Source organism: Xenia sp. Carnegie-2017, unplaced genomic scaffold, assembly GCF_021976095.1.
Source record: "Xenia sp. Carnegie-2017 unplaced genomic scaffold, XeniaSp_v1 HiC_scaffold_17, whole genome shotgun sequence".
NCBI lineage: Eukaryota > Metazoa > Cnidaria > Anthozoa > Malacalcyonacea > Xeniidae > Xenia > Xenia sp. Carnegie-2017.
The window spans coordinates 493,661-633,943 of NW_025813479.1; the positions used below are offsets into that span (position 1 = coordinate 493,661).

The 140,283-nt window shown below is 33.4% G+C and overlaps 16 protein-coding genes and 6 long non-coding RNA genes across 25 annotated transcripts in view; 6 read left to right on the forward strand and 16 right to left on the reverse strand.

Annotated features, from left to right (window-relative positions):
* Nucleotides 1-350, reverse strand: part of LOC124437784 (interferon-inducible GTPase 1-like) — a 4,478-nt gene extending 4,128 nt beyond the window's left edge. Inside the window, exon 1 of the mRNA XM_046987715.1 lies at nt 1-350. This exon is cut by the window's left edge and continues 100 nt beyond it. Coding sequence (XP_046843671.1) covers nt 1-121 — 121 coding nt within the window. The 5' untranslated portion in view covers nt 122-350.
* Nucleotides 351-6,881: 6,531 nt separating this feature from the next.
* On the reverse strand, nt 6,882-9,973 carry LOC124437795. Its single transcript, XR_006945845.1, has 3 exons — nt 8,813-9,973; nt 8,058-8,725; nt 6,882-7,857 (listed from the first exon to the last, which is right to left on the reverse strand). It is a non-coding gene; the product is annotated as an uncharacterized LOC124437795 (long non-coding RNA).
* Nucleotides 9,974-10,108: 135 nt separating this feature from the next.
* On the reverse strand, nt 10,109-11,582 carry LOC124437800. Its single transcript, XR_006945851.1, has 2 exons — nt 11,315-11,582; nt 10,109-10,150 (listed from the first exon to the last, which is right to left on the reverse strand). It is a non-coding gene; the product is annotated as an uncharacterized LOC124437800 (long non-coding RNA).
* A 246-nt stretch (nt 11,583-11,828) lies between these two features.
* Nucleotides 11,829-15,940, reverse strand: LOC124437782. Of its 2 annotated transcripts, none has more exons than XM_046987713.1 (5): nt 15,623-15,940; nt 14,941-14,994; nt 13,799-14,524; nt 12,831-13,405; nt 11,829-12,585 (listed from the first exon to the last, which is right to left on the reverse strand). In XM_046987713.1, exons 1-5 carry the CDS (start codon nt 15,844-15,846, stop codon nt 12,188-12,190), a joined length of 1,977 nt encoding a protein of 658 aa, XP_046843669.1. In that variant the 5' UTR covers nt 15,847-15,940; the 3' UTR covers nt 11,829-12,187. The 2 variants fall into 2 exon arrangements, with proteins under 2 accessions (XP_046843669.1, XP_046843667.1); XM_046987711.1 differs by having other exon boundaries at nt 14,917-14,994.
* A 1,132-nt stretch (nt 15,941-17,072) lies between these two features.
* Nucleotides 17,073-19,500, reverse strand: LOC124437799. Its single transcript, XR_006945850.1, has 3 exons — nt 18,711-19,500; nt 17,893-18,395; nt 17,073-17,723 (listed from the first exon to the last, which is right to left on the reverse strand). It is a non-coding gene; the product is annotated as an uncharacterized LOC124437799 (long non-coding RNA).
* Nucleotides 19,501-19,533: 33 nt separating this feature from the next.
* On the reverse strand, nt 19,534-20,556 carry LOC124437802. The gene is made up of 2 exons (XR_006945853.1): nt 20,012-20,556; nt 19,534-19,939 (listed from the first exon to the last, which is right to left on the reverse strand). It is a non-coding gene; the product is annotated as an uncharacterized LOC124437802 (long non-coding RNA).
* An 818-nt stretch (nt 20,557-21,374) lies between these two features.
* On the reverse strand, nt 21,375-25,502 carry LOC124437779. The gene is made up of 5 exons (XM_046987706.1): nt 24,959-25,502; nt 24,106-24,828; nt 23,150-23,878; nt 22,490-23,070; nt 21,375-22,166 (listed from the first exon to the last, which is right to left on the reverse strand). The coding sequence occupies exons 1-5, from the start codon at nt 25,165-25,167 to the stop codon at nt 21,793-21,795; spliced, it is 2,616 nt and encodes an 871-aa protein (XP_046843662.1). The 5' UTR covers nt 25,168-25,502; the 3' UTR covers nt 21,375-21,792.
* A 2,058-nt stretch (nt 25,503-27,560) lies between these two features.
* Nucleotides 27,561-30,790, forward strand: LOC124437861 (interferon-inducible GTPase 1-like). Its single transcript, XM_046987793.1, has 3 exons — nt 27,561-27,808; nt 29,244-29,818; nt 30,265-30,790. The coding sequence occupies exons 1-3, from the start codon at nt 27,561-27,563 to the stop codon at nt 30,600-30,602; spliced, it is 1,161 nt and encodes a 386-aa protein (XP_046843749.1). The 3' UTR covers nt 30,603-30,790.
* Nucleotides 30,791-33,795: 3,005 nt separating this feature from the next.
* LOC124437777 lies at nt 33,796-37,568 on the forward strand. Its single transcript, XM_046987704.1, has 5 exons — nt 33,796-34,059; nt 34,200-34,916; nt 35,031-35,759; nt 35,969-36,543; nt 36,748-37,568. The coding sequence occupies exons 1-5, from the start codon at nt 33,851-33,853 to the stop codon at nt 37,158-37,160; spliced, it is 2,643 nt and encodes an 880-aa protein (XP_046843660.1). The 5' UTR covers nt 33,796-33,850; the 3' UTR covers nt 37,161-37,568.
* Nucleotides 37,569-46,042: 8,474 nt separating this feature from the next.
* LOC124437796 lies at nt 46,043-47,327 on the reverse strand. Its single transcript, XR_006945846.1, has 3 exons — nt 47,240-47,327; nt 46,547-47,086; nt 46,043-46,102 (listed from the first exon to the last, which is right to left on the reverse strand). It is a non-coding gene; the product is annotated as an uncharacterized LOC124437796 (long non-coding RNA).
* A 5,567-nt stretch (nt 47,328-52,894) lies between these two features.
* LOC124437780 lies at nt 52,895-62,023 on the reverse strand. Its single transcript, XM_046987707.1, has 7 exons — nt 62,012-62,023; nt 56,455-56,719; nt 55,599-56,315; nt 54,753-55,481; nt 53,972-54,546; nt 53,615-53,771; nt 52,895-53,240 (listed from the first exon to the last, which is right to left on the reverse strand). The coding sequence occupies exons 2-7, from the start codon at nt 56,661-56,663 to the stop codon at nt 53,213-53,215; spliced, it is 2,415 nt and encodes an 804-aa protein (XP_046843663.1). The 5' UTR covers nt 56,664-56,719; nt 62,012-62,023; the 3' UTR covers nt 52,895-53,212.
* A 2,275-nt stretch (nt 62,024-64,298) lies between these two features.
* Nucleotides 64,299-68,071, reverse strand: LOC124437862 (interferon-inducible GTPase 5-like). The gene is made up of 5 exons (XM_046987794.1): nt 68,040-68,071; nt 67,540-67,677; nt 66,242-66,799; nt 65,342-65,919; nt 64,299-65,023 (listed from the first exon to the last, which is right to left on the reverse strand). Exons 1-5 carry the CDS (start codon nt 68,069-68,071, stop codon nt 64,956-64,958), a joined length of 1,374 nt encoding a protein of 457 aa, XP_046843750.1. The 3' UTR covers nt 64,299-64,955.
* A 650-nt stretch (nt 68,072-68,721) lies between these two features.
* On the reverse strand, nt 68,722-80,189 carry LOC124437775. The gene is made up of 6 exons (XM_046987701.1): nt 79,935-80,189; nt 77,675-78,406; nt 76,947-77,521; nt 75,937-76,501; nt 70,017-70,591; nt 68,722-69,693 (listed from the first exon to the last, which is right to left on the reverse strand). The coding sequence occupies exons 1-6, from the start codon at nt 80,135-80,137 to the stop codon at nt 69,320-69,322; spliced, it is 3,024 nt and encodes a 1,007-aa protein (XP_046843657.1). The 5' UTR covers nt 80,138-80,189; the 3' UTR covers nt 68,722-69,319.
* Nucleotides 71,322-72,821, reverse strand: LOC124437797. The gene is made up of 3 exons (XR_006945847.1): nt 72,553-72,821; nt 71,708-72,431; nt 71,322-71,395 (listed from the first exon to the last, which is right to left on the reverse strand). It is a non-coding gene; the product is annotated as an uncharacterized LOC124437797 (long non-coding RNA).
* Nucleotides 80,190-81,640: 1,451 nt separating the features above from the next.
* Nucleotides 81,641-87,409, forward strand: LOC124437863. The gene is made up of 5 exons (XM_046987795.1): nt 81,641-81,846; nt 83,772-84,026; nt 84,127-84,465; nt 84,672-85,246; nt 85,688-87,409. The coding sequence occupies exons 1-5, from the start codon at nt 81,641-81,643 to the stop codon at nt 86,452-86,454; spliced, it is 2,142 nt and encodes a 713-aa protein (XP_046843751.1). The 3' UTR covers nt 86,455-87,409.
* A 2,101-nt stretch (nt 87,410-89,510) lies between these two features.
* Nucleotides 89,511-93,059, reverse strand: LOC124437785. Its single transcript, XM_046987716.1, has 4 exons — nt 92,759-93,059; nt 91,482-92,213; nt 90,754-91,328; nt 89,511-90,308 (listed from the first exon to the last, which is right to left on the reverse strand). The coding sequence occupies exons 1-4, from the start codon at nt 93,004-93,006 to the stop codon at nt 89,959-89,961; spliced, it is 1,905 nt and encodes a 634-aa protein (XP_046843672.1). The 5' UTR covers nt 93,007-93,059; the 3' UTR covers nt 89,511-89,958.
* A 2,853-nt stretch (nt 93,060-95,912) lies between these two features.
* LOC124437778 lies at nt 95,913-100,119 on the reverse strand. Its single transcript, XM_046987705.1, has 5 exons — nt 99,664-100,119; nt 98,810-99,532; nt 97,808-98,539; nt 97,022-97,596; nt 95,913-96,823 (listed from the first exon to the last, which is right to left on the reverse strand). The coding sequence occupies exons 1-5, from the start codon at nt 99,870-99,872 to the stop codon at nt 96,426-96,428; spliced, it is 2,637 nt and encodes an 878-aa protein (XP_046843661.1). The 5' UTR covers nt 99,873-100,119; the 3' UTR covers nt 95,913-96,425.
* Nucleotides 100,120-101,384: 1,265 nt separating this feature from the next.
* LOC124437787 lies at nt 101,385-105,065 on the forward strand. Of its 2 annotated transcripts, none has more exons than XM_046987719.1 (4): nt 101,385-101,676; nt 102,373-103,050; nt 103,269-103,843; nt 104,640-105,065. In XM_046987719.1, exons 1-4 carry the CDS (start codon nt 101,462-101,464, stop codon nt 104,918-104,920), a joined length of 1,749 nt encoding a protein of 582 aa, XP_046843675.1. In that variant the 5' UTR covers nt 101,385-101,461; the 3' UTR covers nt 104,921-105,065. The 2 variants fall into 2 exon arrangements, with proteins under 2 accessions (XP_046843675.1, XP_046843677.1); XM_046987721.1 differs by having other exon boundaries at nt 104,285-104,662.
* Nucleotides 105,066-108,168: 3,103 nt separating this feature from the next.
* Nucleotides 108,169-117,996, reverse strand: LOC124437808 (calcium-transporting ATPase type 2C member 1-like). Its single transcript, XM_046987733.1, has 22 exons — nt 117,580-117,996; nt 116,896-116,985; nt 116,690-116,787; nt 116,183-116,291; nt 115,887-116,045; nt 115,386-115,454; nt 114,987-115,062; nt 114,629-114,695; nt 114,431-114,555; nt 114,091-114,188; nt 113,737-113,868; nt 113,464-113,553; nt 113,251-113,364; nt 113,040-113,187; nt 112,456-112,626; nt 111,874-111,971; nt 111,186-111,236; nt 110,725-110,960; nt 110,524-110,640; nt 110,030-110,177; nt 109,739-109,834; nt 108,169-108,902 (listed from the first exon to the last, which is right to left on the reverse strand). Exons 1-22 carry the CDS (start codon nt 117,814-117,816, stop codon nt 108,642-108,644), a joined length of 2,790 nt encoding a protein of 929 aa, XP_046843689.1. The 5' UTR covers nt 117,817-117,996; the 3' UTR covers nt 108,169-108,641.
* Nucleotides 117,997-121,795: 3,799 nt separating this feature from the next.
* On the forward strand, nt 121,796-126,599 carry LOC124437812 (pachytene checkpoint protein 2 homolog). The gene is made up of 13 exons (XM_046987736.1): nt 121,796-121,899; nt 122,068-122,166; nt 122,510-122,678; nt 122,875-122,995; nt 123,312-123,367; nt 123,825-123,865; nt 124,014-124,063; nt 124,490-124,562; nt 124,910-124,973; nt 125,290-125,376; nt 125,541-125,647; nt 126,311-126,379; nt 126,457-126,599. Exons 2-13 carry the CDS (start codon nt 122,081-122,083, stop codon nt 126,587-126,589), a joined length of 1,056 nt encoding a protein of 351 aa, XP_046843692.1. The 5' UTR covers nt 121,796-121,899; nt 122,068-122,080; the 3' UTR covers nt 126,590-126,599.
* Nucleotides 126,600-128,088: 1,489 nt separating this feature from the next.
* On the forward strand, nt 128,089-139,154 carry LOC124437811 (UDP-GalNAc:beta-1,3-N-acetylgalactosaminyltransferase 2-like). 2 transcript variants are annotated; one of them, XM_046987734.1, is made up of 14 exons: nt 128,089-128,483; nt 129,442-129,568; nt 131,220-131,320; nt 132,069-132,157; nt 132,324-132,422; nt 132,491-132,586; nt 133,297-133,410; nt 133,859-133,964; nt 136,025-136,211; nt 136,425-136,503; nt 137,739-137,788; nt 138,280-138,439; nt 138,559-138,615; nt 138,760-139,154. In XM_046987734.1, exons 1-14 carry the CDS (start codon nt 128,366-128,368, stop codon nt 138,883-138,885), a joined length of 1,509 nt encoding a protein of 502 aa, XP_046843690.1. In that variant the 5' UTR covers nt 128,089-128,365; the 3' UTR covers nt 138,886-139,154. The 2 variants fall into 2 exon arrangements, with proteins under 2 accessions (XP_046843690.1, XP_046843691.1); XM_046987735.1 differs by having other exon boundaries at nt 129,445-129,568.
* Nucleotides 139,155-139,592: 438 nt separating this feature from the next.
* Nucleotides 139,593-140,283, reverse strand: part of LOC124437814 (probable G-protein coupled receptor CG31760) — an 8,861-nt gene continuing 8,170 nt past the window's right edge. The window contains 1 exon segment of the mRNA XM_046987739.1: nt 139,593-140,201. Within this exon segment, the coding sequence (XP_046843695.1) occupies nt 139,821-140,201 (381 nt within the window). The 3' untranslated portion in view covers nt 139,593-139,820.

Here is a 140,283-nt window from a genome sequence, read left to right on the forward strand (position 1 = left end):
TATTGTAGAATTCATTTATACCATTAAGTCCTTTATTCCTCACTTCTAGTTCAGCCTCAATGATATAAATTTCTTCCTTTTCTGTTAATGTTAATGCTGGTTTACAGAGGCATAAACCCATGTTGATAGATAGACAAGATCGTATTTATAAGAATGTTTCCGATGGTAAACGCTCAGCAAAGTAATTGAACGTTGAACTTTAATCATAGCATTTGTAAAAAGTCGTTGAAAAGCAACAGTGGATTCAAAAAGGACTGAGTCTTTTTGAGTCCCCTTCGAGGCTCAAACATTCCTTAAATACAATCGTTCTGTTTGTCTTTGTGTCGAATGCCTCAAAATTTTACTGTGTAGGTGTAGTATAAAGTATTTTTATCTGTTTGTAAATTATGTACGTATTCAAAACATTTGTTGTAAGATAAAAGTTACCTGATCATGCAAGACGTCAAAACTGACCTTTGAACAAGGTATTATTATTCAAATCAATGTGTCATTATTTGAACTTTCATCCAAATATTTATTAGTAGAGAAATAAAAACTTTACTCGGTACTTTCTATTTTAATATTCTAGCGATGAAAAGAAATCATTCTTGTATTTCAGATATTTTTATCATAAAGTTACAAATGAGATCCTTATCATACTATGCCTTCAGACGAAAGTCACGAAACCCCACGCTTCCGACTGTTTACAAGGTTGCAAATTTGCTTAAATCTTACAGACATCCTCTGCAACAGTCGTTATAAACGTTTTTTGGTTCTTCGTTAGCTCAACATTGCCAAAACATTTGGTCCTCAAATAAAATGGTTTCAAAAAAGAGTGAAATCGAAATAGATTGAAATTTGGCCTCATTTGATCTTTAACTCCTGATAAATCCCTGTATGAATGAGTGAATGAAAAGTTTTATTTTGACACGCTGGCCTCGTCAACTGAGGTTAATTTCCACGATTCAATTATTCGAACGAAATTTACCAATCAATAAAATAGCTGCGGAGGTAAAAGAAAAGTTTAAATATTACAAATTTTAATTTTGCCATAGATTGATCAAACATGCAAAACTCGTGTTAACATACTTTTAATTTGTCAAAATGCTTAAACTGCTATATAAAAAAATAAATTTTTGACATGAAGTTTAAGAAAAATAACACCGTCTGTATAAAGACGTTTTGGGCAAGTTGCAACGTCGACTGCAAAATAAATGCATTTTAACTTAACTCGTTTTCACAGTATGAGGAGAAAACTGATAAGGTTTATGAAGATATGATTGAGTCATGGAATAGATAATCTTGGAAAAAAAGGAAGCAACCCGCATTTTAAAATATTTTCGTCTATTTTATCAAGATCAAGTTGTTATATTTAGTATTAATCATGTTTTTAGGTTCAATACATATTTTAATAGTCGCTTCCGATGAACAGTGTAGTTCAATAGAGATGTTCTTTGTTATATTAGGTCCCTACGTTTGCAAGACAACAACTCAAATATTAGCAATCTGATTAACAGAGAATAAAAATGTACACAAATTTTAGTGACTGGCGAAAAAATTCCATACACTGGCATAAAGACGGGTATGTAAAAAAGTGTACACTTGTATAGTAATGAACACAAATAAGAGCACGTAGTGTGAATTAGAAACTAATAACTAATCGTGAATCGTTTTGACATCTGCAAGCTACCAACATGTACGCAAGAGTATCTACACTATAGTTTTAAATATGATCAAACAAGATTATCTTTTGACACCAAAACTGTTCGTAATTGACATTTGTTTTAGTATAATCAGGTAAAACTAAAGCTTTGTTTCAAAGCTTTTCTTGAAATTTTTTTCACGTACATGCACGTCAACTACCGCTGCTTTTTGCTCTTACCTCCCAAATCTCAAGAGCAAATTTTTCTAGATCGTTGACGTACGTTGAAAAAAGTCATAAACCATATTAAATCAATGCACAAAGAGGGCTTCCCGTCCAACATATGGAATGAATCTTTTCAATCCAACATCTTTCTTTTAACATCAATTACAGGCATCGCCTTCTTGACTTTTCTTTAGTGTACTTTGAAAAAACAGCAAGCCATTCTTCGTTTGACTTCAGTTCTTTGGACGCTTCGTCAGGAAGGTCAAATATCTGACGGTATTCCTCTACTTCCTTCACAATCACATCAAACTTAAATTTGGGATCAACCAGTGTAAAGATAGCATTAACACAAGCTGAAGTAGTAGCTGCTGCTCGAACTAAAAAGCTCTAAGAAGCATTGTGTTTAATAAAATGAGTGATCATGCAGGTAGAATTTAGAAAATTCTTAGAAAGATCTAGTTCTAGATCTTGTAAAATTCTAAAGATCTAGTAAAATTCAAAAACCCAGATGACATATAGGGAGGAAGAGATGTCCATGCATAAAAGAAAAAAGAATTCTACGTCACTATAGATTTTGTTAATAAATAACAAACCTTTCCATAACTTGGCCTTTCTTTTTATACAGTCACGTGTCACATTGGTCAAAGAAAGAATGAAGCATTCTCTTTTACGTTCGGGCAACTTTGAAGAGATAGATTCAATCAAACGATCAAAATCATGTTTTGCTGGAGCCTTGTTGTCAATAAAGAAGACACTACTTTCATCCTCGATCAAATGTTTTGAGTGGGTTAAACAATCTTTTCTCATACTTTTCAAGACATCTGCCTCATTAAACTTTGGTCCTTTGTCATCCTTCGCATTATTAAATTCGGTGTCAACATAGGTGCGAGCAAAAAAGAAAGGTTTGTCGACATCTTTTGAAACTTTCTCAGCCAACTCTTTGTCATATTGAGTGAATCATAATTTATATAAAATTAAAAATGCATCATACTTCTTAAGACCACCAATATTTTTAGTGTACTGTTTGAGATTGGAGTATCCAGGCGTTCCAATACCAGGAAGATCACAGAAAATTATGTTTTCAGTTTTTGGATGAACATATTTAGTGGGAACATTGGTTGTTTCATTAACACCAACTGCTGCAGCTCCCTGTTCGTGATCTTTGAGTCCACAAATGATAATTCAATATTAAATGTCGTCATTGCGCACTGCGCTATGTTCTTTTTCTGTACATGCAAGATCATAACAAAAAAATTCCCAAATGCTTTGTTATTTTAAATGAAAGTCTGTCAAACGTTTTATGAATGGCTATGTTATGCTCTTTTCAATACATTTAAATTAGTTACCCTCTCACAGCATTGATGAAAGATGATTTTCCTGTTCCAGAAAATCCCGTTATGGCTATATCTATCTTCATCTCCTTCATCAAATTTATTTGACGACGATAGAAATCACCAATTCCTGAAATACAATAGCTATCATCCCTATACTTCCCTTGGTAAATTACACCAGCCAAAGACTGTAGAAAATTATCACTTTGACGTTCAACTAACTTAATATGGCATCTTCGCGCAAACGATTGAAATCAATTTCTCTAGAAAGTTGTTGTCAATGATGTAGATATCGTTTTCATCGTGAACCAAATCTCGAATGTTTTTCAAAACGTCTTTTTTAACTTTTTCCGATATAAATGTTTCATTAAAATTTGCTTCTTCTTCTTTTCTGGCTTTTTTGAGATCTCGGTCAACGTCGGTAGAAACGCAAAAGAAAGGTTTTCTTTCTCTGTTGAAACTCTCATAACTAGGTCTTGTACATGGTTAGTAAACTGAGATTTCGAAAAAATAAGAAAAGCATCGTACTTTTCAAGACAACCAATGTTTTCACAGTATTTTTCAATATAAGGATATGTTGGTGCTCCAATACCAGGTAGATCCCATAGTTAAATATTTGCATTTTCATGATAAGTATACTCAGTCGGCACAATGGTTGATTCGTTTTCACCAACTGGTGCTGCACCATTTTCATACCCTTTAAGTCTAAAAAAAATATATCATATGGCTGTCACACGTTGATGCTAATTCTAAATTTTATTTTAACACCCTAAATCATGAAAAACGGGTTTCTAAAAGAAATTTAACACCCGTAAAAAAGTTAAAAGAAAGCTAAAACAAATCTAACATCTGATACATGCAACAGCCGATACAGATTAAAATTGAAAGAAAACTTTTTTAGCTTTTTTACTTCATAAAATTTCAGAGAAAATTTTCCGTCTATTTCATTGTTATTAAAAAATAAAAGTTGATTACCCTGTAACGGCTTTGATAAAAGATGATTTTCCTGATCCAGCATCTCCAGTTATGGCGATATGTATTTCCATGTTTCTCCATGATTCATTTTGATTTAGAATAAAATTATGAACATCATGTAAACCTTGTTTTTTAACACGAAATTCGGCTTCTTCTAAACGCTTTTCTTGTTCGGTCAATTCTTTGTTTCCGTAAAAGACACGGTTCAGAGAATCTAAAAAGTATTCTTTTCTACGTTTAAGCAACTTTAAGGTGACATCTTTGCGTAGACGATCGAAGTCATATTTCTCTTTGGCATTTTCATCAATGAGGTAGATATCAGTTTCATTATTCACCAAACCTTTCAGGCTTTCCAAGCAAGATTCTTTTATTTCCTTTATTGAAGTTTCTTCGTTAACCTGTTTACCATTGCCATCTTTAGCATTCTTGACGTCACCATGGACATGCGTACAAACACAAAGGAAAGGCCTGTGAAGCTCTTTTGAAACTTTTTCAACCAGTTCTTTCTCATCATTTCTGAATATTGATTCGCTAAATATCAGAAAAGCGTCGTGCTTCTTTAGACCACCAAAGTTTTTACAATATGTCTCAAGATTGGGATTTTCAGTGACGTGTAAGTCGCAGAGTTTGATATTCTTGAATTTAGGATGAGAATATGTAGTTTCCAAAGTTGATTTGTCAACTGGCTCTGCCTTCTTTCTGTATAAAATATTGATACATTATAACTTGAATATGTTGCATACACAATGACAACTACAATAATGTGTGATCTTTATGCAGCCTTGTTATGTAATAAACAAAAAGTGAGTTACCCTGTAATGGCTTTAACGAATGACGACTTTCCTGATTCACTTGATCCAATTATGGCAAAATATAGGTCAGATTTCTCCCATTCAGTAACTTGTTCATTGTGGAAGTGAGTTCTACCAGCAAGTCCATTTTGTTTCTTAAATTGTCTGGCCTTCTTTAAAATCTTCTTTTCGTCAGATTCTATTTCAACCGATTTCGATAAAGATGAACCCATAATATGCCAAAAAATTGAAACTTCAAGAATTCTCACGTTAAATTGCGAACAATTTCGTCCAAGTTAAACGTTATAGTTGTTGCAAAGCTTACAGCAAGCTGCAAGGTTTCTGTTCCTTTCATTATATGATAAATAGTTCCTTGAATATGATGCAATAAAAATAAATGAAAGGGCTTCATTCTAAAAAAGTACAAAGAAGAAATGATATATTTTTTAAATGTATTCACCCAGCCCTCCACTCCAATTATTTGCTCTTTTTATAAAGCTTCGTGGGCTTAAAACAGACATAAGTTAGATTTTGATATGCTTCGTTGAAAATGACATACATAAACAAGCCGATATTAAATCATTAATATTAGAACAGAGTCCAAAGGTCGCAATAAAAAAACTTTTCTTTTTTCATTTATTGTGCATTCTGCTTCTTGAGATTGAAAGAAAGAAGGTGTCATTAATAAGTTCAAAAGAAGTCATAGAGCTTCAAATGAACATTGAGTTAAAAGAAACCGAGTTTGTTTAACAGAAAGTCTTAAAAATGTTAACGTGCCATGTCAACTAGAGCAGGTACAATTGGAACCTTGCTTTCAATTAGAAAGACATCTTTTTAGTCTTGGATATAATCTCTCAAGTTTTTCAAACTATCTTTCTTATGTTTTCCAAGACAAAAAATTCATTAAACTGTGGTCCTTTATCGTCTTCGGCGTTCTTGAGATCTTGATCAATGTTAGTGCGAATGAAAATGAAAGGTTTGTTGAGCTCTTTCGAAAATTTTACAGCAAGTTCTTTGTCATCGTTAGTGAACCGTGTTTTTGAAAAAATAAGAAATGCGTCGTAACTTTTCAAGTCCATTTTTTCGAAGTATTTTTGAAGATTTGGATATTTAGTTGATCCAATACCAGGAAGATCCCAGAGCTTGATGTTTTTATTTTTTGGATGAATATACTCTGTGGGTTCTGTTTGGATTTCGGTAACATCAGCTGGTGCTGCGCCCTTTTCATAAGCTTTAAATCTACAAAATATAATATCAAACGTTTGTCACACGTTGATGATATTAATAATTTTTTTTGCAAAATTTGCTCAAAAATATTCATCCATTTTATTGTGATTTGAAAGAATGTTAACTAACCCTCTTTAACAAACAAAAACAGAACGAAATTTTTTTTTTAATTTGAACTAAGCTGGATATAATTTTTGATCCAACATTTTTTTTTAATTTAACAGATAAATTTTCTTAATTCCTCCAGTAACAGACAGGAGAAGCAATGCAAGCTAAAAGAGCTTTTCTCTAAAAAACAGCTTGTAATGGTGGAAAATAAACTACTAACATTTGAGCAATAAGAGAACTACCAACAGCTATGAGAAACATACGGTTTGTAGATAAATCGATGAAAAAACTGCTTTTCCGCCATCAGATCCAATTGATCTCTAAATAATGAACGTCGAAGACTTGCCACACTACGAGTGGGAAGGGCTTTTTATGTTTGTTTATAATAAGTTGGAATTTATGGCATAATGGCTTTGTGAAGAACACTTAAAAATGTTTGAAAACTGGTCATATCGAGGAATTTTCAACCAATACTTGTTGTGTGTCTTTAATTTAGCAAGCAAATAATTTTTCCCATAGTGCATTATGTGCATAGTCACAAAAATAGTTCTAACTTCATATCAAATCCTAGTTCACCATCGCATACAATTTATAAACGAATAATTGACCTCCATTCTAGAATCTCCTATATTTCATCGTGTGCAAAAACATTGAATAAACTAACCTTTATGTAAAGCAGACTATAAGTATATGTGTAAAAGAATATAAGAAAATAAAAATAAAAAGTTAACATACATATTTCAGGTTGGATAGTTAGAAACCAAAATCACAAAATAAAATTGTTTGTTAATATAAATATAGTGCTGTATACTAGTTGACAAGGTTTGAGTATATACAGCTTTTGTTCTGAAGCAAACTTTCACCCTTGTAACACAAGTCTTGCCTTTCATTCATGCATACATGGTTATATTAAAAACCTATTAAAAAAACAATCATACAGTTTTCGCTCATCCTATTTGATTTCAGAAATATTAAGGTTTGTGTGATGTCGAAATTAACTAATAAAAATGATCATCTTCGTTCATTGACTTAATTTTTGTAAATAACAATGTTCAAAGACTTTAGAAAGCTCTCAATTCGACGTTTTTGCAACCTTGAAATGATATCTTCATGCAAACGATTGAAATCATATTTTTCTGGAACCTTGTTGCCAATCATGTAGATATCTTTTTCACTATGAATTAAGCATTTCAGGTTTATGAAACAATCTTTCTTCATTTTTTCCAAGGCAGATGCTTCATCAAACTTTGGTCCTTCGTCCTCCTCGGCATATTTGAGTTCGGTGTCAACATTGGTCCGAACGAAGAAGAAAGGTTTGCCGAGGTCTTTTGAAACTTTCTCAATCAGTTCTTTGTCATGGTAAGTGAACCGAGATTTGGAAAAAATAAGAAAAGCATCATACTTCTTTAGACCACCCTCAATCTTGCAATATTCTTCAATATTAGGATATTTATGTGTTCCAATGCCAGGTAGATCCCAGAGTTTGATGTTTTCATTTTCAGGGTGAATATATTCAGTGGGCACTGTTGTAGTTTCACAGAAGCCAATTGGTGCTGCACCCTTTTCATAAGGTTTAAGTCTAAAAAAATATATTATGTTAAATGTATGTTATGTTATTATACGTTGACAAACAAAGTGCGACAAAGTAAAAGTGAAAACATGCAACAGTAAGGTACATAGAAGACATAACAATTTTCTTACTTTGTGAGCTTCAAAAAGAAAATTACCTTTATAATAATTTGCAAAGTATTATTGTAATTAAAAAAAGGAGGTAGTTACCCTCTCACAGCGTTGATGAAAGATGATTTCCCTGCTCCAGAACCTCCTGTTATGGCAATGTGTACACCATGTTTCTCCATGATTTAATTTGATCTTGAATAAAATCATCAACATCAATCAAACCATGTTTACCAACGTGAAACTTTGCTTCTTCTAGATGTTTTTCTTGTTGGCTTAAATCCTTGTTACCGTAAATGACACCGTTCAAACAATTCAAAAAATACTCTTTACGACGTTTAAGCAACTTTAAAATGACATCGTCGCGTAGACTGTCAAAGTCATATTTTTCTGTATCATTGTTGTCAATTACGTAGATATCACTTGTATCTTTTACCAAACCTTTCAGCTTGTCAAAGCAGTCTTCGTCATTCGTTACATCGACATGCCCATGCGTATGAATACAGACGAAAGGCCTTTGGAGCTCTTTTGAAACTTTTTTAACCAGTTCTATCTCATGGTTTGTGAAGCTGGATTTGCTACAAATTAGAAATGCGTCGTACTTCTTGAGATCACCGATGTTCCTGCAATATGTTTCAACATTGGGATTTTCAGGTGTTCCGATGCCTGGCAGATCACAGAGTTTGACATTTTGGTATTTAGGATGAGGATACGTTTTCCTCGAAGGTGATACGTCATTTAGTGATGACACTTCTTCGTATGCTTCAGATCTGTTCAAAGTTTTGCAAAAAGAAATTAGCCAAGCCTTAGTATCCTGCTCAAGTTATCGTCAATAGCAAGATTAAAAAATGAATTACCCTATTATGTTGTTGATGAACGACGACTTTCCTGAATTGCTTGATCCAATTACGGCAAAATATAACTCAAGCTTCTCCCATGTAGCTTCTAGTTCATTGTGGAAACTACGTATGCCATCAAGTCCTTTTTCCTTCACATATTGTCTGGCTTTTTCTAAAAGTTGTTCTTCTTCTTTTTTTAACACTAGTTGTGACCAGGATGAACCCATAATAAGCCAATAAGAAATGGAAAATTTAATGGTAAAATTGCAAAGAAATTTCGAACACCGTAAATGTTATTGTTGTTGCAAAACTTACATCAAACTGTAGGGTTCCTATATTCTTTACATTATATGATAAATAGTTCCAGGAATATGATTCAACACAGAAAAACGAAAGCATTTTGTTCAAAGCTTAAAATACAGTCATCGACTAAGAAAAAATCATAAATGTACTTATGACGACAGCAGTTATTAGAACTTGCCGTTTTGTAACGATATAACAAAATTGAGTTGAACTTTGATTTGCTCTATTGAAATTAACATAAAGATGCTAATATCGACGACACAAGATATTCCAAAGGTCGATCTCAAGATTTGCATTTACCTCATGCAGCTTGAGATGAACGTGAAATACACGTGCCTTTGTTTTACGACAAATAAAAGAATGGACGAGAACTGACTATAAAATCGCTAGTACGAGTCCGTTTTTCTTAAATATGCACCCCCCTGTAAACTTTCTGGTTACGTCCATGGTTTCTTATGCTTTACGTGTAAATTAAATCTCTTGAGAAAAAATCTCTGACATTGAATATAAAGGTGAGGAAATTTTTGTTTTTCATTGCTTGTCACACACACAACCATCTGTCAAAGGTAAGTTATACCACTATTTAAATTTACAATTGGCCGAACAGTTGTAACTATATAACTCATATTGACTTACAAAAAACCCGAAACTTTACCTTAGCTAAATAGAACTATCTAGTATCTACGTCCAAAACAGATCACTTAGTAGGGTGCGTGCTCTAGTTTGAATTAGATTTTTGTTTTGTAAAATTCTCTTGCTATTATACCATGATGGAGAGATTTTTTTGGAAGTAGGCTGCACCAAACAAAAATCTCGCTTGAATTGTTTTTGAATCAAGTTCTTTATAACTTTAAAATTTCGCATGGAAATTGACATCTCTCCACACTCCCAGTAAATACAGCTTTGACATACCTTACACAAATGAAGCAAGAAAACCCCCAAAGCTCCCATCATATTTATCATTTTCTTCGTGATAACATACAATAGCAGAAAGCGCATTATGATTGGTTGTTTAACGTCATGACGTCACGATCTACAGGTCCAACTTTTAAACTGAAAGATAAGAAATTGGAGCTTTTTAAGGACATATTTAACTCAATAACAAATAATAAGAAAGCATTGCAAAAACTTCATCGTTGTTAATGAAAAAAATTGAAGTTATAAAACTGAAATGACCGTGGAATACAACTGCTCAAAGATTTCCAAACTAATAAAGAGAAATAGGAAACAATAGCCAAGTTCAATTTAGGCCTCCATTGTAAAAAAATATAGATGGGCCTCTCCACCAATTGTTTTGCTTCTATAATTGTGCAAAGACTAGCAGTTCGGCATCAGTTAGCAAGTGCAAAACTTTGAGAAATTTACACTTCTGTTAACCTAGGAATTTTACAATTTTACTAAGAAATCAAAGAGTAGAAGAACAAAAAAGTCTTGATTCAGCATTTAATGATGCAACATCATTACCATATTGTTATAAGAAATATACTGATGTGTCCACAAGTAAGTGGTTTACTTATGACAAAATTATTTTGTTTTAGATGTAGATTTATAATTAATGTCAATATTTAATGCACGAACTTTATTATCTGCTTATACTTAATGATGATTTATAACAATGTTTATAAGTTATTTGCTTTTTTAGGCGGGCTACCTTTTGTTATGAAGCTGACACCCTCTCATGCAAATAAAACATGAATAAAACAATTCATGGTAGACAAATACATTAATCCACAAAGTACCAAGAAATTTAGTGTTTACAACATCTTGTAGCCTAGCTGCTTGGAATCCCTAGGTATTTAGATTTGGGCATAGTTAACCTTCAATGTAAAATTTGGTTGTTAGGAATGCTCCATTTCAATCTGTAAAAAAACTTATCACATCTCGCATAAATTCTTTTAATCTCATCTATGATGTCTTACCACACAAATTCTAAGTCACTAAAGCCATGTGTTAAAGATGGAAGTATAATTTAAATTTAAAATACTCTCAAACTTTTGTAGGCAAGGAATACATGCAGAATAGGGATTTTAACAAATTTGGCTTTGGCTATTGAATAAATACTTCAATAATTTCAGAATCTTGATATTTCTCATTTAGGTGATAGTCAATTTCCTCAGCAAAACATACCAAAACCAAAAACTGTTTAGTACAATTGTTTCCAAACCAAATGATCTGGAATCAATGAAATGAAGTGAAACAAATAAATAGCATTCTTACCTTAATAAGGAGTCAATGTATTCACAACAGCACCATTCATATGACCAAATTACAATTATTTCCAGCATTTTAGCAACAAAGTCGTGAATAAAAGCTTAACAATGTAACTTGGTGCCACAGTTGACAGTTTATGACATTCCTTAACACGTGTTAAATTGGTTATACTTGTATAATTGACATTGAACGATTGTTCTACGGCAGAAAAAAGACCTTACTTAACCAAAAACAAGACAACAATTTTAGACCAAAAAGAGTAGTCTAAGTTAAATAATATAAAATTTCTCGTTTTTCTATCAGTATTGAGCGTCTGCATGGTGAATGAATTACAAGAAGAGTTACTAATTGGTTTATTACTTCATGTAATCAAAACGATAGTGATATGTGTTATTTTGTACTTACGCCTGGATGGAAAAATATTTTCCAGACATTTTACGTATTCTGTTGTCCCAACTTTCTTTTTCCCTTCTGATTTATTGCCAAATACCTCAGATGAATAAAAATAAGTTCCCATGAGTTTTGATATGAAATTTTATTATTTATTAAATAACCAACAACTTACAATGTTGGATTCTATCCATGAAGGAGAAATGCAGAATATAAAAAAAGTGTTTTGGGTGCAAGAGAGGTGAATAAGTTATATTGCATTAAATTTATATTTAAAAGAAATCATTTTGCTGATTTTCAAGAAATTAAAAGAGTGTTTGCCAAGTGGCATGTTTAGTTAAAATAGAGAAATCACAAGCGCGAGTCTCGAGAAACGTGATATTAGGTACATGAACTTCAGAATAATATGTGTTATTTACTACGCATAAAGTGCTTTCGATTAAAAAATATTTTGTGATGTTTATATAATTTTGACTGTTAAGTTTTTTTTCATGTTTGTGAATTTTCTCCCTCTTTGTTTGCCGCATCGTAAGGCTTCAAAGCTTCTATTTCTAAATTTTTCATGCAATTTAAAAGATAATCATACGCCCATTTGACTTTGGCTGGTGATTCTTCTACTGACTTATCTTTCATAAGCTCTTCTTTGATTTCTTCAGATTTCTTTTTCTGAATCTTTTCATCGATTTTTCTTCGTATTTTTTTCTCATGCTCTTCTTCTTTGTGACACAATTCATCGATTTCTTCAGATGTCACCAGGGATTTTTTCAACTGATCATAAAAACCAAATACGCGATGATATCGAATGACTTCCATCGATATCAGTTCCACAAAAACTTCAGGATTAGATACAGCAATTACGAACAAAACAATCACCAATGGCACATGATCTGAAATATTTTTGGAAATATGAAAGAAAACTAGGTACAGATATAAGTATTTAGATATACGTTACTTATTATAACTTCTCCAATGTGTTATCCTTGCTCTCTGTGAATACAACTGAACACTATACCTTTTTCATTAACTGGAGCTGTAGATAAATTCCTGAGTCAAATGAGTATTTTTTGAAATTATATTAGCTACACTTTATGAATCATTACTACTTCTTTCAAACACAACCTTTCTAACATACCTTTCCAAAAAACGCCTTTCATTTTTATAGTAGCATGAGTTAATTTGGATAAAGAAACATCAAAGTTCTCTCTTTTTTTGCCTGACATTGCTTCACGAACAGCTTCAACCAAACGATCAAAATCATAATTCTCTGTAGCCTTGTTGTCAATCAAGAAGATATCTTTCTCATCGTGAACCAGACGTATCAGGTTTTCCAAACAGTTTGTCCTCATACCTTTCAAGACAGATGCTTCATCAAACTTTGGTCCTTCGTCATCCTTCGCATTCTCGAGTTCGGTGTCAACGTTGGTGCGAACAAAAAAGAAAGGTTTGTCGAGATCTTTTTTAACTTTCTCAGCCAACTCTTTGTCATATTGAGTGAATCGTGTTTTATAAAAAATAAGAAATGCATCGTACTTCTTTAGACCACCAACTTTTTTAGTGTACTCTTTGAGATTGGGGTATCCAGGCGTTCCGATACCAGGAAGATCCCAGAAAATGATGTTTTTATGCTCTGGATGTAAATACTTAGTGGGTTTATTTGTCGTTTCTGTAACACCAACGGGTGCAGCCCCTTTTTCGTAAGCTTTAATGCTGAAGGAAATGAATTTTATAAATTTAGTTATGTCAAGATATACTTGTCTGTTACCTCCTTAAAAGACCTCTCTATACTGCATACAATTAATGTCTACCACTTGAAATTAGCAGCTGTTTGGTTAATTGTACGAATAAAGTGCTGAAAACTTAGCAATTTTAAACATTTCATCCTACGATTATCAAGATTATGAAAATAACGTTAAACAACAATGTGGGAATATAACTATAGCAAACTGAAGAGTATTACACATCTCTTAGAACAAAGACAATGTTTTCCAAACACATTAGCCTATGTTACTGGCTGTTATTGACTCTCTTAATGTTTCACTGTTTAGTAAAAATACAGCTTTTAAATCAATTTATTCAATAGTTAAAGAAAAACATTATTACCCTCTTACAGCGTTGATGAAAGATGATTTCCCTGTTCCAGAGTCTCCTGTTATGGCAAAATTTATCTCTGTGTCTGTCCACAAAGGAATTGAATCACTGCTGTAAAAATCCAGAATATTATCAACACCGTGTTTCTGAGCTTGTTGAAAGATTTTTTTGGTATCCTTGGTATTTACGAAAATGGTATAATTCAAAGAATTCACAAACAACTCTTTTCGACGTTTCATCAGCTTCAAGATGATATCTTCAAACTGATTTTTATTCACGAATTTGTTGTCAATTACGTAAATATCAGATTCATCCATAACCAAATGTTTAACAAAGTCAAAGCATATTGTTTTGATGTTTTTTAGCGTAGCTTCCTTATCTTTCTTGACATTTTTTTCGTCGTCTTCAGCAAGGGTGCAAACGAAAACAAAAGGTTTTCGGAGATTTTTTGAAACACTTTCGGCTATTTTTTTCTCTTTATCAGATATTCTTGATTTGACAAAAATGACAAATGCGTCAAAATTCTCAGCACAAGGCGACTTTGAGCAACAATTAGATGGAAAACAGCATCTTGATGGTAAACAACAAGATATTAAACAAGATACTAAACAACAAAGGGATGATGATGAAGAACAAGTTAATGTTTTGATGTCAGGTAAATCCCAGAAGATGATGTTTTTGTTTTCAGCATAACGATAAATTGCACGATTCTTCTTTTTCTTTTTGTCATTTATAAGTCTACAGAAAAAACATTAATAAATATACATTACATTAAGAACTATATGAATTTTAAGTCGGCAAAGAAATTGCACATACAAGTGTTATCAATCACAAGAAACATACAAGATTACTTGAAGTTATAAAACAACTAACAACAATAATGCAATAGATATTCCAACAGCGAACGTTTTTATATCTATGGTTGCGAGGAAGGATGAGAATACCAGTAGCGGATGCAGGATAAGAAAGAATGCATTAAATTGGATGCATTTCAAATTAAAATACTTTACAAACCCTCTTATTAATGATAATTTGATTTGGCTCTAAATTGCTTTTTAAGTTTTTTAATGAATTTCGTGTTGTTAGTATTTTAAATTTAAAATGAGCAGATGTAATGCATTCTGACTTACTCTGGACCATTCAACTGAGAATACTTTGTTCTTTCTGTAGGGGATGCATCTGTCGAGTTGTCGCGGCCATCTTCAAATCTACAAAGAATAAAATCCTTCAATATGATGTATTTCAAACGGTTAAAAACAAAATAAATGAGATGAACTTCCTCATTATCTTTTGTTTTAAATACGTTCGGTTCATGTAAAGTTCGACGTTCTAACTAGGCCTAAATGCACATTTTCCTTATGATCGAAATTTGTTAAAGCTTAATTAAGCATTTGTAATACATTTGAGTTACTTTGTGATGTGTCACAGAAGTATGTACAAATTGTCTCAAGTCAACTTTAAACTTTGAAGAACCTATGATTGCTTCTAAACAAGCTATTGCATTATTTGCTTCTTAAGGCAATAAGGGATATAATAATAACGGTTTAATATAACAAAAACTGCCACGAAATAGATGAATATTTTGTCACGCTTTGTGCTTACAGAAGCAGATGCTATGAATATTATGATAAACAAGTATACAAATTATTGTGGACATGGTGACTTTAATTCTTCATTTTATGCCTGATATTTATTAAATACTTTGGATGTGAATAACTGTTCATCGAAAGCTCATTTTACTAAATTTGTCAAAGTATTTAGCACAGTCAAACGAAAACTATTTTAACAAGCGGCCAAATGTCTGCGGTCGTTCTTATTGTAAATTAGACATCTTACCCAATAACAGTGTCAATGAAAGATGATTTTTCTGATCTGCTCAATCCAAGTAAACCAACATGTAATGGGAGAGGCTCACTGTGCCACTTCTTGATTTGATTATTGCAGAATTCATCTATACCAATAAGTTTTTTATTCCTCCTCACTTCTTGTTCAGCCTCAACTATATAAACTTCTTCCTTTTCTGTTAATGTTAATGCTCGTTTAGAGAGGCATAAGCCCATGTTGATAGATAGACAAGATCGTATTTATAAGAAGATTTCCGATGCTAAACGCTCAGCAAAGTAATTGAACGTTGAACTTCAATCATAGCATTTGTAAAAAGTCGTTGAAAAGCAACAGTGGGGGTTCGCGTCCATTCTTGATATGGTAAATAGTTCCTGGAACAAATTATACATTACGGCCTGACCAAAAGTATAAGTGATGTATAACTTTGAAATAAATCATTCGAAATAAGGCCTTTTTGTAGGTAAGTTGTTGCAAACATTAGATTTGTTGTAGGAGTATAAACTCCTTAAGAAATTATAAGATTTCACTTTTTGACAAAGAGCCTTTATCTGAAAATGCTCATGCTAAAGCAAATACAAATGCTGTCAACAATTACTAACAGCCATAACATTGAACGTTAACACAACTTTGATTCCATAAAACTAAACATTAGACATAACTTTGCTTTTAACATCTAAGGAAAATTTCTGTAATCTTCAAAAGGAAAATCAATGTCACGAGCACATAAACATGTTTTGCCAAAGAATTTCTTGATTGATTACTAAAAAACCTGCATGACCAGAACAAAAGTGTTGATTTGTCAATTTCTGATTGGATAACTAGTTGCATCATGTTTTCTAACAAAACCATGGAAGCAAGTTTGATTATAAACCCTTCATATTTTTAGCTGAGTAGTTACATAAAGCACTTCATATTTTTTTGTTGTTAAATCATTCAACTGTCTAGCAGTTTCAACAAAAAATCGATCCCAAATTAAAAAATTGTATTTCGCAACAATATGAAATCACGAGTGGTGCAGATTGCCAAATAGAATAAACGTAAGTAAAGTATTACCATTAAGAAAAGCAGAAAAGAAAGATTAAGGTTCTTGTGCATAAAAAATTATCACCGAAATTTGAAGGATTTAACAAGTCAGCTCTCTGATACATATATTACAATGGCTGGGGAAAGCTCTTGGTACATACCACTGCCAAACTTGATATAGGATTTTAGAAAGAAGGGCTGAGTCTTTTTGAGCCCTCTTCGAGGCTCAAACATTTCCCTAAATACAATCGTTCTGTTTGTTTTACAATAGTCTTCTACATATTGAAAAAAAATGTTTCCAATATCATAATATGATTTACATAGTTAATGGCATACCAGTATCACATATCCCCAACGTTTGAAAAACTCCATGCAATGATGGTGTATAACCTTCGAATCATAATAAAGTTAACAGCAACAGTTTTAGAATTAATATATTGAAAAACTATACACAGTATATTTGCTAATACATCATGCGGTGCTTACTTCGAGTTGGTATACGAAATATAATGAGTGAAAATATGTAGCTACTGCGGTATATCAATAAAGTCTTTTTGTTATAATACTGAATATTTATATAGCGTATATTTATGTTGAAAGAGAGAAGGAATCATAATACTATAAATTTGAATATGTGGGAATGTAGAAATGTCAGTAATAGTGCAATTCTAGAGAACAATTTTATTTTAGTACGTAGCTGTTCGTTTCTGTTCAGGTAAAACATAAAAAAATCAAGCTAAAATTGATGAAAAATCTGTTAACATTATCTGTTAAAAATCTGTTAACATCTGCTTGAAAAAGATTCGGAACGGTATGTTCGCATACGTTTCTGTCACTTTTTTTTTGCAATGTGAAGGTCATTCTATCATTGAGTTTCGCGTGGTTGTGAATTGTTACTGTTTATTCTATCTAAAGCGTTTCTTTCAATTCACCAATGCGTTTTGTAAGGTAATCATACGCCAATTGGACTTTAGCTGGTGACTCGTCAACCGCCTTTTGTTTCAAAAACTCTTTGATTTCATCACCAAACTTTTCTTCAGATTTTAACTGATCGTGAAAACCAAACACGCTATAATATCGAGAGTGACTTTTTTAAAAATGAGTTGTACAAAAGTTTTAAGATAAGGTTCAGCAATCATGCCTAAAACAATCACCTTGGATACTTGAGCTGAAAAAAATAGAAATTAAATCTTCCCAATTACATTGATATTAAACAAGAAATTATAAACTGAGTATACCTCTCAAAAAGTTGGCCTTAATTCTTATTATTGCATGTAAAGACCTGTCCAAGGAAGCAACAAAACTCTCTTGTTTTTCCTCAGGTAACGTTTCATCGGGAATCAAACCTTCCAGGTTTTTCAAACAATTTTTCCTCATACGTTTTATGACAGATGCTTCATCAAACTTTGGTCCTTCGTCATCCTTCGCATTTTTGAGTTCGGTGTCAACGTTGGTACGAATGAAAAAGAAAGGTTTGTCGAGCACTTTTGAAACATTCTCAGCCAGTTCTTTATCATGTTGAGTGAATCGCGATTTGCCAAAAATGAGAAATGCATCGTACTTCTCCAGACCAACAACTTTTTTACAATATTCTTCAAGATTGGGGTATGTAGGTGTTCCAATGCCAGTTAGATCCCAGAAAATGATGTTTTTATGATTTGGGTGTGAATACGTAGTGGGTTTCTTTCTCATTTCTTTAATACCAACTGGTGCTGCTGCTTTTTTTTTACTAGCTTTGATACTGAAAGAAAAGATATGTTCTCAGACAATCAACAATTTGTGGTATAGCTTAATTCAATTACGTTTATTACTGGTAAGAACACAGACAATAAATGGTTTGTACAGGATTTCAATCTCCTCATTTGTGCTTCAAGATAATTAAATATTTGAGGTATTTAATAAACGATTATTTTCTTGATCTTTATAATTTTCTTCTATGAGCTTTTTTATTATTTGTTTCACTGTTATTTTGATCAAAAGTTGAAAAAGTTATAACTTCTAGTTATAATTTCAATAGAAATTACTTTTAATTTTGAGCAAGCAATAAATTTGTTACCCTCTCACAGCGTTGATGAAAGATGATTTTTCTGTTCCAGAATTTCCTGTTATAGCAAAATTTATCTCTGTGTCTATCCACAATGAAATTAAATCCTTGCTGTAAAATTCCAGAATCTTATCAACACCGTGTTTCTGAGCTTGTTTGAAGAGTTCCTTTGTTTTCTTGGTGTTTAAGAAAACGGCCTCATTTAAAGATTGCAGAAATATCTTTTCGACGTTTCAAAAACTTGGACTTGATATCTCCAAGCAGACTCTCAAAGTCGCGTTTGGATGTATCCTCTTTGTCAATTACGTAAATACCTGACTCATCCTTTACCAAATCTTTAAGGCTTTTTTTCTATCCAAAACAGTTTTTTCGTCATCTTTGCCTTCATCAGTGTTTGCAATGATGAAAATGACCGGCTTTCTATGCTTTTCTAAAATTTTCTTGGCAATTTCCCTCTCATTCTTAGGTCTTGATTTAACAAATATAAGAAATGCATCCAACGTCCTAAAACTAGGCTTCTTTGAAAAAAAATTTGAACTTAAATTCTTGAATTTGATTTCAGGATCTTTGTCAGAGATGCGTTAATGAAAATATACATTTGGTATTTTACTATAAACTAAAGTGGGATACAGTCAGTATACAATGAGCTGGCATAAAGCCTTCAGCCATTATAACACAAATGTTTGGTGAAGCTGTTTGTTCCATTGCATTTACATTTTAATTTGAAAACCGTTTGAAATTTAAATAACAAATCAATATGTTCATATAAATTCAACTCAAAGAAGTTTAGCTCAAAATGTGGTGTTTTTGTTTCTTCAAACATCCGCAAAGCTGTTATATCGATTTTTATTTCTTTAAAAATTAAAGTCTTTCAAATGTAATGAAGTATGTAGCTCTTATATTTCTTTAATAATTAATATTTCAACTAAATCAAATTTGTTGTGACTTGTCATTTTAATTTTGAAAATTTTAACAGAGTTCTTTTTCCATCCATGATTTTGAGAGCTTCTATATTATACTGAAACATTAAGTACGAAATGGACAATTTTTAAAGCACAGTTAATCATAAATTACCAAAAGGCGAAGTCTGTTCAAGACAAATAACGATGTTGTGGCTTATAAATAAGTAGTTATACGTATTTTTGCGGACTTTGCATCTGTTAATTCTTTATTTATTAGATTTTATTGGTTTGAAACCATTTAACAAAATTCATTGAACTGATTGAAGCAAACGACGCAATCTGTAAAATATAATTTATACGTATCACCTATGTAGAAAATTTATATTGTAAAACCAACCAGCAATAACTTACCGACTAAGAGCCTCGATTAAAAAGTTTCCTGATTTCTTTGATCCGATGAAAGCAAACACCTTTTTATTTTTTTCCATTCCTTGATTTGGCATATATACCAATCACTTCTGCCATCAAGCCCATTTTTCTTAACTTTTTCTTTAGCTTCATTTAAAAACTTTTTGTCATTTTTTGCAAATTTAAACTTTTTTTTTGAGGACTTTGGAGCCATAAGGATAGTTTGATCTGATCGAAATTGAAACGGGTTTTAAATGTGAGACGTTGAACGAGATTATTGACTGTTAGAATGTTGTTTTTGCCAAAAGTCGGTAAAGAGCAACAGCGGGATGTCGTCTCTATTCAAATAATGGTATTTCCTTCCTGGAGTGATTTAATGCATAAGAAACGAAAGAATTTTGTTTATACTATTTTTGACAAAAATCGACACATTAATATTTGAAGTATACAAGATGAATTCCACAACAGACAAATGGAAAGCAGTAAATTACTGCAATCATGTCACTACTTCCAATGACATTGGTCTTTTGCCAGTGACATGGAACGTTGTTAAGATAAAGATCAGTTGAAATTGTCGGCCAAATTTATCACATACTATTGTCACATAAACATTGTTATAGCATTTTTGATTTTATGTATCAACAAAATTGAGAACGGGGCTTATGTAAATCATATTGCTTTAAATAAAGTAAATTTGATTCTGGCCTACTTCTACATTCAGGAGTTTACCAAACAGTAAAATGCATCATTGCAACATCAAATATTGTAAATAACTTCACTGTAGAGAATGAGAGATAAAGTAATATAAGGTAATTTGTTATTAGACAAAAGTTACCTAATCATGCAAGACATCAAAATTGACCTTTGAACATTGCATTATTATTCAAATCAGTATATATTATTAACAATAATCTGAACTTCTGTTCAATTTTTCAATAGAAAAAATGTAAAACCTTACGTGGCTCGGTATATAGTGTAGCAACTCAATTGATTCGACATAACTTGAATGGCTTTAGCTATTTCGTTTCTCCACTTAAAACTTAACTAATTTTAGATAAAGAATCTCTGTCAAAAAATGACTAGAGAAATATATAATAAATAGAGTTCGTTAAAGTATAGTCTGATGATGAATTTGCAATAAATTCAAAATACAACTATTCAAATAAAAATTGTCTTGTTTCCTTCTCAAATATTGAGTTGAACGTGAACTTTTTATTTGGAGTATGTTTCATTTTGTACTACACAAAATTGTCGGCTAGCTGGTAATGATTCAACATTTAAGAATAAGATGCTTATGTTTTTTCTGTAACATTATAGTAAGAACTATTCAGCATAACATTTCTTCAGGTTTAGAGAAAAAGAACAGTTTTATAACATATTTATATAATTAGAAATATTTGCATTTTACATCATAATAAAGTAATCAATACAGTGAAATGTAAATATCATAAAGATTCTGTTTGTAAGAGACAACAAAATTATGTTAAAAATTATTTTGTAAAAGTAATTGTGTATTCCTGTTGCTTTTACTAAGGGAGTGGATGCAATTACATTTGGAAAAGACGAAATGTTAAAGTTTTAACATTTGCTATGTATGCACGGGTACATGTACCTATATTTAACGAGTGCTGTAAATATTATTAAAATAATCAAATAAAAGAATTTTAAATTAGTGTTGATATTTTCTTCAAAACCACCAGATATATTTTATACCAACAGGTATAAATGTGGTGATTTGGAAAGGCAAATGAATAGTTTTGGGTAATAGCGTTAATGTATTCTGCTCAAATGGGACTGTTTATTACTGTTGCATCCCAAATGTTGAGAGCAACTTTTTCTAGATCGTTGATGCATTTTGAAAGAAACTCATGAACCCTACCATACCATGACTCTAATAGCGTCTCCGTCCAGGGAAATGTAATAAAATCAGAATTCATACCATAATCTTTAACAAGAGTTTCTAGATTGATTGAACTATACTTCAATATGACATCCGATGATTTTTTTTTCAACGCCTTAAATTTATCGGATCCTACAATAGGAAGACCAAACTGGTGACAATAAAAACTCACTTCATTCCAAACCACAACTATGTTGAAAACTGGTCCATCTTTAGAAACACGTTTTGACTTTGCACCAGCCAGTTTTGTTGCTCGAGCTAGAATTGATACAAAATATATATATTTAATATTCGAACAAGCACGACCGTACATGCAGGTGGGATTAAGAAATATATGTAAAGATCTTCTACATAAAAAATACCGACAACCTGTGAAGTAACGGTATGATAACTAATAAACCGTAAGATATATACATATAAAAAATTTAATTGAGTGATCGTGCAGATGGAATTAAAAATTCTGTAAATAAAGAATATAATTCAGATAACCAGTTCTAGCAATCTTGATACATGGATAAAAATATGTATTTATGGCTATGCATGGGTACATCACTGCAGATAATTTCTTATAATTAACAAACCTTTCAACAAATTTGCCTTTCGTTTTATGCTTTCTCGTGTCACAGTGTCAATAGAAAGGTTGAAGCATTCCATTTTACGATGTGGTAAAGCATCTGAGATAGATTCGATCAAACGATTAAAATCATATTTATCCGTGAATTTGTTGTCGATCAAGAATACCTCATTCTTATTGTTGATCAGACCTTTCAGATTGTTTAAGCAGTCTGTCTTCATTTTATCCAAAGCAGACTTTTCATTGAAATTTGGTCCTTCGTCATCTTTGGTATTTTTGATTTCGGTATCAATGTTGGTGCGAATGAAAAACAAAGGTTTCTTGATACTTAAGTCTTGTAAAACTTTCTCAGCCAACTCTTTGTCATATTGAGTGAATCGTGTTTTGTAAAAAATGAGAAATGCATCATACTTTTCTAGACCACCAACATTTTTACAGTAATCTTTAAGATTAGGATGTTTAGGTGTTCCAATTCCAGGTAGATCCCAGAAAATGATGTTTTCATGTTTCTGGGATGTATATTTAGTGGGTTTTATTGTCACTTCTTCTGTCCCAACTGGTGCTGCGCCAACATGATGAGCTTTAAGTCTGAAAACGATTTGTATATTCTATTAATTGTTTTATGAATGACTATTAGGTCATATTGTTTCAAATTAGTTTCTATTACCCTCTCACAGCGTTGATAAAAGAAGATTTTCCTGTTCCTGAATTTCCTGTTATGGCAAGATTTATCTCTGTGTCTTTCAATGAACTAATTTGACAATGATAAAAATCTTCTATACCAGAAATGCCATGATGTTCAACGTAATCCTTAATTTGGGCAATGCGTTTTTCATCTTCACTTATTGTGTCTTTTCCGTACATTACATAGTTCAAAGACTGTAAAAAACTTTCACTTCGACGCTCTAGTAACTTTGAGACGACATCTCCACGCAAACGATCGAAATCATATTTATCTGTAACTTTGTTATCAATTAGGAAGATATCATTTTCATCATGAATTAAACCTTTCAAGTTTTCGAAACAATCATTCTTTATTTTTTCCAAGACGGATGTTTCATCAAACTGTGGTCCTTTGTCTTCCTGGGCGTTTATGAGATCTTGATGAATGTTGGTGCGAACAAAAAAGAAAGGCCTTTTGAGCTCTTTGGAAACTTCTTTTGCAAGCTCTTTGTCATAGTTGGTGAATCGTGTTTTGCAAAAGATAAGGATTGCGTCGTAGCTTTCCATGTTCATTTTCTTGAAGTATTCTGAGAGATTCGAATATTCAATTGATCCAAAGCCAGGGAGATCCCACATTTTGACATTATTTTTTTCAGGATAAACGTACTCAGTGGGCAGTATTTTCACTTCGGTAACATCAACTGGTGCTGCACCTTTTTCATAAGCTTTGAGTCTAAAAAAGTATATTATGTCAAATTTTTGTCACGCATTGATGATAATGATGAATATCATTAGATACGCTGCCCAAATATCGAAATGAAAAGAAAACATAAAAAGTAACATCGCAGCTCTTATAAGACAGAAAAGGAAATCAATTTATGGAAGGCTTTATGAAAAATTCCAATTTCATCCCAGTTGTAATTTCACCTAATTTCATTGTTAATGGGAAGTTATGATTACCCTCTCATAGCGTTAATAAAAGATGATTTCCCAGTCCCAGAATCTCCTGTAATTGCAAGATTTATTTCTGTGTTTTCCCAGGATTCAATTTGATCTCGAATAAAGTCTTCGAAATCAATCAAACCATGTTTTTTAACACGATGCACAGCTTCTGCTAAAAGTCTTTCTTCATCGGTTAGTTTCTCGTTTTTGAAAATGACATGATTCAAGCAATTCAAAAAGTAATCTTTTCGACACTTCAGCAACTTCAAAATGACTTCCCCTGACAGACAGTCAAAATTACATTTTTCCATGTCATTATTGTCAATTACGTAGATATCAGTCTCATCATTTACCAAACCTTTAAGGTTATTAAAGCAACATTTCTTTATTTCTTCCATTGCAGTTTCTTTGTTCATCAGTAATCCATCGACCTCTTCGGCATTCTTAATGTCTATATGTGCATACGTATGAAGACACAGAAAAGGTCTATGGAGCTCTTTTGAAACTTTCTTAACCAGTTGCATTTCATTTTCTGTAAATCTTGATTTGCTAAATATCAGAAATGCGTCATACTTCTGGAGATCACCAATGTTTCTGCAATATGTTTCAAGATTGGGGTTTTCAGGTGTTCCGATGCCTGGCAGATCCCAGAGCTCGACATTTTTGTATTTAAAATGAAGATTTGTAGCTCCCAAAGCTGATAAGTCATTTGGAGATGCCTCTTGTTCGCAAGCTTTTAATCTGGGTAAAATATTGTTGCATTATTAAATATATTACATTCCTTATTTATTATTAAGTAGCAAACACAGATAACGTGTAAACCGCAGTAAACGTATACCATTACTTTAGTGAACCAAGAAAAAAAACTAACCCTGTAAAAGCGTTGATGAATGATGACTTTCCTGAATTGTTTGATCCAGTTACGGCGAAATTTAACTTCAATTTCTCCCAAGCATCTAATTGATCATTCAAAAAATTAATTTTGCCGTCAAGTCCATTTTGTTTTATATAATATTTTGCCTTTTCTAAAAGTCCTTCTTCTTCATTTGTTAAAATTGGTTTTGACGAAGATGAATTCATAATATCCCAAGGAAAGTTTAACTTTATTGACTCAGAGTTTAAACTGCAGAGAAATTTGAACGATGTTGTCTATGCAAAGTTTACAGCAAACAGCAGGATTTCTGTTCTTTTCATTATATGATAAATAGTTCCAAGAATAGGATACATTGCACAAGAACGAAAGCTCTTTAATCAGAACTTTAAAAAACCTATTAGACAAAGAAGAAATTCTCCGTCTCTTTTTCATAAATCCATGCTGGCCACAGCCCCAAGAATATGCTCCTTTTTTAAATTTTGGGTCTTCTTACAAAGGAAGCAAATTCGATTTCGATATGCCTCATTGAAAGTTAAATATTTGCTTGTATTGCTGAGAGTAGATTGTCCATAAGTCAATCTCAAAAAAATTGGAATCAAACGCCGGCGCCGGCTTGAAATAAACGTGAATTAAAGACTGGATGAGGATTTATTGCATGAAAAAGTGCATACCAAGTTATGAAGATTTCCCAATATATCTTTATTTCTCTTATTGGGTTTCCATCGACCACGGGGTGCTTAAAGAACAATAATGTTCACCCACTTCGGCTGGAGCTCACAATCACAGTCACAATAGATGTGATATTATATTCTTTTTCTTTCTGACATGCTGAAACGAAACTTAATTAAGAATTTATAGTTTGTGTTAAATTATCAATATATTAATTAAAAAACGAAGGGGTGTATAACACGAACTTTTATTTTTTGAAACAAAAACAAGACGTTTAAAGCGATTCTTACATTTGATTGAGTGGCAAAATTGAAACCAATTTTATAGCTGTAAACTCTCAGAACAGTAGGGTTTCGTCTGAAATCATACTATGAGTAATTTCTTAAAATGAATAAAAACAGAAAATGAAACATCTTATTTGTAATTTTTCATTGAAGTACCTAAAATACAAGAATTATTTATTTGCTGTTTACAGTGCTTGAATGAGGAAAATTAGGATTTTATAGTTTCTCACAAATAACAATTCCGCATAAAATCAGCCAACACGATATACTGATTTGAATAATAATAGATTGTCCAAAGGTCATTTTTACAATTTGCATGATGAAGCACGCTTGATGGGTTCTTACTTTATCCAGTTTTATCTTGGTTTAATAAAGTTAGTTTTAGAAATTAATTGTTGATGAAGTTACATACATCGTTAATAATCAATTCAGAGAGTATTTACTGATAATTAACTTGTGAAATATGTCAAGTAAATGGAAAACGTAAAGCAAAGAACATTTATGAAAGCAAAAGACCAACAGTGTTCTTGCTGGACAAGAGAACTGAACATAACTTGAACCTTGAAATTTTTTCATAAGGATTTTACAGTATTTAAGTGTTTTGTGTTAGAATACTTTTTAATACTTTCTTTATGATTTATACGGTGTCTGATCTAGTACCCTTGAAAAAGTCAATGGGGCACAGTGCTTCACTCCGTCATAGCATTTGTAATTAGTTTTTCTACTGCCGGAAACTTTTTCATGCAACTGTCACGTAAGAACTATTTTGTTTTCTTTTGGACATCTTAAGTCATATGTTGCAGGAATCAAGCATGCTAATTAAGCTCCTAAAATCTAATAATAACATATATGAATAAGATATTGTATTAGAAATAGTGACTTGTAGGTTTGGCATTAACTTCTTTTTATTCTTTAATTAATTTTAAGCAAAGCCAATTTCATCTGTTATTTAAAACAAAACATCAAACTTTCTTTCGACCTAAGAAATAGGTATTAGAAATAGTAACATGTAGGTTTGGCATTAACTTCTTTTTATTCTTTAATTAATTTTAAGCAAAGCCAATTTCATCTGTTATTTAAAACAAAACATCAAACTTTCTTTCGACCTAAGAAATAGGTATTAGAAATAGTAACATGTAGGTTTGGCATTAACTTCTTTTTATTCTTTAATTAATTTTAAGCAAAGCCAATTTCATCTGTTATTTAAAACAAAACATCAAACTTTCTTTCGACCTAAGGTTCAAATCAAATTCATTGAGATCGACCTTTTGATAATCTACCAGCTTTAGCATTATGCATAATGTCATGACGTTGCATAATCAACAGAACGAAACGAAATCAAACTCGTTTCCATTTTCGATAGCCTTAAAACTTTAAAACGGCAGGTTGTAGGAATTGTGGTCTATATATGAGTACATTTTGCCAATATATATATAATTTTATTGTTAGCTGATACTGCTGTTGAGTTTTTGAACCAATTAAATGCTTTGGTTTTTGTGTATTGTATTATATTCCTGGAACTATTTACCATATAATGAAAAGAACAGAAACCCTGCAGATTGATGACAGCTTAACATTGACGACATCGTTAATCCTCTTTAAATTTCTTGGCATTTTAACCATTAAATTGTCCATTTTCTTCGGCAATGGGTTCATCTTCATCGAAGCCAGTCATTTCCGGAAACAAGGAATTAATTGAAGAAGAAAGACGTTTAGAAGAAGCCAAGTCTCGCATTAAGAAACATGGTTCAATTGATGTTGATGATTTCATTCAAGATATTGATGATGTTGATATGATTCATCAAATCGAGTCATGGATAAATAAGGAAATACATATTGCAATAACTGGAGAATCTGGAACAAGAAAGTCATCTTTTATCAACGCTGTGAGAGGGTAATAATCTTTACTTGATTACGATGAAATAGATAAGGAAACATTTTTTGCAAATTAAAGAGAAAAACCACCATTGAAAAAATCTCCTTATCTATATATATCTTTCTTTTCAAGCTAGGCGAAGTAAGATAAAATTATTTGCACGTTAATCTTTGTTAATAGTACATATTTGAGTGCTACATGTCCTTTGTCAAACCTCCAATTCTTCTGCATTGTTGCGTGATTACATAAATCACGCGTGATTGACACGAAGTCCTTGAACTAATCAGAATCTTTCTTGCATCGTTTACGCGCAAGTGTCACTAATGGCACGTATCATGAAACATGATTTACTTCCATATCACATTGCCTCATATAAGATTGGTTTGACGCGGATTTTGTTGTGCTATTTGACGACTATTATAATTTGCAAATATAAGAAAAACTATTCTCGAGTAGCCCAATTGAACGTCGAATGGGCGTTTTGCTATCGCTAAGTTATATGTGTTCAAATTAAAAGTTTAAATTTATGACTTGAATTGACATGCAAAAAAGTTTCATACAAAATATTTTTGTAGACTTCAAACAAATGATAAGGGTGCAGCACCAGTTGGTAATAATGAGTCAACCTTAGTGCCGACTGAGTACACTCATCCTGAAAAAGAAAATATTAAGCTATGGGATCTACCTGGCATTGGAACATCTACATATCCTAATCTAGAAGAATATTGCAAGATTGAGGGTGGTCTAAAGAAATATGACGCTTTCCTTATTTTTTCCAAAACACGATTCACTCACCATGTTCAACAGCTAGTTGAAAAAGTTTCAAAAGAGCTTCAAAAGTCTTTCATTTGTGTTTGCACAAACGTTGATCTCGATTTGAAAAAGCCAGAGAAGATGAAGGATCACATTTTAATGAGGCATCAGTCATGGAAAACATAAAGAAAGACTGTTTGAGAAACTTGGGGGATTTGATTGATGATGAAAAAGATATTTACACGATTTATGATAAAACTCCAGAGAAATTCAGTCAGTTGTGTCGGAATGTGATCTCAAAGTTGATAGAACGTCGAAGTTTACGCTTTTTAGAGACCTTGAAGGATGTAATTTCTAGCTCAATTGCTAAAGATGAACAATGCGCATGCTTTCCCCAAGCAAAGGATCACATTGATCGCCATGGCGTTTCTGGTATCGAAGATTTTTACCATCGCCAAATTAATATGTTCGAGAAGATGAAAATAAATCTTGCCATAGCAGGAAATTCTGGAACAGGAAAATCATCTTTTATAAACACCATGAGAGGGTAAAACACCTTACTTTGAAGTAGATTTAAAACAGTAAAACATTAAATTCAGTCATAAAACGAATGATGACACGCCTTTTTATGTTTTATGTGAATATTTTTGGGTTTTTATGTTACTATATGTTAACTTCAAATTCAATTCATCATTTTCAGACTTAAAGGTTACGATGCTGGTGCAGCACCAGTTGGAACTACAGAAACAACAAAGAAACCCACTCCATATTCACACCCAAACTATAAAAACATCATTTTCTGGGATTTACCTGGCATTGGAACACCTACATTCCCCAATCTTGAAACATACTGTAAAGAAATTGGTGATCTGGAGAAGTACGATATATTCCTTATTTTTTGTAAATCACGATTCACTCAACATGACAAAGAGTTGGCTGAAAAAGTTTCAAAACTTAGCAAACCATTCTTTTTTGTTCGCACCAACGTTGACACCGAACTCAAGAATGCGGAGGATGACAAAGGATCAAATTTTGATAAAGCATCCGTCATGAAAGGTATGAGGGAAAATTGTTTGGAAAACTTGGAAGATCTGGTCGACAATGAAAAATTCTTGTTCTTGATCGACAACAAGGTTCTTCGAGAGGACTGTGATTTTGATCGTTTGATTCGATCTATTACTTCAGAGTTACCAGCATATAAACGAGAATGCTTCATTCTTTCTTTGAGTAATGTGACTCGTGAAAGCATTCAACGAAAGGCCAAGCTATTGAAAGGTTTGTTATTAGTGAAAAATTATCTGCAGTGCCATAGCCATGAATTCATACATGAATATGCTGTGCTGGTTTTATGCATGTGAATTTATTTTAAAGAATGTGGGTTAACCATGATGCATTGCGCGTTAATCACAGCGTGACAGTCATTTTGTGGGTCAAGAAAATGATGGATTTCGTTATTGTAGTCCATGCAACTTAGATAAACGATAATAATTAATGTAAAATAGAGTTTTTAGTCAATGTTTTTTTTGCTAACTTTTTGAATAAATTAAACGATGTATAGTGACAAAGCTGCATTCAGTATGCCGCAAGCTTAAAAAGTAACGATGTAAACATGAACAAAAGAGCACAATGCATCATGATTGACACACATTCTTTAAGCTAGAAGATTCTTAGCAGATTTCCTTAATTCCGTCTTGTACAAGTATTTCTTATAACATTTCTAGTTCGAGCAACTGTAATGACTGGTGTTGCAGCTTGTGTGAGCATTGTTCCTTATCATGGAGTTGTACGTGGTTTCAACATAACTTCGGTTTTAGAAGAAATGACTTACTACGAGAACAAATTCGGTCTTTCTGGTAAAGTAACTGACAAATTTAAGGTGTTAGACGAAGAAGCATCTGCTCTCTTTTCTTGGGATATGAATTCTGAACAAAAATTTCCGATGTTGTCAGCCTCGTTATCGTACTTTAATGTTCATAATTTTCTTTCAAACTACATTAATGATTTGGAAAAAGTTGCTCTTGACATTTGGGATGCAACAGTTAAAAGTTGCAGTAAATGACCAGAACGCACGGTGCTTGTTTGCCTAAAAAATTTTATTTATCCTTAAACAACTACACTTTATTTTATACTTGATGGTAGAAAAAATGGCTACAGCAGGTGATTTTGTTAAAAAAGTCAACTCTAATTTAGAATTGTTTGAAATAGCTAATAGTCGATTGGGTAATATTATTTTTAACACTCGTTTCATTTAGGTACGCGTTGCGAGCACGTTAATTATTAGCACACGATAAATCTTTCCCATGTACCTATAGCTTTCCAATTGTAATGCCCTTCTTTTATATACGCTGAAACAGGAATGCAAGTAACATCTCACTTAAAACTATGGAATAAAGTACGCGCAATGATGTCTTTAAAATGCTTGTTTGTTTTCGTAAATCACACAGTTCACTTTTAAATGAGATGATTTTTTGGAAGAACTGGGCTTGACGCACGATTAACAACAGTTAAATTGTACATAGCGTTACCACCTGGGATATTGTTTAAACTGGATGATTAATTTTTTGAACAAACAACCTTATTTTATGCAATGTTATTTGGTTTTTTCCAACAGAACCTTGCATAAAAGTTTTTGTGATATTTACATATCTTAATTTCATGTTTTATTTCACTGTTATGCTACATATATCTATATAATATGAATGCTATAAAAATATTCGTACCTTGCATAAAAGGATATTTTTTAATATTAACAAGAATGAATGCATGTTACAAATATTTAAATAAGCAAATTGACCTCAAATTCTATAATTTTACAAATCATAAAATCTTCAATAGTTCCAGATGCAAATATGCAATATTACTGCTGAAAGGAAAGTTTATTGTAGTTATAGGAAATCACTTGAAACAGAGACATTTTCGTGGTGACAAGTGTGAATATCACCTTAAAAAGAGCAATCCAGCGTTGGAGGATGAGTCAAATTGGCTTTATTTTGATGATAACCCGTTCTCCCACGCTGGATGAATCATCAACTAACTGACATAAATACAAGTTGATTCACCCTTAACAGATCTTAGACTTTGACACACGACGAGGTGTCTGTCAAAATCAATAGTGTCTTAAATCTTCAAAATTTTCAGAACTTTCAGGTTAGTGCTCTTATTCTGAACAAGTTTTTTTCAAATCTGTTGGTTTACTCTTGGGTTTCTTGGTTTTTCTTTGGTTTCAGACCAATCACCATGGTAACTGTTCTTTTTAAGGCGATGTTTAGGAGATCTCTTGTTTTAGATAACTTGCTTAAAGATGGCTTAATGCAAGTACATGAAGCAGACGAGAGACTGGTTTTTCTTTGTGTTTATTAGTTTAGGTTATAGATTTAATCTTTAAAGTGCCAAGTACTTGCTTGTACTTTAAGAAGTTGAGTTAAAATAATTATTTTGCGAACAAGGAAAACGCCAAAATATTCACAACCGTTAACGGCAAAAAAAGTTTTCCAAAAGTTTTGATTTAAAGGTAGCACATTTAATTTTTTGGAAATTTTTTGAGCTTTCATAAAAAGCTGATAAAATGACGCAAACAAGATGCGAATTTTCATCCGGAAGAATTCTTATCAATTTCCTAACTTTTTGATGAATCACTTAAAGACAAAATATTTGCCATTGGGACAAAATATGCCATTAAAGGATGCCGTTATTTTTCAATATTCGTTTTGCTACATTTGATGTGAACGATCTGAATTTTGGAATGAACTAGTCACGTAAAATTTAAGAGCTTGCAGTGGGAGAAGCTACTGTATGATTAATTAAACATTAATTTTCAAATTAATTTTCATTCACTTTTCAAAACTTAGTTTTTCAATTAAAATATGAAATTTAGGTCATTTTTAATCCCGATCCCATCACTTCCATCATGATTTTCCAGATCTATAGCTAATTGAAAATTCTGATAAAGCAATTGCATTGAAGGCATGTGCCTTACCATAAAATGGTTCGAAATATCCTTGTAGGATAGAACATATGGACGAAAGATTTTAATTTTTATTACGTTAACATATTTGAAGTGTTTGCATATTTTGCATAATGTGTGGCAAGTCAAAGGAAAAAAATAATAGCTAACCATTTAGCCCTCTCAAAAAAAGGAAGCATAAGTAAAAGAGGATGTTATATTATTCTACTTCTCAAACAGTTGTATTTTCATATTATGAGAGCTGCTGGCTTTACTTTTGTCAATTTGATGTCAAAAGATCTTTATACGTAATGCTCTAAACCTCTGCTTGTCCTTTCCTACTTCAATCATATTGCACCATCTCGGAATTCAAGGGGCATATTTAGCTGAAGAAACGATACGCCTTAAAGGAAGGGATAAAAACTTGCTTTTATACATATTATACACACTTTTTTTTCATTGTACAAAAAATCTGGCTTTAAATCAAATTCTGTTGACTCCATCAAGGTTTTACAATATTTAAACGGAGTGAAATGCTGCATCATTTATGTTCTTTTTTATTTTCAGTGCTATTGATAATTAGTTAATGGTTAACTGGCATCGCTGGAATTTTTTTACATAATTTAAAGATATATGTGGTGTGACCATATGTCTCAATAAGTTCGTTAAATCATCTCTTATATGACCAATTGTATATATAAATCTTGTGTGTGTATAGTAGTTTTTGTCGAAAACAACTCGGCCAAACATAAGCATTTAGAAATTAAAAGTGAATTCTTACTGTAGCTATATTTTACATATTTAGCTTTCACGTATTTTGTAGCTTGAGCTATAATGGCAGAAGCAGGTATCTTAATTAACTTCAAGCTATGTTAGTAATATTTTTAATAAATAAAAATGTGGATAAACTGAGGACAAATAAGGATATTCCAACAGCAAATTATTTTTCAGTCCAAATTTACATAACAATCTGCACGTGTCTTTCACGCTCATTTCGTGCTGAGATGAATTCAAATGATGAGATCGACCTTTAGACAATCTTTATATCAATTCAATACTTCATATCAAAGCGCTTTTTCTTTTTATTTTGAATAGCAATACATCCTTACAAGATGCAAGCTCAAGAAGTTGTGGCTTACATAAATGCATTTTAAAAGGTAATTTTTTCTTCGTCCAATAATTTTCGTACAAATCTAAGTGATGTATTATATTTTTACAGTATTGAATCATATTCCTGGAACTATTTACCATATAATGAAAGGAACAGAAACCCTGCAGTTTGGCGTAATCTTGGCATTCATAACAAAGTTATGTTGATATAAATTTCGTAGCCAGGGGATCGTTTATTCGCATCGGCGTATATTATGGGTTCATTTTCGTCTAAACCAGTTCTTACAGGAAAAGAAGAAAGACTTTTAAACGAAGCCAGACGATATGTTGAGAAGAATGGCCTTAATGGCATTAATGATTTCTACGATAAACAAGTTGCTAAATGGGAGAAGTTTGAGCTAGTTTTTGCCATAATTGGACCCACAGATTTAGGAAAATCATCGTTCATAAACGCCATAAAAGGGTAATGTGTTTTTATTATTTTCGCTTTACGAACGATGTATTGAGATGTAAAGGACTTGAGAGAATTGGCTTGCGAAACATTGGCACATTATTTGTGTTTGTCATTTAAGTATATCACATATTTACCAATTGTTTACACAGATCTGAAACTTACGAAAACGAGGCAGCACCAAATGACGCATCAACTTGGAAAACAACGTATTCTCATTTTAAATACAAAAATATCAAGCTTTGTGATCTACCCGTCATTGGAACACCTGAAAATCCAAATCTTGAAACCTACTGCAAAAACAATGGTGGTCTAGAGAAGTACGACGCATTTCTGATTTTCAGCAGATCAAACTTCACAGACCATGAGAAGAACATGGTTAAGAAAGTTTCAAAAGAGCTTCAGAGACCTTTTGTTTGTGTTTATACGCATGCAGTTGTTAACGTTAGGAATGCCAATAAAGAATCAGAAAAAAACGAGGAAATTGCATTTGATGAAATAAGAAAACTTTGCATTGACAATCTGAGAGGTTTGGTAAAGGATTCAGCAGATATCTACATAATTGACAATAAAGATACGGAAAAATATGACTTTCATCGTCTGCGTAACGAAGTCATTTTAAAGTTGCTTAAACGTCAACAAGAATGCTTTTTACATTCTTTAAACCTTGTTATTTACGGAAACAAAGAATTAACCGAACAAGATAGACGTTTAGAAGAAGCCAAGTTCCGCATAAATAAAAATGGCTTAGTTAATGTTGATCAATTTATTCGAGAAGAAGTTGATTTATGGAAGAACATGGAAATACGTCTCGCCTTAACTGGGAGAATTGGAGCAGGAAAATCATCTTTCATAAATGCCGTAAGAGGGTTAGTAAACATTCTTTCAAATGACAATAAAATAGATGAATATTTTTGAGCAAATTTTGCAAAATATGTTATCACTATCATCAACGTGTGACAAAAGTTTGATATATTTTGTAGACTCAAAGCTTATGAAAAGGGTGCAGCACCAGTTGATGTTACCGAAATTCAAACAGAACCCACTGAGTATATTCATCCTGAAAATGAAAACATCAAGCTCTGGGATCTTCCTGGTATTGGATCAACTAAATATCCAAATCTTCAAAAATACTTCGAAAAAATAGACTTGAAAAGTTATGACGCATTTCTTATTTTTTCAAAAACACGGTTCACTAACGATGACAAACGACTTGCTGAAAAATTTTCAAAAGAGCTCAACAAACCTTTCTTTTTCATTCGCACTAACATTGATCTAGATCTCAAGAACGCCGAAGACGATAAAGGACCACAGTTTAATGAAGTTTTTGTCTTGGAAAACATAAGAAAAGATAGTTTGAAAAACTTGGGAGATTATATCCACGACGAAAAAGATGTCTTTTTAATTGATAACAAGTTTCCAGAGAAATACGATTTCGATCGTTTGTGCGAGGATGTCGTTTCAAAGTTGCTAGAACGTCGAAGTCAAGGTTTTCTAAGGTCTTTAACCTATGTAATTTACAAAAATAACTCAATAACAGAAGATGAAAAGAGCTTTGCTGAAGTTAAAGATCGCTTTGATCGCCAAGGCATTTGTGGAATTCGTGATTTTTACCATCGTCAAATTAATTCGTTCAAGGAAGTTAAGATAAATCTTGCCATAACGGGAGATTCTGGAACCGGAAAATCATCTTTCATCAACACCGTAAGAGGGTAACTAAAAAGCTAACTTTTACATGGTATTAACACAGAAGTCGTTACTGACAGTCACAAATTGGTGAAATCGTATTAATATAAAGCATGTTTTTATGTCAAATACATATATCGTTCTGGAATTTTAATTTTACAACCCTGCATGTAAAGCAATGTCATAAATTTAGAATGCAATAACCAACTCCCACATGTTAAATTGTCATTTTTAGACTTAAAGGTCACGAAAAGGAAGCTGCACCAGTTGGTGCTACAGAAACAACCACAATGCCCACTAAATACGCTCATCCAAATAATGAAAATATTATTTTCTGGGATCTACCAGGCATAGGAACACCTACATTTCCCAATCTTAAAGAGTACTGCAAAAAAGTTGGTGGTCTAGAGAAGTACGACGCTTTTCTTATTTTTTGCAAAACACGATTCACTCAATATAACAAAGAGTTGGCTGAGAAAATTTCGAAAGAGCTGAACAAACCTTTCTTTTTTGTTCGCACTCACGTTCATATCGATCTCAATAACGCCAAAGACGACAAAGGATCAAAGTTTGATGAAGCATCTGTCTTGAAAGGAATGGCGAAAGACTGTTTGAAAAACTTGGAAGAATTCATTAAAGATGAAAAAGATATCTTCTTGATTGACAACAAGGTCACAGAGAAATATGATTTTGATCGTTTGGTTGAAGAAATTTCTTTGGTGTTACCTGAACGTAAAAGAGAATGTTTCGTTCTTTCTTTGACCAATTTGACACGTGGCTGCATAAAAAGAAAGGCCAAGCTATTGAAAGGTTTGTTATCTATAAGAAATAATCTACAGTGAAGTAGCCAATCATACATGAATATGTTTACCAATTTATCAAGATTGCTATACGCCATGCTGGTGGTTTGAATTATGTATATTTAGCTGGATGATTTCTAGCTTAATTTTTTTAATTTCACCTGCTCGATCACTCATTTTGATTTGACATAAATTTTATTGATGACTTTTCTAGCTCGTGCAGGTGCAGTGGCTGTTGCCGCAGCTGGTGTAAATGCTGTTCCTGTTCCTGGAGTTGGATCAGCTTTCAACTTAGTTGTGATTTTAGAAGAAGTTCATAGTTACCGTCGCCAGTTTGGCCTTCCTGATAAAGAATCTGAAATATTGAAAGGGTTGAGAGCAGAATTAATTTCTAGCATATTGAAATATAGTTTTAAAACCGTCTACGATTTACTGCCTCTATTTGCAGATAGTGCTGTGGATATTGGTATTGAAGAGTTCACAAAATTCATTCCATTTGCTGGGCAGTTTTTGTCTCCTGCATCATCGCTTGTTTTCGTTTTTAAGTTTCTTTATCGGTGCATCAGCGATATGGAAAAAGTTGCTCTTGATATTTGGGATGAAACAGTTAAGGGCAAAGCTAATTGAATTGCACGCAGTAGGCGTTTTCTCAATACAACAACAACTTGTAATAATTATATCTTATGATATTTATAATACTTATTATACAATTTTGCATGTTCATTCCCGAAAATTTTTACAGATTTAACGATCAACTGTTTTATCTATCATGAGTATGATATAGATGTACTCTCCTATCCTTTCTTCCTCTTAGTAGTATGACGAGAATTGTAAGTAGCTATACATAACACGACATTTTAATTTGCTTTCTTAGTTCTGCTTTTCCAAAGTATACGTCACCAAATCTTTTAACAGATACTATCTTTTAGTATCTTGAGTCATAACTGTGTTAAATGTATGCATAAATGAAAGGCAAGACTTGTGTTACAAGGATTAAAGTTTGCTTCAGAAAAGAAGCTTATGACTTTCTTTCAATGTGCGTCAACGATCTGGAAAACGTTTCTCTTTAAATTTGGCTTGGTTGTGCTAAAATTTCAAATAAAAGTTTTTGGAAAAGTTTTTAGTCTGACCCCAAGCACAGAAGGCTCACTCAGTTGTAAACGCATCTTCACGTCCACAACTCCATTTTGGTTAGAGTTTGTCACTGTTTTCAACCATTAAAATAACATGACGTCATTTCTGAGTAGTACATTTTAGAATATTTATACTTAAGAAATGACTTCATAATATTTTAGTGACTGGAAAAAGTGAAAAAGTCTTATCGACTGGCTGAGTAAATGGCGGACGACATTCGCCGAGCGACTTAAGCGAGAAGAAAAATATCATAGGTTCCGACAACAGTGATTCGTCTGTATATTTTTTATTACTCACCACAAATTTTATAAACAAACGCTGTATTGAATATCACTTGTTGAAGGTCATGTAATGTGAAAGTTTGCACGTTTTGTTTAACAAAAAAACAAGAATTTTTGGAATTCAAGGGGCATATTTAGCTGAAGAAACCATACGCCTTGAAGGAAGAAATAAAAACTTGCTCTTATACATGTTATACACACTTTTATTTTTTTATTCCACAAAAAAATGTGGCTTTAAATCCAATTCTGTCGACTCCATCAAGGTTCTACAATCTTTAAACGGAGTGAAATGCTGCATCATTTATGTTCTTTTTCATTTTCAGTGCTATTGATAATTAGTTAATTGTTAACTGGCATTGCTGGAATTTTTACATAATTTAAAGATATATGTGGTGTGACCAAATGTCTCAATAAGTTCGTTAAATCATCTCTTATATGACAAATTGTATTTATAAATCTTGTGTGTGTAGTAGTTTTTGTCGAAAACAACTCGGCCAAACATAAAGCATTTATAAAATTAAAAGTGAACTCTTACTGTAGCTATAAGTTAACGTTATGGTGTGTGGTCGGCGTGTTGCATGATTTTCATAAAGGATTTTTTATTTACAATACAGATTAAGAAAATTCCATTGTTCTTACAAAAACATGTGACATCGAATTTGTTCCAAAGTGTAACGCACATTTTTAGTATTTTCAATAACTTTCACAAAAGTTATATTTTTTGAGTAAATAGTAAAATAAACTGAAAAAGTGAAAGTCCAACTCGTCAGCCTAGTGCATAAAGTTTTTTGCATATTTAGCTTTCAGATATTTTGTGGCTTGAGTTATCATGGCAGAAGCAGGTATCTTAATTAAATTCAAGTTATGTTAGTAATATTTTTAATATATAATAATGTGGATAAAGTGAGGACAAGTAAGAATATTCCAACAGCAAATTATTTTTCAGTCCAAATTTACATAACGATCTGCACGTGTCTTTCACGCTCATTTCGTGCTGAGATGAATTCAAATGATGAGATCGACCTTTAGACAATCTTTATATCAATTCAATACTTCATATCAAAACGCTTTTTCTTTTTATTTTGAATAGCAATACATCCTTACAAGATGCAAGCTCAAGAAGTTGTGGCTTACATAAATGCATTTTAAAAGGTAATTTTTTCTTCGTCCAATAATTTTCGTACAAATCTAAGTGATGTATTATCTTTTTACAGTATTGAATCATATTCCTGGAACTATTTACCATATAATGAAAGGAACAGAAACCCTGCAGTTTGGCGTAATCTTGGCACTCATAACAAAGTTATGTTGATATAAATTTCGTAGCCATTGTATCGTTTATTCGCATCTGTGTATATTATGGGTTCATTTTCGTCTAAACCAGTTCTTACAGGAAAAGAAGAAAGACTTTTAAACGAAGCCAAACGATATGTTGAGAAGAATGGTCTTAATTACCATATAATGAAAAGAACAAAAACCCTGCAGTTTGATGACAGTTTAACATTGACGACATCGTTCATCTTCTTTAAATTTCTTGGCAATTTAACCATCAAATTATCTATTATCTCTGGGATAATATGGGTTCATCTTCGTCGAAACCAGTTTTAACAGATAAAAAAAAGGACTTATAGCTAAGGTCTCACAATATGTTAAGAAAAATGGACTTGATGGTGTAAATAATTTCTACAATGATCAATTAGCTCCTACATGGGAAAAGTTTGAGTTAAATTTCGCCGTAACTGAATCAAGCAATTCAGGAAGGTTATCACTCATAAACGCTTTTGCAGGGTTACTTTCTTTTTCTTCTTTTGCTAAAGTAATGGTATACGTTTACACGTTATCTGTGTTTGTTACTTTATAAAAATAAGGAATGTAATGTATTTAATAATGCAACAATATTTTACCCAGATTAAAAGCTTGCAAACAAGAGGCATCTCTAAATGACGTATCAACTTTGGGAGCTGCGAATTTTCATTTTAAATACAAAAATGTCGAGCTCTGGGATCTACCTGGCATCGGAACACCTGAAAATCCCAATCTTAAAACATACTGCAAAAACGTTGGTCATTTCCAGAAGTACGACGCATTTCTGATATTTAGCAAATGAAGATTTACAGAAAATGAAATACAACTGGTTAAGAAAGTTTCAAAAGAGCTCCATAGACCTTTTGTTTGTGTTCATACGTATGCACATACAGACGTTAAGAATGCCGAAGAGGTTGATGGGTTACAGATTAACAAAGAAACTGCAATGGAGGGAATAAAGAAATTGTACTTTAATAACCTTAAAGGTTTGGTAAATGATCCAACTGATATCTACGTAATCGAAGACAATGACAGGGGGGAATTGTCTTCGATTACGACTGTCTGCCTGAAGAGGTTATCTTGAAGTTGCTGAAACGACGAAAAGATTACTTTTTGAATTGCTTGAACCACGTCAATTACAAAAACAAGGAACTAACCGAAATAGAAAGACGTTTAGCAGAAGCTGCGTTTCACGTTAAAAAATATGGCTTAGTTGATGTTGATGAATTTATTCGAAATCAAATTGAATCATGGAAAATTATGGAGGTACACATTGCTATAAGTGGGAAAATTGGAGCAGGAAAGTCATCTTTCATCAATGCCATAAGAGAGTAAGTATTTGTCTTTCAAATGACACTAAATAGTCATGCAATTGAACATTTTTCAGAAAATTTTGCAAAAAATTATTTTCCTTGAAAATTCATCAATGTTTTGTACACCAGATTTAATTTGAAAAAACCCAAATAGTTAAACAAAGATAGATACAGGAGACTCCGGGACTGGGAAATCATCTTTTATTAACGCCATAAGAGGGTAATCATAACTTTCCATTAACAATGACATTAGGTGCATTTTACATAAGCCGAATTATAACGAATTCGGTGCATGAAAATGCGAAGTTCGAAACGGGCCTTAGTTTTTTGTTTCCAAATGTAATTGCATTCCCTTAGTAACTACAACAGAAATGTACTTTTGTTTTATCATACACCATGTTGCTAATTATATGATTAAGGCAAAACTGTTTGTCTTTCAAGCTGTTAAAATTCTATGATAAATAGTTCTTAGAATGAAATGCTATATAATCGCACAAATATAAGCAATACAATAATTATTACTTTACAAGGTTTCCTAATCAACTTCTCATCTTAGAAGCACTTTTGATAAAACGCAATATGCCGCAGAATTTGAGAATAAACGTATTAACAATGGTGAAAATGTTCGGCTCAGGCTTGTGTTAGAGTTTTTAAGATGATAACAGAATCCAAACCTAACAACAGTGAACCATGTTAAGAAACACTGACAAATAGCTACATGAATATAAAGTTGTCATACTTTCGAAGTTTATTTTGTTTCAGACTTACACCAAACGAAAAGGATGCAGCACCAGTTGGTATCTCGGAAACCGAAACAGAACCCACTGAGTATAGTCATCCTAAACCAAAAAATATCAAACTCTGGGATCTACCTGGTATTGGAACACCTGAAAACCCCGATCTTGAAACATACTGCAATAACATCGGTGATCTAGAGAAGTACGACGCATTTCTCGTTTTTAGCAAATCAATATTCACAAATCGTGAGAGAGTTAGCTGAGACGATTTTAAAAATGTCCAACAATCCTTTTTTTTTGTTTGCACTTACGTTGACATTGATGTCCATAATGCCAAGTTAGACAAAGGAAAAGAATTTAACGACGAAGAAAAGTCTGTATTGTTAAAAATAAAAAAAAATTGCATGAAAAATTTGAAAGATTTAAGGAAGGATAAGACAGATTTTTACCTGATTGATGCGAGATTTAAGAAGAAATATGACTTTGAACGTTTGTATGAAGATGTTTACGAGAAGTTGTTCCTACCAAGACTTGAATTATTTCTAGATTGTTTAAACGATAAATTTTACAATAAAAGCAGATTCAAGTTAAAGTCACGACAAGGAAAACGTGATCCAGATACGATTTACGAAGATCTAATTGAATCATGGCGAAATGTCCATATAAATTTAGCCATAACAGAAGACCCTGGAACAGGAAAATCATCTTTTATCAACGCTGAGAGAGGGTAATAAACCTAAAATCGTGATAATAAAGAAGTGGTTCTTTTCAAGAAGCTTGTGTACTTAATATTTTTCTAAATTTAAGCTGTGTCAAACAAATCTTTTAAAACAAGAAATTTACAATTTTTTTCCATGTTAGATTTTTGTAAACACGACAATAAGTTTTTAATCCTAACGTTCACACATTTGACGATCAAATATTTCTTTTAAGAGTCAAAGCAAACGAAAACGGGGCAGCACCAGTTGGTGCCACAGAAACGACGAGCAAAGCGATTAAATACCTATTTCCAAAGAATGAAAACATCATTTTCTGGGATCTACCTGGCATTTGAACACCTACATATCCTAATCTTCAAGAATACTCTAAAAAAGTACGACGCATTTCTTATTTTTTGTAAAATAAGATTCACTCATTATGACAAAAAGCTGGCAAGAAAAGTTTCAAAAGATCTCAAAAAGCCTTTCTTTTTTGTTCGCACGAACGTCAAATGCGATCTTGAGAACGCCGAGAAAGATGAAGAACAAACGTTTAATGAGGTAGCCGTCTTAAAAAAATGAAGAAAAATTGTTTTGAAAATCTGAAAGATTTGATCCACAATGAAAAAGATATCTACATGATTGACCACAAGGCTCCAGACGGATATGATTTTCAACGTTTGAAAGAATCAATCGCTGAGGCCTTACCAGATGAAAAGAAGAAACATTTTGCTGATTCCTTGGCCATTGTAACTCATGCTATCATAAAATTAAAGGCTAACTTGCTGAGAGGTATGTCATTGATTGATATTATCATATAGGGGTTGTTCATAAGTTTTTATTGTTTGAGTATTTCAATCAATTTTCTTTTCAAGAGGAATCTGCATGAGTAATATAAATTAAGAGACGGTAATACATAATATGAATATTACAGGATTTATAAGCAAACGTTGAATTTAGTGTTATATTGCTCTTACATCAAACACGTTTTTGGGATAATATCTTTAACAAAAATATTATAGCCCAAAATATATTTTAATAGACCTATCATGATTTTTTTGGTTGGTAAAATTTCGTTTTTAACTGTAGACATCTTCATAAGATAGTAATGATACAATGTATGAATATAGCCATTTGTGAATTTTATGTAGGGCTATCATATATTGAAATTTGTTTTCTGCTTGGCAAATCTACGGCCATGATTTCAAATTTGTTAAATTTATAAATTTTAGAACAAGCACTTGTGGTTACACATTGTTTATTGTTAGCTACGTTTTCAAGAGAAACGACTCAACAATGGCTTATATCCCCAATTCTTCGGCTGTTCACGTTTATAAAAGACAAAGTGATCTCAAACAATTCAAATCCGACTTCATCTGCCAAGCACGCATCTCAGCTTATCTCAAATAAATTAATTCCTCGATTGTATGATGCATTAAATGTGCCAAAAGCAAAATCTGATGAAATCATGAATAAGCTTTTAGACGAGGAGTCCTTTAAAAGTGTGGAAGAGTTACCACTGGAAGTTACAGTTTATTTCCTTATAAAGTACATTGATCGTCTTGAAAAATATGCTATAGAACAATGTTAGAGATAATTCACAATAACGCACGAGCTTTTAAAATCATCACAGATTTTCCTTTTGCATGAGACTGTTTACAAATTTCTGTGAAATTTAAAGGCTCCATAACCATGAAGGGGCCTAAATTCTTAACCAAGTTTGTATTGATTAATTCCTAACTTATTTTTTTTATCAACTTAGCCGTTGTGTATTAGCTTGTACGAAATGTTAAATATTTACTTGGTGTAGCTACATATATTTAAAGCTGTGAAAAAACTTCACAAGCATTTATGAACAGCAATATTTGAAATAAGCAATCAACTTCAGTTCTTTTACTCTCAAATACTGAAGTTTACTTCATATCAACTTTGCTCAAACGCAAATTCAATAAAAAATAAATATAAAATGAGGAGTTTTCTCTACCTATGATTGAAATATCAAGAAAACAACTAAATCGACATGCCCCCACTTTATGCAACACTATTTTTGTGTCTACATTATCAAGATTTAAAATCATGCCTAATTTACTGCAATTTACAGCTAAAATGCCTAAAAATAAACGAAAAATATTTATATTAATGTCTAGAACACAGTCATAGTAAGTTGTCAACTGAGAGAGATACAACGATAAAATACTTTTACTGTTTTCTATTTCTGCAGATTTTGCTTTGTGAGATTGAGCTGAACAACGGTTAGCCATTTTTTTATTGCTATTTTACTCATCATACACAACATGGCAGTAATTCATATTTAAGTGAGCAAAGTTACATCCAGTTATTTCACAATAAGTTGGTAATGCGCATGCGTCAAATGCATTTTTAAACCGAACGTATTAAAATTCAAAATTCCAAAATTCAGACAGTTCACATCAAATGCAGCAAAACGAATGCATTTTCAAAATATTGAAAAATAACGACATCCTTTGATGGCATAATCCGTCTCAATGGCAAATATTTTGTCTTTAAGTGATTCATCAAAAGATTAGGAAATTGTTAAGAATTCTTCAGGATCAAAATTCGCATCTTGTTTGCATCATTTAAAATTTTAATGATTTAAGACGCTATGCATTTCAAGAAACAACTCGTCATGTGTCAAAGTCTACGATCTGTTAAGAGTGAATCAACTTTTATTTATGTCAGTTATGTCATCCAGCGTGGGAGGACGAGTCATCATCAAAATAAAGCCAATTTGACTCATCCCCCCACGCTGAATTGCTCTTTTTAAGGTGATATTCACACTTGTCACCACGAAAATGTCTCTGTTTCAAGTGATTTCCTATAATTACAATAGACTTTCTTTACAACAGTATTATTTGCATATTTGCATCTGGAACTATTGAAGATTTTATGATTTTTAAAATTAGAGAATTCGCTTATTCATATATTTGTAACATGCATTCATTCTCGCTAATATTAAAGAAATTTCTTTTATGTAAGGTACGAATAATATTTTTATGGCATTCATATTATATAGATATATGTAGCATAACAGTGAATTAAAACATGAAATTAAGATATGCAAATATCCCAAAAACTTTTATGCAAGGTTCTGTTGGAAAAAACCCAATAACATTGCATTAAATAAGGTTGTTTTTTCAACAAATTAATCGTCCAATTTAAACAATATCCCGGGTGGTAACTTTATGTACAATTTAACTGCTGTTAATCGTGCTCAAGCCGATTTCTTCCTTGTCAAAAACTTATTTCATTTAAAAGTGAACCGATTTACAGAAACACACAAGCATTTTGAAGACATCATTCCGCGTACTTTATTCCATAACTGTAAACGAGATGTTTATATTTTTTCATAATATTATATTTAATTCAAGAATTGTTTATCATAATATTTCTGCAACTTAAGATAAAAGCAGTTTATATAATTGGCCTTGATGGCAAAATACGTGCATTCCTGTTGCTGCGTAATTAAAAGAAGGGAATTACAATTGGAAACCAATAGGTACATGGGAGATTTATCGTGTGCTAATTATCAACGTGCTCGCAACGCGTACCTAAATGAAAATAATGTTAAACCAATCAACTATTAGTTATTTCAAACAATTCTAAATTAGAGTTGACGTTTTTAACAATATCAGCAACTGTAGCTATTTTTTGTACCATAAAGTATAAAATAAGGTGTAGTTGTTTAAGGATAAATAAAATTTTTTAGGCAAACAAGCACCATGCGTTCTGGTCATTTACTGCAACTTTTAATTGTTGCATCCCAAATGTCAAGAGAAACTTTTTCCATATCATTAATGCAGTTTGAAAGAAAATTATGAACGCTAGAAAACGATGACGTTGTTGGCAACATCAGAAATTCATGTTGAAAAGAGTTCGCATCCCCAGAATATTTCGATAAGAGAGCAGATGATTCTTCACTTAACGCCTTAAATTTGTTAGTTCCTTCATCGGGAAGACTGAATTTGTACTTGTATAAAGCTATTTCTTTTAAAACCAAAGTTATGTTGAAACCAAGTCCATCTCCAGAAAGGCGAAGAATGCTCACACAAGCTGCAACACCTGCCATTACGGTTGCTCGAACTACAAATGTTATAAGAAATACTTGTACAAGATGGAATTAAGGAAATCTGCTAAGAATCGTTTAACTTAAAGAATGTGTATCAACCAAGGTGCTTTGCGCTCTTTTGTTCATGTTTACATCTTTGCTTTTTAAGCTTGCGGCACACTGAATGCAAATTCGTCATTATGCGTCGTTTAATTTATTCAAAAAGTTAGCAAAAAACATTGACTAAAAACTCTATTTTACATTAATTATTATCGTTTATCTAAGTTGCATGGACTACATAAACGAAATCCATCATTTTCTTGACTCACAAAATGACTGTCACGCCTTGATTAACGCGCAATGCATCATGGTTAACCCACATTCTTTAAAATAAATTCACATGCATAAAACCAGAACAGCATATTCATGAATGAATACATGGCTACGGCACTGCAGATAATTTCTCACAAATAACAAACCTTTCAATAACTTAGCCTTTCGTTCAATGCTTTCACGAATCACATTACTCAAAGAAAGAATGAAGCACTCTCTTTTATATGCTGGTAACTCTGAAGTAATACATCGAATCAAATGATCAAATCATATTTCTCTGTTTTTTTGTTGTCGATCAAGAACACGAATTTTATATTGTCGTCCAGATCTTTCACATTGTAAAGACAGTCTTCCATCATTTTTTTCAATGCAGATGCTTCATCAAACTTTGGTCCTTCGTCATCCCTCGCATTATTGAGTTCGGTGTCAACATTGGTGCGAATAAAAAAGAAAGGTTTCTTGAGCTCTTTTGAAGCTTTCTTGGCCAGTTCTTTATCAAGGTTGGTGAATCGTTGTTGGCAAAAAATAAGAAATGCATCGTACTTCTCCAAACCACCAATTTTTTTACAGTGCCAGGTAAATCCCAGAAAATGATGTTTCTATTATTTGGGTGTGAATATGGAGTGGGTTCCTTTGTCGTTTCTGTACTCCCAACTGGTGCTGCACCAGCATCGTAAGCTTTAAGTCTGAAAATAATGATTCGATTTTGATTTTAACATATAGTAACATAAAAACCCAAAAATATTCATATAAAACATAAAATGCAGTATCATCATTCGTTTTATGACTGAATATAATGTTATTCTGTTTTATATCTACTTCAAAGTAAGGTGTTTTACCCTCTCACGGCGTTGATGAAAGATGATTTTCCTGTTCCAGAATCTCCTGTTATGGCAAGATTTATCGTCATCTTCTCGAACAAATTAATTTGGCGATGGTAAAAATCTTCGATACCAGAAACGCCATGATGATCAACGTGATCCTTTGCTTGGGCAAGAAGTGCGCATTGTTCATCTTTAGTAATTGAGCTATTTTTATAAATTACATCCTTCAAGGTCTCTAAAAAGCGTAAACTTCGACGTTCTATCAACTTTGAGATCACATTCCGACACAACTGACTGAATTTATCTGGAGCTTTGTCATAAATAGTGTAAATATCTTTTCCATCATCAATCAAATCCCCCAAGTTTTTCAAACAGTCTTTTTTTATGTTTTCCATGACTGATGCCTCATTAAATTGTGATCCTTCATCTTCTCTGGCTTTTTTCAGATCAAGATCAACGTTTGTGCAAACGCAAATGAAAGGCTTTTGAAGCTCTTTTGAAACTTTTTCAACTAGCTTTTGAACATGGTGAGTGAATTGTGTTTTGGAAAAAATAAGAAAAGCGTCATATTTCTTTAGACCACCCTCAATCTAGCAATATTATTCTAGATTAGGATATGTAGATGTTCCAATGCCAGGTAGATCCCATAGTTTAATATTTGCATTTTCAGGATGAATGTACTCAGTCGGCATTAAGTTTGAGTCATTATTACCAACTGGTGCTGCACACTTATCATTAGCTTGAAGTCTACAAAAATATATTGTATGAAACTTTTTTCGCATGTCAATTCCAGTGATATAAATTTAAACTTTAAATTTGAACACATATAACTTAGTTAAAACGCCCATTCTAACTCGAGAACAGTTTTTCTTATATTTGCAAAACATAATAGTCGTCAAATAGCACAACAAAATTCGCGTCAAACCAATCTTATATGAGGCAATGTGATATGGAAGTAAATCATGTTTCATGTACGTGCCATTAGTGACACTTGCGCCTAAACATTGCAAGAAAGATTTTGATTAGTTTAAGGACTTCGTGTCAATCACGCGTGATTTATGTAATCACCCAACAATACAGAAGAATTGGAGGTTTGACAAAGAACATGTAGCATCTCAAATATGTGCTATTAACAAAGATTAACTTACATATAGTTTTATTTTACTTTGCCTTGATTGAAAAAAAATATATATAGATAAGAAAATTTTTTCAAAGGGTGGTTTTCTCTTTAATTTGCAAAAAATGTTTCCTAATCTATTCCAACGTGATCAAGTATAGATTATTACCCTCTCACAGCGTTGATAAAAGATGACTTTCCTGTTTCAGATTCTCCAGTTATTGCAATGTGTATTTCCTTATTCATCCATAACTCGATGTGATGAATCATATCAACATCATCAATATCTTGAATGAAATCATCAACATTAACTGAACCATATTTCTTAATTCGAGACTCGGCTTCTTATTCAATGAATTCCTTGTTTCCGAATATGACTGGCTTCGATGAAGATGAACCCATTGCCGAAGAAAATGGACAATTTGATGGTTAAAATGCCAAGAAATTTAAAGACGATGAACGATGTCGTCAATGTTAAACTGTCATCAAACTGCAGGGTTTCTGTTCTTTTCATTATATGGTAAATAGTTCCAGGAATATGATGCAATATTTAAAAACAATAATGAATCACTTAGATTCGTACAAAAAGTATTGGAGGAAGAAAAAACTACCATTTAAAATGCATTCATGTAAGCCACAACTTCTTGAGCTTGCATTTTGTAAGGGTGTATTGCTATTCAAAATAAAAAGAAAAAGCGTTTCGATATGCTGTATTGAATTGATATAAAGATTGTCCAAAGGTCGATCTCATCATTTGAATTCATCTCAGCACGAAATGAACGTGAAAGACACGTGTAGATCGTTATGTAAATTTGGACTGAAAAATAATTTCCTGTTGGAATATCCTTATAAAAATATTACTAACATAACTTGAATTTAATTAAGATACCTGCTTCTGCCATTATAACTCAAGCCACAAAATATGTGAAAGCTAAATATGTAAAAAACTTTATGCACTAGGCTGACGTGTTGGACTTTCACTTTTTCAGTTCATTTTACTATTTACTCAAAAGATATATTTTTTGTAAAATTTATTGAAAATACTAAAAATGTGCGTAACACTTTAAAGCAAATTCGATGTCATATATTTTTGTAAGAACGATGGAATTTTCTTAATCTGTATTGTAAATAAAAATCCTTTATGAAAATCATGCAAAACGCCGACCACATACCATGACGTTAACTTATAGCTACAGAAGGAGTTCACTTTTAATTTATAAATGCTTTATGTTTGGACAAGTTGTTTTCGACAAAAACTACTATACACTTAAGATTTATAAATACAATTTGTCATATAAAAGATGATTGAACGAACTTATTGAGACGTATGTTCACACCAGACATATTTTTAAATTATGTAAAAAATTCCAGCAATGCCAGCTAACCATTAACTAATTATCAATAGCACTGAAAATGAAAAAGAGCATAAATGATGCAGCATTTCACTCCGTTTAAATATTGTAGAACCTTGATTGAGTCGACAGAATTTGGTTTAAAGCCAGATTTTTATGTGAAATGAAAAAATAAAAATGTGTATAATATGTATAAAAGCAAGTTTTTATCCTTCCCTTCAAGGCGTATCGTTTCTTCAGCTAAATATGCCCCTTGAATTCCAAAAATTCTTGTTTTTTTTTTGTGAAACAAAACGTGCAAACTTTCACATTACATTCACTTCAACAAGTGATATTCAATAAAGCGTTTGTTTATAAAATTTGTGGTGAATAATAAAAAATATACAGACGGATCACTGTTGTCTTTACCTATGATATTTTTCTTCTCACTTAAGTTGCTCGGCGCATGTCGTTCGCCATTTATTCAGCCATTCAATAAGACTTTTTCTCTTTTTCCAGTCATTAAAATATAGATATTCTCTAATTTACTATTCAGAATGACGTCATGTTATTTTAGTGGTTGAAATCAGTGACAAACTCTAACCAAAATGGAATTGTGGACGTGAAGATGCGGTTCACAACTGAGTGACCCTTCTGTGCTTGGGGTCAGACTAAAAACTTTTCCAAAAACTTTTGTTTGAAATCTTAGCGTAACCAAGCCAAATGTAAAGTGCAACGTTTTCCAGATCGTCGACGCACATTGAAAGAAAGTCATAAGCGTTATATTTTGTTGCTTATTATGCACAGCATACTAACACTTCAAATATGACAATGCGACAACATCGATCAAAATGATATCAGCTAATAAGCTCAAAAAAAGACCACAAAACACCTAAAACATACGCCAAAAAGACTAGAATGTTTTACCCTGTAACGGTTTTGATAAAAGATGATTTTCCTGATCCAGCATCTCCAGTTATGGCAATATATACATCCATGTTTCTCCATGATTCATTTTGATCTCGAATAAAATTATGAACATCATGTAAACCATGTTTTTTAACACGAAATGTGGCTTCTTCAAAACGTTTTTCTTGTTCGGTCAGTTCTTTGTTTCCGTAAAAGACACGGTTCAGAGAATCTAAAAAGTATTCTTTTCTACGTTTAAGCAACTTTAAGGTGACATCTTTGCGCAGACGATCGAAGTCATATTTCTCTTTGGCATTTTCATCAATGAGGTAGATATCAGTTTCATTATTCACCAAACCTTTCAGGCTTTCTAAGCAAGATTCTTTTATTTCCTTTATTGCAATTTCTTCGTTGACCTGTTTACCATTGCCATCTTTAGCATTCTTGACGTCATCATGGACATGCGGACAAACACAAAAGAAAGGCCTGTGAAGCTCTTTTGAAACTTTTTCAACCAGCTCTTTCTCATCATTTCTGAATATTGATTCGCTAAATATCAGAAAAGTGTCGTACTTCTTTAGACCTCCATAGTTTTTACAGTATGTCTCAAGATTGGGATTTTCAGTGACATGTAAGTCGCCGAGTTTGATATTCTTGAATTTAGGATGAGAATATGTAGCTTCCAAAGTTGATTTGTCAACCGGTTCTGCCTTCTTTCTGTATAAAATATTGATACATTATAACTTGAATATGTTGTATAGATAATGACAACCACAATAATGTGTGATCTTTATGCAGCCTTGTTATGTAATACAAACAAGAAGTGAGTTACCCTGCAATGGCTTTAACAAATGACGACTTTCCTGATTTGCTTGATCCAATTATGGCAAAATATAGATCAGATTTCTCCCATTCAGCAACTTTTTCATTGTGGAAGTGAGTTCTACCATCAAGTCTATTTTGTTTCTTAAATTGTCTGGCCTTCTTTAAAATCTTCTCTTCGTCAGATTCTATTTCAACTGATTTCGATAAAGATGAACCCATAATATGCCAAAAAATTGAAACTTCAAGAATTCTCACGTTAAATTACGAACAATTTCGTCCAAGTTAAACGTTATAGTTGTTACAAAGCTAACAGCAAACTGCAGGATTTCTGTTCTTTTCATTATATGATAAATAGTTCCTGGAATATGATGCAATAAAAATAAATGAAAGGGCTTCATTCTAAAAAAGTACAGAGAAGAAATTATCAATTTTTTTAATGTAGTCACTCATGCCTCCATTCCAATTATTTGCTCTTTTTGTAAAGCTTCGTGGGAATAAAACAAACATAAGTTAGATTTTGATATGCTTCGTTGAAAATAACATACATAAACAAGCCGATATTAATTCATTAGTATTAGAAGATAGTCCAAAGGTCGCGATAAAAAAAACTTTTCTTTTTTCAGTTATTGTGCATTCTGCTCTTGAGATTGAAAGAAAGATGGTGTCATTAATAATTTGAAAAGAAGTCATAGAGCTTTAAATGAACATTGAGTTAAAAGAAACCGAGTTTGTTTAACGGAGAGTCTTAAAAATATTAACGTGCCATGTCAACTAGAGCAGGTACAATTTTCATCAAACAGTTTCTCCTCACTTTGAAGTCTGGCTAACAATAAATTTTTGTAAGATTAAAATATATAGTATGAAGAGTCCCTGATTTTTGATTTACAGATATTCTGTAAGAGTATATGAGAGACTAAGACTTGTTGCATATATGCTAATGGATAGCATTCGTCTGTGCAAGTAACTTAACCGGCACGGTGAGGGCGCTTTCCAGTGAGCGGTTTAAAGTTAAAGTGACTGACAAACATTTCTTCAAAAGGACATCCTCTGGAAATAGTTCCCCATTACAAGGTGCTTGGCTTAACAACACGGAACAATCTTAAATAAAATGAACATGTCGCTATTACTAAAACATGCTTCATACAGTCTCCATATGATTTTCGAGTGCTTAAACCAAAGGCATAATTCCGCTCAATGTGAATTATTTTTATTAACCATGCCTTTGTTCGATCTGTATTGGAGTACTTTTATAATGTATGGAAAATAAGTCTACTTGTTTATCTGGCTGATTCAATAGAGAAAAGAACACTAAATAAAACCTATCCAGGTATGACTTGTCGTGGAACTTTGAGTGAAAATGTGATTGTTTAAGGCTAACATTTAATGGCGTCAGTTTTATCGTTTGTTTGGATACTTCTATGTGTGTTATAGATTTTAAGCCATTGTCACTAATAGTAATAATTAAAAGCATCAATTTGTTCTCAATAATAAGTTTGATACACTTTTTAGAGTTCATTGTGTTCAAATACATGTTTCTATAAATTTCATCACTGTACTACTTAATAGAACAATAAATGCGATTTCAGTTTTTTGAAAATCCACCAATGACTAAATCAAATTTATGAACTCTCATGGTTACTATCATACATTCCTAAAATGGAGAATGGGGTAAAATTACTGAATAACATTCTATTGTATCCTTTCATAGATTGAACAGGATGTAATTTGAGTTGGCTATTGCTCATCTTTTGCATTCCATATTTTGAAAGAAATCCATTGATTTTAAAATGAGTAAATAGTCAAATATTACGTCGCAGGTCTAAGAATTCCATAAATTAGAGCTTACAATATTTTTAGCAAGTTCACTATACATATGTCTTTGTGCAGGTATGAAATTAAGTAAGTTGTCATTGTTTTAAGAGAAATAATATTGGGCAAACAGGCCCCGTGCGTTCTGGTTAACTTCCGTTGTTTTGAACTGTTTCATCCCAAATGTCAAGAGCAACCTTTTCTAGATTGTTGATGCACTTATGAAGAAAATGATACACCATAAAAAACGACGTCGTAGATGATAACAGCGGGCCAACAATGGGAATAAATTTTGTGTTCTCTTCCAAACCAAGCTCCAGAGCAAATTCTGCAATAGAAGTCCACGACTCATTGACCAAAATATATTTAAATAAGACAGTTGACGATTCTTTGTTTAAAGCTTCGAATTCTTTGGTTCCTTTATCAGGAAAGCCAAACTGGCGACGGTAAATATGAATTTCTTGAAAAACCACAGCTAAGTTGAAAGCTGATCCAACTACAGGAACAGGAGCAGCATTTACACCAGCTGCGGCAACAGCCACTGCACCTGCACGAGCTAGAAAAGACATAAATAAAATTTATGTCAAATCAAAATGAGTGATCGAGCAAGTGGAATTAAAAAGTTCTGCTAAGAATTTTCCAGCCAGGTACAATTCAAACCAACCAAAATGGCGTATAGCCATCTTGATAAATAGGTAAACATATTCATGTATGATTGCCTACTTCACTGGAGATTATTCCTTATAGATAACTAACTTTTCAATAACTTGGCCTTTCTTTTTATGCAGTCACGTGTTAAATTGGTCAGAGAAAGAATGAAACATTCTCTTCTACGTTCAGGTAAAACCAAAGATATTGCTTCAACCAAACGATCAAAATCATATTTCTTTGGAACATGGTTGTCAATCAAGAAGATATCGCTTTCATCTTTAATGAACCCTTCCAAGTTTTTCAAACAGTTTTTCCCCATTTCTTTTAAGACAGATGCTTTATCAAACTTTGGTCCTTTGTCGTCTTTGGCGTTTTTGAGATCGATATGAACGTGAGTGCGAACAAAAAAGAAAGGCTTGTTCAGCTCTTTCGAAACTTTCTCAGCTAACTCTTTGTTATATTGAGTGAATCGTGTTTTGCAAAAAATAAGAAAAGCGTCGTACTTCTCTAGACCATCAACTTTTTTGCAGTATTTGTTAAGATTGGGAAATGTAGGTGTTCCTATGCCAGGTAGGTCCCAGAAAATAATATTTTCATTATTTGGATGAGCATATTTAGTGGGCACTGTGGTTGTTTCTGTAACACCAACTGGTGCAGCTTCCTTTTCGTGACCTTTAAGTCTAAAAATGACAATTTAACATTTGGGAGTTGGTTATTGCAAATTTATGACATTGCTACACATGCAGGGTTGTAAAATAAAAATTCCAAAACAATATATGCATTTGACATATAAAACATGCTTTATATTAATACAATTTCACCATTTTGCAACTGTCAGTAACGACTCCAGGTTTAATACCATGTAAAAGTAAGTTTAATTAACTACCCTCTTACGGCGTTGATGAAAGATGATTTTCCGGCTCCAGAATCTCCCGTTATGGCAAGATTTATCTTAACTTCCTTGAACGAATTAATTTGACGATGGTAAAAATCACCAATTCCACAAATGCCTTTCCGGTCAAAGCGATCCTTAGCTTCGGCAAAGCTCCGATCATCATCAGTTATTGAGTTATTTTTGTAAATTACATAGGTTAAAGACCTTAGAAAACCTTGACTTCGACGTTCTAGTAACTTTGAAACGACATCCCCGCACAAGCGATTGAAATCGTATTTCTCTGGAACCTTGCTATCAATTAGAAAGACATCTTTTTCGTCGTGAATATAATCTCCCAAATTTTTCAAACTATCTTTTCTCATGTTTTCCAAGACAAAAACTTCATTAAACTGTGGTCCTTTATCATCTTCGGCGTTTTTGAGATCTTGATCAATGTTGGTGCGAATGAAAAAGAAAGGTTTGTTGAGCTCTTTTGAAAATTTTACAGCAAGTTCTTTGTCATCGTTAGTGAACCGTGATTTTGAAAAAATAAGAAATGCGTCGTAACTTTTCAAGTCCATTTTTTTGAAGTATTCTGTAAGATTTGGATATTTAGTTGATCCAATACCAGGAAGATCCCATAGCTTGATGTTTTCATTTTTCGGATGAATATACTCTGTGGGTTCTGTTTGGATTTCGGTAACATCAACTGGTGCTGCGCCCTTTTCATGACCTTTAAGTCTACAAAATATGATGTCAAACTTTTGTCACACGTTGATAATCGTGATAATTTTTTCTGCAAAATTTGCGCAAAAATATTCATCTATTTTATTGTCATTTGAAAGAATATTTACTAACCCTCTTACGGCATTTATGAAAGATGATTTTCCTGCTCCAATTCTCCCAGTTAAGGCGAGATGTATTTTCATGTTCTTCCATGATTCAATTTGATCTCGAATAAATTTATCAACATCAATTAAGCCATTTTTATTTATGCGGAACTTGGCTTCTTCTAAACGTCTATCTTCTTCGGTTAATTCTTTGTTTCTGTAAATGACAAGGTTCAAAGAATGTAAAAAGCATTCTTTTTGACGTTTAAGCAACTTTAAAATGACGTCGTTACGCAGACGATGAAAGTCATATTTTCCCGTATCATTATTGTCAATTATGTAGATATCTGCTGTATCCTTTGCCAAACCTCTCAGATTGTCAATGCAAAGTTTTCTTATTCCATCATATGCAATTTCGCCATTTGTTTCTGATTGTTTATTGGCATTCCGAACGTTGACAACTACATGCGTATAAACACAAACAAAAGGTCTCTGAAGCTCTTTTGAAACTTTCTTAATCATGTTCTTCTCATGGTCTGTGAAGTTTGATCTGCTGAAAATCAGAAATGCGTCATACTTCTCTAGACCACCATTGTTTTTGCAATAGGTTTCAAGATTTGGATTTTCAGGTGTTCCAATGCCGGGTAGATCACAAAGCTTGATATTTTTGTATTTAAAATGAGAATACGTTGTTTTCCAAGTTGATACGGCATTTCGTGCTGCCTCGTTTTCGTCAGTTTCAGATCTGTGTAAAAAATGGTAAATATGTGATATACTTAAATGACAAACACAAATAATGTGCCAATGTTTCACAAGCCAATTCTCTTACGTCCTTGGCATCCAAATACATTGTTTGTGAAGCGAAAATAATAAAAATAAATTACCCTTTTATGGCGTTTATGAACGATGATTTTCCCAGATCTCTTGATCCAATTATGGCAAAAACTAGCTCAAATTTCTCCCATATAGCAACTTGTTTATCGTAGAAATCATTAATGCCTTTAAGACCATTCTTCTCAACATATCGTCTGGCTTCGTTTAAAAGTCTTTCTTCTTTTTCTGTAAGAACTGGTTTAGACGAAGATGAACCCATAATCTACGCAGATGGAAATGGAGGATCAACTGCCTAAGAAATTTATATAAACATAACTTTGTTATGGATGCCAAGATTACGCCAAACTGTAGGGTTTATGTTCTTTTCATTATATGGTAAATAGTACCAGGAATATGATGCAACACTGTAAAACGATAATACATCACTTAGATTCGTACAAAAAGTATTGGAGGAAGAAAAAACTACCATTTAAAATGCATTCATGTAAGCCACAACTTCTTGAGCTTGCATTTTGTAAGGATGTATTGCTATTCAAAATAAAAAGAAAAAAAGATTTCGATATGCTGTATTGAATTGACATAAAGATTGTCCAAAGGTCGATCTCATCATTTCAATTCATCTCAGCACGAAATGAGCGTGAAAGACACGTGCAGATCGTTATGTAAATTTAGACTGAAAAATTATTTGCTGTTGGAATATCTTTACTTGTCCTCACTTTGTCCACAATATTATATATTAAAAATATTAATAACATAACTTGAATTTAATTAAGATACCTGCATCTGCCATTATAACTAAAGCCACAAAATATGTGAAAGCTAAATATGTAAAAAACTTTATGCACTAGGCTGACGTGTTGGACTTTCACTTTTTCAGTTCATTTTACTATTTACTCAAAAAATATAACTTTTGTGAAAGTTATTGAAAATACTAAAAATGTGCGTAACACTTTGGAACAAATTCGATGTCATATATTTTTGTAAGAACGATGGAATTTTCTTAATCTGTATTGTAAATAAAAAAATCCTTTACGAAAATCATGCAACACGCCGACCACATACCATGACGTACGTTAACTTATAGCTACAGTAAGAATTCACTTTTAATTTCATAAATGCTTTATGTTTGGCCGAGTTGTTTTCGACAAAAACTTCTATACACACAGAAGATTTATAAATACAATTTGTCATATAAAAGATGATTGAACGAACTTATTGAGACATATGGTCACACCACATATATCTTTAAATTATGTAAAAATTCCAGCAATGCCAGTTAATCCATTAACTAATCATCAATAGCACCGAAAATGTAAAAGAACATAAATGATGCAGCATTTCACTCCGTTTAAAGATTTTAGAACCTTGATGGAGTCGACAGAGTTTGATTTAAAGCCACATCATTTTGTGCAATGAAAAATAAAAGTGTGTATAATATGCATAAGAGCAAGTTTTTATCTCTTCCTTTAAGGCGTATCGTTTCTTCAGCTAAATATGCCCCTTGAATTCCAAAAATTCTTGTTTTTTTGTTAAACAAAACGTGCACTATATGCCCTTCAACAAGTGATATTCAATACAGCGCTTGTTTTATAAAATTTGTGGTGAATAATAAAAAGTATACAGACGGATCGCTGTTGTCGGAACCTATGATATTTTTCTTCTCGCTTAAGTTGCTCGGTGCATGTCGCCGGCAATTTTTCCAGCCAGTCGATAAGACTTTTTTACTTTTTCCAGTCACAAAAATAACATGAAGTCATTTCTTAAGTATAAATATTCCCTAATTTACTACTCAGAAATGACGTCATGCTTTTTTAGTGGTTGGAAAAAGTGACAAACTCTTATCAAAATGGAATTGTGGACGTGAAGATTCGGTTCACAACTGAGTGACCCTTCTGTGCTTGGGGTCAGATTAAAAACTTTTCCAAAAACTTTTATTTGAAATCATAGCGCAACCAAGCCAAATTTAAAGAGAAACGTTTTCCAGATCGTCGACGCACATAGAAAGAAAGTCATAAGCTTCTTTTCTGAAGCAAACTTTAATCCTTGTAACACAAGTCTAGCCTTTCATTCATGCATACATTTAACACAGTTATGACTCAAGATACTAAAAGATAATATCTGCTAAAAGATTTGGTGACGTATACTTTGGAAAAGCAGAACTAAGAAAGAAAATTAAAATGTCGTGTTATGTATAGCTACATACAATTCTGGTTATACTACTAAGAGGAAGAAAAGGATAGGAAAGTACATCTATATCATACACATGATAGATAAAACAGTTGATCGTTAAATCTGTAAACATTTTCGGGAATGAACAAGCAAAATTGTAAAATAAGCATTATAAATATCATAAGATATAATTATTACAAGTTGTTGTTGTACTGAGAAAACGCCTACTGCATGCAATTTAATTAGCATTGCCCTTAACTGTTTCATCACAAATATCAAGAGCAACTTTTTCCATTTCGCTGATACACTGACAAAGAAATTTGAAAACGAAATTGAGGTTGCAGAAGACAAAAACTGCCCAGCAAATGGAATGAATTTTGTGAACTTTTCAATACCAATATCCACAGCACTATCTGCAAATAGAGGCAGTAATCGGTAGACTGTTTTAAAATGTATTTCAATATGATAGAAATTGATTCATCTCTCAAAGCTTTGAATATTTCAGATCCTTCATCAGGAAGGCCAAACTGGCGACGGTAACGATGAACTTCTTCTAAAATCAAAACTAAGTTAAAAGCTGATCCAGCTGCAGTAACAGGAGCAGCGTTTACACCAGCTGAGGCAACAGCCACTGCACCTGCACGAGCTAGAAAAGACATAAATAAAATTTATGTCAAATCAAAATGAGTGATCGAGCAAGTGGAATTAAAAAATTCTGCTAAGAATTTTCCAGCCAGGTACAATTCAAACCAACCAAAATGGCGTATAGCCATCTTGATAAATAGGGAAACATATTCATGTATGATTGCCTACTTCACTGTAGATTATTTCTTATAGATAACAAACCTTTCAATAACTTGGCCTTTCTTTTTATGCAGTCCCGTGTCAAGTTTATGAAAGAAAAAATGAAAATTCTCGTTTACGTTCAGGTGTAACACGGAAGATATTGCTTCAATCAAACGATCAAAATCATATTTCCATGGGACCTTGTTGTCAATCAAGAAGATATCTCTTTCATCTTTAATGAATTCTTCCAAGTTTTTCAAACAGTCTTTCACCATTCTTTTCAAGACAGATGCTTCATCAAACTTTGGTCCTTTGTCGTCTTTGGCGTTATTGAGATCGATATGAACGTGAGTGCGAACAAAAAAGAAAGGTTTGTTCAGCTCTTTCGAAACATTCTCAGCTAACTCTTTGTTATATTGAGTGAATCGTGTTTTGCAAAAAATAAGAAAAGCGTCGTACTTCTCTAGACCATCAACTTTTTTGCAGTATTTGTTAAGATTGGGAAATGTAGGTGTTCCTATGCCAGGTAGGTCCCAGAAAATAATATTTTCATTATTTGGATGAGCATATTTAGTGGGCACTGTGGTTGTTTCTGTAACACCAACTGGTGCAGCTTCCTTTTCGTGACCTTTAAGTCTAAAAATGACAATTTAACATGTGGGAGTTGGTCATTGCATTCTAAATTTATGACATTGCTACACATGCAGGGTTGTAAAATTAAAATTCCAGAACGATATATGTATTTGACATATAAAACATGCTTTATATTAATACAATTTCACCAATATGTGACTGTCAGTAACGACTTCTGTTTTAATACCATGTAAAAGTTAGCTTTTTTGTTACCCTCTTACGGCGTTGATGAAAGATGATTCTCCGTTTCCAGAATCTCCCGTTATGGCAAGATTTATCTTAACTTCCTTGAACGAATTAATTTGACTATGGTAAAAATCACCAGCTCCACAAATGCCTTGGCGATCAAAGCAATCCTTAACTTCAGCAAAGCTCCTATAATCTTCGGTTATTGAGTTATTCTCTTAAATTACATAGGTTAAACACCTTAAAAAACTTTGACTTCGACGTTCTAGCAACTTTGAGACCACATCCCCACACAAACGATTGAAATCATATTTCTCTGGAACCTTGTTGTCAACCATGTAGATATCTTTTTCACTATGAATTAAACCTTCCAAGTTTTCCAAACAATATTTCTTCATTTTTTCCAAGGCAGATTCTTTATTAAAACATGGTCCTTCGTCCTCCTCCGCATTTTTGAGTTCGGTGTCAACATTGGTACGAACGAAAAAGAAAGGCTTGCCGAGATCTTTTGAAACTTTCTCAGCCAGTTCTTTGTCAAGTTGAGTGAACCGGGATTTGCAAAAAATAAGAACAGCGTCGTACTTCTTCAGACCACCCTCAATCTTGCAATATTCATTAATATTAGGATATTTAGGTGTTCCAAAGCCAGGTAGATCCCCGAGCTTGATGTTCCTCTTTTCAGGATGAATATATTCAGTGGGCACTGTTGTGTTTTCACAGAGGCCAGTTGGTGCTGAACCATTTTCATAAGATTTAAGTCTAAAAAAATATATTATGTTAAATGTATATTATGTTATTATACGTTGACAAACAAAGTGCGACAAAGTAAAAGTCAAAACATGCAACAGTAAGGTACATAAAACACATAACAATATTAGCTTCAAAAAGAAAATTACCTTTATAATAATTTGCAAAGTATTATTGTAATTAAAAAAAGGAGGTAGTTACCTTCTCACAGCGTTGATGAAAGATGATTTCCCTGTTCCAGAACTTCCTGTTATAGCAATGTGTACATCCATGTTTCTCCATGATTCAATTTGATCTTGAATAAAATCATCAACATCAGTCAAACCATGTTTACCAACGTGAAACTTTGCTTCTTCTAGAAGTTTTTCTTGTTCGCTTAACTCCTTGTTACCGTAAAAGACACCGTTCAAACAATTCAAAAAATACTCTTTACGACGTTTAAGCAACTTTAAAATGACATCGTCGCGTAGACTGCCAAAGTCATATTTTTCTGTATTATTGTTGTCAATTACGTAGATATCACTTGTATCTTTTACCAAACCTTTCAGCTTGTCAAAGCATTTTTTTCTTATTTCATATAATGCAGTGGCTTCCATAGAACCGCGATCTATTGAGGTCTTCGTCATTCGTTACATCAACATGCCCATGCGTATGAATACAGAGGAAAGGCCTTTGGTACTTTTTTGAAACTTTTTCAATCAGTTCTATCTCATGGTTTGTGAACCTTGATTTGCTACAAATTAGAAATGCGTCGTACTTCTTGAGATCACCGATGTTCCTGCAATATGTTTCAACATTGGGATTTTCAGGTGTTCCGATGCCTGGCAGATCACAGAGTTTGACATTTTGGTATTTAGGATGAGGATACGTTTTCCTCGAAGGTGATACATCATTTAGTGATGATACTTCTTCGTATGCTTCAAATCTGTTCAAAGTTTTACAAAAACAAATTAGCCAAGCCTTAGTATTCTGCTAAATTTTATCGTCAATAGCAAGATTAAAAAAATGAATTACCCTATTATGTTGTTGATGAACGACGACTTTCCTGAATTGCTTGATCCAATTACGGCAAAATATAAATCAAACCTTTCCCATTTAGCAACTTGTTGATTGTAGAAACTATGTAGATCATCAAATCTTTTTTTACATATTGCTTGACTTCTTTTAAAAGTTCTTCTTCTTTTTTTTTTAACACTAGTTTTGACCAGGATGAGCCCATAATAAGCCAATAAGAAATGAAAAATTTATTGGCAAAATTGCAAAGAAATTTGGAACACTGTAAATGTTATTGTTGTCGCAAAGCTTACAGCAAACTGCAGGGTTCCTATACTCTTTACATTATATGATAAATAGTTCCAGGAATATGATTCAACACAAAAAAATAAAGTATTTTGTTCAGAGCTTTAAATAAAGTCATCGACTAAGAAAAAATTATAAATGTACTTATGACGACAGCAGTTACTAGAACTTGCTGTTTTGTAACGATATAACAAAATTGAGTTGAACTTCAATTTGCTCTATTCAAATTAACATAAAGATGCTAATATCGACGACACAAGATGTTCCAAAGGTCGATCTCAAGATTTGAATTTACCTCATGCAGCTTGGCTTGAGATGAACGTGAAATACACGTGCCTTTGTTTTACAACAAATAAAAGAATGGAAGAGAACTGACAATAAAATTGCCAGTACGAGTCTGTTTTTCTTAGATATGCACCCCCCTGAAAACTTTCTGGTTACGTCCATGGTTTCATATGCTTTACGTGTAAATTAAATCTCTCGAGAAAAAATCTCTGTAATTGAATATAAAGGTGAGCAAATTTCTGTTTTTCATTGCTTGTTGCGCACGCAACCATCTGTCAAAGGTAAGTTAAACCACTATTTAAATTTACAATTGGCCGAACAATTGTAACTATTTAACTCATATTGACTTACAAAAAACCCGAAATTTTACCTTAAATATAACTATCTAGTATCTACATCCAAAACAGATCACTTAGTAGGGTGCGTGCTCTAGTTTGAATTAGATTTTAGTGACTATTTTGGGGTGTGTTGGGGTCTTGTTTTGTAAAACTCTCTCGCTATTAAAACATGATGAAGAGATTTTTTTGGAAGTAGGCTGCATGAAACGAAAATCTTGCTTGAATTGCTTTTGAATAAAGTTCTTTATAACATTAAAATTTTGCATGGAAATTGACATCTCTCCACACTCCCAGTGTGGAGAGATGTCAATTATACAATGTTTATAACAATGTTTATAAGTTATTTGCTTTTTTAGGCAGGCTCCCTTTTGTTATGAGGCTGACAGCCTCTCATGCAAATAAAACATGAAAAAAACAATTCATGGTAGACAAATACATTAATCCACAAAGTACCAAAAATTTAGTAATTACAACATCATGTAGCCTAGCTGCTTGAAGTCCCTAGGTACTTAGATGGTTAACCTTCAATTTAAAATTTGGTTGCTAAGAATGCTCCATTTCAATCAGTAAATAAACTTATCACATCTCACATAAATTCTTTTAATCTCATCTATGATGTCTTACCACACAAACTCTAAATTACTAAAGCCATGTGTTAAAGATGGAAGTATAACTTAAATAAAAAATACTCTCAAACTTTTGTAGGCACAGAATACATGGAGAATAGGGATTTTAACAAATTTTGCTTTGGCTATTAAATATAAATACTTCAATGATTTCAGCATCTTGATATTTCTCATTTAGGTGAAAGTCAATTTCCTCACCAAAACATACCAAAACCAAAAACTTTTTAGTACAATTGTTTCCAAACCAAATAATCTGGAATCAATGAAATGAAGTGAAACAAATAAAATTCCCTTCTTACCTTGGTAAAGAGTCAATGTATTCACAACAGCACCATTCATATGACCAAATTGCAATTATTTCCAGCATTTTGGCAACAAGTCGTGAATAAAAGCTTCACAATGTAACTTGGTACCACAGTTGACAGTTTATGGCATTCCTTACCACGTGTTAATTGATTATACTTGTATAATTAACATTGAAAGATTGTTCGACAGCAGAAAAAAGACATTACTTTAGCAAAAACTAACCAAACCAAAAATAAGACAACAATTTTAGACAAAAAAGAGTAGTCTAAGGTAAATAATATAAAATTTCTCGTTTTTCTATCAGTATTGAGCGTCTGCATGGTGAATGAACACAAGGAAGAGATTACTAATTGGTTCATTACTTCATGTAATCAAAACGATAGTGATATATGTTTTATTTTGTACTTAGGCCTGGATGGAAAAATATTTTCCAGACATTTTACGTATTCTGTTGCCACAACTTTCTTTTTTTCCCTTCTGATTTATTGCCAAATACCTCAGATGAATAAAAATAAGTTCTTATGATGTTAAATTTTATTATTTATTAAATAACCAACAACTTACAAGGTTGGATTCTATCCATGAAGGAGAAATGCAGAATTTAAAAAAAGTTTTTTGGTTTACATTTATATTTAAAAGAAATCATTTTGCTGATTTTCAAGAAATTAAAAGAGTGTTTGCTAAGTGGCATGTTTAGTTAAAATAGAGAAATCACACGCGCGAGTCTCGAGAAACGTGATATTAGGTACATGAACTTCAGAATAATATGTGTTATTTACTACGCATAAAGTGCTTTCGATTAAGAAATATTTTGTGATGTTTATATAATTTTGACTGTTAAGTTTTTTTTTCATGTTTGTGAATTTTCTCCCTCTTTGTTTGCCGCATCGTAAGGCTTCAAAGCTTCTATTTCTAAACTTTTGATGCAATTCAAAAGATAATCATACGCCCAATTGACTTTGGCTGGTGATTCTTCTACTGACTTATCTTTCAAAGCTCTTCTTTGATTTCTTCCGATTTTTTTCTGAATCTTTTCATCGATTTTTCTTCGTATTTTTTTCTCATGCTCTTCTTCTTTGTGACACAATTCATCGATTTCTTCAGATGTCATCAGGGATTTTTTCAGCTGATCATACAAACCAAATACGTGATGATATCGAATGACTTCCATCGATATCAGTTCCACAAAACTTCAGGATTAGATTCAGCAATTACGAACAAAACAATCACCAATTGTACTTGAGCTGAAATATTTTTGAAAATATGAAAGAAATTAAAACTATAAACAGATATTAAGCAATTATTGGTTGAGGTTGAGCATGATGTCAAGAATTATTCAGACCAAGGTCAATGTTATCTGCCGAAGCGAAGCTGAGCATGGCGCATGCGTACTTCGTCATTAATCACAATCTCATTCCAGAATGAAACTCAACTCGCGTTTACATGAGGTTAAAACTAAATTATGATCCGGAATGAAATTTCAACCATTAGTATCTACATTATTTTTTGTCAAATAAATACTCTTTTAGCTACTGCAGATATCATTTTAAAACTGAGTATACCTCTCAAAAAGTTCGCCTTAATTCTTATTATAGCATGTGTAGATTTGTCCAAGGAAGCAACAAAACTCTCTTGTTTTTCCTCAGGTAACGATTTAGCAATCGATTCCTTCAAACGTTGAAAATCATATTTCTCTGTAACCTTATTGTCAATCAAGAAGACGTCTTTCTCATGGTGAATCAAACCTTCCAGGTTTTTCAAACAATTTTTCCTCATACGTTTCATGACAGATGCTTCATCAAACTTTGGTCCTTCGTCATCCTTCGCATTTTTTAGTTCGGTGTCAACGTTGGTACGAATGAAAAAGAAAGGCTTGTCGAGCTCTTTTGAAACATTCTCAGCCAGCTCTTTATCATGTTGAGTGAATCGCGATTTGCAAAAAATGAGAAATGCATCGTACTTCTCTAGACCACCAACTTTTGTACAATATTCTTTAAGATTGGGGTATGTAGGTGTTCCAATGCCTGGTAGATCCCAGAAAATGATGTTTTTATGATTTGGGTGTGAATACTCAGTGGGTTTCTTCCTCATTTCTATAATACCAACTGGTGCTGCTGCTTTTTTTTCACTAGCTTTGATACTGAAAGAAAAGACATGTCAGACGATCAAAAAATTTTACATTTTAATTAATGGTATAGCTTTAATCAATTACGTTTATTATTGGTAAGAACACAGACAATAAATGGTTTGTACAGGATTTCAATCTCCTCATTTGTGCTTCAAGCTAATTAAATATTTGAGGTATTTAATAAACGATTATTTTCTTGATCTTTATAATTTTCTTCAATGAGCTTTTTTATTATTTGTTTCACTGTTATTTTGATCAAAAGTTGAAAAAGTTATAACTTCAACTCATTCAACAGAAATTATTTTTAATTTAGAGCAATCAATAAATGTGTTACCCTCTCACAGCGTTGATGAAAGATGATTTTCCTGTTCCAGAATTTCCTGTTACAGCAAAATTTATCTCTGTGTCTATCCACAATGAAATTAAATTCTTGCTGTAAAATTCCAGAATCGTATCAACACTGTGTTTCTGAGCTTGTTTAAAGCGTTCCTTATTTTTCCTGGTGTTTAAGAAAACGGCCTGATTCAAACATTGCAGAAACAAATCTTTTCGACGTTTCAACAACTTCGACTCGATATCTCCAAGCAGACGGTTAAAGTCGTATTTGGATTTATCCTCTTTGTCAATTACGTAAATATCTGACTCATCCTTTACCAAATCTTTAACACTTTCTTTTCTATCCTTATCTTTGCCTTCATCAGTGTGTGCAATAATGAAAATGACCGGCTTTCTATGCTTTTCTAAAATTTTCTTGGCAATTGCCCTCTCATTCTTAAGTCTTGATTTAACAATTAAAAGAAATGCATCCAACTTCCTAAATTTAGGCTTCTTTAAAGTCGAATTCAATCTTAAATTCTTGAATTTGATTTCGGGATCTTTGTTAGAGTTGCGTCTATAAAAATATACATTTGGCATTTTACTATAAACTAAAGTGGGATCCAGTCAGTATACAATGAGCTGGCTTAAGGCCTTCAACCATTATAACACAAATGTTTGATGAAGCTGTTTGTTCCATCGCATTTACATTTTAATATAATCAATTTGAAAGCCGTTTGAAATTTACATAACAAATCAATATGTTCATATAAATTCAACTCAAAAAATGTTAGCTCAAAATGTGGTGTTTTTGTTTCTTCAAACATCCGCAAAGCTGTTATATCGATTTTTATTTCTTTAAAAATTAAAGTCTTTCAAATGTAATGAAGTATGTATCTCTTATATTTCTTTAATAATTAATATTTCAACTAAATCAAATTTGTTGTGACGTGTCATTTTAATTTTGAAAATATTAACAGAGTTCTTTTTCCATCCATGATTTTGAGAACTTCTATATTATTCTGAAACATTAAGTACGACATGGACAATTTTTAAAGCACAGTTAATCATAAATTGCGAGAAGGCGAAATCTGTTCAAGACAAATAACGATGTTGTGGCTTATAAATAAGTAGTTATACGTATTTTTGCGGACTTTACATCTGTTAATTCTTTATTTATTAGATTTTATTGGTTTGAAACCATTTTACAAAATTCATTTAACTGATTGAAGCAAACGACGCAATCTGTAAAATATAATTTATACGTGTCACCTATGTAGAAAATTAAAATCGTAAAACCAACCAGCAATAACTTACGGAGTAAGAGCCTCGATTAAAAAGTTTCCTGATTTCTTTGATCCGATGAAAGCAAACACCTTTTCATTTTTTTCCCATTCCTTGATTTGGCATATATACCAATCACTTATGCCATCAAGCCCATCTTTCTTAACTTTTCTTTAGCTTCATTTAAAACTTTTGTCATTTTTGCAAATTTAAACTTTCTTTTGAGGACTTTGGAGCCATAAGGATAGTTTGATCTGATCGAAATTAAAACGGGTTTTAAATGTGAGACGTTGAACGAGATTATTGACTATTGGAATGTTGTTTTGCCAGCAGTCGGTAAAAAGCAACAGCGGGATGTCGTCTCTATTCAAATAATGGTATTTCCTTCCTGGAGTAATTTAATGCATAAGAAACGAAAGAATTTTGTTTATACTATTTTTGACAAAAATCAACACATTAATATTTGAACTATACAAGATGAATTCCACAACAGACAAATGGAAAGCAGTAAATTACTGCAATCATGTCACTACTTCCAATGACATTGGTCTTTTGCCAGTGACATGGAACGTTGTTAAGATAAACATCAGTTGAAATTGTCGGCCAAATTTATCACATGCTATCGTCACATAAACATTGTTATAGCATCTTTGATTTTATGTATCCACAAAATTGAAAACGGGGCTTATGTAAATGATATTGCATTAAATAAAGTAAATTTGATCCGGCCTACTTCTACATTCTGGAGTTTACCAAACAGTAAAATGCATCGTTGCAACATCAAATATTGTAAATAACTTCACAGTAGAAAATGAGGGATAAAGTAATATAAGGTAATTTGTTATTTGACAAAAGTTACCTAATCATGCAAGACATCAAAATTGACCTTTGAACATTGCATTATTATTCAAATCAGTATATATCAATAACAATAATCTGAACTTCTGTTCAATTTTTCGATAGAAAAATGTAAAACCTTATGTGGCTCTGTATATAGTGTAGCAACTCAATTGAGTCAACATAACTTGAATGGCTTTAGCTATTTCGTTTTTTCACTTAAAACGTAACTAATTTTAGATAAAGAATCTCTGTCAAAAAATGATTAGAGAAATATATAATAAATAGAGTTCGTTAAAGTATAGTCTGATGACGAATTTGCAATAAATTCAAAATACAACTATTCAAATAAAAATTGTCTTGTTTCCTTCTCAAATATTGAGTTGAACGTGAACTTTTTATTGGGAGTATGTTTCATAATGTACTACACAAAATTGTCGGCTAGCTGGTAATGGTTCAACTTTTAAGAATAAGATACTTATGTTTTTTCTGTAACATTATAGTAAGAACTATTCAGCATAACATTTCTTCAGGTTTAGAGAAAAAGAACAGTTTTATAACATATTTATATAATTAGCAGTATTTGCATTTCCAATCATAATAAAGTAATCAATACTGTGAAATGTAAATATCATAAAGTTTATGTTTCTAAGAAGAGACAACGAAATTATGATAAAAATTATTTTCTAAAAGTAAATGCGTTTTCCTGTTGCTTTTACTAAGGGAGTGCATACAATTACATTTGGAAAAAACAAAATGTGAAAGTTTTAACATTTGCTATGTATGCACGGGTACATGTACGTATATTTAACGACTGCTGTAAATATTATTAAAATAATCAAATAAAAGAATTTTAAATTAGTGTTGATATCTTCTTCAAAATCACGAGATATATTTCTGTACCATCAGGTATAAATAGGCTGTTGATTTTAAAGGCGAATGAATAGTTTTGGGCAATAGCGTCAATGTATTCTTGTCAAATACGACTGTTTTTTACTGTTGCATCCCAAATGTCAAGAGCAACTTCTTCTAGATCATTGATGCAGATTGAAAGAAAATTATGAACCGTACGATACCATGACTCTAATAGCGACTTCTTCCAGAAAAGTGTAATAAAATCAGAATCCATACCATAATCTTTAATAAGAGTTTCGAGATTGATTGAAATATAATTCAATATGACATCCGATGATTTTTTATTCAACGCCTTAAATTCATCGGATCCTTCAATAGGAAAACCAAACTGGTGACAGTAAAATCTAACTTCATTCAAAACCAAATGTATGTTAAAAACTGGTCCATCTTTACGAACACGTTTTGACTTTGCACCAGCCAGTTTTGTTGCTCGAGCTAAAATTGATAAAAAAACATCTATTTAATATTCGAACGAGCACGACCGTGCATACAGGTGGGATTAAGAAATATATGTAAAGATGTTCTACATAAAAAATACCTACAATATGTGAAGAAATGGTCTGATAACTAATAAACCGTAAGATATATACATATAAAAAAATTTAGTTAAGTGATCGTGCAGATGGAATTAAAAATTCTGTAAATAAAGAATAAAATTCAGATAACCAGTTGTAGCCATCTTGATACATGGAAAAAAATATGTATTTATGGCTATGCATGGGTACATCACTGCAAATAATTTCTTACAAATAACAAACCTTTCAACAAATTTGCCTTTCGTTTTATGCTTTCTCGTGTCACAGTGGTCAAAGAAAGGATAAAGCATTCCATTTTACGATGTAGTAAAGCTTCTGAGATAGATTCAATCAAACGATCGAAATCATATTTCTTTGTGACTTTGTTGTCGATCAAGAATACCTCATCCTTATCGTTGATCAGACCTTTCAGATTGTTTAGACAGTCTGTCTTCATTTTATCCAAAGCAGGCTTTTCATTGAAATGTGGTCCTTTGTCATCTTTGGCGTTATCGAGTTCGCTTTTAATGTTGGTGCGAACAAAAAAGAAAGGTTTTTCGATGTCTTGTGAAACTTTCTCAGCCAACTCTTTGTCATGTTGAGTGAATCGTGTTTTGCAAAAAATGAGAAATGCATCATACTTCTCTAGACCACCAACATTTTCACAGTAATCTTTAAGTTTAGGATATATAGGTGTTCCAATTCCAGGTAGATCCCCCAAAATGATGTTTTCATGTTTCTGATATTTATATTTAGTGGGTTCTATTGTCGTTTCTTCATTCCCAACTGGTGCTGCGCCAACATGATAAGCTTTATGTTTGAAAACGATGTGTATATAGTATTAATTAATGTATAACTGACTATAAGGTCATATTGTTTCAAATTAGTTTCAATTACCCTTTCACAGCGTTGATAAAGGAAGATTTTCCAGTTCCAGAACTTCTTGTTACGGCGAGATTTATCTCTGTGTCTTTCAATGAACTAATCTGACAATGATGAAAATCTTCGATACCAGAAATGCCATGACGTTCAATGTAATCCTTAATTTGGGCAGTGCGTTTTTCATCTTCGCTTATTGTGTATTTTTCGTACATTACATAGTTCAAAGACTGTAAAATACTTTCACTTCGACGCTCTAGTAACTTTGAGACAACATCTCCACGCAAACGATCGAAATCATATTTCTCTGTAACTTTGTTATCAATTAGGAAGATATCATTTTCATCATGAATTAAACCTTTCATGTTCTCGAAACAATCTTTCTTTACCTTTTCCAAGACGGATGTTTCATCAAACTGTGGTCGTTTGTCTTTCTGGGCGTTTATGAGATCTTGATGAATGTTAGTGTGAACAAAAAGAAAGGCTTTTTGAGCTCTTTTGAAACTTTTTTTGCAAGCTCTTTGTCATATTTGGTGAATCGTGTTTTGCAAAAGATAAGGATTGCATCGTAGCTTTTCAAGTGCATTTTTTTGAAGTATTTGTGGGATTCGAATATTCAATTGATCCAAAGCCAGGGAGATCCCACAATTTGACATTTTTTTTCAGGACAAACGTACTCAGTGGGCAGTATTTTCACTTCGGTAACATCAACTGGTGCTGTACCTTTTTCATAAGCTTTAAGTCTAAAAACGAATATTATGTCAAATATTTGTCAAAAATTGATGATAATGCTAAATTTCATTAAATACACTGCATAATAAAAAGCTGCCTCAGAAATAAAGTGTTACAAATAAATGAATATTAACATAATATAAAAAAAACCAGGTAAAAACCAATAAATATCGAAATGAAAAGAAAACATAAAAAGGCATGTCGCAGCTCTTATAATGCAGAAAAGGAAATCGATTATGACAAGAAGGGCTTTATAATAAATTCCAATTTTATCTCAGTTGTAATTTCACCTAATTTCATTGTTAATGGAAAGTTATGATTACCCTCTTATGGCGTTGATAAAAGATGATTTTCCAGTCCCAGAGTCTCCTGTAATTGCAAGATTTATTTCTGTATTTTCCCAGGATTTAATTTGATTTCGAATAAATTCATCAACATCAACTAAGCCATATTTTTTAACGTGAAACGCAGCTTCTGCTAAACGTCTTTTTACTTCGGTTAATTCCTTGTTTTTGTAAATGACGTGTTTCAAGCAATTCAAAAAGTAATCTTTTCGACGTTTCAGCAACTTCAAGATGACTTCTTCAGGCAGACAGTCCAAATCATATCTTCCCCTGTCATTATCGTCGATTACGTAGATATCAGTTGCATCTTTTACCAAAACGTTTAAGGTTATTTAAGCAGCATTTCTTTATTTCCTCCATTGCAGTTTCTTTGTCGATCTGTAATCCACCGACCTCTTCGGCATTGTTAACGTCTATATTTGCATACGTATGAACACAAACAAAAGGTCTATGGAGCTCTTTTGAAATTTTCTTAACCAGTTGTATTTCATTTTCTGTAAATCTTCATTTGCTAAGTATCAGAAATGCGACGTACTTCAGGAGATCACCGATGTTCCTGCAAAATGTTTCAAGATTGGGATTTTCAGGTGTTCCGATGCCAGGTAGATCCCAGAGCTCGACATTTTTGTATTTAAAATGAAGATTCGTAGCTCCCAATGTAGATATGTCATTTGGATATGCCTCTTGTTTGCAAGCTTTTAATCTGGGTAAAATATTTTTGCATTATTAAATACATTACATTCCTTAATTATTATTAAGTAACAAACACAGATAACGTGTAAACGTATACCATTACTTTAGTAAAAGAAGAAGAAGAAACTAACCCTGCAAAAGCGTTGATGAATGACAACCTTCCTGAATTGCTTGATCCAGTTACGGCGAAATTTAACTCAAAGTTTTCTCAAGTAGGAACTAATTGATCATTGTAGAAATTATTTACACCATCAAGTCCATCTTTCTTAACATATTGTCTGGTATTAGCTATAAGTCCTTTTTCTTTATCTGTTAGAACTGGTTTCGACGAAGATGAACCCATATTATCCCAGAGAAAATGGACAATTTACTTGTTAAATTGCAAACAAATTTAAAGAAATTAAACGATAGCGTTGATGTAAAATTCCCAGCAAACAGTAGGATTTCCGTTCTTTTCATTATATGATAAATAGTTCCAGGAACATGACTCAACACAAAATGCCCATTATTACAAAATTCGAAACTATCAAAAAAATGTTTGGCATTGATTCTCCTGAAACATGTAAAATCTAAATGTCAGCTGATATCAAAGTCGAGAAGTTTTTTTGAGTTATCCTGAATATCTAAAAATTTCTATTATTTACAAATGGTGAAAGTGGATGAATTTTTTTATTTACTGACCTGAAGAGTGGGACTCTCACTTTTTCAGCTTAATTTCTTGTTCACACAAAAAATAAAACTGAAAATACTCCAAAGATGTGTGTTACATTCAAGTTTATAAGGATATATTTGTCCCTTGAAATAGATTCAATTAACTCTTGCTGTTGCACTGAGATTCGAATCGACTCTCACTTTCCTTTTAGAGAGCAAAGCAATTCTGTCTTATTTTGTTGATATTGTCATGCTATAAAGAAATTTGCGGAGAATTTTAGTGAAATTCTCTCGCATATGTAAGAAATTATTATTAAAATGTCGACAAAAATTAAACACATATCGTTGGATGAAGTTTTTTGAAGTTAGACAGTATTTTTTTTATATTTAGTTGTTTTGATTATGTAAATACAATAATATTCATATCTTTAATTTTGCTAGTAATTTCAATAAATTGCTTGCTCTGGATATTGAACATAGATCTGGCATACTAGTTTTAGTCTGTATTTTAGTATAATAATTTGCATATGAAAAGCGTTTTCAGACAAAATTCTAAATATAAATTAAAGCAAAACTTGATTTACCCAGCTAACAATTGATTGAAATTGAAATTACGCATGTTTGCATTTAAACTATTGTATATTTTATGATATGTAAATTAAAGAACTTGATGTCAATTTGCTAATTCAAACATTGGTTACATGCCTCCATTCTCGCAAGTATAAAACAAATTTCTTTTATGTAAGGTACGAACATTATTTTTATGTCATTAATAGATATATGCCTGCAGCATAACAATGAAATAAAACATAATATCAAGATATGTAAATATCACAAAAACCTTTTTTATACACAAGATTGGTGCAAGCAATTCGACATCATGCAAGGTGCTGATAGAAAGAAGAAAATGGCATTGCATGAAACAAGGTTGTTTGTTCAACAAATTAATGGTCAATTTAAACAATATCCCGGGTGGTAACGTTATGTAAAATTTAGCTGTTGTTAATCTTGCGTCGAGTTGATTTCTTTTTTGTCAGAAAATTATCTCATTTAAAAGTGAACTGTACGAATTAGAAAAACACACAAGCATTTTAAAGACATCATTGTGCGTATTTTATTCCATTCTTGTAAACGATGTGTTTATATTTTTTCATAGCCTAATATTTAATTTCCAAGAATTATCAGAATATTTATTCAGCTTGAGAAAAAAATAGGTATATGGGAAAAATTTATCATGTACTAATTATCAACACGACTGCAACATGTACCTAAGTGAAACGAGTTTTGTAAATAATATCAAATCAATTAACTATTAGCTATTTCAAACAAGCACCGTGCGTTCTGGTCATTTACTGCAACTTTTAGCTGTTGCATCCCAAATGTCAAGAGCAACTTTTTCCATATCATTAATGTAGTTAAAAAGAAAATTATGAATATTAACAAACGATAACGGTGACAACATCGGAAATTTATGTTCAATAGAGTTCTCACTTGACGGATCTTCCAATGAGGAATGGGATAATTCTTTGCTTAACGCCTTAAATTTGTCAGTTCCTTCATCGGGAAGACCGAATTTGTTCTCGTAATAAGTCATTTCTTTGAAAACCAAAGCTTTGTTGAAACCACGTACAACTACAAAATGAGGAGTAATGCTCACACAAGCTGCAACACCAGCCATTGCGGTTGCTCGAACTAGAAATGTTATAAGAAATACTTGTACAAGACGGACTTAAGGAAATCTGCTAAGAATCTTCTAGCTTAAAGAATGTGTGTCGACCAAGATGCATTGCGCTCTTTTGTTCATGTTTACATCGTTATATTTTAAGCTTGCGGCACACTGAATGCAGCTTCGTCATTATACGTCGTTTAATTTATTCAAAAAGTTAGCAAAAAAACATTGACTAAAAACTCTATTTTACATTAATCACTATCGTTTATCTAAGTTGCATGGACTACAATAACGAAATCCATCATTTTCTCGACCCACAAAATAACTGTCACGCTGTGATTAACGCGCAATGCATCATGGTTAACCCACATTCTTTAAAATAAATTCACATGCATAAAACCAGAACTGCATATTCATGAATGAATACAAGGTTACGGCACTGCAGATAATTTCTCACAAATAACAAACCTTTCAATAGCTTGGCCTTTCGTTGAATGCTTTCACGAGTCACATTACTCAAAGAAAGAATGAAGCATTCTCGTTTATATGCTGGTAACTCTGAAGTAATAGATCGAATCAAACGATCAAAATCATATTTCTCCACGACCTTGTTGTCGATCAAGAACACTGATTTCTGATTGTCGACAAGATCTTCCAAGTTTTTCAAACAGTCTTTCACCATTCCTTTCAAGAGAGATGCTTCATCAAACTTTGGTCCTTCGTCTTTCTTCGCATTCTCGAGTTCGGTGTCAACGTTGGTGCGAACAAAAAAGAAAGGTTTATCGAGATCTTTTAAAATTTTCTCAGCCAACTTTTTGTCATATTGAGTGAATCGTGTTTTATATAAAATAAGGAATGCATCGTACATCTCCAGATCACCAATTTCTTTACAGTATGTTTCAAGATTGGGGAATGTAGGTGTTCCAATGCCAGGTAAATCCCAGAAAATGATGTTTTTATTGTTTGGGTGTGGATATGGAGTGGGTTCCTTTGTCGTTTCGTTAACGTTAACTTTGGCTGCACCATCATCGTAATTCTTAAGTCTGAAATGATGATTCGATTTTGAAGTTAACATATAGTAACATAAAAACCCGAAAATATTCACATAAAACATAAAAAGCAGTGTCATCATTCGTTTTATGACTGAATATAATGTTATACTGTTTTAAATCTACTTCAAAGTAAGGTGTGTTACCCTCTCACAGCGTTGATGAAAGATGATTTTCCTGTTCCAGAATTTCCTGTTATGGCAAGATTTATCTCCATCTTTTCGAACTCATTCATTTGGCGATGGTAAAAATCTTCGATACCAGAAACGCCATGGCGATCAATGTGATCCTTTGCTTGGGCAAGAAGTGCGCTTTGTTCATCTTTAGCAATTGAGCTATAAATTACATCCAAGGTCTCTAAAAAGCTTACACTTCGACGACTTAACGCTTCATCCCAAATGTCAAGAGCAACTTTTTCCATATCATTAATGCAGTTTAAAAGAAAATTATGAACGTTAGAAAACGATGACGTTGATAAGAACATAATTTCAAATGGATCAGGATCCGCATCCATAGAATATTTCGACAAGAGAGCAGACGATTCTTGGCTTAACGCCTTAAATTTGTCAGTTCCTTTTTTGGGAAGACCGAATTTGCTCTCGTAATAAGTCATTTCTTCTAAAAGCAAAGTTACGTTGAGAGGTCGTGGATTTCCAACAGGAGGAACATTGCTCGCACAAGCTGCAACAGCAGCCATTACAGTTGCTCGAACTAGAAATGTTATAAGAAATAATTGTAGAAGATGGAATTAAGGAAATCTGCTAAGAATCTTCTAGCTTAAAGAATGTGGGTCAACCAAGATGCATTGCGCTCTTTTGTTCATGTTTACATCGTTACTTTTTAAGCTTGTGGCACACTGAATGCAATTTTGTCATTATACGTCGTTTAATTTGTTCAAAAAGTTAGCAAAAAAACATTGTCTAAAAACTCCATTTTACATTAATTAGTATCGTTTATCTAAGTTGCATGGACTACAATAACAAAATCCACCATTTTCTTGACTTACAAAATGGCCGTCACGTTGTGATTAACGCGCAATGCATCATGGTTAACCCACATTCTTTAAAATAAATTCACATGAATAAAACCAACACAACATATTCATGTATGAATACATGGCTACGGCACTGCAGATAATTTCTCACAAATAACAAACCTTTCAACAGCTTTGCCTTTCGTTTTATGATGTTACGAGTCACATTTGTCAAAGAAAGGATAAAGCATTCCATTTTACGATGTGGTAAAGCCTCTGAGATAGATTCGATCAAACGACCAAAATCATATTTCTCCATGACCTTGTTGTCGATCAAGAATATGTCAGTCTTATGCCAGATCAAATCTTTCAGATTCTTAAGACAGTCTTCCTTTATTATTTCCAATGCAGATGCTTCATCAAATTCTGATCCTTCGTCATCCTTCGCATTATTGAGTTCGGTGTGAACATTAGTGCGAATAAAAAAGAAAGTTTTCTTGAGCTCTTTTGAAGCTTTCTTGGCCAGTTCTTTAGCATGGTGAGTGAATCTTTTTTGGCAAAAAATAAGAAATGCGTCGTACATCCCTAGACCACCAATTTTTTTACAGTATGTTTCAAGATCGGGGTATGTAGGTGTTCCAATGCCAGGTAAATCCCAGAAAATGATGTTTTTATTATTTGGGTGTAAATATGGAGTGGGTTTCTTGGTCACATCGTTAATCCCAACTGGTGCTGCACCATCATCGTAATTTTCAAGTCTGAAAATGATGATTCGATTTTGAAGTTAACATATAGTAACATAAAAACCAAAAAATATTCACATAAAACATAAAAATCAGTGTCATCATTGGTTTTATGACTGAATAAAATGTTATACTGTTTTAAATCTACTTGAAAGTAAGGTGTTTTACCCTCTCACGGCGTTGATGAAAGATGATTTTCCTGCTCCGGAAACTCCTGTTATGGCAAGATTTATCTCCATCTTTTCGAACTCATTCATTTGGCGATGGTAAAAATCTTCGATACCAGAAACGCCATGATGATCAACGTGATCCTTTGCTTGGGCAAGAAGTGCGCTTTGTTCATCTTTAGTAATTGAGCTATTTTTATAAATTAAATCCTTCAAGGTCTCTAAAAAGCGTAAACTTCGCCGTTCTATCAACTTTGAGATCACATTCCGACACAACTGACTGAATTTCTCTGGAGCCTTGTCATAAATCGTGTAAATATCTCTTTCATCTTCAATCAAATCTCCCAAGTTTTTCAAACACTCTTTCTTTATGTTTTCCATGACTGATGCCTCATTAAATTGTGATCCTTCATCTTCTCTGGCTTTTTTCAGATCGAGATCAACGTTTGTGCAAACGCAAATGAAAGGCTTTTGAAGCTCTTTTGAAACTTTTTCAACTAGCTTTTGAACATGGTGAGTGAATCGTGTTTTGGAAAAAATAAGAAAAGCGTCATATTTCTTTAGACCACCCTCAATCTTGCAATATTCTTTTAGATTAGGATATGTATATGTTCCAATGCCAGGTAGATCCCATAGTTTAATATTTTCTTTTTCAGGATGAGTGTACTCAGTCGGCACTAAGTTTGACTCATTATTACCAACTGGTGCTGCACCCTTATCATTTGCTTGAAGTCTACAACAATATATTGTATGAAACTTTTTTCGCATGTCAATTCAAGTCATATAAATTGAAACTTCAAATTTGAACACATATAATTCAGCGATAACAAAACGCCCATTCGACGTTCAATTGGCCTACTCGAGAACAGTTTTTCTTATATTTGCTAAACATAATAATCGTCAAATAGCACAACAAAATTCACTGCAAACCAATCTTATATGAGGCAATGTGACATGGAAGTAAAGCATGTTTCATGATACGTGTCATTAGTGACACTTGCGCGAAAAAGATTCAAGAAAGATTTTGATTAGTTCAAGGACTTCGTGTCAATCACGCGTGATTTATGTAATCACGCAACAATACAGAAGAATTGGAGGTTTGACAAAGAATATGTAGAATCTCAAATATGTACTATTAACAAAGATTAACGTGCAAATAGTTTATCTTACTTCGCCAAGCTTGAAAGAAAAATATATATAGATAAGAGGATTTAAAATTGTAGCGAGAGACTTGCCGAGCGGAAATCGAATACGTGTGATAAAAATTAATGCCCAACATAAAGTTCTGATTAGAGCCATAGAAATAGACCAAAGAAAAAAACAAATTGTAAAATTTAAATTTATTGTGACGTTTCGTCTTTACTCAAGACATCTTCAGACAAAATAATAGATAGGACGTTAAGACAAGATATTATATTTACAAAAAGGTGTTAAATTACTACTAAAGGAAGCGGTGTCGAATGGATACATGATAAGGAAGTTTGGAAGTGAGATGAAAAGAAATTAAAAGAGGTTAAGTGGAATGGAGTTTCCTTGCACATTAAGTGAAGGCTTGTGTTTATTGATTAGAAGGCTTTCATGGATGGAGAGTTCATAAGTATCGTTGGAAGGAAATTATTATAAAGTCGTCTAAGTTGGGGTGTGTCCAGTTTCGTTAAGAGCATGTGCTTGATGATGCTGGGAAACTTGGTTGCCTCGGGCACTTGGGAATATCCCTTACAGGCAACCAAGTTTCCCACCCAGCATCATCAAGCATTCTTGCTCACATTAACGAAACTGGACACACCCCAACTTAGACGACTTTAAAATAATTTCTCTTCCAACGATACTTATGAACTTCCATCCATGAAAGCCTTCTAATCAATAAACACAAGCCTTCACTTAATGCAAGGAAACTCCATTCCACTTAACCTCTTTTTTCATCTCACTTCCAAACTTCCTTATCATGTATCCATTCGACACCGCTTCCTTTAGTAGTAATTTAACACCTTTTTGTAAATATAATATCTTGTCTTAACGTCCTATCTATTATTTTGTCTGAAGATGTCTTGAGTAAAGACGAAACGTCACAATAAATTTAAATTTTACAATTTGTTTTTTTCTTTGGTCTATTTCTATGGCTCTAATCAGAACTTTATGTTGGGCATTAATTTTTATCACACGTATCAGATAAGAGGATATTTTCAAAGGGTGGTTTTTCTCTTTTATTTGCAAAAAATGTTTCCCAATCTATTTCAACGTAATCAAGTATAGATTATTACCCTCTCACAGCGTTGATAAAAGATGACTTTCCTGTTCCAAATTCTCCAGTTATTGCAATATGTATTTCCTTATTCATCCATAACTCGATTTGTTGACTCAAATCATCATCATCAATATCTTGAATGAAACCATCAACATCAATTGAACCATGTTTCTTAATGCGAGACATGGAAATGACTGGCTTTGATGAAGATGAACCCATTGCCGAAGAAAATGGACAATTTGATGGTTAAATTGCGAAGAAATTTAAAGACGATGAAAGATGTCGTCAATGTTAAACTGTCATCAAACTGCAGGGTTTCTTTTCTTTTCATTATATGGTAAATAGTTCCAGGAATATAATACAATACACAAAAACCCAAACATTTAATTGGTTCAAAAACTCGACAGCAGTATCAGCTATCAATAAAATTATATATATATTGGGCTTATTGGCAAAATGTACTCATATACAGACCACAATTCTTACAACCTACCGTTTTAAAGTTATAAGGCTTTCGAAAATGGAAACGAGTTTGATTTCGTTCTGTTGATTATAACATGATTATGCAACTTCATGACAATATGCATAATGCCAGAGTTGGTAGATTATCCGAAGGTCGATCTCAATTAATTTGATTTGAACCGTAGGTTGAAATATAGTTAGATGTTTTGTTTTAAATAACAGATGAAAGTGGCTTTCCTTTAAAAGTAATCAAAGAATAAAAAGAAGTAAATACCAAACCTACATGTCACTATTTCTAATACAATATCTTATTCATATATGTTATTATTAGACTTTAGGAGCTTAATTAGTATGCTTGATTACGGCAAAATATGACTTAAGATGTCCAAAAGAAAACAAAATATTTCTTACGTGACAGTTGCATGAATCACGAAATAATTACTCTCACTTGAAAAATGTAACGCAACATTTGAAAAAGTTCCCGGCAGTAGAAAAACTAATTACAAATGCTATGACGGAGTGAAGCAATGTGCCCCATTGACTTTTTCAAGGGTACTAGATCAGACACCGTATAAATAATAAAGAAAGTATTAAAAAGTATTCTAACACATAACACTTAAATACTGTAAAATCTTTATGAAAAAATTTTTGCTTTGACATTCAAGCAAAGGTTCAAGTTATGTTCAGTTCTCTCGTCCAGCAAGAATACTGTTGGTCTTTTGCTTTCATAAATGTACTTTGCTTTACGTTTTCCATTTACTTGACTTATTTCACAAGTTACTTATCAGTAAATACTCTTTGAATTGATTATTAACGATGTATGTAACTTCATCAATAATAAATTTCTAAAACTAACTTTTTAAACCAAGATAAAACTGGATAAAGTACGAACCATCAAGCGTGCTTCATCATGCAAATTGTAAAAATGACCTTTGGACAATCTATTATTATTCAAATCAGTATATCGTGTTGGCATATTTTATCCTAATTTGTTATTTGTGAGAAACTATAAAATCCTAACTTTCCTCATTCAAACACTGTAAACAGCAAATAAATAAATCTTGTATTTTAGGTACTTCAATGAAAAACTACAAATAAGATGTTTCATTTTCTGTTTTTATTCATTCTAAGAACTATTATTCATAGTATGATTTCAGACGAAACCCCACTGTTCTGAGGGTTTACTGCTATAAAATTGGTTTCAATTTTGCCACTCAATCATTTGTAAGAATCGTTTTAAACGTCTTGTTTTGTTTCATCATGGGCAAATTATGGTCAAAATTATTCTCAAATAATAAGCTCAGAAGAGAAGAGAATGATCTTATCCAAGAAACTGAAAACGTTTTAAAAGATAAAATACCCGATTGGTTATTCTACAAAGACCAAGTCGATAAATGGAATATAAACATTGCTTTGGTAGGATCAAGTCAATCAGGAAAGTCTTCATTCATCAACACAGTGATAGGGTAATGTATTTTAATATTGATCTGAAACGCAATTCAAAACTAAATAATGTCTCGTTGTCACAGTAAACATGTCTCATTTTGTATGAAGTAAATTATGACTGATTTTAAATCTTAATTCATTAATAAAAATTCACCAAAATGTCGATATAAATACATTTGTGAGTAATATATGTCAAAGCTGGTGAAATTTGACGAACAAAATAGACTTTATAGCCTATCTTTGGTTAAAACATTGACTTGCAGTATTTTGCAGTTTCTGTTGCGTGACGGAAGACGCGTTTCTTTTAAATATTTAATTTCTGCCACGTATGATTTTGCTTGTACTGTACAAAAAAAACAATGCTGTCTACTCCTACTTGCTTAATGTAATTCAGAATTTGAGAATAAACGTATTAACAATCTGGTTTTCAGTGGATTGTAGCTTGTGCTTTGATTTGTTTGTAAGTGGTTGCAGTATGTCAGTCAAGTACTTTGAGAGTTCGTAAGTAGACGAACCACAGAATGATAGAATTGGTCGCATGGGTATTACTGTAAGTAAATGGTTTGAACCCGGGAGTATCGTTACATGTTTGTAAATGTAGATCGTCCAGGTTGGTATAGTCCTGAGAAGGACTGTTTTTGTTGTTGTTGACTGACGTTTCGACCACCTTAGCGGTAGTCATCTTCAGAGTCAAATGAGGAGTAAACGTCAGGTTGGCCGTATTTGTTATCTGGTTTTCAGTGGATTGTAGCTTTTGTTTTGATTTGTTTGTAAGTGGTTGCAGTATAAAGTAAATGGTTTGAACCCGGGAGTATCGTTACATGTTTGTAGATGTCGATCGTCCAGGTTGGTATAGTCCTGAGAAGGACTGTTTTTGTTGTTGTTGACTGACGCTTCGACAACCTTAGCGGTAGTCATCTTCAGAGTCAAATGAGGAGTAAACGTCATATGATGGTTAGCCGTATTTGTTATCTGGTTTTTACGTTGCAGCGGTGGTTGAACCAGAGTTGTTGGCGTATGCGTCTGACGTTGCTTGCAAAACGTATGTAGTCGTTAGCGAGTTGGTATACCAACTTGGAACAAACCCCCCTGAACAGATCACAGCAATTACCGGCACCTTACAAACGACTTATTCACAATACAAACAAACGATCAACTAAAAACATTACACTTCACACTAATTCACAATGACAATACACAATTGACACCCACACATTACAATTAAAACATCACACCTAAATCACACATCACAACTAAAAACATTACACTTCACACTAATTCACAATGACAATACACAATTGACACCCACACATTTCCTGACGTAATAACCAGTTAACAAATACGGCTAACCGGACGTTTACTCCTCATTTGACTCTGAAGATGACTACCGCTAAGGTTGTCGAAACGTCAGTCAACAACAACAAAAACAGTCCTTCTCAGGACTATACCAACCTGGACGATCTACATTTACAAATATGTAACGATACTCCCGGGTTCAAACAATTAACTTACAATAATACCCATGCTACCAATTGTATCATTCTGTGGTTCGCCTACTTACGAACTCAAAAAGTACTCGACCTACATACTGCAACCACTTACAAACAAATCAAAACACAAGCTACAATCCACTGAAAACCAGCTAACAAATACGGCCAACCTGGCGTTTACTCCTCATTTGACTCTGAAGATGACTACCGCTAAGTTGTCGAAATGTCAGTCAACAACAACAAAAACAGTCCTTCTCAGGACTGTACCAACCTGGACGATCTACATTTACAAACACGTATTAATAATGGTGAAAATGTTCGGCCAGGGTTTGTGTTAGAGTTTTTGAGATGATAACAGAATCCAAACCTAACAACAGTGAACCATGTTAAGAAACACTGACAAATAGCTAATTGAATATGAAGTTGTCATACTTTAAATGTTTATTTTGTTTTAGACTTAAACCAAACGATAAGGGTGCAGCACCAGTTGGTATCTCAGAAACCGAAATAGAACCCACTGAGTATAGTCATCCTAAAATAAAAAACATCAAGTTCTGGGATCTACCTGGCATTGGAACACCTGAAAATCCAGATCTTAAAACATACTGCAAAAACATTGGTGGTCTGAAGAAGTATGATGCATTTCTGATATTTAGCAAATCAAGATTCACAAATCGCGAGAGACAGTTAGCTGAGACGATTTTAAAAAGGTCTAACAATCCTTTTTTTTTCGTTTGCACTTACGTTGATATTGATGTCCAAAACGCCAAGGAAGACAATGGAAAAGACGATGAAAAGTCTGTAGAGTTAAAAATTAAAAAACAATTGCTTGAAAAACTTGAAAGATTTACGGAAGGATAAAACAGATTTATATCTGATTGATGCGAGATCTAAGAAATATGACTTTGAACGTTTGCGTGAAGATGTTTGCGAGAAGTTGTTCCTACCAAGACTTGAATTATTTCTACATTGTTTTAACGATAAATTTTACAATAAAAGCAGATTCAAGTTAAAGTTAGGGCAAGGAAAACGTGATCTAGATACGATTTACGAAGATCTAATTGAATCATGGCGAAAAGTCCATATAAATTTTGCCATAACAGGAGATTCTGGAACAGGAAAATCATCTTTTATCAACGCTGTGAGAGGGTAATAAACCTAAAATCATGATAACAAAGAAGCGATTCTTTTCAAGAAGCTTGTATACTTAATCTTTTTCTAAATTTAAGCTGTGTCAAACAAATCTTTTAAAACAAGAGATTTACAATTTTTTTCCATGTTAGATTTTTGTAAACACGACAATAAGTTTTTAATACTAACGTTCACACATTTTGACGATCAAATATTTTTTTAAGAGTCAAAGCAAACGAAAACGGGGCAGCACCAGTTGGTGTCACAGAAACGACGAGCAAAGCATATAAATACTCACATCCAAAGAATGAAAACATCATTTTCTGGGACCTACCTGGCATTGGAACACCTACATACCCCAATCTTGACGAATATTGCAAAAAAATCGGATGTCTAGAGAAGTACGACGCATTTCTTATTTTTTGCAAGACACGATTCACTAACGATGACAAAGAGTTGGCAGAGAAAGTTTCGTCTGAACTCAAAAAGCCTTTCTTTTTTATTCGCACGAACGTCGATTACGATGTCAAGAACGCCAAAGAAGATGAAGGAGGAAATTTCGATGAAGAATCTGTCTTGGAAATAATGAGGAAAGATTGTTTGCAAAACCTGAAAGGTTTGATCGACGATAAGAACGATATCTACATGATTGACAACAAGGCTCAAGACGGATATGATTTCCAGCGTTTGAAAGAATCAATCGCCGAGTACTTACCAGATGAAAAGAGGAAACATTTTGCTGATTCCTTGGCCATTGCAACACATGCTATCATAAAATTACAGGCTAACTTGCTGAGAGGTATGTCATTGATTGATATTATCATATAGGGGTTGTTCATCAGTTTTTTATTGTTTGAGTATTTCAATCCATTTTATTTTCAAGAGGAATCTGCATGAGTAATATAAATTAAGAGACGGTACTACATAATATGAATATTACAGGATTTATAAGTAAACGTTGAATTTAGTGTTATATTGCTCTTACATCAAACACGTTTTTGGGATAATTTGTTTAACAGAAATATGATAGCCCAAAATATATTTTAATAGACCTATCATGATTTTTTTAGTTGGTAAAATTTTGTTTTTAACTATAGACATCTTCATAAGATAGTAATGATAAAATGTATGAATATAGCCATTTGCGAATTTTATGTAGGGCTATCGTATATTGAAATTTGTTTTCTGCTTGGCAAATCTACGGCCATGATTTCAAATTTGTTAAATTTATAAATTTTAGAACAAGCACTTGTGGTTACGCATTGTTTATCGTTAGCTACGTCTTCACAAGAAACGACTCTACAATGGCTTATATCCCCAGTTCTTTGGCTGTTGACATTTATAAGAGACAAAGTGGTTACACATTGTTTATCGTTTGCTGCGTCTTTACTAGAAACGACTCTACAATGGCTTATATGCCCAGTTCTTTGGCTGTTCACGTTTATAAAAGACAAAGTGGTTACACGTTGTTTATCGTTTGCTGCGTCTTTACTAGAAACGACTCTACAATGGCTTATATGCCCAGTTCTTTGGCTGTTCACGTTTATAAAAGACAAAGTGGTTACACGTTGTTTATCGTTTGCTGCGTCTTTACTAGAAACGACTCTACAATGGCTTATATGCCCAGTTCTTTGGCTGTTCACGTTTATAAAAGACAAAGTGGTTACACGTTGTTTATCGTTTGCTGCGTCTTTACTAGAAACGACTCTACAATGGCTTATATGCCCAGTTCTTCGGCTGTTCACGTTTATAAAAGACAAAGTGATCTCAAGCAATTCAAATCCGACTTCATCTACAAAGCACGCATATCAGCTTATCTCAAATAAATTAATTCCTCGATTGTATGATGCATTGGATGTGCCAAAAGCAAAATCCGATGAAATCATGAATAAGCTTTTAGTCGAGGAGTCCTTTAAAAGTGTGGAAGAGTTACCACTGGAAGTTACAGTTTATTTCCTTATAAAGTACATTGACCGTCTTGAAGAATATGCTTTAGAACAATGTTAGAGACAATTCACAATAACGCACGAGCTTTTAAAGTCATGACAGATTTTCCTTTTGCATGAGACTGTTTACAAATTTCAGCGCAATTTAAAGGCTCCATAACCATAAAGGGGCCTAAATTCTTAACCAAGTTTGTATTGATTAATCCGTAACTTACTTTTTTATCTTAATAAGAACTTAGCCGTTGTGCAGTAGCTTGTACGAAATGTTAAGTATTTACTTGGTGTAGCTACATATATTTAAAACTGAGAAAAAACTTCACAGCATTTATGCACAGCAATTTTTGAATCAAGCAATCAACTTTAGTTCTTTTACTCTCAAATACTAGAGTTTACTTCATATCAACTTTGCTCAAACGCAAATTCTTCATGTAGAAAATCGAATACAACGCATTACGTAAATAACAAGCACGAAGTCCGAATCAACATAAAACTTTAGAGTTAAAGCTTTATGTGACAAATGCCAACGTCTAAGGGGACAAATACTTTAGCTGTCAGCTGTGGCCTTGTGCTGTAGGCAAAAGTTGTTATATGAACAATTACAACGTCCCGTCTTTTAAAATATCTAAACGATAAAACTGTTAATTCTGAATACCGCCAAACTTTAAAACCTAGTAAATAATAGTGTAATTAAACAATAATATCGCCATATTTGTTGTAAAATTTGTAACACCCTGATAGACTGCACAAGCAGTAACAGTTATTTCTAAAACCAAACTGATGAAACAATTTTTATTATTAACTATCATAATCATTGCATAGAACCACAAGTGATTTATTGATTGGTATTCGTTGTGTAGTTTAATTGCTGGCACCATTTTTGCACACGTGAAGGATTAAACTCACTCCTTCACAGTCTTTTTACAAATTACCCTTATTTTACCATATTCAATTTAAATAAAGTGCTGATAGGACAATTAATATATATAGGGATTGCAATAAAACTATTAAATTGCAAATGCTGTTTTCGTTCTCGAGCAGGTGATATGCAACAGCGAGGTTTCGTCTCCAATTATAATATGGTACATAGTTCTCGGAAAAGATTATCAGAGACAACGCCACATATTTTGTTTTCGTTGGTAAAGCGCAGATTACAAATAAAACCAAAAGCAAGCGTAAAGCGCACACAGCGTAGCGTAGGTAGGTCCTTAATACCCTACGTTTGATTTAAGGTTTGTTTAGGAAGAGAACTCCGAGAAGACATCTTTAATAAAACTTATTTTTACAAGAAGTAATAGAAGGGTTGCGACAGTCAATAAAACAGAAATATAAAATCAGGCGTTTTCTACCTATGAGCAAAGCTAAGTTTTAAATATCAAGAAAACAACTAAATCGACATGCCCCCACTTTATGCAACACTATTTTTGTGTCCACAATCCCAAGATTTAAAATCATGCTTAATTTACTGCAATTTACAGCTAAAATGCCTAAAAATAAACGAAAAAATATTTATATTAATGTCTAGAATACAGTCATAGAAAGTTGTCAATTGAGAAAGATACAACGATAAAATACTTTTATTGTTTTCAATTTCTGCAGATTTTGCTTCGTGAGATTGAGCTGAACAATGGTTAGCCATTTTTTTATTGCTATTTTACTCATCATACACAACATGGCAGTAATTCATATTTAAGTGAGCAAAGTTACATCCAGTCATTTCACGATAAGTTGGTAGCGCGCATTCGTCAAATACATTTTTAAACCGAACGTATTAAAATTCAAAATTCCAAAATTCAGACAGTTCACATCAAATGCAGCAAAACGAAAGCCTTTTCAAAATATTGAAAAATAACGACATCCTTTAATGGCATATTTTGTCCCAATGGCAAATATTTTGTCTTTAAGTGATTCATCAAAAAGTCAGGAAATGGATAAAAATTCTTCCGGATAAAAATTCGCACCTTGGATGCGTCATTTTATCAGCTTTTTTTTAAAGGTCAAAAAATTTCCAAAAAATTAAATGTGCTACCTTTAAATCAAAACTTTTGGAAAACTTTTTGCCGTTAACGGTTGTGAATTTTTTGGCGTTTTCCTTGTTTGCAAAATAATTATTTTAACTCAACTTCTTAAAGTACAAGCAAGTACTTGGCACTTTAAAGATTCAATCTATAACCTAAACTAATGTACACAAAGAAAAAACAGTCTTTGTCTGCTTCATGTACTTGCATTTAGCCATCTTTAAGCAAGTTATCTAAAACAAGAGATTTCCAAAACATCGCCTTAAAAAGAGCAATTACCATGGTGATTGGTCTGAAACCAAAGAAAACCCAAGAAACCCAAGAGTAAATTAACAGTTTTGAAAAAAACGTTTTCAGACTAAGAGCACTAACCTGAAAGTTCTGAAAATTTTAGAGATTTAAGACACTATGCATTTCGACAGACAACTCGTCATGTGTCAAAGTCTACGATCTGTTAAGGGTAAGTCAACTTTTATTTATCAGTTATTTGATGATTCATCCAGCGTGGGAGGTCTAGTCATCATCAAAATAAAGCCAATTTGACTCATCCTCCAACGCTGGATTGCTCTTTTCAAAGTGATATTCACACTTGTCACCACGAAAATGTCTCAGTTTCAAGTGATTTCCTATAACTACAATAGACTTTCTTTTCAAACAGTAATATTGCATATTTGCATCTGGAACTATTGAAGATTTTATGATTGGTAAAACTAGAGAATTTGAGGTCAATTCGCTTATTCATATATTTGTAACATGCATTCATTCTTGTTAATATTAAAAAATATTCTTTTATGCAAGGCACGAATATTTTTATGGCATTCATATTATATAGATATATATAGCATAACAGTGAAATAAAACATGAAATTAAGATGTGTGAATATCACAAAAACGTTCATGCAAGGTGCTGTTGGAAAAAAACAAATAAAATTGCAAAAAACAAGGTTGTTTGTTCAAAAAATTAATCATCCAATTTAAACAATATCCCAGGTGGTAACGTTATGTACAATTTAACTGTTGTTAATCGTGCGTCAAGCCAAGTTCTTCCAAAAAATCGTCTCATTTAAAAGTGAACTGTGTGATTTACGGAAACAAACAAGCATTTTAAAGACATCATTGTGCGTACTTTATTCCATAGTTGTAAACGAGATGTTTATATTTTTTCATAATATTATATTTCATTTTATCATAATATTTCTGCAACTTAAGATAAAAGCAGTTTATATAAACGGCCTTGATGGCAAAATACGTGCATTTCTGCTGCTGCGTAACTAAAAGAAGAGAATTACAATTGGAAACCAATAGGTACATGGGAAAGATTTATCGTGTGCTAATTATCAACGTGCTCGCAACGCGTACCTAAGTGAAACGAGTGTTAAAAATAATATTACCCAATCAACTATTAGCTATTTCAAACAATTCTAAATTAGCGTTGTCTTTTTTAACAAATTCACCTGCTGTAGCTATTTTTTGTACCATGAAGTATAAAATAAAGTGTTGTTGTTTAAGGATAAATAAAGATTTAGGCAAACAAGCACCGTGCGTTCTGGTCATTTACTGCAACTTTTAACTGTTGCATCCCAAATGTTAAGAGCAACTTTTTCCATATCATTAATGTAGTTTGAAAGAAAATTATGAACGTTTAAATACGACAACGAGGCTGACAACATCGGAAATTCTTGTTCAAAAGTGTTCACATCCCAAGTATTTTCAGATAAGAAAGCAGATGATTCTTCGTCTAACACCTTAAATTTGTTAGTTACTTTACCAGGAAGACCGAATTTGTTCTCGTAGTAAGTCATTTCTTCTAAAACCGAAGTTATGTTAAAACCACGTACAACTCCAGGAAGGGGAACAATGCTCACACAAGCTGCAACACCAGTCATTACAGTTGCTCGAACTAGAAATTTTATAAGAAATACTTGTACAAGACGGAATTAAGGAAATCTGCTAAGAATCTTCTAGCTTAAAGAATATGTGTCAACCAAGATGCATTGCGCTCTTTTTTTCATGTTAACATCGTTACTTTATAAGCTAGCGGCATACTGAATGCAATTTTGTCACTTTACATCGTTTAATTTATTCAAAAAGTTAGCAAAAAAACATTGACTAAAAACTCTATTTTACATTAATTATTATCGTTTTTCTAAGTTGCATGGACTACAATAACAAAATCCATCATTTTCTTGACCGACAAAATGACTGTCACGCTGTGATTAACGCGCAATGCATCATGGTTAACCCACATTCTTTAAAATAAATTCACATGCATAAAACCAGCACAGCATATTCATGTATGAATACATGGCTACGGCACTGCAGATAATTTTTCACAAATAACAAACCTTTCAATAGCTTGGCCTTTCGTTGAATGCTTTCACGAATCACATTACTCAAAGAAAGAATGAAGCATTCTCGTTTATATGCTGGTAACTCTGAAGTAATAGATCGAATCAAATGATCAAAATCATATTTCTCTGTTTTTTTGTTGTCGATGAAGAACACGAATTTTATATTGTCGTCCAGATCTTTCAAGTTTTTCAAACAATTTTCCCTCATACGTTTCATGACGGATGCTTCATCAAACTCTGGTCCTTTATCATCCTTCGCATTTTTGAGGTCGGTATCAACGTTGGTGCGAACAAAAAAGAAAGGTTTGTTGAGATCTTTTGAAACTTTCTCAGCCAACTCTTTGTCACATTGAGTGAATCGCGATTTACAAAAAATAAGGAATGCATCGTACTTCTCCAGATCACCAATTTCTTTACAGTATGTTTCAAGATTGGGGAATGTAGGTGTTCCAATGCCAGGTAAATCCCAGAAAATGATGTTTTTATTGTTTGAGTGTAGATATGGAGTGGGTTCCTTTGTCATTTCTGTAGTCCCAACTGGTGCTGCACCATCATCGTAATTTTTAAGTCTGAAAATGACGATTCGATTTTGATGTTAACATATAGTAACATAAAACCCCGAAAATATTGACAAAAAACATAAAAAGCAGTGTCATCATTCGTTTTATGACTGAATGTAATGTTATACTGTTTTAAATCTACTTCAAAGTAAGGTGTTTTACCCTCTCACGACGTTGATGAAAGATGATTTTCCTGTTCTAGATCTTCCCGTTATGGCAAGATTTATCTTCATCTTCTCGAACACATTCAATTGGCGATGGTAAAAATCTTCGATACCAGAAACGCCATGACGATCAACGTGATCCTTTGCTTGGACAAGGAGTGCGCATTGTTCATCTTTAACAATTGAGCTAGTTTTATAAATTACATCTTTCAAGGTCTCTAAAAAGCGTAAACTTCGCCGTTCTATCAACTTTGAGATCACTTCCCGACACAACTGACTGAATTTCTCTGGAGCCTTGTCATAAATCGTGTAAACATCTTTTTCATCTTCAATCAAATCCCCCATGTTTTTCAAACAGTCTTTCATTATGTTTTCCATGACTGATGCCTCATTAAATTGTGATCCTTTATCTTCTCTGGCTCTTTTCAGATCGAGATCAACGTTTGTGCAAACGCAAATGAAAGGCTTTTGAAGCTCTTTTGAAACTTTTTCTAGTAGCTGTTGAACATGGTGAGTGAATCTTGTTTTGGAAAAAATAAGAAAAGCGTCATATTTCTTTAGACCACCCTCAATCTTGCAATATTCTTTTAGATTAGGATATGTAGATGTTCCAATGCTTGGTAGATCCCATAGTTTAATATTTGCATTTTCAGGATGAGTGTACTCAGTCGGTACTAAGGTTGACTCATTAGTACCAACTAGTGCCGCACCCTTATCATTAGCTTGAAGTCTACAAAAATATATTGTATGAAACTTTTTTCGCATGTCAATTCAAGTCATATAAATTTAAACTTTAAATTTGAATACATATAACTTAGCGATAACAAACGCCCATTCGACGTTCAATTGGCCTACTCGAGAACAGCTTTTCTTATATTTGCTAAACATAATAGTCGTCAAACATCACAAAAAAATTCACTGCAAACCACTCTTATACGAGGCAATGTGATATGGAAGTAAAGCATCTTTCATGATACGTGTCATTACTGACAGTTGCGCGTAAACGATGCAAGAAAGATTTTGATTAGTTCAAGGACTTCGTGTCAATCACGCGTGATTTATGTAATCACGCAAAAATTCAGAAGAATTGGAGGTGTGATAAAGAACATGTAGCATCTCAAACATGTACTATTAATAAAGATTAACGTGCAAATAATTTTATCTTACTTCGCCTTGCTTGAAAAGAAAGATATTTTCAAAGGGTGGTTTTTCTCTTTAATTTGCAAAAAATGTTTCCCCTAATCTATTTCATCGCAATCAAGTATAGATTATTACCCTCTCACAGCGTTGATAAAAGATGACTTTCCTGTTCCAGATTCTCCAGTTATTGCAATATGTATTTCCTTATTTATCCATGACTCGATTTGATGAATCAAATTTACATTATCAATATCTTGAATGAAATCATCAACATCAATTAAACCATGTTTCTTAATGCGAGACTTGGCTTCTTCTAAACGTCTTTCTTTTTCAGTTAATTCCTTGTTTCCAGAAATGACTGGCTTCGATGAAGATGAACCCATTGCCGAAGAAAATTAACAATTTGATGGTTAAATTACGAAGAAATTTAAAAAAGGTGAATGATGTCGTCAATGTTAAACTGTCATCAAACTGCAGGGTTTCTTTTCTTTTCATTATATGGTAAATAGTTCCAGGAATATGATACAGTACTGTAAAAAGATAATACATCACTTAGATTCGTAAAAAAAGTATTGGACAAAGATAAATTCATTTTTAAAATGCTTTCATGTAATTCACAACTTCTTGAGCTTGAATTTTGTAAGGATGTATTGCTATTCAAAAGAAAAAGAAAAAAAGATTTCGATATGCTGTATTGAATTGACATAAAGATTGTCCAAAGGTCGATCTCATCATTTCAATTCATCTCAGCACGAAATGAGCGTGAAAGACACGTGCAGATCGTTATGTAAATTTAGACTGAAAAATTATTTGCTGTTGGAATATCCTTACTTGTCCTCACTTTATCTATTAAAAATATTACTAACATAACTTGAATTTAATTAGGATACCTGCTTCTGCCATTATAACTCAAGCCACAAAATATGTGAAAGCTAAATATGGGAAAAATTTTATGCACTAGGTTGACGTATTGGACTTTCACTTTTTCAGTTCATTTTATTATTTACTCAAAAAAATATAACATTAGTGAAAGTTATTGAAAATACTAGAAATGTGGGTTACACTTTGGAACAAATTCGATGTCATATATTTTTGTAAGAACGATGGAATTTTCTTAATCTGTATTGTAAATAAAAAATCCTTTATGAAAATCATCCAACACGCTGACCACACACAATGACGTTAACTTATAGCTACAGTAAGAGTTCACTTTTAATTTCATAAATGTTTTATGTTTGGCCGAGTTGTTTTCAACAAAAACTACTATACACACAAGATTTATAAATTTAATTCGCCATATAAGTGATGATTTAACGAACTTATTGAGACATATGGTCACATCACATATATCTTTAAATTATGTAAAAATTCCAGCAATTCCAGTTAACATCAATAGCACTGAAAATGAAATCATCAATAGCACTGAAAATGAAAAAGAACATAAATGATGCAGCATTTCCCTCCGTTTAAATATTGTAGAACCTGGATTGAGTCGAAAGAATTTGATTTTAAGCCCCATTTTTTTGTGGAATGAAAAAATAAAAGTGTGCATAATATGTATAAGAGCACGTTTTTATCCCTTCCTTCAAGGCGTATCGTTTCTTCAGCTAAATATGCCCCTTGAAGTCCAAAAATTCTTGTTTTTTGTCAAACACAACGTGCAAACTTTCACATTACATGCCTTTCAGCAAGTGATATTCATTACAGCGTTTGTTTATAAAACTTGTGGTCAATAATAAAATGTATACAGACGGATCACGATCACTGTTGTCGGAACCTATGATATTTTCTTCTCGCTCAATTTGCTCGGCGCATATCATCGGCAATTTTTCCAGCCAGTAAATAAGACTTTTTCACTTTTTCCAGTCACTAAAATAACATGAAGTCATTTCTTAAGTACAAATATTCTCTAATTTACTACTCAGAATGACGTCATAATGTATTAGTGGTTGGAAACAGTGACAAACTCTAATTAAAATGGAGTTGTGGACGTGAAGATGCGGTTCACAACTGAGTGACCCTTCTGTGCTTGGGGTCAGACTAAAAACTTTTCCAAAAACTTTTGTCTGAAATTTTAGCGCAACCAAGCCAAATTTAAAGAGAAACGTTTTCCAGATCGTTGACGCACATTGAAAGAAAGTCATAAGCGTTGTACTTTGTTTGCTTATTATGCACAGCATACTAACACTTCAAATATGACAATGCGACAACATCGATCAAAATGATAACAGGCTAGTAAGCTCCAAAAAAGACCACAAAACACTTAAAAAATACGCCAAAAAGACTAGAATGTTTTCGCAGGACAAATTTATTGTAAATTACTAAATTTTCAAGATGATTGTCGCTGACTTTACGTTATTGACACGCCAACATGTTCAGGGCAAAAACGCGACGAAAATTTTTTTTTCAATTTGAACTAAACTGGATATAATTTTTGATCCAACAGTTTTTCCTTAATTTAACAGATAAATTTTCTCAATTCTTCCAGTAACTGACAGGAGAAGCAATGCAAGCTAAAAGAGCTTTTCTCTAAAAAACAGCTTGTAATGGTGGAAAATAAATTACCAACATTTGACCAATAAGAGAACTACCAACAGCAATGAGAAACATACGGTTTGTCGTTAAATCGATCAAAAAACTGATTTTTCTAGTCAAAAAATTCCTAATAAGTGCAAGATCATCTCATTCCTAACGCTCTTAGTCACCTTCAGTTTGAAGACATCAAATTTACAGTTCATCAAACAAACCACTAATTTGTTGAGCAACTAAACTAATGTATTTTCAGCTGATGTAGTGATATTTATGATAAAAAAAAGAAAAACATTAATACTTCCACCAAATTCATGGAGTATTTTCCGCCATCAGATCCAATTCATCTCTATATAATGAACGTCGAGGACTTACCATACTACGAGTGGGAAGGGATTTTTATGTTTGTTTATAATAAATTGGAATTTATGGCATAATGGCTTTGTGAAGAACACTTAAAAATGTTTTAAAACTGGTCATATCGAGGAATTTTCAACCAATACTTGTTGTGTGTCTTTACTTTAGCAAACAAATAAATTTTCCCATAGTGCATTATGTGCATAGTCACAAAAATAGTTCGAACTTCATAACAAATCCTACTTCACTATCGCATACAATTTATAAACGAATAATTGACTTCCATTCTAGAATCTCCAATATTTCATCGTGTGCAAAAACATTGAATAACTAACCTTTATGTAAAGCAGACTATAAGTATATGTGTAAAAGAATATACAAAAATAAAAATAAAAAGTTAACATACGTTTTTAAGATCGGATAGTTAGAAACCAAAATCACAAAACAAAATTGTTTGTTAATATAAATATAATGCTGTATACTAGTTGGCAAGGTTTGAGTATATACAGCTTCTTTTCTGAAGCAAACTTTAATCCTTGTAACACAAACCTAGCCTTTCATTCATGCATACATTTAACACAGTTATGACTCAAGATATTAAAAGATAATATCTGTTAAAAGATTTGGTGACGTATACTTTGGAAAAGCAGAACTAAAAAAGAAAATTAAAATGTCGTGTTATGTATAGCTACATACAATTCTGGTTATACTACTAAGAGGAAGAAAATGATAGGAAAGTACATCTATATCATACACATGATAGATAAAACAGTTGATCGTTAAATCTGTAAACATTTTCGGGAATGAACAAGCAAAATTGTAAAAATAAGCATTATAAATGTCATAAGATAAAATTATTACAAGTTGTTGTTGTATTGAGAAAACGCCTACTGTGTGCAATTCAATTTGCATTGCCCTAAACTATTTCATCCCAAACATCGAGAGCAACTTTTTCCATATCGCTGATACACTGACAAAGAAACTTCAAAACGAAAACAAACGATAATGCAGGAGACACAAACTGTCCAATTCTTGGAATGAATTTTGTGAGCTCTACAATACCAATAGCCTTAGCACTATCACCAAATAGAAGCAGTAAATCGTTGTCTGTTTGAACCCTGTAGTTCAATATGATATTTTGTGATTCTGCACTCAACGCATTGAATATTTCAGATTCTTCATCAGGAAGGGCAAACTGGCGACGGTAACTATGAATTTCTCCTAAAATCACAGCTAAGTTAAAAGCTGATCCAACTTCAGGAACAGGAGCAAAGTTTAAACCAGCTGCGGCAACAGCCACTTTTGCTGCTCGATCTAGAAAATTTATTAGAAAGGCTCGTACAAAAATTAGAGTGCGCAAAAGATCATGCAGAGGGAGTTAAGAAAATTCTGTGAAGAAGCTTCTGGCTAAAGTAAAAATCAGACAACCATGCAGTGTTGTTAACACTATATAAATTATATTCATGAATGATTGGCTATGTCACTCCGGTTAATATCTGTTAAATGACAAACCTTTCAAAAACTTGGCCTTTCTTTTTATGCATTTACGTGTCACATTACTCAAAGAGAGAATGAAACGTTCTTTTTTACGTTCTGGTAAAACCAAAGATATCGATTTTACCAAACGATCAAAATCGTATTTCTCTGGAACCTTGTTGTCAATCATATAGATATACTTTACATCATCAATCAAATCTTGTAAATTGTCTAGACAATCTTTCCTCATTTTTTGCAAAACAGATTCTTCATTAAACTGCGGTCCTTCATCATCATTGGCGTTCTTTAGATCTGTGTCAACGTTAGTACGAACAAAAAAGAAAGGCTTTTTTATTTCTTTTGAAACTTTCTCGGCCAATTCTCTGTCATAGTGGGTGAATCGTGTTTTGCAAAAAATAAGAAATGCGTCGTATTTCTCTAGAGCACCAACTTTTTTAGAGTATTCTTTAAGATTGGGGTATCCACGTGTTCCAATGCCTGGTAGATCCCAAAAAATGATGTTTCCATTATTTGGATGAGTATATTTAGTGGGAGCTGAAGTTGATTCTGTAACACCAACTGGTGCTGCTCCATTTTCGTGAGCTTTAAGTCTACAAACAATAATATTTTACTTAATTGTTGCATGCTATTTCACATTTGTCCATGCATTTTTAAATTGGTTACCTAATTTCTTATACCATGTTTTACCATAAAATATAAATTTGAGAGATTATATTTGTATTATACCTTAATGGAAATGTGATCAGTCGTTTTTACACTGGTTGTGATGTATTTGAAATTCATCGAAAATTAATAATTTACCCTCTCACAGTGTTGATAAAAGATGATTTTCCTGTTCCAGTAAATCCAGTTACAGCTAGAATTATCTTTTCTTCCCTCAATGAACTAATTTGACGATGGTAAAAATCATCAATACCAGAAAGACCTTGACGATCAACGCGATCTCTAACTTGAGCAAAGCACTTATCTTCTTGAGTCATTGAGCTATTTTTGTATATTACATCGTGCAAAGATTTTACAAAGCGTTCACTTCTACGTTCTAGCAACTCTGTGAGAACAGCCGTACGTAAATCTTTGAATTCATATTTGTCTGGAAACTTGTTGTCAATCATGTAGATGTCGTTCTCAGCATCGATTAAGCCTTTCAAGTTTTTCGAACAATCTTTCTTCATTTTTCTCAAGACAGATGTTTCATCAAACGCTGGTCCTTCGTCATCCTGAGCATTCTCTATTTCGTGATGAACGTTGGTACGAACGAAAAAGAAAGGCTGTTTAAGGTCTTTTGAAACTTTATCAGCCAGTTCTTTGTCAAGTTGAGTGAGCCGGGATCTGGAAAAAATAAGAAAAGCGTCGTATTTCTTTAGACCACCCTCAATCTTGCAATATTCTCCAATATTAGGATATGTAGGTGTTCCAATGCCAGGTAGATCCCAGAGTTTGATGTTTTCATTTTCAGGATGAGAATATGCAGTGGGCCCTGTGTTGGTTTCGGTAATATTAACTGGTGCTGCACCGTTTTGGCGAGGTTCGAGTCTACAAATTTAATGAATTATGTCTAACTATTAATGAAAATGATAAATTTTACTTAAAAAACAAATAATTAAAACTTAAAATTCATTACACAAGGTGGTACAAGCAAAAACTTAAAATGTAGATATGAGAAAGAACTTAAATTTAAATGGAAAGAAAGCACTGCATTTTCCTAAATTTGTGAGATTCGAAAGAAAAATTGCAATAAGAGAAGAAAGGATTTACAAAGTTTCTGTATCTATTTCATTGTAATTTAAAATTAAAGATGTTTACCCTCTTACGGCGTTAATGAAAGATGATTTTCCTGCTCCAGCACATCCTGTTACAGCAATATTTATTTTCATGTTTCTCCATGAAGCAATTTGAGTTTGGCAAAAATCGTCAATATCAACTAAACCATACTTGTTAACACGGAACTTAGTTTCTTCTAAGCGTTTTTCTTGTTCAGATAATTCTCTGTTTCCGTAAATGACACCGTTAAGAGAATGTAAAAAATACTCTTTACGACGTTCGAGCAACTTCAAGATGACATTTTCACGCAGATGATGAAAGTCGTATTTTTGTGTATCATTGTTGTCAATTACGTAAATATCACTTGCATCTTTTACTAAGCCTTTCAGCTTGTCAAAGCAACATTCTTTTATTTCATTTAATGCAGTGGCTTCAGTAAACTGTGATGCTTCGCCGTCTTCTGCATTTGTAACATTGACATGCGCATGCGTATGAACGCAAGCGAAAGGCCTTTGAAGCTCTTTTGAAAATTTTTCAACCAGCTTTATTTCATGGTTTGTGAATTTTGATTTGCTAAATATTATAAATCCGTCGTATGTCGTCAGACCACCGATGTTATTAGTGTACGTTTCAAGATCAGGATTATTAGGAGTTCCAATGCCAGGAAGATCACAAAGTTTTATATTTTCGTATTGAGGATGAGGATATATTGTTTCCAAATCTGATTCGTTGTTTGGTGCGGCTTCTCTTTCGTCAGCTTCAATTCTGTACAGAATATTGATTTTTATGTTATTTAACTGACAAACATAAGTGTCAAAGATTTGCAAAACAAATTCTTCCAGCCTTGTTATCTAAAGACATCGATAGTGAAGCGAAAAGAATAAGAAATAAATTACCCTCTTATGGCGTTGATGAATGACGACTTTCCTGGATTGTTTGATCCCATTATGGCAAAATATAACTCAATTCTCTCCCAATTAGAGACTTGTTGATTGTAGAAACTATGTAGATCATGAACTTGATTTCTTTCAACCTCTTCCTTGGCATTTCTTAAAAGTTTTTCTTCTTCTTCTTTTAACACTGGTTTCGACGGAGATGAACCCATAACAAGCTAATGAAAAAAAGGAAAATTTAATGGTAGGATTGCAAAGAAATTTGAACACCGTAAACGTTGTTGTTGTCACAAAGCTTACATCAAACTGCAGGGTTCCTATTAGCCTTACCTTATATGGTAAATAGTTCCAGGAAGATGATTCAATACAGAAAAACGAAAGCAATTCGTTCAGAACTTCAAAAAATGTACAAGCGTTAAAAAATTATCTATCTTTTCAAAATGTATTCATGTAGCCACCAATTACAAAAGCTTGCGGTTTTGTAAGGTCATAAAACATGAAAACAAGTTGGATATGCTCTATTGAATTTATCATAAAGATTCTAATACCAATGATAGAAGATTGTCCAAAGGTCAATATCACTATTTCAATTCACCTTAGCTTGAAATGAACATGAAATACACGTGCCCATATTCTAAGACAAATAAAAGAATGCAGTCAGACTGGTAATTAAACTACATTCCAGAATTTCCATCAAAATATATCATCATTTCTATCTGTATTTCATTATTAAATTTCAACAGCACATTTAATATACTTGATAAATATATTTAATTATTTGCTTTCCGCAACATAAAAATTTCTGAAAGCAAATTAAAAAATTCTTATTAACAACTTATCTATGAGCAACAACAAATCTGTCTTACTATTTATAACATTGTAATAATATTACTACAATTAAAATATAACATAGCATAGCTCTTGCAAAATTTCTTGAAAGTGCCAAAAGAAGTGTGTTATGTTTGGTGAGTTACGTTTGAATCAGAAATGAAAGAAAGTAAATTTATTTGGTGGGTGCTTTCGTTGGTCCTAAAATCATTATTTTTCTTAAGAGCTTTAAATAGACAAGTAGCTACTTTGAGCCAGTCTTTTTTGAGCTTTATGTACTTGGAATTTTCTAGGTTATAATTGTTGTGAAAAACATATCTTGAGATTATTTATATGAGTGCTATAATCTTCATTAATTCTCCAATCCTATTTATCTTCTGTGTGTGATTAATGCGTAAATGGAAACATTGATTGCAGCCTTTATTTAAATTGAAGAATCGACAAGATAATGTAAAAGTTTGTTAAATTCCTTATACAAATTTCACAATGCCGTGAGCATTGATGTCTATTGTTAACGATGAATACAACATCATCACTATAAAATCTGGTAACCAGCTTTATTAAACTGGATAACAGTGGATAAAATTTTCCTATCCATGTGCTTCACGTGCTTCATTATTAACAACAAAATTGACCTTTGGACAGTCCATGATTAATCAAAACAGTACATTTTGTCTTATTTTAAACTTTTACCCAAATTTGTTACTTTTGATGAACTGCAGAGTCTAAAAACTAAAAGTTCATGCAAATAGTGAGGATAATAACCGGTTTTTGCATTTTACATACTTTAAATCAAAGTTACAAATGATGTTTCATTTTCTTTTTCTTTTCTGAACCATTCCAGGAACTAATTATCATAAATATGCTTTCAAATGAAACCCCACTGTTCTGTCAGTTTACAAGCTTGAAAATCGGTTTTATAATCGCCAATGCATCGTCTAAAAAGTGGTTTTATACGTTGTATTGTTAAATAATGGGCTCACTCTATTCTAAAACTGGCTCAAATGTTGGACTCAATAAAAAGGAGGACAATCTTATAAATAAGACTCAGAAATATCTAAGGACTAATGGACTGGATTGGTCATTCTACAAAGACCAAGTCAATAAATGGAAGAAGTTAGAGCTAAACATTGCCTTAGCCGGATCAAATCAATCGGAAAAAGCCTCTTTCATAAAGTCTATCATTGGGTAATTTAAAATCGTCTTAAAATATAATTTTATAACTTAATTTTGCATGGCAGTTCGTTCAAAGACGTCTCATTTTGAATGACGTCAATATTATTCGTTAATCAACAAACTAAATGTGTATCACAGCTGGTCAGTAAAATTTGATTTTTCAGGGAGTTTTAACGTTTTTCTTAAGTTATAACATCTGTTTTCTGTAATGTTTATGTAGTCTCTATAATATGATTGAAAATGTATTTGTTAAAAATATTTGGTTTCTAACACACTGGTGATTTTGTTTTTACTGTGCAATTTACATACTCGTTTGAAATAATGCAGAATTTAAAATTCAAGACTTAAGCAGGTGCTCTAATCAGGTTGTCGCACTGATTTAAAATATTTCATTTTTCGATTACGTGTCATACATTCAATGACTTTGCACAGGGACACTAAGAGGGAAACAAGAGCATTTTATATCACGCTTTAAAATCAAATTGCCTTAGGCATATATTGCCCTCAGCCAAAACAGTCTCTCTCAGGGGTGCTGTTTCTGTAACAAGAAGTTTTTAAAATTTAAATAAGATGGATTGGTTAAGAGTTTGTTACAGAAGAAATAAAGTTACAACAAATATAAACAATAAGTCTAACAACATTAACTCTTGTTAACGATAGCTGAGAAAACTTAATTATTCATAACATTTAATGTTCACTCTGCTTCAGACCTAAAGCTCATAAAGATGGCAATGAGAAACCATTTGCTTATTCTTATCGTAAAAGTGAAAACATCAAGCTATGGGATCTACCTGGCTTTGGAACACCTGAAGCACCTGAAGATCCAAATATTGAAACCTACTGCGAAAACATTGGTGGTCTAGAGAAGTATGACACTTTTTTTATTTTTTGCACACCAAACTTTACAAATTGTGAGAGAAAACTAGTTGATGATTTAAAAAAATCAAGCAAGCCTTTCGATTTCATTTGCACCTACAATGATGCTGATGTCCAGAATGCCAAAAAAGATGAAGATGAACGTCATGATGAAGAATCTGACATTGAATTAACAGTAAGAAAATACTTCTTGAAAAAGTTGAAAAATGTAATGACGGATAAGACAGATTTGCATCTGATCGACACGAAAGAAAAAAATGACTTTCGTCGTGAGCATGATGATGTTTTCAAAAAGTTTCTGGAACGTCGGCAAAAGTTATTTCTACATTATTTTAATGACGAATTTCACAAAAATAGCAGATACAGTAAAGTAAATGCAACTAAAAATGAAGGTGATCCAGATGAGATTTACGAAGATTTAATTCAGTCATGGAAAAACGTGCAAATACATCTAGCAATAACCGGAAATTCGGGAACAGGAAAATCATCTTTTATCAACGCCGTGAGAGGGTAATGAACTTTCTTTTTTTAAACGATATAACAAAATAATGCTTTTAAAAAGAACCTTTTACATAAGTTTTTAAAAATAAAAAGATGCAAAGAGAATATTTTATAAAACAAATAAGTCCAAACTTTTACGTGTAAAAATTTAAACTTTACCAATGTGCATAATGAATAAGTTAGCGAAGAAAGATTAAATAAAAATATACAAATATTCTTTTCTTCAGAATTAAAGCTTATGAAGAAGGTGCAGCAGAAGTTGGTGTTACAGAAATGACAAGCAAGGTCACTAAGTATTCACACCCAGATAATGACAACATCGCTTTCTGGGATCTACCTGGTATTGGAACACCTACATATCCCAATCTTAAAGATTACTGTAGAAAAGTTGGTGGTTTAGAGAAGTACGACGCATTTCTTATTTTTTGCAAGACAAGATTCACTAGCCATGACAAAGAGTTGGCAGAGAAAGTTTCGTCTGAACTCAAAAAGCCTTTCTTCTTTATTCGCACGAACGTCGATTACGATGTCAAGAACGCCAAAGAAGACGAAGGAGAAAATATTGATGAAGAATCTGTTTTGGAAAGAATGAGGAAAGATTGTTTGCAAAACCTGAAAGATTTGATCGACGATAAGAACGATATCTACATGATTGACAACAAGGCTCAAGACGGATATGATTTCCAGCGTTTGAAAGAATCAATCGCCGAGGCCTTACCAGATGAAAAGAAGAAACATTTTGCTGATTCCTTGGCCATTGTAACTCATGCTATCATAAAATTACAGGCTAACTTGCTGAGAGGTATGTCATTGATTGATATTATCATATAGGGGTTGTTCATCAGTTTTTTATTGTTTGAGTATTTCAATCCATTTTCTTTTCAAGAGGAATCTGCATGGGTAATATAAATTAAGAGACGGTAATACATAATATGAATATTACAGGATTTATAAGCAAACGTTGAATTTAGTGTTATATTGCTCTTACATCAAACATGTTTTTGAGATAATTTGTTTAACAGAAATATGATAGCCCAAAATATATTTTAATAGACCTATCATGATTTTTTTAGTTGGAAAAATTTCGTTTTTAACTGTAGACATCTTCATAAGATAGTAATGATACAATGTATGAATATGGCCATTTGCGAATTTTATGTAGGGCTATCATATATTGAAATTTGTTTTCTGCTTGGCAAATCTACGGCCATGATTTCAAATTTGTTAAATTTATAAATTTTAGAACAAGCACTTGTGGTTACGCATTGTTTCTCGTTAGCTATGTCTTCACAAGAAACGACTCTACAATGGCTTATATTCCCAGCTCTTTGGCTGTTCACGTTTATAGTGGTTACACATTGTTTATCGTTTGCTATGTCTTCACAAGAAACGACTCTACAATGGCTTATATCCCCAGTTCTTCGGCAGTACATCATAATCTTTGAAATGATTGTACTTAAGACTTTGTCAAAAAAGATTAAGGAAAATATATGTCTTTTTGCTCAAAATATGTAAACTCTAATTATGTATGACTATCTCTTAAACTGTTATAATGAAAGTTTTAGGAGGGCTAATTTGTCTTTATTTATAAAATATAGAACAAACACTTGTGGTTACAAAAGCACTATCTTATGATCCGGCTACATCCAAACCTCAGATGTCTACGAGTGACCTAGATCTTGCACGTGAGGTGATCTCAAGAAAACTAATTCCACGATTGTACAATGCATTAAATGTTCCTAAAGAAAAATCTGATGAAATCAAGCAACAACTTTTGATAGACGAATCCATCAAATCTATGAAAGGATTGCCACTGGAAGTTATATTTTATGTTCTTACACTGTACATTGATCGTCTTGAAGAATATGCTTTACAATAAGTCAATAGTAGTAACAATTCACAACCACGCACAAGCTTTTAAAACTTATGACACACTTTCACTTTCCAAATTGTTTAAATGACAGAAACGTCTTAGTTGTGTTTGTTCACTTTTATATAAATTAATAAAGGGAACTAATGAAAAATATTGAGTTTTGTTCTGTGGTATTTAACGAGCGTATTTATCAAGCGTCACTCCGGTGAAATAGCTTCCTTTGATTGCATGTTTTGGTGATCCATTGTTTTCCCTTAATATTACGTAGAAAAGTAAAAAACGTACAAAAATCATTTGCGAACATGAGAATTTGACGAAGAAAAGTGTGAGAGTGTGTTTTACTCTGTGTATTTCGCTTCTTTTATCTGAGTATTTCAAGAAATAACTTTATATGACATAAGATAAATGACGTCATCACTGTAAAGTAAGAAAAGATAAATGGTTGCTTTAAAATTGAATAACAATGTAGATACAATATTTTGTAGTCAAAACAGGCCTATAATAACTATTTCCTTACAATTTTGCTATTTTAATGCAAAGTGACGGAGCACTGAAAAGAGTACATGTTTAGTGAGTAACTAACCCTTGCGATCGGTGGAGGAATATTTTGGTTAAAGTTAGCTATTTGTATGAACATGTTTCTTTGGAAAAAATAGAGTTTTGTATTTATGATAAGAAAAATAGTTAAAGGAATAAGACAAAAAAAAAGACATGTCATTTTTAATCTTTATCACTGAACTGGACTGTGTTTTTCCCCTGACAGCTATATTGTAAACATTTTAAAGTTAATGACATGGCGTTCGAAACAAAAGCCCACACTCCGTGTACGTTGTTTCTGCCAAAACAGAAAAAGCCATTGGCGAAAACTTACGCTCAGCTGATTGCATTTCTTCAATGACAAATCCTGTCATTTATAAAAAGCGAAGTTTGCAAAAACAGCATATTGAAAAAAACAAGACACGTTTGGATCTTTTAAAGACTTGCATTTTTTATAAATGTGTAGCTAATTTCTTTCAAAAGAATGTTCATCAGACTTTGTGTCGAATCAGAAAATATCGAATCAAGAAATTGACTTTCATTCATCAGCCTTACTTGTCTCAGAGAAAAAAAGAAAATTCTCTCTTTTTTAACTCCTAACAAAAACAAAACCCCATCAAAAACATTTAAAATATGAAAAATCCTGTAGATTAAGATTTTCTAATTTTTTTATTTTAGCGAAATTTTTTTCCATTTATAGAAATATTTTGAAATGTGATAGACAATGTAACAGTTTAGCTTATGCAAGCATTGAATTGTCGCCATCTCTCACGGTCGAGTTGTACACCTTCAATGCTTCATCTTCCAAATTTTTGTTGCATTTTAAAAGGTAATCATAGGTCCATTGGACTTTGGCTGATCAATCTCTATGCAAATGCTTCTTCAAAACAACTTCATTGATTTATTTAAAGACCTGTTCTTCAGATTTTAACTTATTATGTAAACCAAATACACGATGATATCGAATGACTTCTTTAGAAATCAGTTTCACGAAAACTGAAGGCTCAGACACAGCAATCACCAATAAAACAATTGCCATTGATATTTGAGTTAAAAGAATAATTAGAAATGAACCAAAAGATTTTTATAAAACATTCGTTGCTATGTCCAGCTAAAGAAAAAGTAACCTAACTTTTAGGGATTTTAAATCTTCGAGATCAGTTCAATTTGAGCAAAATGTTCAAAGAGTTTGACATTTCAGTATTTAGGATGAGATACGTTTTCATGGAAGGTGATACGTCCTTTAGTGATGCCCTTTCTTCTTATGCATCAAATCTGTATTGGTGTTTTCGTGTAATTGGTGTTCACACCACGTTTTTCAGATACTTCTTTTTTCCAACTTAAGGCGATTTTTTTTAATGAATTCTTTGTTTCCGAAAATTTTTTTGTTCAGGAAACGTAGAAAATACTGTTTTTGACGTTTTATTAAATTCGACATGATAGAGTTACACTGATCATAAAAGTCGTCAGTCTTCACTGTTCTCACACTGTAAAAACTGATGGGTTAAAATAACATGCATAAAAATTGGTTAATTCAGATGCATTTGACCACTTTAACCAATATTTTTATGGTTACTTTAACCAATCATATGGTTATTTAACGAATCAGGTTTTACAGTCAAATACGTCAATGTTAGAGCTATCCTTAACAAAATCTTTCAGACAGTTGTGAAGTACACTTCCGTGGATGAAACGAAATGGTTTCGCGAATCTCTTGAAAGGTTTTTAGCAAGTTCTTTTTCAAGGTATGTAGAAAAACAGGCTAAAAACGCAGTAAATTTTGTAGATGTTGACGTCGACATCCATGAACAGATAATCAAAATCAGACAAGACTACCATAAAAAACCACAGAATAAGAATATACAGAAGAGTCCCTTGTGTTGGAGCCTTTGATGTTTTTGTCTTCGCGCATGTCGTGTCGCGCATTTTTTGACTATTTCCAAACCTTTAAAGTGATCCGAAGTCCTTTCTTAAGTCAAAATAGATTGAATTCATTATCAAGTATTGACGTCATGTAACTTTAGTGGTTGGGAAAAAGTGAGAAATCCTAATCATCTGGCTGGAATAATGGCTGACATGAGAACACGTTGTACACCTGAGTAACTCTTCTGTATAATCATTAATCTGTGATAAAACCATACACTTCAACTTAAAGGGTGGGAGGAGGGGTGTGATGTTCATATACTCAGTTGTGCACCATTGACGTTTTTTGAAATTACATTCGCTTTAAAAAAATCAGTTGGGCTGACCTGAATATAAGAATATTTACCATTTTACCCAATAATTAGCGCTTACCTTTGCCCTTGACATCAGCGTTTTGTCTCCATTATAGTACGATAAATACTTCTAGGAAATAATTATCAGAAGCAGCGGAGCATGTTTTCGAAGGTGGGGACTGGGGGGAACTAAATTGAAAATAAATTAAAACCAAGTGGAAGCGCAAACCCCAAACAGCTTAGCGTGTGTAAGGTCGCACAAAATATGAATCCACATGATCATATCGTCACGTCAGGATTCGATAAGTCACAAATAAATTAATGAAGAGTAAAACTAATGTTTAAGGTAGGTTTGAGTATGAAAAATTGTTTTTAGGTATATAAATAAAGAAGTTCAAAACAGAAAAAACAAAAACAATGAGGCCGAATCCTAGAATACAAGTAGCAGTCATAGATAGTCCTCGACTGGGTACGAAACAAAACAATAGAAAAACTTTGTTCTTGACTTTGTTTTCATTTATTGAGCATTATGTTTTGTAAGACTTGACAAAACGGTTAGCAATTTTTGTTTTCTTTTCTAAATTGTTGCTTGTTATGCACAATATGCCAACACTTTAAATATATTGAAGAGATCTACATTTAAAAATTCAGGTCCGTATTTTCAGTAAGCAAAGTTACATGAAATTATTTCAACATTGATGTTTAAACCGAAAGTACTAAAGTTCAGACAGATTTAAGGACCTTTCAAACTCATTTTGACTTTGAATAAAATTGAATTTATGCTAGATAGAACTAATAAGCTCCAAAGCAGACCACAAGACACATTAAACATGGACTAAAAAGACTAGAATGTTTTTGAGGGAAAAATTTATCGTAAATTACTAAATTCTCAAGATGACTGTCACTGACTTCGAACCATCGACATGGCAACTTGTCCAATGAAAAAACATGAGACGCATTTTTTCAAATATGAACTAAACCGGATATAATTTTTCATCTAAAAGTTTCTTCTTAGATGAAAGTCTAACAATAAATTTTCTCAATTCGTCCAGTAACAACACAGTGGAAGCAATGCAAGCTAAAAGAGCAAGATCAGAAAGCAGCAATGCTTCTGTCTGAAAAACAGCTTGCAATGGCGGGAAATAAATTACCAACATTTGACCAATGAGAGAACCACCAACAGCCATGAGAAACATACGGTTTGTCATTGAGCCAATCGTTAAAACTGACTTTACCTTAACAAAACATAAAACGTGTTGGTGTGAGAGTTAATTTATGAAGTAGCATCTGTTCGACTTTACTCTAAGGTAAAATTAAAGTTAGTAGAATGTTGACTCTTGTATTTTCTAAATTGTAAAACAAATGTTTGAAAAAACTGGTTAAATACACTAGTAATCGTTCATTTGTAAAATAGATTTTTCTTCTAACAATCCTTACTGAGCGAAAGAAGATCCTTTAATCTCATTTCTTACGCTCTAAGTCACTTTGAAGACATCAGAAGAAAAGTTAATCAAGGAAACCATTACTCTTTTGAATTGAACTGATGAGTTTTCAGTTGATATAAAGATAGTTAGAATACTTTTTTTTACGAAGAAAGCTGTTTTAATGAAAACAAAAAAACGCCAATTTCTCCGCCATATTTTTTTTCACTACTGTTCGCCATTTTTAATCATTAATGTTTGCTATCAGATCCGAATGATCCTTGTATATCGAGGATTTGCTATCATGTGACTGACAGGGGAAAGTTGTGTTGTCGGGCTTTTTGATAAACAAGTAAAGATGTTTACATTGTCGTCACATTGTCTAGTCTTTAACCAATCACAATTATTCGCATTACTTCATTTACCAATCAAACTTATCCTGCAGTCTTGATTGGCTATTGTGATAATTAAAAAGTCCGTAAAAGGAAGGGTTTGTGTATTTGATAAAAGGTTTCTATAGAGGCCATCAAACACAATGATATAAATAGACCGTTACTGAAAAACTACGAGAGAGGTCACATGACGATATTACGTCACACTCGCCCCCATTTCTCTCAAACACAAATAAAAGTTCTACTTCAACATCTTACCTGTGATCTGCAACTGAGAGCATTAAACATATCAAAAAATACAAAACACGTGAAAGTCATTGTTGTATCACGTGCTGTTATTTTGTCATCAATCATCTAAAACATGAATAATAGAACGAATGACAGTAAATTAGACACAGCAAGAGATTGTTATCCACCATTGAACATAACCATCGATTATTTCCCACAAAATAATATACTTTCTTTACAAAAGGATTCAACCAAACAGCCTCCCTTCTGTTTTCTCAGTTGACAACAGAACAAAAAGTAAAACAGACGATTCTTCCATACCTCACGCCAGAAAACCCATAATGTTCCCATCACTATAATCATTGCACTAGTGACAACATTCAACATCAGAGAGCGTGTTATGATTGGTTGTTTTACATCACGAGGTGGCTTCGTCATGACGTCACGATCCACAGGTTCAACTCCCAAACTTAAAGATACAAGGGTGGTGATTTTAGGAACGTGTTCATGATAATGGTGCATAACGAGAAAGCATTTTAATGATTATCTCATATTTATTGCAAAAATTTGATGTTTGAAAGCTAAATATAAATCCTCACGATACAATGTTTTAAGATTTAATTGCAATGACCAAGAAGTAAAAATTAAGGAATACAGGATTAGGGTAGACAAAGTCTTCTCAATTAAATTTTATCACAAATGAGCAACTTCTATCTTCAAGCAAGAGTGGTATAAAAACATTCAACTGAGACGTTCAAGTTCTAACGTGCAAACGCTTGCATCTCTAGAAAGTTTCTACAACATAATTCGCCTACCTTTGGGCAGGTGGTCCATCCATAATGATATTAATCCACAAAATTTGCATGGCATTCAAAGGATTTGGAAGTTTGAGGAAGGTCGAAATACATATCAATGTCAACGCTGCTATACTCCTGAAATAAGATAAAAAGAGTTATTTTAATGAACAAAACTTTTCAAAAAGCAACTCTAACATTTCCAAGCAAATATTTACTTACGTGCTGAGCTGGAAACGCACAAAATTCTTAATATTATAAAAAATCCCCTTTCCTTCTTCAATGGCAGACATGATAGTGTTGAAATCGTCATCCACCAAAATCATTTCCGCAGCTTCCTTACTCACATCTGTACCTATTTTACCCATCGCGATCCCTATATCCGCACGTCTCAAAGCAACTGCATCGTTTACACCGTCACCCGTCATCGCAACCACGTGACCTGCACGTTGTAGCGCCTGCAATGTGTAAATAATTGCTTTACGTCATCACTAGTTTCAGACTCCTCAACAACATAAGTCATGTACGCAAGACAATAATTAGTGAGATATTGTTTTACAAAAACAAGAAATTGTCTACGAAATAGGGAGTTGAATATTCCTTCCATAAAACAATCTAGTACAACAACATTTTAATAAAGTTGAATTCAATGTTGATTTAAAGCAGTAAGAGAAGATTTCTACCTGGACAATTGTTAGTTTATTTCTCGGACTAACACGATAAAATACGGACGTCTGAAATTATAAACATAAAACTTTTACTTCCTCAAATTGTTCATAATCTTCAATGATCAAGTATGTTTCTTTTTGCTCATCATGAGGATCCTATATCTATAAACACATCACAAAAAGAGAGTTCCCTCCCCCCAAGGTAAAATTTAACGTATAAATGCTAAATAAATGAATGCGAGTCAGTATTTCAAAGGTCAAATGTGATTTTTCTGTTTTCATACAGTAATATGGGCAACATTCTTCAGACCACATTACAACATGACAATTACCAACGAATAATGAAGCTGAATAACAAGTGAATGTTTTTATACTAATGCTAAATTCAAGATTGGGTGTTATTACATTCAAGAAATGAAACATCATTTTTCAAGCACGAGTGACTCATTCTTTACATGGCAGTTAACAAATTACTATAAATCGAAATAGTGCTGTCCTGAATTGATCCAAGATTCGTTTACTGAAAATTTATGACAATTCCATCCTCCATCTCGGCACACAGAAGGTAATTAATAACAGAAGAAAGGGATTTATAAGGCAATACGTACAACGGCTACATTGACTGTCGATACATTGTTGAATGCCGTGGTACACCTATGTATATATTTCCTCAAAATCCCTTCAAGTACATAAAAAACCTTACCCTTTTAATGACGTTATCCAGTTCGTGAGGCTGCAAGGCGTCTAGTTCTTCCCCCGAAAGCACGTGATAACCAAGTCGGTAAATTCCGACGATTTCCGCTAAACAAAAGATAACATTTGTTTAATAAGATATCGCAAGTGAAAGTTCCAACTTTTCAGTATATTTACTATTTATGGATATCAAAAAGACTCCATTAACCGAATTACGAAGTGTAAAATTCTAATACTCTTTTAAGTCTAGGCAGTTCAGACACATACGTCATAAACACGTGAAGACAACGTGGTTTGAACTCATACGTAAACTTCGAAACACTAGTCTACCGCTCTCTACTCGTTAATCTAAACGAACCTGGAGACCAATGAAATTGCTACTACGACAAGCAGTATTAATTATTAACAGAAAGTTGCAACAATTCTTATTTTCTGACTATGGCTTTCAATTCCTTAATGTAAGTCTAGAAGATAATAACATAAAACCGTACTCTTATCTAAAATACATGTCATCATTGTCATGATAATCTGTCCATTCGCTGCTGTACTAATCTTAACTTTAGAGAACTGTAGTGATGAAAAAAATCCTTACCAATAGTAAGAGCAGTGAACTTAGAGTCGCCAGTTATCATCTTCACCTGGACACCACTGCGCAATAGCGTGCGCACCGACTCCTCAACACCAGGACGAGGCGGGTCCAAGATACCCATAAATCCAAGAAAGTTAAGCTGTTCGAGACTTGTTCCACTAGCAAAACCAATCACTAAAATAAACAAAACAATGACAACATCACTGCTACAGTACTTGATCTTAGAAAGGTAAATAGTCCTCCATCCTGCGGAGTTTCTCGATCAAAATGAAAAGATTATTTACATTATAGATAAGCAGGTCACCGTCACCTATTTGGCTACAATGAAATGCAATTCTACAAAATGATAGAACGCGCCATCCGCTCAACTACAAGACCACAGATGATCCATCAGTGATTTCTATAAACGCGTGAGTGATCATACAACTCAAGATTTGCTATTCGAAAAAACTTTACGACCAACCCTGTTTTATCTATGACATCACCGACTTGACAGTCCAGTGACCAAATAGATCACCTATCTAGCACCTCACCAACTAAACTCCAAGAGTAAAATCAAAACACAAACATTACCAGATATTCTTTACCTCTCAATCCCATCGACGACATTTGTGAAATACACTTATTAATTCGCCCCAGTTCTTCAGCTGTCAACACGGCCAACTCGTCATTATTCAAGAAATGGGTGCAAAGTCCAAGAATTTTCTCCGGGGCGCCTTTCACGTAATATAGCCCCTTTAAACGAGAACGAAAACATGAAATGGTTCATCAGAACCTTGAAGATTAAGAGATTTCTACCTCAGCGTTTTGTTGTCGTTTCCAACTGCATTTTACCGCCATCCATTTGTGTTCAGAACTGAATGGCTTTTCTTCCAGACGAATATATTCATCTCTTATATCATTCATACATAACTGACAAAGATAAATCCAGAAAAAAATGAATGAGATCAACGTATTAACAAGAATTGCAGGCCCACATATTGTCAGCGGTAACTATTTAGTATAACATACCTTTATAGCGGCAACAAGTAAAGCACCTTCTGTTGGCTGACCCATCAAAACGCCCGCATTTAAGGTGGCATTATTACAAAGACAGCCTGCCTATACAGGTGGCGAAAAAATCAAAAGTTCAGTTTATGTTTAATAACGTACATTTCAAAAGTCATTTACAGTTCAGACATGTTTTGCCCAGGACGAGAGTGCTTATACAAATAGTTTCGTTAGTAGGCCATTTGATACCTCGAAAAGTACGAAATCATCAAAGTAAGTTAATGAAAAGCTTACCTCGACAATTTTTCTGATATCGGCATGCTTTCCCGGATCAACAACAACATTTCTTTCTACAAGACGTCCTTGACAGAGATAGGATTCAGATGTCGTTACGTCACCTTCAACACTATATCCAACACCTGATACCTAAGTAAAAATATCCAAAAAAATCGTCAAACATACATAAAATGCCCTGTCTGGTGCAAACTATATTTTCCTAGAGCTTTTGCATTCAGTCAACTTCGGCTATCCCTGAGGAGCAGCTTTATACTTCACAAAAAACTTCAACCAAGCTATAGGCTATCAAGATTTCATATAAAAGAAATTCGAAGAAAACAATTCAACGCTCTGACTATGTTTATGAATTACCTGCGCAAGTTTTCCATTTGCGGTACATATCTGCGTGACAGTCATCTCGTTTTTCGTCAAAGTTCCAGTTTTATCGGAGCAAATTACAGTCGCACATCCTGATTAAAAAATAACCAAAAATTGTTCTTTGTAAGTGGATGGAAAAATTCTCACAGTAATTAAAGTTAATTGTTCATTAATGGACACTTTTTCTGGGTTAACTGTCTGAATTGTCTCCCTAATTAAGTTTTTTAAATATTAATCTCCTCTTTCTTATAAAGTTTCAAAGGAATTTCTAATACTGTGGCGTCTGAAACATCTTTGAAATGTTTATGAAATGGCTACGTCATAAATTTCATACCAAGAGTTTCAACTATCGGCAATTTCTTTACAATGGCGTTTCTCTTAGACATTTTCATCACGCCTAAAGCCAGAGTCACGGTAACCACGATTGGAAGGCCTTCTGGGATAGCGGCAACAGCTAAACTGCACGGTCATATAGTGACGTCATTAGGCTGCATGTTCATCACGTGATTAACTGTATCGACTTCTGCTTTACCTTACTCCTATTGTAAACATCTCCAAAATCTTTCGATTTTGTAGCCAGCCAAGAAGGATGATCAATGCTAAAGTTTAAATGAAAGTTCACATGTGAAAAGGAGAGCAGTATTTTACAATCATAAATAGATATGTCGGTGTATTTTATTGATAAAAAACGGGGATCATTATGAGTGCAAGGATTGCACAGGGGGTATTGTTAACTTAGAAAAAATTTAAACAGGGAGAACGTTGATAAAAGCTATACTTTTCACAACTTTTTGTCAGAGATTGAACACGAGAATCATTTATCAAATAACAAGCAAAAATATAACGATATAATAGTTTCAAATACAATAAGCTCTCTGTGGTACGCTTACCAATAATACATAAAGAATAAAACGACAACTGTTTGCCCAAGGAATCCATTGTTTTCTGAAGAGGAGTTTTTGGCGGCTAAAACGTGAACATAAAACTTTGTAGAGATGAAGATAAAGTCTAAAGACGTTCGCAAAACTTATATTTAATACGAAAACTAAAATGCTAAAGATGAAAAACATGACATGAAACAAAAACTTCTGGAAATTTGTTATCTAAACAGATGTTAAAGTGAAAAAAAACATGTGAAACATGACAATTAAAAATATTTCAAGTAAAAACACTCCGTGTAAAGAATTAACACATATACAATGTATGAAATGCAAAAGCATAGCACGTGACTTGTGAAATACACGTTAGGTAAAGACAATTAAAGTGTAAAAGATGACAATTAGCAATACCTCTTCAGCTTTCATGAGTTTGAAAACTTCACCAAACTGCGTGTGTTCGCCAGTTCCCGTTACAATCCCCTAAAATATAATTTTCAATGACTTTAATTAATTTTCATTCATAAACAAAAGTATAGATAACACCCTTTTACCCTTTATCACCCTGTACTTGACAATATTTAATAATGTGGAGCTCTCAGTATCAAGAAAGAGTTTGTAAATTTTCACCTTATCTAATGCCGTCGTTAACACTAAATACATTTAAAAAGCACAGTTTAAATTGTACGACGGTGTTAATGGTAAGGCCCAAAGGTCTTGACTTCTATTTTTGCCAACATAACAAGAACATCACTTCAGAAAAGTTCATAAAGTTGAGTACCATGCCTTCATTCACCATTTTATATCATTTAACAGTCCCCCCCCCCTCCGGCTACAAGAGAGTACATTAAAGACATAATGAAATTCACACCCTCTAAAGCCTTTTCTTCCTGGTACAACTACAAAGAAACTCACCTTTCCATTTCCACAGCGAACCAAAGTGCCCATAAATGCTACATTTTTTTGCTCGGTAACGCTACTGTTCGCTAAGGCTTCTGGTATTGATGAAGTATCTTTCCTCTGGGGTTCAGTTTCCCCAGTGAAGCTTGATTCATCAATTTCAAGGTCTACGGCCTAAACACAACAAAAATATCAAGGTGAGAAAGACAGCTGGTCTTCATATGGTAAATGAGTGAGGAATTTCAGTAAAGTTTTCAAAAAGAGTAAGGAGATAAGTATGTTCAGAGGCAGTCGAGGGAGAAACAGCTCACCTCAACCAATCGTATATCAGCTGGTACACGATCACCAGTAGCTATGACAACAACATCCCCACATACTAATTCTTTGGCAAGAAAGTTTACCAATGAACCATTCCTAAAGCTAAAAATACAGAGAATATTCAACAAAGAAAAGGCATCCAACATCTATAAACTGAAAACAAATAGAATGATAGCATAATGCTATAACCAACAACTACAAACAATAACGACCTTATCTAACAACATTTGAGAAATTAACCTTCCACTCCTCTTCCTTGTAAACAAAACAATTCTACTCAAAAGCAGAGGTTAATTTCTCAAATGTTGTTAGATAAGGTCGTTATTGTTTGCAGTTGTTGGTTATAGCGTTGTGCTATCATTCATTTTGTTTAATAACATTCCAACTATTTAAACTTGTAAATATATAAACTGCTGATAACAACAAAACATTGACATTCTTAAGTTAAGAGTCCATGCACATGGTAGACATGAAAAACAAAAACAACAAGAAAATTTTACCAATGACAGGTTGGGGGAACAAGTTTTTTGATTTCTTCAACAGATTTATCCGAGCGATATTCTTGGACAAATGCCACAGTGACGACTATCAAAACGGCCTAAAAATGAAATAGTTCTCAGTCAGGGTGTCAGGACCTTAGTCATGAACATTTTCAAAAATGATTCCTAGTAAAGTCACTAATTATAAAAACATAATATATACTTACCACCGTAATGCTTAGGGCGTCATCGTATTGTCCCATTATAATGCTTACAATTCCAGATGCAAGCAGCAGCAATATCATAGGCTCTTTGAACTAAAAATTTATATAAATTTCTTTAATTTATATACTTTGCTTTAGCGAGTACATCAGGAGTGATCTGACGTTGATTCTCGAGTCCTTTAATACTCCAGTCGTTTTATACTCCAGGCTGGTGTCTTCCTCAGGAGTGATCTGATTTTGAAACTTAAGTTGTTATACTCCAGTCTAATGTCTTCATCAGGAGTGATCTGATGTTGAAACTTGAGTCCTTATATACTCCAGTCTAATGTCTTCATCAGGAGTGATCTAATTTTGAAACTTAAGTTGTTATACTCCAGTCTAATGTCTTCATCAGGAGTGATCTGATTTTGAAACTTGAGTTGTTATACTCCAGTCTAATGTCTTCCTCAGGAGTGATCTAATTTTGAAACTTAAGTTGTTATACTCAAGTCTAATGTCTTTATCAGGAGTGATCTAATTTTGAAACTTGAGTTGTTATACTCCTGTCTAGTGTCTTAATCAGAAGTGATCTGATGTTGAAACTTGAGTACTTATACACTCCAGTCTAATGCCTTTACCATGATTGATCTGATGCAGCCATTCGATTCCTACTAGAAAAATCTTAACAGAATAAAAAAACCACCCAACCTGATCAAAATATTTTCGCCATATTGGAACTTCAGCTCCCACATCAAATTCGTTCAACCCGTATATTCTTGCACGTCTTTCGGCTTCAGATTTGTCCAAACCAGTAGATATATGAGTCACAAAGTCCTTTTCTACATCGTCGATGGACATGCTAGACACTTTCGCTGATGGTATAAACGGCAACATTTTAATCTCCGGAGTCTTACTCTTACTATCTGTTTCAGATTTCGAATTCATTTAAACTGTGCAGTTTTCGCAAGCGTCGCAGACGAGAAGAAACTGTTAGCGTGTTTTCATTTCGGATATCCTGAGGACATTTCTGTCAGCAGGTTAATTCAAAACAACTTAAACATGCCAACATAACAGAAATTTTTAATTTTAATTGTCATAAATTTATTCGAGCATTCTATTTCCAAACATCACAATCATGCCGAGCGATACTTCATGTAAGTATTTCATTCATAAATTTCACGCTCCAGGAGGGGAGGTGGCTGTATCCTTCCCAAGAGCTTATTACCATAAACTATTAATTTTCTTCCGATTAGGCAGAATTTATAATATTAATAATTAAATAATAGACATGGATTCATATTGCCTATAAGATTTTTCATACATCGTCCAATTCCGCGAAGAATTTAGCTATCAATTACTGTATAGGAAATACTTTGCCATCTAAACTATTTTCCTTCTCCTCCTATAAACCCCACACCCAGTGCAAACGTCCTCCCCCCTCCCCGCCAGTAAAAACCCATCACAATAATGACCATCAAATCATTCCATAGAAAAATCCACCCGTGCTATAGTTCATACGTGAATTTAGTCCATATGATTAATAGTGAGATGTTCACAGATCACTTCAGTAGTTCACAGATTCCATCCAAATTCCGGAAAATAACATACTATTGAAAATTTTGTTACACGTTGAGAATAATTACAGCCAAATTTTTGTATATCTTGGCAAAGTTCGGTGTTCGTTGATATTTAAAGGTAAATTGTTTCATTGATATTTTTGCATTGATCTGAAAGATCCTGTTGGGAAGATTTATTTTCCTCTTCAACACAATACATAGAAACACATATATATAAGGATTTATGGTTGTATTTCATAGTTGATACATCTTGACGTACAATTCACTGACTGACAACGTCAATCTAAACATGAACGACTTATTATAGAGAATGTAAACGGTCCATATAAAACATCCGTTTCCCAAAAAATTAATGCCATTTCCAACCACCCAATCTTCCCTCCAAGGATGAACAAATAGTAAGTTCTTATTAATTGTATTCATACAAATTCTATTAGTTTACATCGAAGTTTCGAATACTTGGCTTTCATTTGAAAAATTGTTTTGATTTAATCATATTTTATATTACATACGTATGATCTTATTTTAATTATAAAAAGTTTCTATGAGAATATCAAGTGTACGCGGCTTGAAATTTTGTGCAAAATTATTCCAAAATAGGTGGCAGAGGTCTATTTTGGAATACTTGAGTTTCTTTCTGAAATTCTTCACTAAATTAGAGAGCGAGGGAACTCTCTAGTTTAGTTAGAATATTGTAAAAAATCTTTTATGTGCATGTTTTTGTGTTTTTGTGCATGTTTATGATCATCTGCAAACACCGAAGAATGGAAGTCGAAGATATTGTCTTCTCGAAACATGCCTTCTTTAAATTTTAATATTTAACCCAAAAATAAGTAATAAAAATTGGTTTAACTTACTGCAAAAAGCGTTGCTTGACAATGACAGGTTATAGCTGTGTGGTTCTGAAAGAGATTGAAGCAAAGAAGATTGATGAACGATACAAGCAGATACATGCTTACATCTCTGTTCTGCTCTTCTTGATCTTTTCGTCCTCCGCATCTGAAAAATACTGAGGAAAAAGTTGTAGTATGACAAAACAAACAAACAAACAACTGACAAACAAACACATACCGCAGTCTCAATCTTCATCGGTCAGTGCCACGAATGACTGTAAGAATAATGTTAAAATACAATCATGACGAACTGTAGGAGCACATAAATTTTCAAAAACCAGTGTTTGCAGACGATCTGTCGAAATTTCTATCAAAACTGGTACTTTACGATGATTTGCAGAAAACAGCTGTAAACTGCAAACATTTACAGGAAAGATTTACTTTAATGGCACAAAAAATAACTGTCAGATTTTTCAAACAAAGTCAATCATCTCCATTCAACATAACGGACAGACAGAAGTTAAATTTTGTACTGCTATGTAGACACTGTTATAACATCCCTCAATATTATAACAGTGCAATCATAGGTACAAATAAACCACTAAATATTCAAAGTAGACGGCTAGTTTGACTGGCTCGTTATAATCATTTCACACATAGATGTTGAGTTTAAAGATTTTGCAATACTCTGCCTGCGTATTGCAATTTCTGTTTTCAACCATGATGATGGATATAATGTAAATTACATTTTGTTTTAATTTTACGCAAGATACGAGAGCAAGAAGCACGTTTATATTAACATGCTCTAAAGCATGTTAACTGATTTGTGCTAACATCTACAAAATTACTCCATGGTATATAGAAGCGCCAGTCAGTTGTTGCACAAGTACAACACATCTCTTTACTACCAAATCCCCCAGTTATTACCAAATCAAGCACGTGTCAGAACTAGGCAATAAGCAAACATAAGCTAGCTCTCTGTTGGTCGGTCGAATTATTGATATGGACAATAAAGAAGGTCGAAGGATGATCTGTTTCTTCCGCTAGCAGCATCTTGAAGTCAACTTTGTTGTCTAGAAATATAGAATGCGAGAGAAATGAAATTGATTTTTTCAGTATCGGAAATCATCGCACCATGAACTAATTATGCTCGTTAATAAATCAGTAACTATCTCTACCTGCTTTGGTTACTTCTTAGTACTTTAACATGGCTCTCTGATCAAATAATTTAGTATGTTCAGCATCATTAATTCTTTTGACACCCTGGCTCTTGCGTTCACTTCATTGCCAGCTTTCCTCTTTATCGTCAGTGATTCTCAACCGTGTGCACTTTTAAATTATTTGTTATAGAATTGAATTTCTTAGCCTGTGGTTGTCATATAAAAACGATTTTCTTCTTTTCACCTTCCAATGGCAAAGTTACACAACGAGAAGGTGCTGTTGGTGCTGTCTTTGGTCATACTAGTCTTACTGCACAAGCAAAAATGATTATAAATTGTCAAACTAGACAGTATAAATGAAGGATTAGAATTAACATGAGCACAAACATAAGCAAGACTGAGCATAAACAAAACAATATTTAAAAGTATTTCCGTTTTCCTGGTCTTTAGGTCTCGCGAGAATACAAAATTGAATGCATGGTACACACGAATAGAATAAACATAAACGATAAAACTTTATTTCTTTTTCCCTTCAGAGTTTACAGAGAAAGACATGGAAATCTTCTTTCGTTTTTCTCTTGTTCTTTTTGTGTTCTTCTTTCAGCTAATGCCTAACACATTTCCTTTAACCTGTGTAATGGTGTGACTTCGCTCTTTTGAGAGTGTGGGAGGAGCTTTAGGAGTAAATTTGCCCATAAAAAGCGTGGTGTCATTTTTTATGTTGTTTCGTAAGCTGAAATAAGTACAAAAGATTGAAAAGAAGAATATGATGTTTGATGTTTTTTCTGTAAACCCTCGAGAGAGCCATAAGCACGCTCGTTGCTTATGCTTGGGATTACGTAGATGTTAATGTTCCAACTTTTGCTTATTGTTTTTCTTTAACACTTTATTGACACTTGACACAACATTCAAAAATACATATATTATATACAAACAATTAATGGAAAAAATTATTGCTTCGTTCCTGCAGTTGGATTGGCTGGATTTGAAAAGGATGCTTTATATGACAGACGAATTTACGTTCGTTTTATTCAGTTATTTTGGTGATGATTGACGTTGTCATCAATGTACAGTATGTCAAGAGGCATCCTATGGTGATACAGGTGAGCCACCCTCCACCCCACCCCCCACCCCCCTCAGATTTAAGAATTACTCAGGAATTTGTCCAAACAATTCATTTTTTGAGAAATTTTCAGAAATTTCCTTCAAATAGGCCATTATTTTCTGAGAAATTTCCTTAGAAAGAAGGCCATATTTGACCATCATCATCAAGCCCACTACTTCATGTAAAAGTTATATATGGTCTTCCAAGAAAACAACATAACAATTTTTTAATTTTTAAACCTCACAAGCCATCCTCCGCAAGAATATTTCTCTCCACATATCTGTTGTAAAAGAGTGAAAGGCAAATAATATTTTGAAGAACATATACAGTTCTTTTTGAAAGCAGGAAACAAGGTAAAAGATATATATGTTATTGTTATGCCTGAGTCTGACTTTGACTTTCACAGCGGGAAATTCAAACAATATTTATTTTTTATTTCTACGTATCAAAGATATTTAAGTTTTTTTTTCCTACACAGCCAATATTGTGAATTATCTTTTGTATAACATCTCTAAGTAAAGCAATATCGTTATAATGGATCAAGTTCAAGAACTTTCTGAAGCACTGCCTTTGCCATGTCAGCCATTCCTAAACGTCGAAGTAAATCAGTGCAAAGAAAGGTTAGTTCATGAAATGAACAAAGGACTGTATGCAGAATGATATTGAATTGGATTTAATGTAATAATCTAGTTGAGTGAGTCTGTGTTAGTGAAACCATGCTACAGGTGAAACTAGGTAATGAACAAATCATGTTTTTGTTTTGTAAAGAAACTTGAATAATTTTAATATGTTACTAGATTGACATCATTAGTCATATGTTATGCTTCAACAGACTCACTTCTTCAAACACCACTGTGCTGTCAACTCTACCCAATTTTTGGACTTCCACCCTGAACAAAACCATTAATTCAATTTGATAATAAGCATAAAAACATCTTAATAGTATTTACCACTTTATTTTAGCACAATCCCGGAGTATAAAATTGTAAAGGTTGTCGAAGACTTTCTTATCAACATGAATACGCTTCATGGCGACTCATGTTTCGTGGAATTTGTCGATCCTTTTTTGAAGGAACATGTCAAGAGCATAACTATTGTGTGTGACACAGATAATTTTTCAACGTATGGCAAGGTTATTGATCCTATTATCAGACAATATTTACTTTAGCATGTGTGAGAGTAGGCTGTTCACACCCCCCTGGTACTCCACACATCCCTTTTTGTTGAACCCCCCCACAGAAAAGAAAATGCAAGAACTCTTAGAGGATTGACTTAGTTTGATAATGAAGATTTACATGAAGTACAAACCTTCATTATTTTTTTAACAGATAATTGATTTGAAAAAAGTTATGCTAAAGTATCATGTCTATCAACTTCATGATGGGGGGCCTGGATATGAAGAACTTGAGGACGATATATCTGCTGCAGACAACTGGCTTTTGCCTACAGGTGATTAATTTTGCCTGCAAGTAGGTAGCATTTGCCTGCAGGTGGGTAAATTTTGCCTGCAGGTGGGTTGCATTAGCCTGCAGATAGGTAAATTTTGCCTGCAGGTTGGTAGCATTTGCCTGCAGGTGGGTAAATTTTGCCTGCAGGCGGGTAAATTTTGCCTGCAGGCGGGTAAATTTTGCCTGCAGGCGGGTAAATTTTGCCTGCAGGTGGGTAAATTTTGCCTGCAGGTGGTCAACTCACTTCAGTCCCAGGTCTTTTCGCTTTCACGAGCTATAAGTATTAGCAACTAATACAATTAATTCATCATTTTTAGAGGATTTTCAGGGCTTGTGGGAAAGCTTGCTCTTTGACTCGGATGTGAAAAATCAGGTTGTTCTTTACGATGAACATTTAATGTTTTCTCCCTTGAGCGAAGTTTAAATTGTACCTTGTTAATGACGTCTTTAGCTCCGAAATAAGTTAACGTTTCAAACAGTTAGCTTTCAAAACGTCAATTAGATTTTTTAAGGATTTTCCTAGTTTCTCCTATTCTCCAATGTACATTAATGTACTCGTTTATCCCTAAGCAAAGTTCAACGAAGTCACTGATCTGCTAACTTATTAATCTCTAATATTTTCAAAAGGTTTACGCAAGCGATGACATTGTGCACCGTTGTAGTGACAAAGCTTACTTAGTAAACATTAAAAATACACATCTCAGCAATTCTAGGGAGTTATGTCGATTAAAAAAATGTTAAAATTTTGTTTTCCTAATTTATTTACGAAAGTATATGTCGTGCCATGACTATGATATTTCATGTATCTCATTTTTATCTTATTTTTGTAGTTGCTAAGATATGCGGCAACGACTCTTCTCTTCTCCGACAGGTTTGTCGTGTGAAATGAAACTATTGAACTGAAGACTTTTTAGAGAAGCGAAATTGCAAAATCGTCCGTTTTTCCATCTTTCTAAAATCACTCCCAAACAATGACTTTTCAGAGAATTTATAAGTCACGTGTTTGAATCACATTTTAGAGGCGTCGATTTCAACATCATCTCGTGGAATAAAGTTATCTTACTGCATGGTAAGTTAGTTTCCTTGGTAACCATACGTGAGTAGCTACTTACTTCATCGTCCGTCACGTGTATCTTTTTACGAATCAAACTGGATTCTATTTTTGCGTGTGTTGACTTTGTAACAACTCTCATCTTTACGGAGTAAATCTCTTATCACTCATAACATTCAAGATTGAAAAATCACATATCAAAGTATTCATGAGAATAAGTTAGCTGCAATCAGATATAAAACGCGAGAGACGAGATGGTGTTTTAACGAGCCAACTGCGAAATGACGTCACGACCACCATGTTTGTGTGACGTCACCCGAAAACAAACAACGAAGCCAATCAAATACCAGCATTTACCATGCATAGTATATCATGTTTGTCTTCACGTGATCTACTGCAAATATCCAGAAGAATGAGTCGAGGTTTTCTTTGAAACCTTCACAGGACCACCCGGTACTGGTAAAACATCCTTATGCAAGGCGCTTGCTCAAAAATTATCCATACGACTTTCTGAAAGGTAAAAAACCACATTTCATTTTGATGTTACGTAAATCGCAATCCATTACTATCCATGTGTGTACTGCAACTAATATTGCCACGTAATTTTATTGTTATGTCGTGAATTATAAATACAAAGTATGATCCGAAAAAGGACACGTTGTAAACTCAACATTCAATTTAGAAAACAAGACGATTAAAAATGTAAATATTACACTTTCAATTGTTTTGCTTTGTAACTTTTATTTAAGTTTACAAGATGTTCTTTTTTTGCATAATCTTTTACTTTGTTTTTAATGAAATTGTCGTCTGCTCAAGGATTATGAACTATATAATTAAAGTGTGTTTCTACTTTTGAATCCTTAGATTTAACTATGGCCAGCTTATTGAAATAAACAGTCACAGTTTATTCTCGAAATGGTTTTCCGAGGTAGGCATCATTTTGAATAGCTCAAAGCAACATCACCGAGTGCGAAAATCTTTTGGAACCACAAAACATTGCCATAAATTTCCGTGAATTTAACCATCTTTCAAACTGTCATCCACCTTTGTCGTCACTCCCTGTCAATGTAAAATGCACGGCTCACATCAAAATATCAGTTTAGAAAACTGACATTTATATACCTGGGATTAAGATCTCGTTGAAGTTAATAAATCTAGTTCCGTATCACAAAATGATCATATCCAATTGAAAATAGCATCTGTAATTTAAAATGTACATTGACATTATCTTTCCCTACAAACAGAGTGGAAAGTTAGTGATGAAAATGTTCCAGAAAATTCAAGAGTTTATCGACGACAAACAAGCTTTGGTCTGCGTTCTTATAGACGAGGTAAACTTTGCTTAAACATTTCTTTCTTAATGCTCATGGTCAGATAGATGAAAAATCACCGACTATTTTTGTTTCTTGTTTCACGAAATACCCGAAGCACATGTACGCTTGTCGATAATGTTTGAGGAAAATACCTTTGCTATCCATATCTTTTACTTCCGAAGGTTGAAAGTTTAACATCGGCAAGAAAATCTGCGTTGAACGGACAAGAACCTTCGGATGCCATTCGTGTTGTGAATGCATTTCTCACTCAAATTGACCATATAAAAAGGTAAATGCAAAATATGAGCAGAATATGCATTTCGGCGAACATTGCGTCCTCGTGGATTTTTTAGTGGACTAAGAGATTGTATTCGGTTATATGAACGGCGAGGCCAGCCGGCAGGGTTGTTGCGTTATGTATTTTTTAATAAAATAGAGACTTTGTCGTGGTGACAAATCTGAAAATAGTTCTAAAGATAGCAAATACCATAGTGAATGGTAAAAGTAATATAATAAGTTGATAGTTCTTACAAGAACTGTTTTAAGTAAAGAGCACTAACCCAATAGTTCTAAATTAAACGACACGATTCATTTCGGCAGACTATTCCTCAGGTGTCAACGTCTGCTAAATGAAATTTATAATCTACCGATATTTTTAATGCCAAGACAACAGTCTTTATCAACTTATTATATTACATTTACCATTCACTATGGTATTTGCTTTCTTTAGAACTATGTATTATTTCTTTCTCTACAATGTTGTCGCTTTTACAGGGAGTAAAAGCACGAAAATATTTATATGACATTAACAAACTTGCTTGATGAGAACTTTGCTCAGTCAAATACTTACTATCTATCAATTACGTATTTACAGAAGTCTTCATTTGAACTTCATTTATGCGTTTATTTGCTAAACCTAGTCTTCCCCAATGTTGTTTTCTTCTTATTTCAGACATCCTAATGTAATTATATTGACAACATCGAACATAACTGGAGCCATTGACGTTGCGTTCGTGGACAGGTTGAAAAATATGTTTATGACTCGGAACATTTTTTAATTCACTTTCTCATCTAACTTCGCTATTTGTTCGCCCACAGAGCCGACATCAAACAGTATATTGGCCCGCCATCAGCTAAAGCTATTTATAAAATTTACCATTCTTGCATCAAGGAACTTGTAAGGGTAGGGTATTCAATGTTTTTACCACAGGATAAGAAAAAATATAGTTGAAACAGCACTATTTGTTTGTATGTAACTTATGTCTTCTTGTGCACGTGATCAACGAAATGGCTGCCGGTCAATTATATTTTCTGACCTAAAAGGAACGCGAAATGGCTTACTGCAACCTGTCATCATATACAATATGAAACAACAATTTGCCTCGTGAAGTATATCCCCTCTTCTCAGTACTGTGTACCTGTACGTCTACTGCTTTATTTCCATACCACAATATAGTCGTTTGTGCAGCAAACTAAGTTTTACAAACACGTTGCTTAAATAGAGATTAAACGTTGCTTAAACGATTACATTGTTGATAATGTTTACATAACCAAAATTAATGTTCATCTTTTCATCACAGACCAGTATCATATTACCAGCCACTCAAATTTTGGATTTAAGGTACAACTGAAAAAATCTACGAAGTTTTATTTTGACGAAAATTGACGTTGCTTTTTTTCTTCTTATATTTGTCCTTTATTGTGTATGTAGAGCTCTGGAAATTTTACGGTTTGTTAGAAATTTTTTTGTTCACTTCTATGTTGATGACATGGTTTTCATTTCCGATGTTCAACTTTTCCTCCCTATTTTCCATTGCAGCTTTGTCGACAACGATGTAACACACTGTAGTCTTAAATTAAAGAAGATAGCCGAGTAGTAGTAGATGTTTAGATCGTCCAGTTAGTGGAGTCCTGCGAAGACTGTTGATGTTGATGTTGACTGACTTCTCGACAACCTTAGCGGTAGTCATCTTCAGAGTCAACATCAACAAAAACAGTCTATCTCAGGACTTTACTAACCTGGACGACCTACATCTACAAACATAACGATACTTCTACAAACATGATTTAAATGTAAAAATTAGTTGAGTTGTTTGTGTATGTTCAGATGAGTTCTCAAATAATTTGGGACTGAGGTTTAAAATATACCGTCTTAATACTTGCAACATAAATAAATTGAACTTTGTAATACATCTACATTTAAGTCGTAAAGATGTTTTTCTTTGTTATCGTAGTCAGTAGTTATCAAGTAATGGACCACTCTCAAAATCACAAATATTGGTTAACTTTGGTTATGTTTCTTTGGAAGGCCTAACCCCCTAATTTTTTCTTGGGGCTTAAGCTTACCCTCCTGCTTTCTTTGAACTTGCAAGGAGCAATCAAGCGTCTCACTGTGATAAACCTACGAAGTACTCTTTATCTCATTTTCTTGTTTAGAAAGTTATCAACTAAGTGGTCGAACTCTTCGTAAACTTCCATTCCTTGCACATGCGCTGTATTCAAAGTAAGTAATACGAATTAAAGCCTTCACCCGTGTTCTTTTGTTGTACATGCATGTACTTATATTGTCCCTCAAACCTACGTAATAGGCGCAAACGATAACCTTAGAAGAGTTTTGAATAATCTTTCAATGGTTGTCGACAAGCAGTTCAAAGAAAAGAGAATCTTTGCTCAGTTGGTGAAGAAAAAGGCGTGCAAACGTGATCTTTTAACGATTGTATACTTTTATACAATCATAGAAATATTTTGATATGTTTTGTTGAAGATTAAGATTTTGTATTGCTCAATTTAAGTTCAATATGTAACATAGATCACAAAGTTTGCTAACTTATATTGATACTTTGAGACTCCTTACATGACGTTTCCGCAACACACCCGAGGTCAAAGTTCGTATATATTAAAATGCAACAATGTGTATAGTTCGTTATGGAAGATCATGTGTAGATTATTTTATATAGGAAAGGATATTTATACGATATAGTTAATTGTAACTGTTTAATTTCAACTTATGTTTACATTAAATGACATCCTTAAGCCAACTTTACTAATATTGATCGCTATTTTCGTGTTATACATCTATAATCATCTTGTTGTTAAAGATTTGAAGCTTTGCTGCGATAATACAGGTTTGTACAGCTATCTCATCTTTGTTTGTTGACTATCTGATAGCATGTCAACTCCGGGGACCAGATTTTTTATCGAGATTTATATGACATTAGAGTTTGTCGTACGTCAGTCTAATATCTTAAGTATGAACGATATGTTTTGAAAGATAAGTTTACATATACTCTAGCGTAGTGTCTTCTATCAAGAGTGATCTAATGTTGAAACTTGAGTCTTATATACTCCAGTCTAGTGTCTTCATCAGGAGTGATCTGATGTTGAAACTTGAGTCTTTATATTCTCCAGTCTAGTGTCTTCATCAGGAGTGATCTAATGTTGAAACTTGAGTCCTTATATACTCCAGTCTAGTGTCTTTGTCAGGAGTGATCTGATGTTGAAACTTGAGTTCTTATATACTCCAGTCTAGTGTCTTCATCAGGAGTGATCTAATGTTGAAACTTGAGTCCCTATATGCTCCAGTCTAGTGTCTTTTTCAGGAGTGATCTGATGTTGAAACTTGAGTTCTTATATACTCCAGTCTAATGTCTTCATCAGGAGTGATCTGATGTTGAAACTTGAGTTCTTATATACTCCAGTCTAGTGTCTTCATCAGGAGTGATCTGATGTTGAAACTTGAGTTCTTATATACCCCAGTCTAATGTCTTCATCAGGAGTGATCTGATGTTGAAACTTGAGTTCTTATATACTCCAGTCTAATGTCTTCATCAGAAGTGATCTGATTTTGAAACTTGAGTTCTTATATACTCCAGTCTAGTGTCTTCATCAGAAGTGATCTAATGTTGAAACTTGAGTCCTTATATACTCCAGTCTTGTGTCTTCATCAGAAGAAATCTGATTTTTAAACTTTTGCTAGTGTTATTTAACCATGTTATCTAAAAACTTTATCCTCCATAGTCCATTTTTGTACTTGTGTTTCCACTTGTTTTCTTTAATGTTTTAAAATAATGTTCTTGTTGACAGCAGAGAATTATTCTCATTATGATTTGGTCGTTGGAATACTTTCATCGCGCGGCAATTTTGATTTGAGGCAAAGTTTACGTGAATCTTGGGTTGGCTATGCAAGACGACATTCATCGCTCAATAAAAGGTAAACACAGGGAAAAAACTGAATTTTTTCATGGAGGGTAGTTGTAGTGTATTTTGTGTTCAATTAGAGCTACTTAGCATATGAAACGTTACAGCAAACAATATTTGTGAAGATAAAGTGTAGAACAGTGTTTCAAATTGGCCTGTCGCGTTTACAACGAATTTCTTCAATACCAGAAAACGTTTACAAAGTATTTCTTCAATACCAGAGAACGTTTACAAAGTATTTCTTCAATACCAGAGAACGCTTACAAAGTATTTCTTCAATACCAGAGAACGTTTACAAAGTATTTCTTCAATACCAGAGAGCGTTTACAAAGTATTTCTTCAATACCAGAGAACGTTTACAAAGTATTTCTCTAATACCAGAGAACATTTACAAAGTATTTCTTCAATACCAGAGAACATTTACAAAGTATTTCTTCAATACCAGAGAACGTTTACAACGTATGTCTTCAATACCAGAGAACTTTTACAACGTATTTCTTCAATACCAGAGAACATTTACAAAGTATTTCTTCAATACCAGAGAACGTTTACAAAGTATTTCTTCAATACCAGAGAACGTTTACAAAGTATGTCTTCAATACCAGAGAACGTTTACAAAGTATTTCTTCAATACCAGAGAACGTTTACAACGTATTTCTTCAATACCAGAGAACGTTTACAAAGTATTTCTTCAATACCAGAGAACGTTTACAAAGTATTTCTTCAATACCAGAGAACGTTTACAACGTATTTCTTCAATACCAGAGAACGTTTACAACGTATTTCTTCAATACCAGAGAACGTTTACAACGTATTTCTTCAATACCAGAGAACGTTTACAACGTGTGTCTTCAATACCAGAGAACGTTTACACCGTATGTCTTCAATACCAGAGAACGTTTACAAAGTATTTCTTCAATACCAGAGAACGTTTACACCGTATGTCTTCAATACCAGAGAACGTTTAAAGTATTTCTTCAATACCAGAGAACGTTTACAAAGTATTTCATCAATACCAGAGAACGTTTACAACGTATTTCTTCAATACCAGAGAACGTTTACAACGTATTTCTTCAATACCAGAGAACGTTTACAACGTATTTCTTCAATACCAGAGAACGTTTACAACGTGTGTCTTCAATACCAGAGAACGTTTACAACGTATGTCTTCAATACCAGAGAACTTTTTAAGTATTTCTTCAATACCAGAGAACGTTTACACCGTATGTCTTCAATACCAGAGAACGTTTACAAAGTATTTCTTCAATACCAGAGAACGTTTACAAAGTATGTCTTCTTTCAGTAGTGTAGCGCTGTGTGTTCCTATGATGGCGTATAGACTATACCAACAACAAGGTCTTTGTTTCGTTTATTAGTTTTGTTCAACACAAGAACAACTCATGCAAACTACATTCTTTCTCATATGATAAATTTAACTGTGTTGACTAACGTCATTGTATTGAGGCTAAACTCGTATATTCACAAGAAATAACGGTTCACGGTACACTTGCCCAAAATATCACTTTCTTTGCTGTGGTTTTCTTGGCCCCAGTTCCCAACAACCGTTTCTGTCGCAAAAAAACAATTGTACCAGTGATATAACTAAGCACAATGACTAAATCTGAAAACATAAAGTGTTGGTTACTATTCTATTGTTGTTTTAGAGTGTTGGTGAAGTTCGTCGTTTCAAATAATGCATGTTACGTTCCTCCAGAGTTCAGGATTGATCCTTACAAATGCGAAAGAAAGAAAATCGAATCTCCAGGTTTGAAAATTTACTTTTGATTTGATAGTTGTGAGGTTTGGCGCCTGGAAAAAGCCGATAAAAACCAATATGACGTTGGAATCTCGATGCAGGCAATAAACTAACGAGGCACATATTTACAAACGTCGAACATAACCAACTATACTTGTGATATTCAAAATTAATCAGTTGCGGATTACTCATTACGAAAAGTAAACCAAGTCATAGTTAGTTTTTACTTTTTGCTGCTTGGAACTTGCTAAAAGTGTTTTTTTTAGACCATTTATGATGTTGAAAACCGTACGAGCGATTGAATATTGACGAAAAAGACTTTCGTACCATCTAGTGTTTAAATCCGTGATGCTAAGAACTCACGAGGATTTCCCAATTTCTGCAGACCGTTTTGATAATTTTTAGATTTTAGCTTGAACTATTAATTTCTTTTGTATCGTTCACACTATGTGTTACAAACGCAAGCTAGGAAATGCAAAGGCAAAGGAACGTAAAGAACGCAAACGTTGTTAAAAGACTGAGCTTAGTGGAGGGATTAAATATCACCAGGCCTCGTAATTTTGTCTTAGCCTACATGCTCCGTAATTATTAATCAGCCACTTCTGCGAATTTATCATTGCTGTATGTATTTGTAGCGAAGATCAGACAGTCTTGATGAAAATATGTGTTGCTATCTCTCATAGAGATTTTACCGTCGTAGAGGCTGGAACGAGTGCATGATCAAACGTGTTTATATGTTTGTCATATTGATGTTTAGACTACGAAAATGAAATAATTGCTTACAAACGACCAAATGAAGAAAATTTGAGATATTTTCACAGTGGATCTATCGGATGGGACTTTGATGTGAGTATTAATTTGTTATTTGTAACCATTAAGAAATGCTCAACGGCACTGTTGCATCGAACTTGGGACCATCTGAACAAAGTCTGAAACCGGTTGCATAAAGTGTCTGTTTCGCTTCAGGAGTAAAAATTTGGGTTGGCAGTAGAATACAGTTATTTTCATACAGATCATCCGTCCCATTATTTTGACTCGTCTTGGCATCTCTTCATCATCGTTGAATTCAAAAAGAAACTCTTCTGTTCGACTCTACGACAGAACTGCCAAGGTTAAACCATGCAGTTTATAAGTACCGTTTACAAGTTATTTGATCTAAATTGTTTTATCTCGTTTCAGAGCGAAATTATATCTGTTCATTTCTCTTTCCAAGACCCTGGTACAACAGAAAACGGTTCGTCGTTTAAAGAAATCGAAAACTTTATTTTGCCCAAGGTTAGTAACAAGTCGATAATTTATCAAAATATTCAAGTGAATTGTTTGAGCCCGGGAATATCGTTATCATGTTTGTACAGGTCAGTAGAGTCCTGAGAAGGGCTGTTAGTGTTGATGTTGACTGACGTTTCGACAACCTTAGCGGTAGTCATCTTCAAAGTTAAGTGAGGAGTAAACGTCTGCAAGCAGATAACAAATATGGCAAACCTGACGTTTACTCCTCACTTGACTCTGAATGGATCTGATGTCGTTTCCTTGGAGATAGAGTGTCTATAATGACGAGCCTGTTGAAGCTAATGACTTTAGACCCAAAAGGTTGTTGATTGTGTTGTACGAAAGATCTAGTTTCACGAGTTGCCTGAAGAATAAAGTAAATTGTTTGAACCCGGGAGTATCGTTACATGTTTGTTAATGTAGATCGTCCAGGTTGGTATAGTCCTGAGAAGGACTGATTTTGCTGTTGTTGACTGACGTTTCGACAACCTTAGCGGTAGTCAAAAATGTCATTCTTGACTCTGAAGATATCTACCGCTAAAGTTGTCGAAACGTCAGTCAACATCAACAGCAACAGTCCTTCTCAGGACTCTACTGACCTGGACGATCTACATCCACAAACATGTAAAATATTGAAGCTTAGTCACAAGGTTAATTATGACTTTGAACTTTTCTATAGAGTTTGAACATTTGGTACGTTTCAAATGCCATTATAGGACTTCAAGGGCAGCGTCGTGTCTGAAAACGTAAAATGTTCAAGTTCTCGATGCAGAAAATGCGAGCATTTTGCCAACATTGAAAACGGAGAGGATTATTTCAATGTACACAAGGTATAAAACCATAAAGAAGTTTTGTGTCATAGCCAATTGGGGGTGAATTGTTATGATTTAGAGCAAGTGAAGCGATTTTCTCCGAAAGAATTACTATCCAGTAATAAATGTTTTTCTTCGGTGCCCTCTTATCGATATTTGGACTAAATTATTGACATTTTACGATATTGCTAAATACAAGTTTTTCAATGGATATTTATTGTTTATTTTACAACAGATTCTTAAGCACGAGGCTTTATTTCGCTTTTGATGTAGCAAATTCATGTGAATTAATAAACAATTGGTTACTTAATCGATGTTGCAAACATTACTAATCTACTAGAACGTACATGTATATAAAGGGTTTTCCAAATCAATGTTAAATAATTTGATTTAGAATTTTATCTTTTGTTGGCTACGGTTACAAATCTATGGTGAATACTAACCCAAACCTACTCTTGATTCCTAGATAAGACGGATTAACAACGAGTTCGCCGTCTTTCCCGAAGTCGAGGAATCAATTCCTGATGCTAGATGCGTTGATGGGGCTGGAACGTTCATGTATCGACTTTACAGTAGGTGTTTTTATGCTACATTACGTACGTACTGACTTCTTCGTTTTCGCGGTTAACAACGAGAAATTTGATGCAACAGTTGCTCATAACAGGATGCTTTTCTGCGCACATTGAAAAAGAAACATAATATCCTCAGCAGTAAAGTGGATTTGTTGCTAGCATTTGTGGGGGTAAGCCTCTTCTCAATGTTAGATTAATTTTAATGAAGAATGCCTCTCCTGTTGTAGTCCACGCATTGCCCCAAAGCCTTATAAGCTGTGAGTCTTTTCCGTTGGAAGCTTGCGAGAATTTTTAATTTTGTTTACTCTTTAAGAGAAGAGAAAATTTTGAAAACATAAAATCCTGTTTTTGGTCCATTTCGATATCCTATTAATTGAAAGGTGGCAAATATCCCTATTACTTTGGGATGTCAATAGCAAGCTTCTGCCCATCAGACCCCAGCGATAGGCTTTTCTCAGGGTACGATGCTGCTAAAATCGGATTTGGATATTTGTTGGTAGGGTGGTTTCTTGCAATGAAGTGCAAAGTACACATGCATGTATGTAATAAATTGGATGGCTGTCTCTATGCGATCAAAAGAAGTCATATGAATCCGAAAAGTTAACTGTTTAATCGTAAAATCACTCGAAATGTGAAGTTACTTTCTAGATTGAACCGTGAAAATAAGGTAAAAAGAAAGTTATTATTCACAATGAATTTATGACATAAGGGTATAATTTAAACGATACAAATGGCTTGGCTTATTAAATGCTAACTTTGTAAAATCTATTATAAGAATTAGATAATCCATTTTTTCCATGAAGCTCATGGATACTTTTGTTCATGATATGAGAGTTATATTGTATAAGGAGGCTATCGTTCATCACGAGAGAGTTATGAGAAAGTTACCTTGTAAAAGTTAACATGTAAAAAGCGTATAAACATATTTACAGTTGGTTTAAATTATAAGTCATTAAGGCGGAATTTTTTTAAACTTTTGCAGTATCCTTGAATGTTCTAGTTTCTTTTTATACAAAAAAAAGATTAAATTCAAAAGCAAAAAACCCCGTTTTCGGTCCATGCTTCCCGATACCTTCTTAAGCCGAGGCACTAGAACGCCGCATGTTAACGTTTCGGTAGGAGATTTCGGCCCCTCCACGCTATCCTACTTGGGAGATGCAATAGCAAGCTTCCGCCCATCAGACCCCGAGATCACCTGCGATAGGCTTTGCTCGGGGTACGCAGGGAGAGTGCGGTCGCGACCCGAAACGTCTGGACCCCTAAGCCACTGCATACATATCGCACCCAGCTTCCACTGCTAGTTGACATCTACTATACCTAATATTGGCTTTATATATATATACAAAAATTCAGAGGCTTACGAAAGTTGCGGTATTATTAAAGTCACTACTGCGCATGCCCAGATGATTTCTTTGATAATTTGCGACTAAGTGAGCTAATTGCCACAAATATAGTGCAAATACATATAATTAGTCGTTGCCATGGCTATGAACAATTGGTCAAATGTACTGCGCATGCTCATGCGCATGCGCAGATGATTTATCCATTTAATTGTTACTAAGCAGGCTATTTACTTCAAATTCGGTTCTAGTAGATGCAGCTGGTCGTTGCCATAACTATGAAGTCAAAAACTGTCAAGTAAACTGCGCATGCTCAGTTGATATCTTTAATAATTTGTTAGTAAGCAAGTTATTTACTCCCTAATTGATTCTAATAAATGCAGTTGGTCATTTCCATGATCGTTTACTCGGACAATTGGTCAAGTAGACTTTGCTTGTACTGCGCATTTCCAAGCGTACTGCGCATGCTCAGATGATTTTTCGTACATTTATGTGACCAAGCGATTTAATTACTCAGAAAGCGATGAAAAAAGATCCAGCTTGTCGTTACCATGACTATGAAATTGAAAAATTTGTCAAATGGACTGCGCAGGCTCATATGAAGTTTAAAGCCTAGTGCTAAACACTAATATTCCTTCACCAAATATTAAAAGTAAAGATAGTACAATACATTATGAATAAATTTCTTTAAAGTCTGTAGCAACTCTCAATCTTTCGTAGATTCTCCGGGGAAGAGAGTCGTGACGAAAGAGGAAGAGGAAGCTCGAATGTCGGAGTGGCAGCGATTGAAAGACGATGAAAACGAACGTTTACTTAAAGAAAGCAGAACAATTTCTGATATTCTTTTTGTTTCAAATGTCGATGTTTACAGAAATCTTCCATCCCAGTTGCTTCAGTTTTTCGCATGGTAAGAGGATGTCTGAGACTTTTTATATATTTTTTCATGCAACTGTGAAATTTCTGGCGAAAGTGGCCAGTCTCAAATCAACTTTAAACATTATTTTTGCCCAAATAACTTGCATTAGTGTATAATTTATCTCGCCATTATCTCCTTACCCACGACATCAGTCGTCATATGTCATTTTGATCTTGCTTCATGTCGGATTTTCTTTTTAAATAGGCTCTCGGCGACTTTAAGTTTTTCCTTTGTAATGAAAACTGACGATGATTGTTTTGTTAACCTGGAGACCATCTTACAGGTTTGTGAAAGCTCTTCAATAAATAATAGGAAAATACGTGTTGCTATCTGGGGAGTTGGGAGTACATAGAGATAACTTGGGAGTTGGGAGTACGTAGAGGTAACTTGGGAGTTGGGAGTACGTAGAGGTAACTTGGGAGTTGGGAGTACGTAGAGGTAACTTGGGAGTTGGGAGTACGTAGGGGTAACTTGGGAGTTGGGAGTACGTAGAGGTAACTTGGGAGTTGGGAGTACGTAGAGGTAACTTGGGAGTTGGGAGTACGTAGAGGTAACTTGGGAGTTGGGAGTACGTAGAGGAACTTGGGAGGGGAATAGGTAGAGGTAATTGGGAGTTGGGAGGAACTTGGGAGTTGGGAGAGGAATGAAGAGTTGGGAGGAATGGAACGGAGTTGGGAGTCGAGAGGTAACTTGGAGCTGGGAGAAGGAACTTGGGGAGTTGGGAGGAATGGAGAGGAAACGGAAGTTGGGAACGTAGAGGAACTTGGGAGGAATAACTGGAGGAATGGAGGAGTGGAGTTGGAGGAATGGGGGTAACTTGGGAGTTAGGAGTACGTAGAGGTAACTTGGGAGTTGGGAGAACGAAGAGGTAACTGGGAGTTGGGAGCACGTAGGAGTAATTGGGAGTTGGGAGTACGTAGAGGTAACTTGGGAGTTGGGAGTACGTAGGGGTAACTTGGGAGTTAGGAGTACGTTGAGGTATCTTGGGAGTTAGGAGTACGTAGAGGTATCTTGGGATTTTGGAGTATATCAATCTGGTGGCTTAAGGGTGGTTTTTAAAATGGTTTAGATGTGGTTTTAGAGGGGCTTAAGGGTAGTTTAAGGGTAGCGAAGCGTAACTTAAAGCCTTGGACCACCTTTAAACCACGCTGAAGCTATCCTTAAAACATCCTTACTCTACCCTTAAACCACCCTTAAAACACCCTTACGCCACTCTTAAACCATGCTGTGGAGATGATTTTTACACCATCCCAGACTTCTCATTGAGAGCTTTGGAATGAGCCTCGTTCCGAGTCTCTACAATAAAAGCACGAGGAAATAGAAGTTTCGCATACTCAGTATAGAGTCGATTTCAACATTAATTACCTCCGGAAGTAAACAAGCTGCACAGATGATTTTTGACTCAATCTAAAGATTTTACTCAATCAAGCGATTTGTAAGGGTGTCTTTAATTAAGCTTTATATCTTTAACATTGTACCGAAGAACTTCTCGACTAAAGAAATATTTGATATTTTTAGGAAATGGAAAGTCATAATTTAAAAAACACGTCTAAATTGTGGTGGGGAAGGTTTAGTTCAACTCGTCACAATATACTGTGTGTGTGTAGATGTAGATCGTCCAGGTTAGTAGAGTCCTGAGAAGGACTGTTGGTGTTGACTGACGTTTCAACAACCTTAGCGGTAGTCATCTTCAGAGTCAAAAATACTACTGCTAAGATTGTCGAAATGTTAGTCAACACCAACAAAACAGTCCTTCTCAGGACTCTACTAACCTTGACGATCTACATCTACAAACATGTAACGATACTCCTGGGTTCAAACCATCTACTTTATACTGAGTCCATTCTAAAGATTTTATTGACATAGTGCAAATCCTTTTGCGATATCATGTTTTGTGCATTAGGAATTGCCAAATTTGATAATTTTTCCAAGTACAACAGAAACGAGATTGCGAGAACATACGAATTAGCGTTTTCCATGCGACTAAACTATGAACAAGGTATGAAAATATGAGTTGTAGTTATTGCTTCTAAATGCAACTGCTTCTTCATATTTACAGCTTTCGTACTGATTGGTTGATCGAGAGACAGGGAAAATGGGCCGAGCCTGATTATCCGGGAGTGACTTATCCGACATTTGCCTGCGGTGCGGGCAGCATCATATCTTCGGATATTGTTCACTGGCTGGCAAAAAACGAGAAATCTCTGAAACGTTATCAGGTATATGATAGAAAAACCACGACGAGATTACAATGTTGAAAGTGACCTATTGATGTGTAAGGATGTAGTTCTCAGAGTACTAGATATTGACACTTGTTTTTTTTCTTTCTTGTGTAAAGGGGGAGGATGTCTCTATGGGTATTTGGTTATCAGCTATTGCTCCTGAAATTTATAAGGTAAGATCTCCTGTTCTTCTCTGCAAGTTTGCGACAGTTGTTCAACAAGATCCTTTATGGTGATTGTACTCTTACGAGCCCAGGTTCTTATGAACCAGCGGCCGAACATGTGACGGTGTTTCCTTTTTATTTCAAATACTTCAGGATGAGCGATGGTCGTGTTTCGGGGATTGTCAGATGGAAATGTTTACCTTGCCCGAGCAGGATACCGATTCTCTTCTCTATTTATGGGAAAACTTTATGTCCTGCGGTAATCCTTGCAAATGTTGAGGTACGTTAGTTATGTCGTGGGTGGGGGGGGGATTTGGGGATAAGAAAAATTCCAAATCCACACAGAAAGATAGAAAAGTACAGCTTCAATTAAACTTTTTGTCTTTTTTTCACTTAATTAAATCTATTTTCTCTATATTACAAATTTAATGTTTTGGCTTTTTACGTACGACATTAATTTAAATTAAATAAAATCTATAGCGCTGTGTAAACGTTTTTGTATAAAATGGTTATTGCTTGGAATATCGACATTTTTCCTGCTGTGCAAATATTTTTGTGTTCATAACTGCAAAAACAATCGAAATAATTCCGAATAATTTTGCTAAAAATTTGCCATGCAGGTGTAAAGATTTCGATTAGCCTCGCTTATGTCCTCGCGTACTTCATGTAAAATATTTATTGCAATGCTCATTGTGTGATGTGCATAAGTACAGACTTGAGTCTTGCTGCGATCAAATTGCGTCATTAGCAACCAAAAACGTCATAAAATCAGAGATCAGATACAAGATATAGACCAAATTGTAAAATCAAATTTATTGTAACGTTTCGTCTTACTCAAGACATCTTCAGACAAACGTTACAATAAATGTACTTTGTCTATAATCAAAACTTTATGCATCACGAATCGATTTCCGCTCGGCAAGTCTCTCGCTACTATTTTAAATCAGCATAAAATTTTTCACATTTTCTTAACGAAATGCATGTCGTTTTTTTTGCGTTTGAATATTTATTGTGGGAAAGGTTTAGAAAGTCGATTCGATCGTTTATAATTAACTGTCTTCTCGTAGTAGTTAATCTTTATGTGGACACATCTTCATGGTAGTCAAGTTGTACCACAGTTCACTGTCAAATCTCATCTTTTCTGAAGCAGGATTTATAAATATTCTCTTCAGTACAACACACGGCCATATTCCTCCAAGAATCTTTTTTCAATATCACGAGGATTCAGTAGAAACGTTTGACATGACCGTTAAAGTTTCTTCATCGGAAACGCTACTACCGTTTGGCAGGGCGATAAAACGATCAGCGTTTTTAATATCTTCTATTAAACTTCCACCTCTTTCCTCGCGTGTGAAAACGCTACCGTTGCTTGTCAAGCTGTCGGCAACGTTCGACACCTTTTGACCAATTTTATCTGGAGATTCCGACTCTCGACCCTGAGCGCTCTCCGTCTCGCTGTTGAATCTGGAGTGACGAGTCTCGCTACTCGTGGAAATGTAGCTGTTCTCTTGTGGACTTCCTTGTTGTCGTCTCTGCTCTCGTTGTTGTTTGTATTCACATGCTGCAAGTTTCGCAGTCAAATCACGTATTTCCTCCTGTGAAAAGTGTAAGGATAATGATTTTAATATAGGAATGTCATTAATTGAACATCAAATCGGCTTATTTCATAAGTGTTAA

Bases quoted from the DNA above. Each gene is read 5' to 3' on its own strand.
- LOC124437779 (XM_046987706.1), bottom strand. From the start codon at position 25,167: ATGAATTCATCTTCGTCAAAACCAATTTTAACAAATGAAGAAGAAGGA. The intron at 24,829-24,958 runs GTTAGTTTTTTT...TATTTTACCCAG, and splicing joins TTCATCAACGCTTTTACAGG to ATTAAAAGCTTGCGAACAAG. The intron at 23,071-23,149 runs GTAATAGAAACT...AATCGTTTTCAG, and splicing joins TTTATCAACGCTGTGAGAGG to ACTTAAAGCTCATCATGTTG.
- LOC124437782 (XM_046987711.1), bottom strand. From the start codon at position 15,846: ATGGGCTTATGCCTCTCTAAACGAGCATTAACATTAACAGAAAAGGAA. The intron at 13,406-13,798 runs GTAATAATGTTT...CATTTCCTTCAG, and splicing joins TTCATCAACGCTGTAAGAGG to CATTAAAGCTTACGAAAAAG. The intron at 12,586-12,830 runs GTATGTTAGAAA...AAAATATTTCAG, and splicing joins GAAAGGCGTTTTTTGGAAAG to ATCATGTGCCATTGGTGATT.
- LOC124437811 (XM_046987734.1), top strand. From the start codon at position 128,366: ATGTTTACATTAAATGACATCCTTAAGCCAACTTTACTAATATTGATC. The intron at 131,321-132,068 runs GTTTGAAAATTT...ATTGATGTTTAG, and splicing joins AAAGAAAATCGAATCTCCAG to ACTACGAAAATGAAATAATT. The intron at 138,440-138,558 runs GTATATGATAGA...TCTTGTGTAAAG, and splicing joins AATCTCTGAAACGTTATCAG to GGGGAGGATGTCTCTATGGG.
- LOC124437778 (XM_046987705.1), bottom strand. From the start codon at position 99,872: ATGGGTTCATCTCCGTCGAAACCAGTGTTAAAAGAAGAAGAAGAAAAA. The intron at 97,597-97,807 runs GTAAATTATTAA...TATTGTTTGTAG, and splicing joins TTTATCAACACTGTGAGAGG to ACTTAAAGCTCACGAAAATG. The intron at 96,824-97,021 runs GTTTGTCATTTA...TAAATTTTCTAG, and splicing joins AAAGGCCAAGTTTTTGAAAG to ATCGAGCAGCAAAAGTGGCT.
- LOC124437808 (XM_046987733.1), bottom strand. From the start codon at position 117,816: ATGAATTCGAAATCTGAAACAGATAGTAAGAGTAAGACTCCGGAGATT. The intron at 116,292-116,689 runs GTAAAATTTTCT...CTGTATTTTTAG, and splicing joins GTTCCCCCAACCTGTCATTG to CTTTAGGAATGGTTCATTGG. The intron at 114,696-114,986 runs GTAAGCGTACCA...TTTAAACTTTAG, and splicing joins TTATTCTTTATGTATTATTG to CATTGATCATCCTTCTTGGC.
- LOC124437861 (XM_046987793.1), top strand. From the start codon at position 27,561: ATGGGTTCATCTTCATCGAAGCCAGTCATTTCCGGAAACAAGGAATTA. The intron at 27,809-29,243 runs GTAATAATCTTT...CATCATTTTCAG, and splicing joins TTTATCAACGCTGTGAGAGG to ACTTAAAGGTTACGATGCTG. The intron at 29,819-30,264 runs GTTTGTTATTAG...TAACATTTCTAG, and splicing joins AAAGGCCAAGCTATTGAAAG to TTCGAGCAACTGTAATGACT.
- LOC124437780 (XM_046987707.1), bottom strand. From the start codon at position 56,663: ATGGGTTCATCTTCGTCTAAACCAGTTCTTACAGAAAAAGAAGAAAGA. The intron at 55,482-55,598 runs GTTAGTAAATAT...CATATTTTGTAG, and splicing joins TTCATAAATGCCGTAAGAGG to ACTTAAAGGTCATGAAAAGG. The intron at 54,547-54,752 runs GTAGTTAATTAA...TGTCATTTTTAG, and splicing joins TTCATCAACGCCGTAAGAGG to ACTTAAAGGTCACGAAAAGG.
- LOC124437863 (XM_046987795.1), top strand. From the start codon at position 81,641: ATGGGCAAATTATGGTCAAAATTATTCTCAAATAATAAGCTCAGAAGA. The intron at 84,027-84,126 runs GTCTAACAATCC...TCTGTAGAGTTA, and splicing joins GCTGAGACGATTTTAAAAAG to AAAATTAAAAAACAATTGCT. The intron at 85,247-85,687 runs GTATGTCATTGA...TATAAATTTTAG, and splicing joins ACAGGCTAACTTGCTGAGAG to AACAAGCACTTGTGGTTACG.
- LOC124437785 (XM_046987716.1), bottom strand. From the start codon at position 93,006: ATGGGTTCATCTTCATCGAAGCCAGTCATTTCTGGAAACAAGGAATTA. The intron at 92,214-92,758 runs GTAATAATCTAT...ATATTTTTGTAG, and splicing joins TTTATCAACGCTGTGAGAGG to ACTTCAAGCTAATGATAAGG. The intron at 91,329-91,481 runs GTAAAACACCTT...CGTCATTTTCAG, and splicing joins TTCATCAACGTCGTGAGAGG to ACTTAAAAATTACGATGATG.
- LOC124437787 (XM_046987719.1), top strand. From the start codon at position 101,462: ATGGGCTCACTCTATTCTAAAACTGGCTCAAATGTTGGACTCAATAAA. The intron at 103,051-103,268 runs GTAATGAACTTT...TCTTTTCTTCAG, and splicing joins TTTATCAACGCCGTGAGAGG to AATTAAAGCTTATGAAGAAG. The intron at 103,844-104,639 runs GTATGTCATTGA...TATAAAATATAG, and splicing joins ACAGGCTAACTTGCTGAGAG to AACAAACACTTGTGGTTACA.
- LOC124437775 (XM_046987701.1), bottom strand. From the start codon at position 80,137: ATGGGTTCATCTTCATCAAAGCCAGTCATTTCCATGTCTCGCATTAAG. The intron at 78,407-79,934 runs GTAATAATCTAT...ATATTGTTGTAG, and splicing joins TTTATCAACGCTGTGAGAGG to ACTTCAAGCAAATGATAAGG. The intron at 76,502-76,946 runs GTTTGTTATTTG...TAACATTTCTAG, and splicing joins AAAGGCAAAGCTGTTGAAAG to TTCGAGCAACTGTAATGGCT.
- LOC124437777 (XM_046987704.1), top strand. From the start codon at position 33,851: ATGGGTTCATTTTCGTCTAAACCAGTTCTTACAGGAAAAGAAGAAAGA. The intron at 35,760-35,968 runs GTAACTAAAAAG...TGTCATTTTTAG, and splicing joins TTCATCAACACCGTAAGAGG to ACTTAAAGGTCACGAAAAGG. The intron at 36,544-36,747 runs GTTTGTTATCTA...TGACTTTTCTAG, and splicing joins AAAGGCCAAGCTATTGAAAG to CTCGTGCAGGTGCAGTGGCT.
- LOC124437862 (XM_046987794.1), bottom strand. From the start codon at position 68,071: ATGTCACTGGCAAAAGACCAATGTCATTGGAA. The intron at 65,920-66,241 runs GTAACACATTTA...CTTTTCTTTCAG, and splicing joins TTCATCAACGCTGTGAGAGG to TATCAAAGCTAGTGAAAAAA. The intron at 65,024-65,341 runs GTATACTCAGTT...AAAATATTTCAG, and splicing joins TAAGGCGAACTTTTTGAGAG to CTCAAGTACAATTGGTGATT.
- LOC124437812 (XM_046987736.1), top strand. From the start codon at position 122,081: ATGGATCAAGTTCAAGAACTTTCTGAAGCACTGCCTTTGCCATGTCAG. The intron at 122,679-122,874 runs GTTATTGATCCT...TTTTTTTAACAG, and splicing joins ATTTTTCAACGTATGGCAAG to ATAATTGATTTGAAAAAAGT. The intron at 125,648-126,310 runs GTAAATGCAAAA...TTCTTATTTCAG, and splicing joins CAAATTGACCATATAAAAAG to ACATCCTAATGTAATTATAT.